Source organism: Haliotis rufescens, unplaced genomic scaffold (genome assembly GCF_023055435.1).
Source record: "Haliotis rufescens isolate VD_foot unplaced genomic scaffold, xgHalRufe1.0.p SCAF_15, whole genome shotgun sequence".
Taxonomy (NCBI): Eukaryota; Metazoa; Mollusca; class Gastropoda; order Lepetellida; family Haliotidae; genus Haliotis; species Haliotis rufescens.
This window is the reverse complement of record NW_025963835.1, coordinates 30,677,101-30,820,102: the sequence shown is the minus strand read 5'-3', so window position 1 is coordinate 30,820,102 and position 143,002 is coordinate 30,677,101. Positions and strand designations below refer to the sequence as shown.

The following is a 143,002-nucleotide window of genomic DNA, read 5'->3' as shown; positions in this document are numbered from 1 at the left end:
CAAAACGCATTTTAAATTGCTTGAATTCAATTAACATTAATTTTTTGTTAGTTCTTCTATTCATGTATGTTATAACGTTAAAATATCATAAAAAATAGTTTTTCTGGGCTGATGAATAATCATTCGTGCATAGTCGCTATGTTCTATGGTGATTATTGATGTTAACACCGTATTCAATTTTTGAGCGATTTATTAAATTATTTAATTAATCTAAATAATTCTAAATTGCTAGAATTGCTATCAAATTCCACCCAGTGGTCTATCTGCAGCTGAATGTACAGCACATAACTGAAACTCTGTATTTTCGCTTCAGAACATGAACAGCCTTCCTATAATCTTCCTCGTGTCGGTATGTTGTGCACTCGGGTATAGCAGATCAATGAGTGAGTATAAATCTTCGATATATCATTTACATCTGCACATCGATATTTGATCGGTATTCAGAACCATGACGGACAGGGTGGTGCTGTATTTATGCAGGTTTCTCTGAAGGGTGATGAGACTTGTGTTCCCTAGCTGTTAGGACCTGCTGTCGACAGTTTGAAACCCATGTTCACTCATAATACGTCCCCATACTGATTTCATATTTACGAATGTGTTCACTTTCCGTTTCCGAACAACTTCCGAATACCTTGCGATTTGGACTCCGAGTGTTTTCGGCGCCGGATACATTCCGGTTTTGTTTTTTTGTACTCAGCAACATTCAAGCTATAATGACGGCGGTCTATAAATAATCGAGTCTGGGACAGACAATCCAGTGATTGATACCATGAGCATCGATCAACGCAATTGGGATACGATGATATGCATCAACCGAGTCAGCGAGCCTGACCACCCGATCCTGTTTGTAGCCTCTTTCGACAAGCACTGTCGCCCTTTACGGCAAGCATGGGTTGCTGAAGACCTATTGTAACCCAGATATTCACGGGTACCAAAGTTGTCAATACAAACATCTGACCAACAAAATAAAAGGTTGCTAAATGGTTCCTAAATGTTTTTAAAGTGCACAACTGGAGGATGACTGATGACTTTATTAAACTCTAAACGGAGTCAACTGTCTCACCTCGCCCAAACATTAAGCTAAATAATTCCGACATTCCTCCTTTGGATTTGATGCAGATGTGAATGTACATCTTCTGCATCTCCATGTCGATGTATAACATTATCTTAAGATGTCATTTCTCATTTACAGATACACTATGGAGTGCAAATCCCAATCAAATGGGCATACCTTTTAATCAGGGACAACCTCGGGGTCAAGGTCAGGTGAACCAGTACGCACCTTCATTGCCAGGTCAAGGTCAAATTCAAGGTCAAGTTCCCAATCAGCCACCGATGCCTCAATATGGTGGTTTCCCTGGCTTCCTCAACAACCCTCAGGCCTTGGCGCAGTTCCAGCAGTTCCTGAGCTACATGATGATGAGAAACCGGCGCCTTGTTCCAGGGCAAAGCTTCACCAACGACCCCAGGTTCCCCGGGGGCAGGGGTATTGTAACAAGAGGGGATGGGAGTGATGGGACGGTGGTCAGCCCTGATGGGACGGTGACATCTGTTGACGGTTCTGACATCTCAAGAGAAGGAGGGATATATGGTCGTTAATGGACTCAAAAATATATATCCATGCTTTAAATTATTCCATTTAGATATAGTGAGCGTGTGTTTCTTTTTCAGACCATTCCTGCGGGACAGGGACGTTTTATATTATTTTCTGTTGCCTCGTTTGTGGCTTTGTTGGGTCAATGGATGGTCATCGGCGTGTAACATCCTGGTCAAGAGTTATGTCCAGTCTGGATTGTGTACCATGTCACCCCGTCCGACTCGGTGCTATGTGACACATGTTTTATAGTATACGATCTTTTGAACATTGCTGTCGTGTCTTAGAACCCAAATAAATCTTTTTTATCACAACTTGTTTGTTTCTCATTATGTTTCTGTGTGCATACACAGTGCTGGTCACGTGTCAATCACACTGAATGTGAACGTGTGTGTGTATAAAGTTTAATGGTAAATGTGTTCGTTACATTCGATACCGTAACAAGTACATGCGTGAATGTATTTGTTTGTTTGGCTGTATATAACGTGGCATTCACCAATGTTACAGCTATATGACGGCTGTCTGTAAATAATAGAGTGTGGACCAGATAATCCAGTGATTGTCATCATGAGTATCAATCCACGCAACTGGGATGCGATGTAATTAATGCAATCAATCCAACCACATCACCGAGCCTCACTCCCCGGGGTATACGTAGTTGCCTCTAACGACAAGGATAGGTGAAAGGAGACCTAACTCCTTACCCGCCATCACAAGAATATGAAATTGCCCCCCCCCCCCCCCCCCCCCCCCCCATGGCGTTTATACTTTTGCGTATGCCTTTGGAAATGCCATCATAGTTTATTTTTAAAAGGTGTACGACTAACTTACTTATTCCCAGATGAATTTACATTTTGATTGTTTAAAGGGCAAGTAAACTGAAAACAATTATTGCGATTGTGTTGCGAATATCATTTTCCCTAGATATATTTAGTCAATTTCCGAGAGAGAAATTAGAATGTTGTGGAAAGTATTTAAATGTCCAAGTAAAAGTGCTAAAATGACACGCCCCGTAATCGGCTTCTAAAGCAAACCTTGTGTGTGTGTGTGTGTGGTGTGTGGTGTGTGGTGTGTGGTGTGTGTGTGTGTGTGTGTGCGCGGGGGGGGGGGGGGGGGGGGGGGGGGTGGCCTCAAGGTACAGCGGTGCCGGACAAAGTTTTTATTGAATATGTAATTCTTGGCGGCAATACTGTTTCTGCAATATCAGTTAATCCTCCAAAACTAACAACATTGCATGCGTTGTTGAATGTGTGAAGCGTCACCTTAGATCTTGATATTGTGAATAATGAATAATAACAATATAAACAATCTGTACCTAACATAATATTAGTCACACCATGTTTGGGTGTAACAAACGGTACCCGTTTAGACCCGTGTCAGAACTGGTCTTGAGCAACCCATGCTTGTCGTAAGAAGCGACTGACGGGATCGGGCGGTCAAGGTCAGGCTCGGAGACTTGGTGGTGAGGGGGGCATGAAACACTGGACCGGCAACTAGTTGGCTTGAGGTTGTCTCTTCTCGCTCCCCAGGGCATTGTCCAGAAGGTTCCGATACTCACGTCTTCTTCTTAGGTGACATCAAACTAACTGGATCGTGATCGCAGTATTATCCTGCTCAACCTGCAGTGTCTCAATGAATTTGTACTGATTTGGATGCCCCCTTCCAGATGATTTGCTAGCGTCGATCAATTGCACAGTAACATATTATTGTGTTCCGTAAAGTCATCGTAGTTGTTAAGTGTGGTTGGACATCCTCTTTCGGAACATTTCCAATGGATGGGAGTTCGATGTCTGGCCTCAATCATACACGGGGGCACGGGTAGCCCAGTCGTCTAAGGCGCCGCGATTCGCTGTGCAGAGTTGCGTCCCTTGGACACGCCAGAAACCTATGATTGTGGGTTCGAATCCCGGTTCGCCTCGATTATGTTTCTAGGTTTGTCAGCACCATACCCGTGCTCGTGGGTTTCACCGAAGTGGTAAACGTCTGAGACCTGCATCACTTCGGGCTTTCCTCCCACATTAAGCTGACACGCCGTGATATAACTGGTATACTGAAAAGCGGTGTTAAACTAACTCATTCCCTCACTCACTTACTCAATCATACACTTGTATCCGGGAAACGCCAAGTGCCGACTTATCTCTGGGACTCCACCTGCACATTTGCCACAGTGAAATACTTTGTTTGATATGCATTACTTAGAAGTTGGCGGATGACAAGGTAGACACAATTTTATGGATAACAACTTCTTAATACTGTAAAAAGCGACGTTTCGGTATAGATCCTTATATCGTTGTCAAGCAAGACTGAATGAGGGTACTTACTTACTTACTTTGGAGATTTAACGTGCGCTTTCTGACTGATGCGTATTTCGCACACGGGCCCGGCCAGGCCATTTAATGTGTTTCCGAAAGGGGCGAAGGTGGTCTGTGCAACCCAAGAGGGGGGTTTTAGGGGTTGCTTATATGGAATTTGGGAATTTTGAGATTTGGAATAGATGCCGATGGGATTGGGGAGGAGAACTAAGGGAGCTGGGTATGGTGGATGTTTGTTTGTTTATGTGATTTTGATTTGGTGAGTTATTGTGTTTTTAGATGCGTTTTATTAGATCCGTTTTGATTAAGAATACGCCTAAGGCCTTGAAGTTTTCTAGTTTATTTTGTGGGTTTAGTATTGCTTCTAGAGTTAGAGCCTTGTTTAGATTGAGGGTGGTTTGTAATGCGGTTCGATGTGTTAGGTAGTGTGTGCAGTGGATGAGTGCGTGTTCTGGGGTTTCTGGTTGTTTGCAGTGTGGGCAGTTACCTGTAGTATGTTTTTTAATTTTTTTTAGGTGGTTATTTAGGTTGGTGTGTCCTGTTTGGAGTTTAGTGATTACTCTGTCGATTTTTTTGGATGGATGGAGAATTTTTGGTTTGGTTAGTGGTTTGCTGAGCACTTTTTTGATTTGGCTATTTGAGTTTAGATATAGGTTATGCCATTTTTTGGTGATTTTTTGCTTGTTTACACTTTTAATTTCTGATTTTGAGATGGGTAAGTTTAAGCTTATTTCTGGGATTTTGAGGGATAGTTTAGCTGCTTTATCGGCGTTTTCATTACCGTATATTCCTACGTGGGCGGGTATCCACAAGAAGGTTATTTGTTTGCCTGCCTTAGTTAGGTCGTTGGAGCTTTTAAGTATTTGATTTATTAATTTAGGTCGGTTTTTGGTATTTTTGTTTTGGAGGGCTTGCAGTCCACTTAGGGAGTCGGTAAGTATTAGGATTTTTTTGTGGTTTTTGGATTCTTGATTATGGAGGGCTGAGGCCATGCCCATTAGTTCTGCCGTGAATATTGATTGGTTGTTTGGGAGTCGGAAGGATTGTGTGGTTTTAGTTGGTTGTGTGGTATGGACTCCGAAACCTGTGTGTTTGGAGGTCGGATCTGAGGATCCGTCCGTGTAAATGTGACACCAATTTGGCCAATTTTCGTGTATGTATGTTAGTGTGGTAGTTTTAGCTATGTTTGGGTCGGTTTGTTTATTTATTTGGCTAGCTAGTGTTGTGTCTTTGGGTATTTTAAGTTTAGGGGTGAAGATATTTGATTGTTTGCAGTTTTGTTTAAGATTTTTAATTTGGTGTTCATTTAGGTAGTTTGTTATTCTTTGGGATATTGGGGTAAGTAAGGGGTGTTTACGAGCTAGAGCTTGGTTTTTGGGGCTGATGTTTTGGTTTATTAAGTTTTGAATGAGAGGGTTTGATTGGGACGCGGCCCAGAAATTTAAGCTTAGCTGTTCCCTGCGTAGACTTAGTGGCATTTCTCCTGTTAAGGCCTGAAGTGAGGTGTAGGAGGTGCCATGTTGGGTGCGTGTAATTAGTTTGAGAGCCTGATATTGTATTGAGTCAAGTTTTTTAGATAGAGAGTTGTTTAGGGTGTTGTATATGGCGCAGCCGTAGTCTAGTTTTGATCTAATTAGTGATATGTAGAGAGAGAGGAGGGTATCTTTGGATGCTCCCCAGTTAGAGCCAGTTAGGCATCTTAGGGTGTTTAGGTCTTTACTGCATTTAGTTGTTAGGTTTTGGATGTGAGCATCCCAGGTGAGATGTTCATCGAAAATAAGTCCTAAGAATTTGGTTTGTTTTTGAAATTTGATTGTTTGATTGTTTAGCTGGAGGATTGGGGAGGCGGGTTTCATGTTTTTATGTTTGAATACTATTCCTGTTGTTTTTTCTGAGTTAAGGGAGAAGCCCCATTTGTCTGCCCACTGTTGTATTTTATCAAGAGATTTTTGGAGTAAATTTTGGACCATGTTCATGCTTTGAATGAGGGACATAGTACAGGATATATATAGTAGGTGGGGGGTTAACAGTAGAGGATTAACAGTAACAACAATTGAATATATGAGTGGGATAACATAGGTAGGTGTTGACAACAAGGGGATAATACTGTCACAACGCGATGGACAGAGAACATATAGGGGGAAGCCAATTGGACATGAAGCCAATTAAACAGGTTTAGTGATTATTGCTTGATGAGTTCATAGTAGGCGAATGGGATGAAATAGCCTTGATCTCTGTTGATTGATAGCTTGTGGCGGCGAATGTGGAATGCTTCAGTTAGTGTTTCTTTTAGTGCATTCATGGAGGTTGTTGCAGAGGATGTGGACGTTGTCCCAGTGGATGTTGTGATTAGGACAGTTGCTGATATGGTCCGAGATGGCTGATTTACTGTCGGATTTAATGGTGGAAATACTGTTGTCTCTGATTCCATTTTTACCAAAATCATACAAAACGATTATTACGTTCCCTCACTCATTTATATTTTAAATGTTTTCATTCAGGACAGTGTATGTGAAAATAGTTCACCTATTAGTTGTGTCGTTATATTGTGTGAGATATTCACCAATTAGATGTGCCTTATGTGAGATGGCCTAATTAATCCCCTATTGCCTTACCAATCACCCCGTTCGGGTGAATTTATTCTTATAACAGAAGGTGATTGACAAGTAGGAAGACCCTCAATAAACCACCAGGCGGACTTGGCGGCTGTGAAATTGCGCCGCGCTTCAAACACCGGGAACCCGTTTTAAGACCAGTAAGTGGAATCCCTCAGTGGCGGAACTTTTCGTTTGGAGGACGATTTCGCCTGTCGCTTTTTATCGTCTGTTTTACGCTTTTTTTCAATTTTTATTTAATTTTGGTCAAATATCTGTGATTAAGTATGCCCTAAAGTATTTCAATCTGCAAAGATGCTTTGTTGAGTTACTTGCCCTTTAATTAGATTGGGCCAGGATTGCAGACTAACAGAAAAGCACTTCCCCCTTACATTCTTATTATACTACTAACATGGTAGTTAAACAGAGAAATAGAAAATAGAACTGACAAACATTGACAATATTTCAGCTCAGGGAGGAGTATTCTGTTTCACGACAGTCGTCACTTGTTTGTAAACATAACAGTAGTCGGTGGAGAGTTGAACTCCATGCATGGTTGTGGCCACCTGTCACGGTCGGGAGTTGTGACTGATAGCAGCTATGGTATAGAGAGCTCCGCAAACGGGCTATCGCTGTGATGAGTTTGTGTTGTAGTCATATCATGGCTGTGTTGTGGTCAGAACCAAAGTGATGCAGGAAGTTTGTTTGTTTGTTGTTTAACGCCGCACTCAGCAATATTCAAGCTATATGGCGGAGGCTTGTTGATAATCGAGTCTAGATCAGACAATCCAGTGATTGACATCATGAGCATCGATCCACGTAATTGGGATACGATGACACGCATCAACCATATGCATGTCAGCGAACCTGACCAACCGATCCCGTTAGTCGCCTCTTACCACATGCAAAGTCGCCTGATGCGGGAGTGAGTGAGTGAGTTGGGTTTAACGCTGCTTTCAACAATATTCCAGTTATATCGCGGCGTGTCAGCTGAATGTGGGAGAAAAACCCGAGGTGACCTGATGCAGGAAGTAGACGTTAAGCCAATCGGTGGCATCATCAAGGGTTTGGTGCTGACAAACCTACAAGCGTGATCAATGTGAATTAAAAATGGATTCAAACCCACGACAAAAGACTTCGCAATGGTAGAATACGTAAATCTACACCTGTACACTGATATATACGCCTACTTTATTGAACTACCTATTCAATAGGACATATACTTAATCGGGTTAATATAAAGGACTTTAAAGAGTTTCATTATCCGCGCAGCAATACTTATTCGTGATGCACGAATAGAAATACCGAGAGAAACTGTATGGTTTACGGGCGAATAAAGTACATGTTTTGGCATCTATCATAATTACGCCTGATTACTGGATAGACAGCGAGGCCTGCCCCGGCATCAGTGTACGACGTGTTAACGTTGACAGCCTGGCATTAGGGTGATCTACCGTCGTGACCTTATGTTCCTTGCCGTGACCTCAAGGGGAGTTCACTGACCAATTTGACCGCTCGGTCAAGGTCAACGTTCGCAAACATGCGACAAAGGTGACTGAACTGTCTAAAACCACTTTATTCATAAACTCAGACATAACTCTTTAAGCAGGAGCCTTGGCATCTTCAAATATTAATGGATTTTTGGATGGCTTAATGTGAATAGTTTTGCACATTAATAGGCAACAGCAATATACATGTTATAGCAAAGCCAAACACTATCTGTGAACAGATGGAATACGACCACGTGTTTTTGTATGAATAATTTAATCAACTGACAATTTTTAAATTTTGCAGACGAGTAGGAGCTGTAAAACAGGCGTTACATAATTGTTTGTTTGATTGGTTCGTAAATACGTTTCCATTCTGACAACCGTGAAGATTCCGGGTTAGAATAGGTCTTCAGCAACCCATGCTTGCCGTAAAAGGTGACTATGCTTGTCGTAAAAGGCGACTAACGAGATCGGGTGGTCAGGCTCGCTGACTTGGTTAATGCATGTCATCGATCCCAATTGCGTGGATCGATGCTCATGATATTAATCACAGGATTGTCTGGTCCAGACAAGATTATTTACAGACCGCCGTCATCACAGCTGGAATATTGCTGAGTGCGGCGTAAAACAACAAACCAACCAACCAACCAGCCATTCTGACAGTTGCATTGGCTTTGGTTATTTTCCCTTTCAACCACGTAATTACTTATAATTCACCTTCGGATACAACAATTAGTTTGAAGGTAGACCTATCATGAGCATCGATGTACGCAATTGGGATACGATGAAACGCTTCCACCAAGTCGCACCACCCGATCCCTGTCGCCTCAAGCATGGCCTGCTGAAGAACAATAATTCTAACCCGGATCTTCAAGGGGCATTTAAAAAGACAATGTACGTATGTACGTAACGGTGCTTATTAAACTTTCCACATAGTTTGTGCTATCTGTGTGAAAATCCCTTTTAACCTTCGTTTGAACTCTGGCTGTTGTTTACCTGAATGGGGAATAACCTTAGGCATTTCTCTTGCCACATCTCAAACAATGAATTCCTTCAAACCAAAGAATATCCTTTAAACAGACAGTAATGGCTACTTCGTGTAATCCATCTTGTCAAACAGTTTCGTGGACACGTTCAGGCAGTATAGAAAAGGACATTAACATGCTTATCTATATACTAACAAACAACATCTACACCTCAAGGTCAACAATAACGTCAACATGTATTTCTTATGAAATACAGCTTCATTTCCATGTTGAGTTAACGGAAAATTCGGTTGGCCTGTTTTCGTGCGCATCCTCCCGAATGACGTCGTATTTAAAGAGCGATTGAAAACAAACACAGCCAGTTGAATATCATTGCTGATTGTATTCGGACACCGCTAGTTCAAAAAGGTAAGTAAGCTTTTCATACTTGCCCTGTTTGTATTACACTATCCCAGATATTACTGTCAACCAACGAACGTTGTCATCTCTTGTGGCGGATTGGGCGGTCGGGTAGCCGGGTGGATAAAGCGTTCGCTCGTCACGCCGAAGACCCGGGTTCGATTCCCGACATTGGTGCAATGTGTGAAACCAATTTCTGGTGTTCCCCGCCGTGATATTGCTGGAATATTGCTAAAAGCGGCGTAAAACCATACTCACTCACTCTTGTGACTTATAAAAATCAAATGACAATCATCCTTGTACAATGACTGGGAATGTGTACTGCAATCAGATAAGGTTAAAACGTTGTAACTGGAAGGGATCATGAGGAATTTGGGGAATTTTCATGTTTATGATTTCTTTCTTCACATAATGTGTTTTTGGACGCATCCGTGTCAAAAAAAAGCGACAAAATCCTTTGATTATTTTTAACAAATCATTCGATTGTACGATTCCGACTTTATCATAAACTGATTTCCGATGCAATAAAATATTTTTACTTGAACCATATGCACCCCTGTTTGTTCGGGTGAACACTTGACTTGCCTTTGCATGCGTTTGTGGCCGGTCACTCTTTGATATGATAATAGATAGGATTTTGAAGCTTTCATTTTCTTACTCAACCCAAATTAAAACGTTCCATTGGGTATGACGAAAACTATACAGAATCACTTGTAATTGGTAACAACTTCGATTTAGTTTCCATCGCGTTCTATAACCAGGTGGATTCGGTTGTCACGGAATCAGATGATGTCATTTCATAGAATATTGGTATCATTATGTATGATTGGAACTGGTTTATAATTATAACAGTATCATGATACACATGATATTTAATATTCTTTTATCAGTCATATACATGGCTGAGTGAGTGAGTGAATATGGTTTTACACAGCTTTTAGCAATATTCCAGCAATATCACGGCGGGGCACACCAGAAATGGGCTTCACGCATTGTACCCATGTCGGGAATCGAACCCGGATCTTCGGCGTGAAGAGCGAACGCTTTAACCCCTAGGCTACCCGACCGCCGCTCATGTACATGGAGATTTATCATTTGTAACAGTACAGTCTTACATTTACAATAGCAAATACAAGTAGACTTAAAATGAATTCAACGTTGTGTGTTAAAAATTGACAAATACGCCTCCAATAAGACGGAGGCCTGTAAACAGTCGCGTCTGGGTCAGACAAACGAGTGATCGATATTGTGAGCAACGATCCACGATATCGGGTAACCATCTGTCAGACTAGTCACCGAGCCCCACCACCCGATCCAATAATCCATTAAAAGTCGTCTCTTGGTATAGGTTGCTGTTGACGAATTCCAACCCGAAATCAAAATGGTGGATTAGGATATGTATGGAATATGTCGAGGCCATGACGCTGTAAATATAGAACGCCGTGGAAGGGATGACAAGAGGCGTATTTGATCATCCTTTCATTGTTTCTAATTCAGGGAGAAGAAGAAGAAGAAGAAGAAGAAGAAGAAGAAATGGAAATGAGGTACATCCCCATCGTCATCCTGATTGCCTGCTGCTGTAGCCTGGCAGGATGCAAGTCACTGCGTAAGACATTATGCACATTCCATCTACAATTCGCCGCCCAAAGCGCCACCTAGCGCCGGAAACAAATCCCAGATTTCCCCTTAATCATGTTTCTAGGTTTACCAGCTCCATTCCCATTTTCTTGGGTTTACCACATTAAGATGCCTGGCTGTGACATAGTGAAAAATGAACAAAAAACAAAACAAACTCAAATACTGTTCAAAGCGACGTTAAACCCAACCCACTGACTCCCTTCTTAAATATACACCTGCGTTTATAAAACAATAATGTATATCATGTGTAGTTACGGGCTTGTTTGTATAGAAAATTAAGGAATTAAAACCATAAGAGTATTACATGTATACAATGGCTGCATGTATTTGTGATTATTACCATAACTTGTGATGTCTGATGTTTAATGTCTGATTATTTTTCTGATGCCAGGTAAACGGAGATTCGCACAACAACAACCACAAGCCACAGGCCAGTGTAAGTACCTTTACCCCTCACACGACAGAATATACGCTGTACGTGCAATAGGTTTCTAAAAATTCCTCCCCTTCTCGGGAACACCTGGTGTCATCACTGATTTTCAGTTATCCATTTTCATAATTTTAACAGGCCCGTGTAAGTACGTCTACCCCTCACACGATAGAACCTCTTCGGGAACACCTGGTGACATCACTGATTTTCAATGATCCATTTTCATAATTTTAACAGGCCCGTGTAAGTACGTCTACTCCTCACACGAAAGAACCTCTTCGGGAACACCTGGTGTCATCACTGATTTTCAATGATCCATTTTCATAATTTTAACAGGCCCGTGTAAGTACGTCTACTCCTCACACGAAAGAACCTTTTCATGAACACCTGGTGTCATCACTGATTTTCAATGATCCATTTTCATAATTTTAACAGGCCCGTGTAAGTACGTCTACTCCTCACACGATAGAACCTTTTCATGAACACCTGGTGTCATCACTGATTTTCAATGATCCATTTTCATAATTTTAACAGGCCCGTGTAAGTACGTCTACTCCTCACACGATAGAACCTTTTCATGAACACCTGGTGTCATCACTGATTTTCAATGATCCATTTTCATAATTTTAACAGGCCCGTGTAAGTACGTCTACCCCTCACACGATAGAACCTTTTCGGGAACACCTGGTGTCATCACTGATTTTCAATGATCCGTTTTCATAATTTTCACAGGCCCGTGTAAGTACGTCTACCCCTCACACGATAGAACCTCTTCGGGAACACCTGGTGTCATCACTGATTTTCAATGATCCATTTTCATAATTTTCACAGGCCCGTGTAAGTACGTCTGCCCCTCACACGATAGAACCTTTTCGGGAACACCTGGTGTCATCACTGATTTTCAATGATCCATTTTCATAATTTTCACAGGCCCGTGTAAGTACGTCTACCCCTCACACGATAGAACCTTTTCGGGAACACCTGGTGTCATCACTGATTTTCAATGATCCATTTTCATAATTTTCGCAGGCCCGTGTAAGTACGTCTACCCCTCACACGATAGAACTGGATACGCTGTACGTGCAATAGTTTTCTATAAATGCTTACCCTTTTCGAGAACACCTGGTGTCATCACTGATTATCAGTGATCCATTCATATAATTTTCACTGCTACTATGGAACCTTTTTCGGCGGATAAACGAGACATATAATTCTCAGGCGTTGACGTTTTATATAAATTACTCCCAGTATATACCAAACAATTTGTTGAAAATACTTGTTGATAAAGGTATTTGTATTAATCCATACACGACACCAGGGTGTAATAAACATGCTGTTCGTATATCATAACCGTAAGAAACCTCTGCTAAAAGCAAAGTCCGTTGTTCGATTCCGACTATATCTGAAGCATTGGTTTATGAATCACTATCAATTAGTGTAGGTGCTTAAAGCTGAGCACCCATCATAAACACATGCAAAGGCAAGTCAACTGTTCACCTGAAAAAGGCAGGGAACATATGGTACAAGTCAAAATACATCTTCCCGAGGCAAGAGAGTTAACTGACTATAAAAGTCCAGTTTCCACCCTTGCCGAACTAGGCTGATATTTTGGAGTTAGATTTTGGCTGGACTAACGAGTCTATGCATAGTCCAATCAAAATGGCGCGCCGAAATCGAAATCCGGTTCGTAAACTGTCATGCAGATTTCGATCGATTGCAGGATTTGCAAAGCATGTACACCGCCAACTCGTTGTCAGCAGATTTTTTCCAAATCTTTTCATGTTTTTAATCAAGGTGCTTACGTGATTTGATGCATTTCGCGATGTAAGACATGTTTTATCACAATATAGATCTTGATTATCGATCAGATCGTCCTGACTGGACGCCACCATTTTGTGTGAAGCAAACGCAAGTGATGTAATCTGATTGGTCCATATGAGAGGTTTAAAAGGGACGTAACTGGTAATAGCCACTGGTGGCGCTACGATCGAACCCAGTAATTCCAGCCTAGCTCGACAAGGGTGAAAACTGGACTTTTAAAGTCAGTTAACTCTCTTGCCTCGGGAAGATGGTCAAAATAGGGACTTTCATCGACATCTACTCACACCTTACTAATGACAATTGTCAGAACATTCTATCTGACCACTGTCCTTTTAATTTCAGATTCGGGAAACATTGACCTAATAAGCCTGCTTCTTCAAGGTCAAAGTCAAGCCCAAAGTCAGAACGCTTCGGTGGGTGGCACCACATACTCTTTACAGAATCCGTCGCCTGTACCTGTCTATCAGCCATACTATGCCAATTATCAACAAGGGATGTCTCCGTACCAGAAGCTCCTTCAGTACTGGGTCATGATGAACAGAATGTACATCCCTGGCATGCAGATCAACAACGACCCTCGCTTCCCCGGAGGCGGTGTGGTCACTGCGGGTGATGGCAGAGATGGCACGGTCGTCAACCGTTACGGCATGCGGGCCACCGTTGACGGCACAGACATTTCTTGGGATGGCGGGTGGTGAATTTGACAGTTTAATGTATAGGCTAGTTATGTACTGTTGCCATTTGGCAGTTGTTTCCAAGCTACATGGCCAATCATTCCCGTTTCTGAGACTCGTCGAAGAAACATATACAGTAGCAACGGAGGCAAAGTTTTGTTGCATATTTCTGATATCGGGAAGGTTTGAGAGTCAAATCTTTTGACATACAATTTAGAAAGATGAACTCGTTCTAACGCGTGTCACTCGACATTCATAAGTACCATGTACCTTCCATTACTCCTGTTATATTTTACCTCAGTATAAATATGTCCCAAACTACCAGAAAACAGTAACTTTCCATAAAGAATGATGTTTGCGTTTTATTGCTGAATACACTGTCCACATATTCGTAAGGGTATTTAATCTACTACCGTTAGCTAGTTCAGTTTGGTGCTGTTATGTTTAATTTTATAAAGCAAACGGTTTGTGTGTTGAGTGATCACGTCAGTGCAAGTGGTGATTAAGAGGTATATGGTATCCACGGAATTATGTCTCTTAAGTCGTAACATCCATCCATGGCAAATTTCAGTTTAATTTCCTGTTCCATCTCTGAAAGTGCCAACAGATTTGTACATCGGCGACATGTGAAAAACGTATGATGCGTTCGCTGCAAGAGATCACAGTGACATATAGCTCCTTTCGAAATGTCCTCTTGTGTTGATAAAATGTATTTTGACAAACGACATTTCATTTCAAAGAGCCTTAATCATTCTTCATCTTGTACAGTTATCGATAATAAAGTGTTGTTTTTTTATAAGGATCGTTTATCATAGTTTGTATTTGACACCTCTCGCATAACTCGCATAATTTTTTTGCGGAATGATTACATAGATTATTCAGAATGACAAGGATCATTTGTTTAACAGAAAACATAATAATGTCACAATCCGTCTGAAGAAGCATGATAAGGTGACAATTAGTTGCGATCATCCGCTGAAACAGAATCCACCGGGCGTAAAGGTAGAATAACAGTGAAACTTAAATGAATGGATCACTGAAAATCAGTGAAGACTCCAGGTTCTCGCGACAAGGATCAGCGTGTCCTGCCCTACGTGTATCATCCGCCTCCCACACAATGGTGGTGAGAAACGTGTTCGTCAAGTGTCCGACGCCGCACAGCAGCTCTCTTGCCTTGCGACCGTAAACATTCAAGAGATGAGGTGCGCCCCGATTATGTTTCTAGGTTTGTCAGCACCATACCCGTGCTCGTGGGTTTCACCGAAGTGGTAAAGTCTGAGACCTGCATCACTTCAGGCTTTCCTCCCACATTAAGCTCACATGCCGTGATATAACTGGAATACTGTTCAAAGCTGCTTTAAATACACCTCACTCACTCATTCATGTGATGGACGAGACAACCCAATGCCAGTCAGACTACAGTAGACTAGTCCTGCACCATGACCGTGGAATATATTTATTTTATGAAAAGAACATAATCTAGAAATGCATACAAAAGCAAGTCTAGCCAGCTCAAGCTGGCATAGGGAATTTTATTTTTATTTTTAGAGTCAAGAAGGATATTGTGTAATATAAGATTTCAGAGACTAAATGTTAGTCTAACAGTAGACCTGTATAGCTACATTTACAAAAGTATCTGTTTCAAGATAAGGAATTTTACAGAATATTATCCATATGTTTCATAAGTACTAGAGGTGTAACGCTACGGGAGGGTCGCGATACGATACGTATCACGATACAGTGTTTATTGGTAGAAGCTAAGCCAAGTTGATGTCTTTCTGCTATCTAAAAGATGTGACAAGTACAGTTGAAGAAGATATAAGGTGTTTATTTACTGTTATAGCAAAATGTCAGCAATACAGTATGTTTTACTGAAACAACAAACTGTCTTTGAAACTGTTAAACGTATTTCATGGGCGCGAACCCCCCTCCTTCTTTATTTCGAAAAAAATCTTTATTTCTGTATAAATTACCACCAAATAAAATAAATAGATCTTAATTGTGCACCCCGCCCCCCCCCCCCTTTTCAAAAAAACTGTATCCGCCCATGTATTTCATGTATTTTCTTTAGTATAGTGCGCACCAACGTATAATGCGCACGCCCCTCTAGCGGGTTCAATATTTTGGAAAAAAAGAAATTTGAATATTATGCGCAGAAAACAATTACAGCGTACCCCTTCAGCGAAGTCCGGCAAACGAACGGGTGATGAGAAACTTCGTCAGTACAAATTTGAAATTTGAGATAAAAAATCACCAGACATGTTGATTTACCGTTTAAATTGTATTTTTTGTTCAGCTAGGCATTGTTTTATATCCAGGGATTAAGATTACCTTGTGTATTTTCTCGTAAACTAAGCCGGACACAGCAATCAGCTGTACATGTACACACGTTTTCTTGGAATCTACCGGTGATTCGGTCAAGACACACCCAATGATATAACTTTACAGGATTTTAATGCAAGGATCGGCAAAAGTTGTATCTGGAACTATTTTTTTATCAGGAATAATATATTCCAATATATTGTTAATTTAGATGCAGCTTTTACTTAACATATTTAAAATAATAATAACCCTAAGCGAAGCAGCTGATCGCTATTGCCGGGTATTATTTTTTACATGGAACCAGTCTGACCAGTCACCGTCAAGGCTCCCGTGCACGTGATCGCGTGGTCGCGAGAATTACGTGTTGACATAGAATCGTCCAACAAAAACAAATCTGACTTTTAACGAATCAAAGTATGGCATTTATGATATATGTATCCATTCTCTGTCAACTAAAATTTCTTTCAAGGCGTCAATAGCGGTAATCTGACCGTGGTTTCTGTTATTAACGGTGAGTTGTGCGATCTTCCGATCGCTTCACACATTTCGCCAAAATTAATTAAACAATATTAAAAGGAATTATGAATAAAATTAATGAAATAAGTTACAAACATTAGTCCAGATATACAAAGAACACTTTTTTTTATAGCCAGTGTAAGTACATGAATAATTTGCGAACTTCAGTATGGATTTGTTGACATGGTATTTCCGGTGTTACGTGCTCACGGACATGTCTTTCCATGGGGTAAAAAACATAAAAACTCATTAATTCGTGTATAATGCGCAACCCCTTCTACACAGATGAATTTTTTTGGAAAAAAAAGTGCGCACTATACTCAAGAAAATACGGTAGGTAAAACTGTGTTATGAAAATATCGTATGTATCGCGATACATGCTTTCCAAATCGATGCATCGTATCGTGGGCTGTGCATCGGGATACAATACTGTATCGCCGTATCGTTACACCACTAATAAGTACGAGAATTTATGGATGTCAACTTCTTTATTATGAGGAACACAACGTTTTGGAGTATATGCTTTCTCCTTCATCAGGTGAATAAATGCTATGAAGCAGAGAACATACAGCATCTAATCATAGCAATTATTCACCTGAGTGTCTGTGATCGCAGCTCACTTTTCTGGCCTTTTCATTTGGTATGAATAATGGTCTTGATAAGTATCATTTGCAAAGTTGGAAAACGTTCAATTTGGCAAGGCGTCACGAATACTGCATCAATTTTAATTTCGCTTCATTAATATTTATGAAATGATTCGCTTTAGTTTATTGTTTACTGTAGGTGAGGTGCATGCACTTCTTTTTTTCTTTTTTTTGTGTGTGTGTGTGTGTGTGTGTGTGTGTGTGTGTGTGTGTGTGTGTGTGTGTGTGTGTGTGTCTGTTTGCACTAGTCCGGACTAATGACGAATTTATAGTGCTAGCTCGCTGAGATATCATGCCTCTGTTTACATGAATACCACAATCAGTATACTGACTCTGTGCCGACTAGTTCTTGTTTTAGCCCCTTAATGCCGAGCGCCAGACGGGGTGACAACAAGTACCATTTTTTAACGTCTTTTGGAATGACGCGGCTTGGGATCAAACCCCGGACCTTCCGCTCTCCGGGCGGACACTCTACCACTAGGCCAGTTCTCTGTAACAAAAACATATAATAGAAAAGAATATTTCAATTCAGTCGTCAGTGTAACAGGGCGCTATGATGTAATTCAGTACAGAACTTTCTTTTTTGTTCCTGATTGACGCAGTCTAATGTAAATCCAGACAACAAAGAAGCACAATGTTTGCACGTGCCTGAAAAAAAATCGACGGCGACAATACACGAGAACTAAACACGTCCGTCTGAAGCCTGTAACTACAATATTAAGGCGCAACAACCCACAACATGACATTAAATTAGGAAAATGGCACCAGGTTTAAAACAAAAAAAACCATCTGGTGTCTCCATTGTAATTGCAATAATTCATGAGTAGAGTTATTCGGTGCTTTAAATTTGTGGCAGCTCGAGAACCCTGAGGCATGGACTTGTTAAAGTAAGTTGTCTTGCCGGTTGAAAGGGTATTGACTTGTACGCCATTTTCGGGAAAAACACCAGACATATATATCTAACTGAATGTCTGTGTCTTGTCGAGGGAGAGGGTGGGGGCGAGTGTTAGCCTCGTGGAAAAAACGGTCGCTCCTCACTCCGAATGCCCGCACTCCATTTCCTAAAATATTTCACGTACCCACGGTAATTGCATCAAAGTGGTATCCGAGACCTCAGGATTACCTTTTCACTTTTATAGGTTTTCAGGTGAGGTGAGGTGAAATGGGGTTTAACGTCGCGTCCAAGATTTATTGCGCTAATATAGCGACGTGCATGCACGCGTATGTATGTGTGTGGCTGCTTGTACTTGTCCGGACTGATGCCGATTTATAGTGCTAGCTCACTGAGATACCATGCCGCAGTTTAACATGAATACCCAACTCAGACACAGTGTACTGACTCCAAGCCGACCAGTCCTTGTTTTAGCCCCTTAATGCCGAGCGCCAGACAGGGTAACAACAAGTACCATCTTTAAACGTCTTTTGGTATGATGCGGTCGGGGATGGAACCCCGGACCTTCCGCTCTCGGGGCGGACGCTCTACCACTAGACCACGGAGGCGGTTTATAGGTTTTCAGAGTATAGTTTGCAAAAGGACCCGGGCTGTCTGCCATATTCAAGTGACATGACCGAAAATATGTACAAGTCCATTGTGCTGTTCTAAAAGGCGTTCACGTTAGAAAATACATGTATTGTACTCTTTTAGTGGGGATTTCTCTGCTATGTTGAGTTATGGACTCGAGACTCACTCACTCACTTACTCAATCGACCACTCACTCACTCACTGTATTATTCATAAAAGCATAAATACCCAATTCAGACACAGTATACTGACTCCGAGTCGACCAGTCCTTGTTTTTAGCCACTTAATAACGAGCGCCAGACAGGGTAACAACAAGTTCCATCTTTTAACGTCATTTTCGTATGACGCGGCCGGGGATCGAACCCGGGACCTACCGCTCACCGGGCGGGCGCTCTACCACTAGACCACTGAGGCGGTCCAAATCAGTGATGACACCAGGTGTCAGCGAAAGGGTAAGCATGTCCTGTTCTGGCGCCACACCCCAGTAGTCCTGCCAAGGGAAGCGCAAATACTATCAGGTGTATATCATGCAGCATCTGTAAATCACAACATATGCAGTGCCAGGTATGACAGGTGTGTGCCCTTTGATCTGAGAAATGACAATGTGACTTTATTAGGTTGAAAATGGCTCAGGTTATAACCCTCATGGGCGTAAACCCACAGCCACATAACTCAGCTTTCACGTGAAGTCTTACATCACATAAATATTTTAGCCACACCTGTCGGTGCATATTAGTTTTCTGATCATATGAAATTCCTTCTTTGACCCCATGTCAAAGGTGGCGCTATATAAGCATAATTATTTAGAGTGCTCGTAGATATTTGCAAAAGCACATGAGGCCTGGAAGGAGAGTGAGGTGGGTTGTTTATATACAGAGCTTATCACGCGAGTGTGTTTTGGGATGGTAAATATCCTGCATTAGGAATAAACATTGTATTTAGCGAGCCTTGGCGAGCTTAATACATATGTTTATTCCTAATACAGGATATTTACCATCCCCAAACACACAAGCGTGATAACCTCTTCATCATATAATGTCATTCTTTAATTCTGTGCTTGAAAATCGCTTTCCCTCTCTCACAAACATTACCGAAACATTGTGAGCTTTCCTGGAATGCGCGCATTAATATTTAATACGTCACAGAGTAAGTGATGTGTCAGTCGGACAGTGACAGTAGCCAATATAGTTCCAACTGAAATCGATTTCTTATACAGTGGTGAAGCAACATATACGCAAAATAACAATCGTTTTTAATTGTCTTTCGCGGCAATCCATCGGTCTGTCTGCTAGAGTAACCTGCCCTTTGTCAAAGGGAAGCTACTCTAACCCTAGTCTATGAGACGTCACGGCCACGGTCAGACGTTGTTGACAGTCGGTCGGTCCTGTCATAACGTTAAAAAGTGTAGTCAGATTTACACACGGCGACAAAACGAAACAGGGTACCAATTCAAACATATTTCGGCCAAATCCAACTATTTTAATTTGTGGAGAAAGGCTCAAGCCGCAGAGGTCTACAAGCACAGATATGGCTACTGATCCCGCTTGGCTAGGCCTCGTGCCCTTGCAAAATTGTGTCGAAATTTACATCTCCAAAGTTACCAAAACTTATAAAATGCCTTAGCTATGTAACAGTAAGACACTGATTTTCAGTATATTAGACTGTTCTATTGATAATGAAATCAATTATCTCTGTAGTTTATCCAGATTCCCGATGGTTAAATCTGACTCGATCGCCGAATGACGAGGGCGACGCCATGTTTGTTTATAAACAGTGAAAGTAGTCCCTACTTGACTTTTGATATTTGCATCTCTATCCGCATATGACCCCAACGGATATCGTTTGTATCCGTTGGCTTTATCCTGCCGAGAAACCTACCCATTATATGATAAATCAGTATATCCTCGTACTAATATTTGTTTGTTTACCTATGATCATAACGCTGTATCTACATGCATGTCATGATAAATTGGAGTCTAGCTGTTGACGTACGTGTACCTCAAACATCTTAAAATTGCTTAATGAAAGTGTTTTCATCATGGCAGGATATTCCTGTGTTTTGGATATTCCTTTGATGTTAACATTTTCATAATAAACATGGGAAGTCAGAGGTATATTTCACTAGCGGGATCGGGTGGTCAGGCTTGCTGATTTGGTTGATGTCTGTCATCGTATCCCAATTGCGTAGATCGATGCTGATGATGTCAATCACTGGATTGTCTGTTCCAGTACGTATGGCAGGTTTCTAATCTAGTGTTTTTGAGGTTTGTTTTGTTTTGTTTTGTTTGTTTGTTTGTTGCCGCACTCGGTAGTTTTCATATAGTACTATAAACGTAGAGCTAAGAGTGTTCATAGGATGTTATTTGAATTTCACTCTTAGTAATTTTATGGTTCAATATCTGAATACTTTAATGGTTTGAGTTACGTGATTCTGAAAAAGCGATTGTCATAAGAACATACACATTCTGTCACAGTTACATCTGTATCTGTGTATACGGGAGAAGGATTTAATTACCATCTGTTTGTTTCAGGAATTGACAATGACGGCGCTCGTAGCTCTGTTGGCCTGTTCGTATATTGGATCTGTGTCAAGCCAACGTAGGTATACACCGTACGACTAGGTGTGCTGTTGTATGATTTGAATTTCAATGTGATGATAATATTTCAATGAACATAAACAGTTAACATGTAATTTCGGTGTACAATAGAAAGACAGAAGGACATTTTTCTTCACATACATTTCAACACAAATATGTTTATTACTATGAACAGGTGTTATCATCACCTGAACAGAGTGAGTGAGTATGGTTTTACGCAGCTTTTAGCAATATTCCAACAATATCACGGCGGGGGACACCAGAAATGGGCTTCATACATTGTCCCCATGTCGGGAATCGAACCCGGGTCTTTGGCGTAACGAGCTAACGCTTTAACCACTTGGCTACCCGACGGCCACCATCACCTGAACAATCAAATGTATTTTACAACAAATATTTTAGTGACAAAACCGTATGTGAATTAATAAGAGCACAAAAAAAGTGAAAGAAAAAAATCGTATTCACAAATGCGAATATTTATACTCATTCTTTTCAAACTAGATCGGGGGCGGTGGAGTAGCCTAGTGGTTAAAGCGTTGCAATGTGTGAAGCCCATTTCTGGTGTCCCCTGCCATGATATTACTGGAATAAAAGCGGAGTAAAACCATACTCACTCACTCATTCATTCACTCTAGATTGGTAAATGTTCGTTCGTCACGCCGAAGAACCGTGTTCGAAGTCCATTTCTGGTGTCCCTCGTCTTGATATTGTTGGATAATGGCTAAAAGTTAACAACCATACTCAATCAATCTATGTGGTTGTTTTGTCTATGCATTATTGATATATTTGTTATTTGTATTTCCATTCACAGGCATCATTTGGTCAGGAAGTCCAAGAGAGATAACCATTCCCCTTGATGGAACTGGACCTCAGATCTCGGGGATTCCCCTGGGTCCTCAGATCTCGGGGATTCCGCTGGGACCCAAGATCTCAGTGATTCCTCTGCCACTTCAGATCTCGGGGATTCCTCTGGTACCTCAAACCTCAAGCCCAGTAGAGGTTCGATCGCAACCATGGCTTCTTAAAACAAACTCCTTCCCACAATCGCAGACTTTCACTGCCAAGCATCCTCAGTTCCCATTGCGCTACCCCAAGGTATTCCCGATGCCGTATGTTCCAAAACCTCAAATCCAGACTCCCCAACAACCATTAAGACTACATTATCCTCAAATGCATGGCTACCAACATCTTAAGCCACAAATTAAACCATTTAAACGACATAACGGAGCGCCTCTCTCTGCCTGGAAAAACAGCCCCGGCGGAAACGTCCTTGTTGTTCCTTTGGCGTCTTCAAATAAAGTGCAAACGGATCCAGTTGTCATGGCGGGATACATCCGCGCTATGAAGAGTGGAGATCCGTGGAAACCTACCTTCCTACCTGGACAAGTCATCCCGAGCAATCTGCTAATACCCGGCGGTGGTGTCGTTCTAGCCGGAGACGGAAGTGATGCAACTGTCGCCGGCCCAGCCGGAAGTTTTTCAATTGATGGAGGGGACGTGGACATGGTTAGTGTTGTTTAAAGTGACATCGGCGTCTTTTCGTTTGGTTATGAAACATGGTGACAGTGTGCCCCTGTAGGATGTTCTATAAGTGCTCTATGGGGGCTGTGAAATGGACATTAAGACAGGTGTGTAGGTATTATTTTAATTTTGTATTTTATCTTTGAAACCGGGATTATTACTTTCCACACAACTGGATAATTACCCTGGATAAACGAGGCACCCAACATTCATTCGGATGCCTAACGAAATGAACATCCAAGACGTGTATATTTCCAGTTGTGAAAGACCAATATTGACTTAAAGCCATGGTGGACATATGTGACGTGTTCTGTCCAGGACTGTTGCTGTTCAACGTGAAATTGATTACCAGTGTTTCGGTGATCGATGTCAGAAGAAAGGATATAACAGCTTGATTGTTATTGCATAAAGTACAATCATCAGTCGGTTGTTTCTTATTCCTACACATTCCCTACACAAGCGGACATTACAAAACGAGGTCATGTAATATTGTAAAAGGATTTTTTCATAAGATATTTGCACCACCAATGTGATAGGGGACATTAAGGGTGAAAAATCACATTATGAATTTTCATTATATTTACTACTATTTACTATTTATATACTACAGCATCTCGGAACACAGAAAATACTATTCACAAGCTTCAATTCATACTTATTACAGAGATACATGACATCACACATGGCGATCTTCACTGAATCGAAGTAAGTTGGCGTCAAATGTCTTTATGATATCACAGCATAATTGTATCCTAGCACCCATAAGGCACCATGTTATCCTGGTGGATCCCATTTATCGTTTTAAAGATGCGTTAAGTGTACCCACAAACAATGGTAGTATAGTTCGACCACATGGTACATAGAGATTATCTTTTTAAAGATGCGTTAAGTGTACCCACAAACATTCGTATTGGAGTTTCAGCAATAACCACGCCTCAAACTTTCTTTCCATTGAATCGACGGCGCCTGAGTGTCGTTTATGGTGATTGATAGATTCATTTCTTTAGATTAATACATAAAACGTCTCTCAACAGAACTATCCAGCCACGCATGAGCAGGTTGTCTTAAATAACAACATGCTGCAAAACATGCACACGGTTTGGCCGTTATATATGTTCACATGTAAAACTTCTCTCAAGAGAATTATCCAGTCATGCATTTGCAGGTTGTCTTAAATAACAATATGCTACCAAACATGCACACAGTTTGGCCGTTATACAAGTTCACATGTAAAACTTCTCTCAAGAGAAGTATCCATGGCCAGCCACGTATGAGCAGGTTGTCTTAAATAACAATATGCTACAAAACATGCACACAGTTTGGCCGTTATACAAGTTCATATCCAGTCACAGATGAGCAGGTTGTCTTAAATAACAATATGCAACAGAATAGTTGGCTGTAATACACACATGTATGTTAACATGTAAAATTCACTGCAAGACACAGCCTCTTTGTTGCTGCTCGTTCAGTGCTTCCCGTCAGTGTGTGTACACAACCAATCCCAGTGATCACACGGTTACACACATGCAAACATGAAATACTTGTCAGTACCAACATAACAGGAGGTCCATGTGGTTAAGTGGTTAACTGCTTGTATACCAAGGTTCGAATCCAGAGCTGTATGTAGATAAATATATAGACATACACTTGGATTATACAAGGTCACGTCACGCGGCATTGCTTTCTACTGCATCCAAGAGGGATTATGTATTAATTATGATATCACGACAGGGCCATCGCAATACAAGAAAATATGTTACCCCATATGTCATTGTGGTGTTCACAAACACACTTCATCACTTTTTCTTTGTTGTTTAACGCCGCATACATCCAGCCATATGACAGGGGTCTGCCAGTAATCGAGTATGAACGACAAGGCCAATGATTAACATCATGAGCATCGATCTGTGCAATTGGGATACGATGACAGTCATCAACCAAGTCGGATAGCCTGACCACCCGATCCCGCTAGTCGCCGTTTACATGCATGGGCTATAGAAGACCAAATTCGAACCCGGTTCGTGGCGAGGGATACATCATAGCAATCATTATCGTTCAGTCAATCGACACGTGCATGCATGCTTTGAAACATTCTTTCCAACGTGAACCCGCTGTGTTATGGTTTATGAACATACTCTCCAGCTGGTCGACTGGGTATACGGACAATCCCGTGATGGGAGCGTGGATTCGAACCTTAAAAAGAGTAAACTATATATAGCTACGGTTATAACGAACTCAAAGGGGCCACTGATATTAGTTCGATATAACCGTAGTTCATTATAAGCTTATTTACAGCATATATACAGCAAATGGCTGGGACAAAAAACTATGTCACTTATATCCGTCAGTTCGTTAAAAGCGTGTTCTTTATAAACGTAGTTTACTGTACAAGATACGCACACCGCTTCAGTCATACATTACATAGATCTATACGAAGCAACGACAAAACTGAATGTGCATCATCGTCGTATCAGAATTGTCACGTGACACTATCAGCGTCGCTGATTTAATAAAGTGTTTTGTTTTTACCTATTTCCTTACAAGAGTCAGTTTTGATCATCATTTTCAGATAATTATTGCTCTCTTCTGATGAATTGGAGCAAAAGTAAAATGAGATCCGATCACGTTTGTGCGCGTTAAAACCAGTAGAGTAGGCTATTTTCAATACGAGGAAAGCGTCAACTTGGGAGAAAGGAGGAAAATATTATATTTTTACAGTATAATAATAATAATATTTAGATTAGGTGAGAAAGAAAATGACGAAATTATGAAGTACTTTGAAGAATCGGAACATATTTTCCTCACAGTGACCACTAGAAAACATATATCCTCGTCTCCCCCCGTATTTGGCAATTGGCGGTCTTACTTGGACCTTTGCTCAAATTATACTTTTATGGCCAGTCCTTAAAATAAGACAGTTCCTTTAATATATTTTTTGATAAATCCGACTTTAAAATAGTATATATATGATTTTTATATGTACACCTTGATATATACATGTGCATTTAAAGACATCCGTGGTGATTTATTTCAAGTAACGTTTCCCATTTCATTCCATTCTACAAAAGGAAAAGTTTTATTTTGGCCTAGCGAAACTAGCCTGCAGGGAGGGAACATAACATAACTTAACATTGTGAAGATAATCCCTTCTAAATATACACAAGAATGCATTCATCTTGCTCTTAGGCAAGATTGATTTTGTTTACAATTTCAGTCTGCCAACAGAGGGCGTTGGCATTTCCAGGCTTGATGGAAGTAGCCGAAAATGAGATTGCACATCAGAACAGCTGTTTGACGTGACGTCATCCGCGCCACAACACGCGAGGTCAAACGACAAATTCACAGCGATCTATTATTAGCCTATACAAATATAATTGCAGATTGTAACGTCATTGAACGAAAAAAACAAAGCGTTTACTCATTGCTGACGATACTGATAACATATCAAATAAAAGTTTAGACTTGCGATATATAATCTTACGATAATGGAGTGTACAGTCAATATCAATAACTTGTAAATCTAATATTAATTAGATTCCATTGCAGAATGTTGGAAACACAAACCCTATCATGTTAAGATAAAATATTCCATTTTCTTAGGAGATTTATAATGTGTATTTGATAATATATATACATTCATAAATAGTTATCAGTTATCTTGTACAATCACAGCATCTTACATGTATGTCTAAACACACGGAAAATACTTTTTTAGCAAACCAGTCATAGCGCCATTATCAGCTTCAGGGAAAGGAAAAATAAATCGAAATAGAACTTAACAGCACATCGTATCCATAAGCGGTTGACTCAAATGCGAAAAGGAATCGGTGTCATTATGTCAGACGTAAAGTTGATGTTTTCAATAGTTGTATTATGTTTGTATCGTGTGTACCTTCGACAGAAACTGGGGTCGAGGTAACACATGTGACAGCGACCTTGACACAAGCTGTTTATAATATGGCGTCGACTCACGTTTAGATGTCGTCGCCACACTTTAGAAATTCCCTTTTTCCACACAATGTAAAACGGTTAGCGTAATTAATTCACACTGTCGGATAGTTGATCAATCACACGTGTCTTAGTAATTTCATATACGAAAAGCAGCAGATATTTGCCGAAACGGGCCAGTATACAGGACGGTAACCTCCCAAAACCCCTACATCCCATTTCCCCTACAGCTTAAGACAACAAAGTTCACGGTCCATGGCACTGCTAATCCCTAGTCTATTACCTATTTCATACAATGGAACAACCCAAGAAACACGAATAGATTGAGATACAGGACATAGCTATGGTGCGAAAGTGCTTTGTCTATCAATTGGGGTTTGGCCATTCAATGTTTATGTGTTGGTCGTGGACTTCCTGCCTCTAAACCTAACTTGTATCACCTAGAAATTTGACGATCTTAGCTATCTTTCAATATATTAACAGAACGACAATCAGTACCGCCGTTTCGTCTCCTGCCATTGCTAAATCGCCATGACACACAGTCGATAAAAATATAAAGTACTTAAACAGGAAACTTCTTTGTGGCCAAAATGTCAACAGTCTTATGGCAACAACTATACATTGGGGAAAAGTAAATGTTTCCGACCAGTCTGATCAGTTTTCTTTTTCAAATTGGCGGCCTGATACTTAAATAGTTACGTGCATGTGACATGGATACATAATAAAAGAATTGCCATAATTCCCTTGAAGTTTAAATATGGCAGAACAAGGCCGAGAAGCTTATCACAACATGTCATGCACATATACATCTCATCACCTGGTTGTTGTCACTCAAGCATGATAACGGTATAAGTATCTACATCGAAACGTCGCTATACGCAGTAAACCAGAAATGTTTCATGTTTAACATATAAAACACGTGATGAAATACACAAGGAGAGACATCCGTCACACACCTGCAGTGGGTTCAGTATTTCTTGTATGTTACGTAATTTAAATATCTTTTTAACGAAAGCGTGATGTTTCGTAAAACATAAACATTATTAACCCCCATGTTCTCCGGCATAAATCTTGCGAGACAGGAAAGTAGTGGATGCATACGCAAAAAGTGGATTAATTATAGCCACAGAGGACACTGGTCTAAGACAGGGTTGTGACGTTACTCCGGAGCTTTTAGGCCTCGGGTGATAAATTGTTTACCAACATCAATCTGACAGAATGTGGTGAGCGTAGGCGAGACGATGTCTTGTCGTGAGGTCAAGTATGGTACAGTAAACTGTGATTCACCTTAACGTACATCCGAAATTCATAAATTGTGCCAGTGACGTGTTTTGCGCAGGTTTTCACGTCAATGTTTTCTGGATATGTTTGTATAAAAGGGGGTACGGGCTATTGTTTCTTCAGTCAACTCAAATTTGCCCTCGTATTTCGGCACTATTGCTACAGACTCTCGTGTAAGTATAACTTTTTCTACTACTCATAATACGTGTCCATGATGCTAATATTAGTTTATAAGTAGTATGGCCTGAGAATGGTTATGTTGAGAAGCGTAGACTACAGTTCCAGAATATTCATTTTCTTTTAATGATAAGAAAGTGTATATAGGACGAAGGAATCATTCGGTAGGACATGTGTTCAGGAAATATGGCAACTGTGAAAGTATAAACACAGATGACTTCGTTCTATGATAGAATCGTAGGTATTTGTCTCTAAATTCTAAATACAATAGACATTTGAGTTTAAAATAAAACTCATCCTCAACCTCAGAGCTTCTTGCTGCTATTTCCAACTCAATTTCTATCTGATGAACATTTCAGAAAGGAATTATGAATTTCCTTTATGGTGATTCATTTATTTGTTCACTTATTTCTTTTTTCAGAAACATGAATACTCTTCAAATCCTCGTAATTGTTATGGCTGCGTGCTGTGGCAGCCATGCAAGAAACATCCGTAAGTGTTACGAAGTTGACTAATAAAAATAAATGAAATCAACATCATCAGGATGAAGATGACGAATCAATGTATGAATTAATATTATATCGTAAACCAAACCTTATTCCAGTTACATGATATAATAAAAATCTGGAAATAATATCTATTTACAAATTGATATCAGCGTCCGCTGCACATCGGTGTTGTGTACATGTTGTATATTTCACCGAGCGTGGCTATATTATAATTTATTGTAACATATTTGCATGTTACTTGAATGTGGTGTTCACACTGAAGTTCCTGATGTCCCTGGTGTTCAAACTGATGTTCCTGGTGTCCCTGGTGTTCACATTGATGTTCCTGATGTCCCTGGTGTTCACACTGAAGTTCCTGATGTCCCTGGTGTTCACACTGATGTTCCTGATGTCCCTGGTGTTCACACTGATGTTCCTGATGTCCCTGGTGTTCACACTGATGTTTCTGGTGTCCCTAGTGTTCACATTGATTTTCAGTTGCCTATTCTAGTTGTTTTCACTACTATTTTGCCTTCGCGCCAAGTAGAATCCGTTTCGGTAGATAATCGAGACTGATTTTTCTCCGACGTTAACATTCAATATTTTCTAAAAGAAAAGTTTCCTATTTTTTATTTCCCTATTTTCTATTTGCAGGTTCCAGACGTTTTGTTAACCAGTCACCAGCAGGTACAGTTTATATACTTTTTCAAGAATACAAATGTATATCCTGTCAAAAATATACATTTATAAATTCGAGTGGGTATATACCCTTTGGTTCACCTAGTCCTTGCTAAAATCTGGTTTAACGTCGCGTTCAAGATTATTGCACTTATATATAGCGACTTGAATGCACGTGTATGTGTATGTAAGTGGGGCCGTTTGCACTAGTCGGAACTATGCCGGTTTTGTAGTGCTATGCCATGCCGCAGTTTAACATAGATACCTAACTGTAACACAGTATACTGACTCCGAGCCGACCATTCCTTCTTAATGCCGAGCGCCAGACAGGGAAACAACAAGTATCGCCCTTTAACGTATTTTTGGTATGACGCGCCTGGGGATCGAACCAAAAACCTTCCCCTCTCCGGGAAGACGCTCAATCAGTTACACCACGTAGGCGGTCACTTATAATAAGCGTGTTGTGTTTGTATGTTTGTTTGACGTTTAACACCATACTAAGCAATATTCGAGCTATATGACGACGGTCTTTAAATAATATAGTCTGGACCAGACAATCCAGTGATTGAGTATCAATCCCCGCAAATGGGATACGATGACATGCATCAACCATGTCAGCTAGCCTGACCACCCAATCCCGTTAGTCGCCTCTAACGACAGGCATAGTAGCCTCTTAAGGCAACCATGGTTTGCTGAAGACCTATTCTAACCCGGATGTTCACGGGTCATCATGTTGTGATTTCTTTGTCACACCACCATACGACCTAACAGAAGAACAAGAACCAAACGGTATGAGGAACAACCGAGGGCTGGAACGATACAATAATGTCACAATACGAATATAAAATATTATATGATTACTGCTACTGTGGAACCACGAAGAATAAGCCATGTATATGGTATGTAGTTTTATGTCGTTGTGAAAGTCCTTGCCAGGTTATAATGAGAGGTATAACATTGTTTCAGATTTATTTCCACTTGGTGCCAATTTCCTGAATATTCGGTCGCTTATGGCTCTCATGAACAATCCAGTGCAAGGTTTTGGTCAGGGTAACACTCAACAACAAAAGCAACAACAACAACAACAACAACAAGGAACGGCTAACATTCCACAAGCCAAATCAACCACTCCAGCACCCAAAGGTCAAGGTAAACATCAACAATACCCTCTTCCTAACCAGCCCGGGATCCAGACGCAACCTCAAACCCCGCCTATGACCCAACAAACACAGAATCAGGGATCTGGTCAAGGTCAAGGTCAAGGAAACGGTCAACCTCAAAGCCAAAATGCAGGTCAAGGACTGACACATCAGGCTCCCGTCCCTGCTCCTTCTACCAATACTCAGAGCACTGTCAATCCAATGCAGCAGTTTATGGGGTATTCAAGTATGTTCACCGACCCAATGTTTCTGCGATACTTTCAACAATTCATGAGGAGGGTAGGCATGATAAAGCACAAGTACAGGAAAGGGGAGTTTGTTCCCCCAAAAGGCCTTTTCCCCGGGGGATATGTGATAAATGCTGATGGTAGTGATGCGGAAGTAAGGGACATATACGGAAGATTGCACTCAATTGATGGTGGCGTTTTCCAAGCATAACGTCAGTGAAGAAACTTAAACTTTGTGATACATTTGTGATCCGACCTTTTGTTGCTTGCTGGCCAGGCACATTACAGAGCAAACAATTACATTAAATATGCACCGTTATACATTCCATGTAGATATAAATGTTTCATGGTCATTTGAATCCCGCCTCATCTTTGTTAATCAGTAATGTACAGCATTTTTATATGATGTTCTCTTTTATAATAAATACAATCTCTTTGAATTGAAATTCGTTCGTGTTGTTACTCTGTTGATTGTTAAAACAACAATGTTCCATCACATTTGTGAAGATTGTTGTGTCAATATGGCAATATTTGTTTAACGCAACTCATTTCAAGCAGTTTTCTAATTTGCCTTTAGGCAAGCATGATAATGTAACTAAATTCGATGTGATATCATTTGTATATTTATCTCATAGCTGTCATTTTTTACACATGTCACTGTTTGTTGTGAGTAACGAGGACTAGACTCATCAAATGAGGCATGGCACCATTCTATTTGAATAAAAGCGACACAACACTTAGTAGTCAATCATAGGAAATCTCTGCCACAGGGTCTATTGTACAATTCGATGACATCATGAGCATGTGTTTATAAATCACTATCAAAAAGTGATGATGCCAGATGTTCGTGTAGCAGGGCGTGGAGTCATCCCACAGATGACATCCTTACCTTGTCAGCTTGCTGACGGGGTTAACCTCTTTGGTCATGTGGACAAGGCGTCCGACCTCGGATCAGAAGGTCCGTGGTTCGAATCCCATCACGGGACTCGGAAATTTTATGGCCGCTACATTGGCGCCCCACGTTGGGCGCCATTTTGTAGCCGGGCGTGGTGTGATGTGTCCAGCCACTGGGCTGCTAGTCAAAACATGAGGCAGTTCTTGAAGATGATGATGATTTTATTCTGCATGAACTCTTTATGGAGGGAGGACTCTTGTTTACAGCTTCCCTCCCACCATCTACTACAAAAGAATAAAATCATCATCATCTTCAAGAACTGCCTCATGTTTTGACTAGCAGCCTAGTGGCTGGACACATCACACCACGCCCGGCTACATTCGCTTAAAGGTTAGCGTATCCTACCCCACCGGTGGCAGTCTATTGTTCCTCTGAAAAAAGAACGAAACATGTCATCATCATTATTTAAAATTCCATCCCCTTCTTGTAAGATGCGAAATGGACAAACGATTATAGGCTTTGGAGTGGGGTGTCATTTTGGAGTGTTGTGTCCTGTTGAGTAGACGCAGTATTGCTCACTAGATCATGGCTGGAGGTGTTTTCAATAAAGTTTGTTTGTTTGTTCTTAAACACGGCACTAATCAATATTCCAGCCATATGACGGCGGGCTGTAAATAATCGAGTCTGGGCCAGACAATCCAGTGATTGATATCATGAGCATCGATCCACGCAATTGGGATCGATGATATACATCAACCAAGTCAGCGAGCCTGACCACCCGATCTCGTTAGTCGCCTTTAACGACAAGCATAGTCACGTTTTACGGCAAGCATGGGTTCCTGAAGATCTATTCTACCCCGGAATCTTCACGGGTCTTGTAGAAGAGGACATGATACTAATCTAGTTGTGATTTAGCTAAATACTTACAATAGAATGTTCTATGGTATTTTCAGTTATAAGAAATGGCTTCTATTTTATAATTTTGCGAGTACTAAAACACCATTCTGGATTGACATTCATGAGTGTGTTTTACCGCTTCCATTTTAAAGATCATTGCTGTCTAGCCTGATTTCTAATGTCCTTTTACATAAAGAATATATCACAATAAGGTCAGTCAACATGGAAAATAGAGCAGAACGCCTTGGGGAAGGAACTAGTTTGATAGAAGAGCGTGGTTGGGGAGTTAAGCTTCCCCCGAGGTGGATTCATAATCCTGCCAAAAGTTTCAAATTGGAAACTGCTTAGGGGCTGCCAGCGTCACACACGGGTATGACGGTATGTCGCTGAAAGAGAAATTTGCAAATTGATCGTCAGGTTAAGATAATATATGTTAAGTGACATTAGTAAGAGAAGAGAACAAACGCAGTGAAGGCCATTCATTCATGAACCTACATTCACGAAGCAGCATACTGTGACACAAACACTAATTATATATAAATCTAAGTGACAAAAAGCAAACTGATGATGGTGTTAATTTATAAGCTGTCAAGAAAATGATTTTTATTAGGCAGGAGTATCATTTGTTCACGGGTGATAGAAAGTAGTTCCTGGGACATGAAAGAGGTATCCAATGAAAACTGTATATACTTAGTTCACGAAATGTGTGGAATATAACTGATGATAGATGACAAATGTAGCAGTGACGACGTTGAAAATGTAAACAAGTCGACTTTTTTTTAAAGAAATTGTACTTATTTAGAAACCTGTTGTTGTTAAAACACATAATGAGATAAACATACTGTGTTTTAATGTACAGCTAGGTTACCTGTAGATTTAGCCGGTTAAATTGAATTTGGAACCGAACGCGCATTCTACCATGACTCAATAAAACGCGAAGCCTTTATACAAAATATGCATATGGCGCTGTATATGCTCTAGCAGTTTGTTGTCACCGTAATACTTCACTTGAACATAAAACAGGCATTGGAAGCATATAAGCACAGCAACTTGGTAAGCTGACATGAAGTAGGCACCCAAAAGAAAACTAAAAAAGTTTTGCAAAGCTTTCGTTCTACACCGCACGTCACCATTATGACAACTAGCCTCTTTCAGTAACCTGCACGAAGATTTGCCTATCGATGAACGTTATATGCGAAAATAGGACAAACCAATCAGAATGCCCGTATGACTTCAAGTACGTCGGTAAAAGAATCCCTCAGGAATAAGTTTAGATTTACATATGTCTTGCATATACAATATACCCAAGATACAGTTAAATGTGTTCAATCATACTGTATAATACTGTAAGTCCAGATGTATTTTGAATAGCATCTGGAATGTGTAGAGGATATTTCATGTGTCGAGTGAAATATCATGTTTCTCTCATCGAGGGTCCCATGAGAGAAACATGATATTTCTCGAGACACATGGACTATCCTATTTATTGTATACTTTGTCTACCGGAAAATTCTCCCTACCTAACACACAGGGACGGTTCACCACCACTTGTATTTGCGACAAAAAAAAGTAGTTTCCTGTTTCAAAATCTTAAAAAATATAAACAAAAGTGACAAAAACATATTTGGGTCACGAATATTCTGTATTATACATATAGATATGCTTATATACAAAATCAACTACCATAAACTATCAAGAAAACTACGAGACCGCTGCTGCAAGCGAAAGAATACACACTAGTCAAGTAACAAAAATGGCGCTTGAGTTAAATGAGAAATTTACAGTTTATAACGAAACATTTTCAGGAGAATAACAAACTGCATGAAGCGACATTTACTCAAAAAATGACCATCTGTCATTATTTTGCCTTGTCAATGTGGAACTAACGTAAAAAAGAGGTCAACAGTCTGTGTACGGGACAGACACTCACGATAATTTGAGACAATATGAAGGGAGGTCACTCCTGTGTGAAAATAGTTCTGTCAAAGTGTTATGTTCACAGCAGTGAAACATCAGTGGTGTGTTCATCGCAATAAAAATATCACTTTTCTCAACTTCGGAAAACTCAGTCTTTCACATTGAAGTATATAATAAATATGATATAAGGGGAAAATATACGTGAATCATCGGCAATTCTTTTAGCTAAGCCCGTTTGCGCTTAGACGGGACCCAGTCGCAAAAATGGCCATGAAAGGGGCACGAGTCGCTATTCGGCTCTTACCGGAATAACACAAGTTTGTCATGAATGTATTATGACGGCATATCTCTCAATGTGACGTAAACGATATGACAAGTTTCTCTTTTAAGATTTCTAAGCGTGTTTTCTGCACGAAATATATTGACACACATCCTTCGAGAAGTGTAGTAACTTTGCATTTAGCAGCCTATAACTGAAGATATAAATATTTAAATATGCCAACCGATAATGACTGAAAAAGGCACTATTCTATGAACATTAGCTTCCGAGATGATACCGCCTTCAAATCGGCTGTTTCAATTAAAGGGGGTTTATTGTGATTTGACAACCTCAGCTGGACCAATCAGAATCGAGTAAATTTCCAATTTATGGTAGAATTCTTCATTTCACCCTTGTAACCGAGGACCAGAGACAGTCGACGTATCCAAGAACAGTCATTTGTGTCAGTGTCATCAGATAGGTGATTACCACACAGCAAACTATATCCAAATTAAATTTAGTAGAGTCCAATATATAATTAATAAATCATCATAATAATAATTATGGTCAAGGATTATTATGCTGTCGCTTTCAGCATGTAAATCGATATTTCGCAAAGAAAGACAAATTGATTGATCATAATCATCTAAAGCTTATGTTTTATATGCACAGGTAAGTACAAAACGTTTAGGGCCAGTCCTGTAATGTCAAGTAAAAAACTGACTATATTTCCCTTTGCTGTTCTCCGGGTTAATCTGTCAAATAAACCAAGAAATTACTCAGAATAGATCATTAATAAATCAAGCTTACTTGTCATTATTAACGGTAGCTCTAGGAACTCTCAAATAACCAAAATAGATGAGAGATATTAAATAATGTGTGTCACGTTGTCATTCAAACAGACAGACTGTGGTGGAAGGAAGAAGGTGTTTGAGATATAGGGTAAGTTTATCTACCATAGGCTTTCACTTCATCTGGTTACATTTTAGACAAGATGATTATTACAGTAAACTACGGTTATAACGAACACGCTTATAACGAACTGACGGATATAACGAACTTACTTTTTTGGTCCCGACTATTTGCTGTAGTTATGCTGTTTATATGCCTATAACGAACTACGGTTAATAACGAATTAATATTAGAATTAATATTTATTTTGAATTCAGATTTGGATAAAACAATACATACTGTTGAATAAAACATTCCCGTCTTTGGACCTACCTGTGGGAAACATAATGAATAGATAAATAGATAATAGATACGCATCGTAGACATGTGGAGGGCATTTCCAAATTTGACTCATCAGTGACAAAACTTATGTCTGATGCAATTCCCTATTTTGACTTGTATCATATGTTCCCATGTTTCCAGGTGAACAATTGACTTGCCTTTGCATGTGTTTATGACGGGTGCCATCGGTGGGGCAGGATACGCTCACCTTTTCGCGACCACCTGGTATTATAACTATTTAATAGTGCTTCATTAACACATGCTCCTCAGAAGGTCGGAATCGTACAATCGACTCTGCTTTTAGCAGCGGTTTCTATTGAATATGGAAAGGGTTTTGTCGCTTATATTTAGATGCAAAGATGAATCTAAAAGAAATGTTGGAAATGTCTCTTCGTAGTGATGCAAATGTGAAGCAAACACTTCAGAAAGTTCGTTTCTACATATGACATCGAACATAGGAATATGAGACGTTCACATTAAAGGGTCTACAACTACTTTTTATGAAACCAGAAACCTATGATTGAGGGTGCAAATCCTGCTATGTTTCTAGGCTTGTCGGCACCATTCCCATTCTCGTGGGTTAACCAAAATGGTAAACCTCTAAGACATGCATCACTTCGGGCTTTCCTCCCACATTAAGCTGAAACGCCGTGATATTACTGGAATAGTGTTCAAACTCATTCAGCCACTATTCATTTGCCTCATGACAGTAGTATACTGTTAAGCCTATTTAAAACCAACACGGGAAATTACCGGATACAGCGTACTCTTTGATCCTGTCCTTTATTACCAATGTTGCACTGTGTTACACATGGTCGTTATTACGATGCTTATAACGCACACGAGTCTCGATCTTCTTTACTGCAGATATCGATTAAGGCATTGTCACTCAATGCTTCCGGTAAAATGGTCACAGATCTTATGGCCACAGATGGTATGATCGGAATGTGGTGAAGTCGTCATATGGTGTCCAGAACAAACCTAGATACTTGTTGTCTTTGCATAACAAACTGCTTGATCACCAAACTGATATACTTTAGTTGTTGTATTTACCGCTATAAGGCATTTTCATTTTTGATTATTATGAAGATAGTATGTGTGTTGATGTTGATCGATTTTATTATACATTATAAATCAAATGGCCCCGTGAAGAACCGAGGTAGAATAGGTCTTCAGCAACCCATGCTTGAGGTAAAAGGCGACTATGCCTTGAGAGGCGACTAACGGGGTCGGGTGGTCAGGTTCGCTGACATGGTAGATGCATGTCATCGATCCCAATTGCAGGGATCGATGCTCATGATATCAATCACTGTATTGTCTGGTCCAGACTCGATTACTTACAGACCGCCGTCATATAGCTGGAATATTGCTAAGTGCGGCGTTAAGCAGCACACAAACAAACCAAATAAATCAAATGAATATATTGGTCTTATAATGAGTATATTGGTCAATATAAAGTGAGAGAATTATAAATTTCCTTTGCTTCGAAAGAACTCCTTTTTATGAACCGTGGTTAATCAGAAATAATTTTAAGTTAGCAGTCCTTGGGAGTACGTAATTTTCTGTATTTCAAATTTGGGTAGTCGCGCATTGAAGAGTGCTTGTATGAATGAATTCCGATAAATAATATAAAAAAATAAACTCCCGGGAAAAGGGAAGTATACACCCATGTTTGATGAAACAAACAAGAAATGGTTATTCTAACGTGACGTATTTGATGCGGAAAGTAGTGTTTTCGACCTTAAGTTTACAGTGTTTCGGCGACTGATTTCAGCCTAGTAACGTTTTGATAACTGTTGTAGTTTGTTGATAAAATCCAAGTTTTAAGTGTAACTTTCTTTTGCCTGGAAGTTTATCTCACTTCTTATACGGGTATTGTTTTGCAGAGCTCACGGAAATGACGTACTGGAGTTTCATCTTGTGCACTCTGGTGTTCTGTTATGAGGCCCATACGCAGCATGTTGGTGTAGCACGTATGTATTCATGGAATGATTATTTGAATATCAGGGTAGACATCGAATGCTGATTTCATGCGCTGGTTAATTCCATAACGTGGCTTGCTGGCATACATGGAACGACACAGCCTGACACAGCCTCATATAGCATACACAGCATATGTAAGCACCACTACATTAACTGTTAATCAAAGAACTTGGTATAAGTAAGATTCCAAAGTACAATGGAGAGCCGGACAAAGAGAGATATATTCCTGGGTCCAGCAAGTGTACCATCTAAATGCGTGTCGCAAAGATTAACCATTGCCCTTAATACAATGGAGGGAGGTACTTCGATATTTACAGAACAAACAATCATTAGAAGTGGAATTAATGTCATGTGGTTTCGTTGCTTTGAAGTGTTGCTTTCTCAGAAAAGAACAAAGTTTTATTCAACTTTGTATACCCATATCCCACGCTACAAACTTACTGTAAACTTCATTCATTGACCCCGAGGGCATTTGTCATTAAACGCGGTGACCATTCGTTTCAAAGAAAACCAAGAAAACAATATTCATACAGATGCATAATGTCAAAAAGCTATCCACAAGGCTTTCCCTATATTTTGCACAAAATTGCAACAGTTCCAGCCTTTAGCGGAGGGGTGGCCCAGTAGTTAAAGCGTTCGCTCGTTCGCTCGTTCCCCTAAGATTGATTACCCCCATAGGTACAATGTGTGAAGCCCATTTCTGGTGTTCCCTGCCATGATATTGCTGGAATATTGCTAAAAGCGGCATAAAACCTCACTCACTCACTCACTCACTCACTCACTCACTCACTCACTCACTCACTCACTCACTCACTCACTCACTCACTCACTCACTCACTCACTCACTCACTCACTCACTCACTCACTCACTCACTCACTCACTCACTCACTCACTCACTCACTCACTCACTCACTCACTCACTCACTCACTCACTCACTCACTCACTCACTCACTCACTCACTCACTCACTCACTCACTCACTCACTCACTCACTCACTCACTCACTCACTCACTCACTCACTCACTCACTCACTCACTCACTCACTCACTCACTCACTCACTCACTCACTCACTCACTCACTCACTCACTCACTCACTCACTCACTCACTCACTCACTCACTCACTCACTCACTCACTCACTCACTCACTCACTCACTCACTCACTCACTCACTCACTCACTCACTCACTCACTCACTCACTCACTCACTCACTCACTCACTCACTCACTCACTCACTCACTCACTCACTCACTCACTCACTCACTCACTCACTAGGAATGTACTCCTTTTGAGCACGCACTTTCTACGAAGATTTCGAAAATCTTCACGCAGGCTCACAGATGTTCCCGATCATCTGATATCACCCCAATTGATCGTGATTCATAAACAAATATTTTTCGAGAACACCTTGTGTCATCACTGGTTTTCAGTGGTCCATCCATATAATTTACACAGCTATTTAGCCCTTTCAGCCAAATGGAATCTGTTTCGGCGGATACTCAAGACTGGTTATTCTCTTGACATATATATTGTATTTGATTACGGATTCGTAATACTTTCAGCAGATATTCTTAATGATTATGAAAGGGTTTTGCCGATTATATTTACCTTATTGTGCTATTTTCAGCGTCACGTGGGATTTCAACACACATTTCCTTACTAGTAGTTATAACACCCTGAGCTTAAAAGAATTCCACTGTGACGTAGTAAGGTCACGTGATACGTTAGACCTTCCAGCCTTTAGGTATCGCTCGATGCCGTCCTTTATCATTTACACAGGTGTTTTTAGTGGTAGGAGAACAACCTCAGGGTCTAGTGAGTATGGCTGCGATACTTTGATCCTTTCCATTCAAATTTAATGAACTTGAAACTAATTACATTAAAAGCGAACCGTCTGACAATACGGATCTGCTGTCGGGAATTAATTTTATGATATGGGGTGAAACCTCTACATCTGCAATACTGATTGTGAAATATGCAACATTTTTTTTACATAATACTAACTTAATTACTCGCCGAAGTTTTGTGATCCGCGAGTACGCACAAACACAAGTCTTTACAACATAAATGTCATTTACTTACCAATCATAGGGACCGTTTCGATAGTTTAAGGCATCACAATGGTGAGTTTATATTTAACGTCGCATCGACATTATTTCAGACATATAGCGAGAAAAGAAAATAACCAAGCTTTAGTAAATATGAAATATATTCAATATAAAACTGCTATTGTCAGTTTCAGGCAAGTAGGATGTTCTTGGCAGCTAAGCTATCTCTCAAATTAAAAGATATTCAATTGATGTTTATTTTCATATACAACAAAATTTCATATATATTTCTGTTGAAGGTATTCGCTCACTCCTACCCCAAAGCGTTGCCTTTAAGCTGCTTCTACTGAAACCCCCCGCATCCAGAGGCAGCTTGTTTCCACAAGGAGGAAACCCAGGAAGGAGACAAGTAGGATCCTCATCCGGAGGTCCATTTATTCCATCTGATCCCATCGGAGGCCCTGGCTTTGTGCATCCTCTACTTGACCCTAATTATGGCAACAGCCGCAACGGATTTCATGGCTTTGGTGGTTATTCCGAGACCATCTCGCCAACAGGTTTCCCCGGGGATATGTCTGGATCTGGCACATTTGGTGGTCCTTCTCCAGGGTCTCTGGGTTTCTCTGGAGGAAGTCCTCTTGGTTTGTTAGGTGTTGATTCCACAGGGTTTCCTGGGGACCTGATGGGTTCGGGGGGTTTACTTGGCGGAATGTCAAGCACTGGAAATAAGGAAACAGGATTCCCAGGACTACATCTTGAACAAACTTCAGGTGGGTTTGGACAAGGCCCTGTTGGCGATTTCTTTGGATCGGGCCAGAACGGAGGTCTTCTCGGGTTAGATGTGACGCCTGGTAGTCTTATAGGAGGCTTTCCTGGTGGAGCCTCATCACTACTTGGACACTCTGAGGGTTCACAAGGATTTGGCATGTCTATGGGATTGCCTGGCAAGCTTCCTGGCACAGGTATGGGAAAGACAGGGTAGTGTTTTGAGAGTGAGTGATGTATGGTTTTCGGCGCTTTAAGAAATTCTCCAGCAACATAACGGCGGGGGACACTTGAAATGAGCTTCACACATTGTACCCATGTCGGGAATCGAACCCGGGTCTTCGGCGTGACGAGCGAACGCTTTAACCACTAGGCTACCCGACCGTCCCCTGTTTTGAGAGTAAGGCATGAAGTTACCTTCGTGGTACTGGTGCAGGGTTAATATTTAGTAATGTTGGTATATCAGTTGACAGATCGTTGTTTGCAAGTTATCTCTAAGATGTACACAAACCTTGAAAAGTGTCAATGTTATCGCTTCGAACTAAAACATAAGTTTCACACTTTCAGAACAACAAGGCCTTAACAAAGGGATGGCAGTGAATATTTTGCGGGAAACGTCCCCAACCTCTACGCCACAAATAATGGCAAAATATAACAAAGTTGCTCCGACGAACACTGGCCAGTCTTTTACCTCTGGACCCGTAACATCCCCGGTAAATAGGAGGCAAATACAAAAAAATGTTCAAAACCCGCCACGTCCAAAAGTGCAGCAGAGATTACAAAATTCTCGTCAAACTGGAGCCGGTAAAGGGCCAATTAGAAGAATCCCGGAACCTGCTGTGGGAGGTATCAATCGCCCTGCATCAATCAGAGGTGTTCAGCCAATCACTCCACCTGTCATTCCATTAGGTGTTCCGCCAGTCATTCAGCCAGGAACCGTACTTCCACCAAGTGCTTTGCTGCCAACTGGAGGAGTGGTTCTTCGTGTTGATGGCAGCGATGCTGTTGTGGCGTCTCCCGATGGTGTAGAAACGACCGTAGATGGAACTGACTTCAGTCAAGAGTTAGTTGTCTGAGATCTTGCTGGTAGTCATTCTTCCGTTGGGATGTCTCATTAGCTATTAGAAACGATGTGAGAGGATATTTTCTGACGACACGTCCTAAAGCGACGTTGTTGCTTTATGTGAAAACTTCAAAGTGGGTTATCGTACCTGAACAGCGAAGAAAGATGTTTTACCTTTTATCACCTTTTGCATCCATATGCATATTTGAATTCCTATACAAGTTTCTGAATTTCAGACGTAACCATGTTATGTAAAATAAAAAAAAGGGATAAAAGAGTTTGTACTTCAAAATTAGATCTATGTCTTTTTTTAAATCTACACAGGCAGTTTGTATTATAATATTTCACATAGTAGTGTAGCAGTCTACAGTCACGGCTGGCTTTGAGGTTAAATGCGTCGATGTGCAGAGTTCCGTCCCTTAGCTGCTACCAGGATGCTCTCGTCGAGGGGGCGTGTAAAAACATATTTCTAATTATAAGATAGCTAGCTATCATGACGTGATTTCTGGAGATTCGAGCATACACCCGCAACTTGATGACGTAGCAATGCATTGTGAGAGGGTAGTGAGCTATTCCCCTTTGATGTAACTGGGCAAAAAGTGGGGGAGATATGGAAATCTGTAATGGAATAAAGGTACACGCATAATAGCCGTCAATTCTCTGCACCATTTTATTATCCGTGAATACCAAATTTATACCCGTCCCCTGTTCATACAATGGACTTGCCCGAGATTGCCGAGATCATCATCATTATTTAAAAACAGGTAAATGGTTTTTAAAGCTTGTACGTGTTAGTAAGAGATTTTTTAAAGATGTCAACATCTTTATCATGAGGAACACAACGTTTTTGGGTACATGCTAACTCCTTCATCAAGAATACCCGATGAACGAGTAAGCATTTTTGTCCGAAACGTTGTGTTCCTCATAATAAAGAAGTTGACATTCATAAATTCTCTTCCTTATGTGTATCACTTCTAAATTCCCTTCAAAGACTTGTAAATGGTATTAACCTCTTCGAAGAGGCTGTAAATAATGGTGATACATCATATAAGAAATAAACCACACTTGGTCGTTGTTTATCGCACAATAATACAGCACTTTATTCTCCCTGCAGTGTTGTTATGTACGATAAACAATTATTTCTTCTATAAAGGAATGTCATAGTCAAACCACAGTGAGTGAATGTGGTTTAATGCCCCTTTAAAAAGTTGTTTTTTCAATCATACCACGGTGGGTCTTGTTTGATGTATGCAAACTTGCAGGAAGGGATGCGTTAGACACACACAATGATGTAGTGCTGAAAACCCCGGACCTTCAATCAGGGAGAATCTAGGATTCAGGGTCAGATCAGAGGATTCTGGTAATTCCAATAGACGCAACCCAACACAGCAAAGCAAAACCACAAGGAGTCGGATTGCTGACGTTAATACTGCTTGCTCATTGTACAGGATTCCGAGGTACTGTGAGGGCCGCTGGGACCATGATTCCAGTGAGTGGCAATATTAGTTGCTGGTAGCCAGTGGCGCCCTATGTTGCCTTTTACGCCTAATGGGATTGGTTTCGGTGGATGGAGACTGGTAATTCTCTGACGTTACGTTTAATATTACCTACATGTTACATATAACCAAACTACAGTAAAGTACGGTTATAACGAACTCAAAGGGACTACTAATTTTAGTTCGTTTTAACCGTAGTTCGTTATAAGCATATATACAGCGTAACTACAGCAAATAGTCGGGACCAAAAAAGTAGTTCGTTATATCCGTCAGTTCGTTATAAGCGTGTTCGTTATAACCGTAGTTTACTGTATACGCTTACCGTTCTTACGAACACCTGGTGTCATCAATGATTTTAAGTCATCTGTTCATATAGGTGGAGATGACGTTTTATGTTAAAGAGTGACTGATGCTATGGACGTGCTGATGGAATCGATGGAATGTAGAAAATTGATAAGATGTGTGTTCCTAGTTCCAACAACTTGTCGGTAAATGAGTAATTGTTCACTCACTCGCTCCTTCCTTAACTTTCTCACTCATACACTACAGATATCGTTTGGGAACTATAGTGAGTGAGTACGGTTTTACGCCGCTTTTAGCAATATTCCAGCAATATCACGGCGGTGGACACCAGAAATGGGCTTCACACATTGTACCCATGTCGGGAATCGAACCCGGGTCTTCGGCGTGACGAGCGAACGCTTTAACCACTAGGCTACCCGACCGCCCCTTGGGAACTATAGCAGTACGCATGTTTTGATCGGTGATGGGAGTCTTTTGGAAGCACTGTGGTTGAGGTCTTATACATATCCAAAGCCTATAATTAAGTCTGTATCCATCATTCATTAATACGGAATTTTGTTAGGTTGGACGTCTTTTAGGGTTACCAGACTTCCCTGACATGAGGATTGGTTCGTTCTCTGACACATATGCTATCTTGAATTAATAACACTCACAACTGTTTGAACAATAGCATTTTATTCATAGACTAAATGTGTACAGGTTCAACAACATATGCATTATTGGATAGAAAGCAGACATTGTTTATACACAGACACCCTTATTAACGCTAGCCAACAATATATTTGTGATTGGTCCTTTTTTAAGACACAAAATATGTTCATGGCATAAATAAATGACAACCATAAACGTATTTTACTGATTGGAGTAAAAGTCCAATTAACTATTGCTCCTCGAATTCCTCGACATTGGATGTGACCTCAAGGAAATACTCGCTTAATCAATGTTCATCTAACCACTTGCTTCTGGGAAAGCTGGAGCTCCACGATTGCCTCCCTCCGCCATGAAAGATCCAGCTGCGTCTGTGTTGGTGAACCTACGAGAATTACTAAAAGACAGACCATTCATTACAGATGACCCATACTGAGTACTGTCCCTTTGAGAAGGTAATGAACCAGCCATATCAATGGTGAGACGATCACTTCGGCCCCTGGCAGAATTTCCATTTCTGTTGGCTTGGGATTCTAATGGTCTTGATAGATATTCGCTGTTTGAATGCACATTACCGTTCTGACCATTTAGTCGTGCCATTGTTCCAGCATCAAGAATGCCACCATCCATCATTACAGGTCCGGTTACGTCCGAGTAGCCACGAGCATTCATGAAGGACTCGACACCTGTCACAGGTGATCCAGGCTGATTCACATCAACTTGGGAAGGAGAGTTTCCTACGTTATTTGTTTTGCGACTGATACCTGAAGGTGAATCTGCCCATCTTCCCATGGGAATTTGAGATGTAGAGTCTCTGTTAAAGTCCATCAAGTTACTATTTGGACCAGACAGTCCTGTCGAGTCTTGCGCACCACGATACCCCCCATCCATCATTGGAGATCCATTTTGGTCTGTAAAGCCACGAGTATCCATAAAGGCTTGTCTGTTCATATCCATCACAGGTGATCCTGATGAGGAAAAGATGTTGCTATTCGTGGATGAAAGTCCTTGTCCATTTCTAAAGGTCAGTCCTTGAATATCCATGGAAGAAAGAATTTGAGAATCTCCATCAAACATTGCATTGGACATATCATTATTGCTCCCTGAGCCGACATGCCTGCTAACACCGGATGACGTGCCCATTTCGATTGGTCCATTGGCCAGTGGAACTTGTTCTACTGTCATACCCATCATATTCTGATCGGCTTGCTTAAAGTCGTTTATGTGTGATCGACGTACATCCATGCGTCCGTTAAGAGTATCAAAGGTTGTTCCACCTTGACCACCAGCATTTGATGATCCACTTGGATCCAGCATACCAAGCATATCTTGGCTTGATCGCATAAAGTCTCTGCTTCTTGATAAGCTTACATCAACATTATTTAAGGAATTTGAAAATCCGTCCACATTGTTCATCCTTTGACCTTGGCCTTCAGTCATAAAAGACCCTGACGCATCCATCATACCTATCATATTTTGTCCCAGCTGTTGGAAATCTTGTGCAGTTGATCCACCCATATTTCCCGTCATACTTCCGTCAAGAGTATTCATGGATGTTCCAAATCCATTTATATTGTTCCTCATTTGCCCCCTGCTACCAGTCATAGAAGACCCTGCAGCATCCATCATGCCAGCCAAAGCCCGTCCTTGTTGCTGAAAGTCCTGTGCGGTGGATCCACCCATATTTCCAGTCATACTTCCGTCAACCGTATTGAAGGAATTTGAAAATCCATCAAAATTGTTCAGGATTTGCCCTGTGCTACCAGTCATGGGTGACCCTGCAGCATCCATCATTCCAACCAAATCCCGTCCTTGTTGCTGAAAGTCCTGTGCGGTGGATCCACCCATATTTCCAGTCATACTTCCGTCAACCGTATTGAAGGAATTTGAAAATCCATCAAAATTGTTCAGGATTTGCCCTGTGCTACCAGTCATGGGTGACCCTGCAGCATCCATCATGCCAACCAAATCCCGTCCTTGTTGCTGAAAGTCTTGTGCGGTGGATCCACCCATGTTTCCAGTCATACTTCCGTCAACCGTATTGAAGGAATTTGAAAATCCATCAAGATTGTTCAAGATTTGACCTGTGCTACCAGTCATGGAAGACCCTGCAGTATCCATCATGCCAACCAAATCCCGTCCTTGTTGTTGAAAGTCTTGTGCGGTCGAACCACCCATATTTCCAGTCATACTGCCGTCAACAGCAGTGAAGGAATTCGAAAATCCATCAAGATTGTTCAAGATTTGTCCTCGGCCACCAGTCATGAAAGAACCTGTAGAATCCATCATACCCGTCCAATCCCGTCCTTGTTGCTGAAAGTCTTGTGCGGTGGATCCACCAATATTTCCAGTCAGCGGTCCATTCATATTATTAACGGATGTTACAAATCCATCTATATTGTTCCTCATTTGCCCTCGGCCACCAATCATAGAAGACCCTGTGGCATCCATCATACCCATAATATTTTGCCCTTCTTGCGGAAAGTCCTGTGCAGCTGTTCCTCGATTTGCTGATGACATTGGTGACATCATTTCTGACATAGAGTTTTGAAGATTTGATGATAGATCGGCTGCATTTCCAGTATTGTCTGTTCTTCCAAATCCAACTGATTGTGGCTTGTTTATGTATAACTGGTCTAAGGTATTGGAATTGGAGACGATTTGTCTGTCAGGACGTGTCATCTTCCCGTCCGGCTGACTGACGACCCATGAGGGTTGCATGGATATCGCTTGACTTCCTGAGGGAACAAAGCTGATTTCAAGCACTTTAGCACCTCCAAGCATATTGCTTGTTTCGGCAGCTAACATATCTGGTTCGGGCGTTTGGGGGAAATTGGTCTTTGCATTGCCAGTATTGTCCATTTGGGTTGGATCACGGGGAGATGTTTGATCACGCAGCGATGCTTGATTACGAAGAGAAGTTTGATCACGGGGAAAAGATTGTTCACGGGCGGTTGTTTGATCACGTGGAGATGCTTGATTATCGGCAGATGCTTGATCACGGAGGGTTGCTTCATTACGGAGATAAGTTTGATCACGTGAAGATGCTTGATTACGGAGAGATGCTTGATTACGGAGGGATGTTTGATTACGGAGGGACGTTTGATCACGTGGGGATGCTTGATTACGGAGAGATGCTTGATTACGGAGGGACGTTTGATCACGTGGGGATGCTTGATTACGGAGAGATGCTTGATTACGGAGGGATGCTTGATTACGGAGGGATGTTTGATCACGGGGAGATGCTTGATTACGGAGGGATGTTTGATCACGGGGAGATGCTTGCTCTCGGACGGTTGTTTGATCACGGAGAGATGCTTGATTACGGAGGGATGTTTGATCACGGGGAGATGCTTGATCACGTGGAGATGCTTGATTACGGAGAGATGCTTGATTACGGACGGTTGTTTGATCACGTGGAGATGCTTGATTACGGAGAGAAGCTTGATTACGGAGGGATGTTTGATCACGGGGATATGCTTGCTCACGGACAGTTGTTTGATCACGACGAGAGGTTTGATCACGGAGAGACGCTTGATCACGAAGGGGAGCCTGATCACCATTCGACATGAGGGTAGTATTTTGTAATTGACTCATTTCCATAGAACCGCGGGCATTTCCTTCTTGTGGGCGCAGATTTTTTGTTGAGACTGTCTTGATCTGCTGTGCTGGTTCCATGTTTGAGACAGAGGTTGTTTTGGTCTGTTGCATGCTCTGTCCCATGCGCCTTGAGGTACGAAGCATATTGGGAGCTTGCATCATCGGTGTGTTTCGGCGTGTCTGTGGCATCATAGTTGGCGCCGGTCCTGGTGCTGCTGTGTTTGAGGAGGGTCGTCTCATATTCGGGAAACCACCTGACTGTCTGGGGAAGAAGCGACTTCCCTGTTGCCTCGTCCCTCCTGTTTGTCGGAATCCTGGCATGGACATTCTTCCCGGAAACGGTGAGTTGAAGGGCCTTCTTCCAAAACTGCCCCTAAAAGGGTTCGGCATACCTGAAAATATCCATTAGACTTACTGAGTGCCGACCCCTAGACGAACATACGTCATGTATGTGTTGATTGAGTATGGTTTTACCCCGCTGTTAGTTATATTCCAGCAATATGAAGGTGGGGGACACCAACAAAGGGCTTCACACATCGAACCCGGGTCTTATGCGTGACGAGCGAACGCTTTAACCACTAGGCTACCCTGCCGTCCCTGAAATGGGTTTCAGTCGTACTATTGGGTAATAGCATTTACATTTTTACGAAAATAATTTCTCCCACTTGATTTGTGATCTTGTGTTGACTTTAACAGTCAGCAATTCAACATACGTATATTCAACTGACAAGGCTCAGGCGACAAAAGTGTCGAAGGTTATAGTTCTGGAATTGGTTTTTCAGATTTGTTTCTGAAATGCCTGTAATTCACACTGTGCTAATATTCAATGTAAAACCTTTGTTCAAAATGTGACATTACACAAAATGTTGTACATACCCATTTCTCCCATAGAAGGCGGAAAGGGAAATCCATGGCGGAACGGCATGGGACCAGCTTGTCGTTTCTGTCCTGAAATATAACAAAACAATGATGATATTGCTTTTAAAAACTGCCTTATATTGTGTCAGTACCATTGCCAAATCATTTACTACTCCGATGAAAGTGCCACCCTTTCGTGCCGCGATCATTCGCTTCCGCACTCACAATACAATGTATCTCTTATAACTCAGTCTCGCCACACACTTCCGGTCTCGTTGTCATGGCTCCCTTTGTTAAAGTGAGTGAGTGAGTGTGGTGTTTTTACGCCGCTTTTAGCAATAGTCCAGCAATATCACGGCGGGGGACACCAGAAATTATTCTCACACATTGTACCAATGTAGGGAATCGAACCCGGATCTTCGGCGTCACGAGCGAACGCTTTATCCGGCTACCCCAGCGCCCTTCCTTTGTTAAAAGTGTAGGTGTATTGACCGATACAACTGTCGTTGTCAGGGAAACGTACTGACTGAATGTGTATTGACTGTATATCACTGATATGCGTTTCACTGAGACCGACAGTTAGGCAACAGTTACCACGTACTGCCCCTGTCGCGTATATGCATTGTACTAGGGAACCAGCACGTGCAACACATATAACACGTGCAATACGTACAGCACGTGCAACACGGTCAGATTTAATTGTCAGGTACAGGAGTATTGAAAACAATGATAAGAGTCTTACAGGGTCTGAAAGTGTGGGTGTCCAAAATATACTCACCGACAAAAGAAACGCGAATACCATACATGTTGGTTAATATATGAAGAATTACTTATATTCAAGAGATATTAGATTGATTTGATGCATAGACGAAGTTACTGTTATGTTGTGTGAACCGACGCTCATGAACGCATCACATGTGACGTCATTGGTCCATGACTCGAGATGGATAATTTGTCTCTTGCAGGTTTAGCGTGTAAAGTTTGGAAATAACGTGCAGCATATTGTGATAAGACTAAAGACACTGTAGTAACACCTGACTGATTGTAAGTTTTGTCATTAAGTGGTGCACATTGGAAACATCTCTTCTTAACGTACATTCTTCTCAATACGTTTCTATGGTTTGCGTTTCTTTTGGCGGTGAGTATAGAGTCATTGAGGTAAACTCGACCGAAAGAGGGGTTTAAATCAGTTATACATACACTCTTTGAATGTTTTTTAAGTCCTCCAGAGCTACATTGGGTGTTTTACCCACACGAGGCTTCACGTCAAAAACTGTTAGGATATCGACAGATGCACCTCCAAAGTGTGGACCAACTTTTGCATACGGTTGAACATGGCAACAACAAGATGTTCAACATTGAGTCTTAACTCGCTTACTAACTCACGCTACTGTTCTATCTATATCATAAATCATGTGTAAAAATCAGTGTCTATTGAAAACAAGAGAAATACTTTCCGTGCATTATCTGACTCTCAGGTACGTCATGATGCAATGTTTGTTTGTTTGTTTGTTGTTTAACGCTGCATTCAACAATATTCCAGCTATATGACGGCGGTCCGTAAATAATAAAGTCTGGACCAGACATTGATATCACGAGCATCGATCCATGCAATTAGGATACGATGACATGCATCAACCAAGTCCGCGAGTCTGACCACCCGGTCCCGTTAGTCGCCTCTTACAACAATCATAGTCACCTTTTACGGCAAGCATGGGTTGCTGAAGACCTATTCTACCCCGGATCTTCACAGGTCTCAAGATGCAATGATACAACTTACTATGATAAACTTTTTCTTCAACTGAGTCTTTTCCAGAGCTTCGGGATAACATGTCTGTACTGCCAGTCACTGAAGAGAAGACAATATATTTAAAACGCTTTTGTTAATTAAACACCCATGTATACACCCATGTATACGCCCATGTTTGATGGGGCTTAAAAATGAAACAAACAAGAGTGGTTGTTCAAAGGTGATGCATTGGATACGGGAATCGTAGTTTACTTGTCACATACACTTAAATGTCAGAAAGTTTATCACATTTTCTAATCAAATAGATAATCCTTATCTTGGCGCTTACTTTGCATAGTATTGCTAAAAATGTTGAAGAAACGGTTTTGGAAAAATCGTGTCAATAAGTCCAGTTTTCGAGGTTTCTTTCGTTATACTCTGCGAAACACCGTTTAATTGTTTACAGATAGTAAGTGTGTGTGTTTGCCAAAATATATTAACAGTGTTGAAATGGAGCGTACTATTAATAATAAAAAATTGATGTAATCATTTTGCCAGGATAATGATCTTTCGCTCCATCCAATCAAAATGACCGATGCAATGATACAAAACCAAATCAAAACTATATACACCAACCAGGTTCATGTTATACAGTTATCTGTAGGGTTAATTGATGTCAAACAGATAGTTCTTCTGAGCAATATGTTCATTGAGGGAACTCACCATAAGTCGTTATACTCGCAAGGACGAACACGCCGAGAGCCGTATACATCGTGTTGTATACTTTCTTCATAATGTGTACCTGTGATATGAAACAGTCACACTTTCAAAAAGAGATTTGTAAGTTTCTCTTCTTCACATACGCATATCGTCCAGATTCCGAAAGTCCCATGGTAGACGGAATGCCAGCAAATTGAGCACGGTACAGGGTTTCATTATATAAACATAAACATGATCTTCAGTACACGTGAAGAGCAATAAAGCAATAATATATTCTGATGGCAAGAAGATAATCAACATAAGAAACAAAATTCTGCAACCATAACGATTTAGTGATTGAGTGAGTGGGATTTTACGCCGCATTTAGCAATATTCGAGCCATATCACAGAGGAGAAATCAGAAATGTTGGTAAAGCGTAAATCCCTCGGTAGTAGTAGTAGTATCTGTAGTTGTAGTAGTAGTAGTAGTAATAGCAGTGGTAGTAGTAGTAGCAGTAGCGGTAGTAGTAGTAGCAGTAGTAGTAGCCGTAGTAGTAGTGGTAGTTGTAGTAGTAGCAGAGTGAGTGAGTGAGTATGGTTTTACGCCGCTTTTAGCAATATTCCAGCAATATCACGGCGGGGGACACCAGAAATGGGCTTCACACATTGTACCCATGTCGTGAATCGAACCCGGGTCTTCGGCGTGACGAGCCAACGCTTTAACCACTAGGCTACCCGACCGCCCAGTAGTAGCAGAAGTAGTTGAACATGTAAAATATGCATGATGTATACATATTATAACATACAGTGCGTCCAGCCACAAAAAAGCGGCACTAAAATCAAATTATGCCAAAAAATAATTGGTGGTATAAAATCAAGATAACCTTTTTGCCTTGTTCTCAATATTTTAAAAAGTCTTGAGGCTAAAAGGCTTCGCACTTTTCATTCATTAATTATATGTACAAATTTATCTCCATCATTAAAGTAATAAAGTCAAGTATTATTTTCATATGCTCCATTAAAAATATTAAAATGCAAATCATCATAAAAAAATTACATTGAATTAAAAAATCAAATTCCTACATATTAACTCGATTACCCCTCCTGCCTATAACGATTCAGAAAACCGTTAAACATTACCAGCTACATGTATGTGTTCCGATTATCGTACTTGCAATGAAAAATCTGCCGACATTTACCTCAAGTCCGGCACGATATGTAGATAAAATTCTGCAGCCGTACATAACAATATTGATTCACTACACACATTACAGAATCATCAAAAGGGAGTTCGATACACCTTAACGGTTAAATGTAAGCACGGATGAAATAGCAAAAACACTTACAGTTGACTCCACCGCTTGGTCAGTGTTCTGCAGTGACTGTTGAACATGCATGCACGGTGTTTTTGTCACTCTCATGACGTAATATTGACCTACGTCACATGTGAGGTCAGCATCATTAGTACAATAAATCACACTTTCAGCGCCTGGGGTGTAACAATATATCGTAACCGTTACATTGTGGTCAGTCTGATGGGTGACAGCATCGGGAGTATCACACATGACAGATCTACCGACATCTGTCATTAGCATCGCGTGTCACATGCGCTTGACGCACGTGCACAATGCAATCGTATGACTATTGTCATTGTTTTTACCGTTATTTGTCAATGTGGTCACAAAGGGCTGATGGCATTATACAACAGGCATATATCAAAACTGACACCAAAAGAGATGTGTATGTTGTAGACATTCCCTGTTTGAGATTCTCTGTCGAAGATTCCCTTTTATTTTGAAATTGTGCTTTTACATACTTTTTACATAGTTCGAGGAGGAAGCGCTTCCTTGGAGAAGTCCCATTCGCTGTCTGAGCTGCGTGTAGAGGGAGCAAGGACCATGAGCTGATGATGAGCCTAACCAGCCTGACTGTGTCAGGATCACCTAAACCTTCTTTGCTGCATATATTTGTTTTCATATGTAATCTTTAAATATTAATAAGAAAAAGCAGAATCGATTTACGATTGCGCCTATGTCAATAGCATGGCAAAATCGATCCATCGTTTAATTTTAATAACCGGCAAATTCGCTGAATAAAAGTTACATTTAAACTGACTCAAAATTGAGAGATATGTTTTCGGCTGGATCACCATCCCGACGATTGTACGCGCTGCTGCAGTTTTGGGATCCGTGGTAGAATGTTTTGTTGCCATTGAATAGTGCGTTTGACTATTTCTGTATGTCATTGTAAGTTGAGCATACGATTTGTGATAGTTTCGTTAGCTTCGAACAGTTGGTGTCGTCACTGATTTTCAGTGATTCATCCATGTTTTATTTATGCCTATTTTGTTTACTTCTAACATTTTGTCTTTTAGACCTAATGGAATTTATTTCGGCAGATAAGTAGGACTGGTTATTCTCTGGTCGTTGATGATTTATGTTTACAGGACTAATCATGTACGTTTTCGCCAGGATATTTCGTCGGTCACTTTTTAAAGAAATACATTTATTAATAACAGAGTTTGCTTCATAAAATTCAGCGTCTCTGGCAATCAAATTGTTCTTATGTTTTGGGTAATGTCTGGAATAAACACATGTTCAGAATATATGTTTTATAAATGACATCATGATGAATTGGTTGACACATTAATGTTTCACATCTTCCTGTTCTATCGACGTCTCAATGCCATTGAACATTCCAGGCCTATTCACGCGTTACAACAACAACAATGGCAATTTGTTTGAACAGATGCCGTAGGCTTTAATTGGTTTTAGCCGCTGGTTATTTCTCAGAACAAAGCTATTGTATTATTGATCACACCACATTTTCAGGGTTAATCTTGTCTCAGTTTTATCTTGTTGCAATGCTTCTGTTCTAATAATAAAACATAAATGAGGATCGCAATGGATTCTTGTGCAATGGCTGCTTCTTGCTTTTACAAACAAATAGAAACTCTTGAATATGTAGAGGAAAGCGTTTGTGTATTTAGGAATAAATGCTAGTGGTAGGAGATAATTAGTATTGGGTCCCCAGTAATAAACGTCAGTGATGAGAGGCGACTTATAACGTGTCCCTGATGATAAACGTCAGTGGTAAGAGGCGACTTATAACTGGTCCCCAGTGATATACGTCAGTGGTAAGAGGCGACTTATAACTGGTCCCTAGCGATAAACGTCAGAGGTAAGAGGTGAATTATAACTGGTCCCAAGTGATAAAGTCAGAGGTAAGAGGCGACTTATAACTGGTCCCTAGCGATAAACGTCAGAGGTAAGAGGTGAATTATAACTGGTCCCCAGTGATAAAGTCAGAGGTAAGAGGCGACCTATAACTGGTCCCTAGTGATAAACGTCAGTGGTTAGAGGCGACTTATAACTGGTCCCCAGTGATAAACGTCAGTGGTAAGAGGCGACTTATAACTGGTCCCTAGCGATAAACGTCAGTGGTAAGAGGCGACTTATAACTGGTCCCTAGTGATAAACGCTAACGGTACGGGACCTACCATTTGACATTGGTGAGATTTTAAGGAAAAAAGTAAATTGTCCCCAAAACTTGAAATATATAATTATGCACCAGACTATTAAAAAAGAAAGAGTTGCCTGCCATATAAATTTTCTTATTGTAAGGTGTTTTTCTTAAAGACAACGCAGTGGTAAGAGCGACCAGTTCCGGGTCCCTTGTCATAAATACAGTGATACATGTAAGAGGCGACTAGTAGCGTGTCCCTTGTCATAAATGCAGTGGTAAGAGATACCAACCCCGTGTCCCTAGTGATAAATGCAATGGTATGAGGCGACTAGTAACGGGGTCCCTTGTCATAAATGCAGTGGTAAGAGGCGACAGTACTGGATCCCTAGTGATAAGCGCTAGCGGTAACAGTGAGTGCGTGAGTATGGTTTCTTCGCCGCTTTTAGCAATATTCCGCCAAATATCCCGGCGGGGGTCACCAGAAATTGGCTTCACAATTTGTATCAATGTAGGCCAATGACTAAAGCACATTTGTTTAATAATGGCAACAACGTTAAGTGTAAAACATCATTAAAAAAAACTATTTATGACCCATGCTTCATTTGCGAAATATATGATCTAAGATCGTCTCAATCATCACTTCATGTGTTCAACACGTAGAAATGTTTACTACAAGATGTGAATTGCAGGTGTCGCCCAGGTGGTACACAGGTGCATCTACGAGGACTTTTTGGGTACCCCCTCCAACACATGTGTTTTCGTTTCTTATTTGTCGAAAATATATAATAAGCATTCGGCAGAAAGTCAACAATTTCAAATATTTGAAAGCTGTCATTCGGTAGTAAAATAGATTGTTTCAGAACATAACTGTCGGGCAAATAAAAGAAAACATTTGAAAAAAGCGACATCGGTCGTCGAGGCATCAAGTGCACGTCACCTGTTGTGAGATACTCATTGATGTGATGCATGTAATATCGCATACATCGCCATCGAGTAACCATTTCTTGTTTGTTTCTTTTCTTGCCACCATCAAATATTGGCGCCTACTTTCTTTTCGTTTGCCCAACAAATATATTCTCGAAACTATATATACATGCCATGTAATTTTTGTCTTCTATTTCATACGTACACACCACGAAAGTATGGAGATACTTTGCTGCTATACTAATATATGTTGTAAATAGTCTGCAAAGTCGTTTTAGTGTTAGCAAAGGCTGAGAGAGAGGCAACAAATGTAAATTTATGATTGAACAACAATACAAGTTACTCTGCATGTGTCCCGTGTGGCTTACCATTGACACAGTGCCATGAAACATGTCAACAATACAAGTTACTCTGCATGTGTCCCGTGTGGCTTACCATTGACACAGTGCCGTGAAACATGTCAACAATACAAGTTACTCTGCATGTGTCCCGTGTGGCTTACCATTGACACAGTGCCATGAAACACGTCAACAATACAAGTTACTCTGTATGTGTCCCGTGTGGCTTACCATTGACACAGTGCCATGAAACACGGCAACAATACAAGATACTCTGCATGTGTCCCGCGTGGCTTACCATTGACACAGTGCCGTGCAACACGTCTTTACCCCACGCTATACCAAGCGCACGCATGTCGCTACATACGTATAATAGTGAATGCGACGTGAAACCAGATTTCACCTCACCTCAGCTCATTATCATTTACATGTGCTTGTCTATGATTTAGCCGAGATTCAGCGTTGAAACCATTGAATGCAGAGCGTTTTCTTCCGAGACAATAACCTGTGACTTAGAGAACTCTAGTAACAGGTTTCACGTGCTGTACAAGAATAGGGAATCGAACACAAGCTTTCGGAGTCACGAGCCAACGTGTGAATCACTATACTATACTTCACCGCTCTCTTGCTTGCCATCTCCGAAGTATATCTTTATATAAAATATCGCTTTTTAGATGGTGTTTCCGTTGACTGAATGAATTGCCCACAGAGTTGTTTTGCTTACTCAAACTGTTACTTCAGTAAAACGCTTGAAGGTTCAAGAACCGATACACATTTTGTTCTTCTTTCGCTTTGCTCTTTTCTACGAAATCCTAATGTTGTCACTCTGGTAGCATAATTGTACTTTTCCTAAGTCGAATTTTCTCGTAACTTCGATTATTTTCTTGTAATTTCGAATATTTTCCCGATATTTCAAATAAGGATAAAAGAATTGAAATAACGAGTAACATTGAAATTTCGTGTTTCAAGATAAACTTAAAATATCGAGAAAAGATTCGAAATAACGAGAAAAGAATTGAAGCACCAAGGAAAAAAGTGAAATTTCAAGTGCTTTTAAATAAACGTAAAATATCGAGAAAATAATCGAAATATCGAGAAAATAATTGAAATAACGAGAAAAATCGAAATTTCGTGTTTCGTGAAGTAAAAATATTCCAAAATACGAGAAAATAATCGAAGTAACGAAAATATAATCGAAGTAACGAGAAAAACCTAGAAATTTCTAGAAAATGAACAAATGATTGCAATAACGAGAAATTTTGATTTAAAAACATATACTCCCAAAGTAACACCTTTAGGCCTTCGTATTTTTCGGTATGTTTACAACCTTAACTCAGCGACATCGCGTTTCTTACCGTGTCAAGCTCGGCAATAAAACCATTCCATTCAGACTTGAGTATTTTATTCATCTTTAATTCCTTATTTATGAAATTCCATCACTTGTCAATATGTTCCCAAGGATAAGGAAACAACCAACCACAGCAGAAATTTGGTTTTCACCTTTACGATGCTCGTTTTAGCCTTCAACGTTGCTGCTCGAACCTCAGGCTGACAGGGCCGATCGTCTTAACAAGTATTCACAAGGGTAATCATCCCTCCTTTATCTCTAATTTCACTAACTGTTAACTATACAAATTTCAAAGAAAGTCCCTTCCTGCCCAGTCTTTAACGTTTCATGTAAAAGATGCGTTACTAAAATCTTGACAATCATCCCACGCCAAGTGCTGTGTACACAATACACTATTACTTTATTTGTTTATGAAGCACTATGAAATAGTGATGATACCAGGTGTTCGCAGAAAGGTGAGCGTATCCAACCCTAACGGAGGCACCCGTAAAAAAAACCAACAACATGTTATTGTTATTGAATACTGTAAGGGACATTCTCGCGATCTCGCGATCTCGCGATCTCGACCTTAGGAAACGAGGTAAATATGCCCAAAACACGAGAATGCGAGATCGCGAGAACGCGAGATTTGGCATTCTCGTGTTTTGGGCATATTTACCTCGTTTCCAAAGGTCGAGATCGCGAGAATGTCCCTTACAGTATTTCATATATTGTTGATATATTATGTTTAATATATGTATATGGTTTATACATATGATTTCTCTATGATTTTGCGTAATGATTTATAGTTAAATTGCACGTTCAGAATAACCAAATGAATTACTTGCGCAGAAAAGCGTACAGTGGTTTCATTGCGGGTCATAAAAGGTGAACGTGATCTTGCATGTTTGTACTGGAGGTGTCCGGGTTTCTATGTTTGTAATCTCGCCTGTTTGGAACCGATCCTTTTTGTTACATCTTGGTGAAGTGTTTACGTCATTCCGAACACAGGAATTGTTCTGTACAGAACTTCAAGAAGCATGTGCCAATGAATATTTTAGAATATATTGCTACTGCTTCAAGGGTTCGGAATGGGTCTTTTCTCTGGCATGTTCTTACATGGTATTTCAGTGTAGCAGACATAACCTTCCTTGTATTGTTGTGAACCAAACGGGCAACAATAGGCATAAAACAAGTCTGAACATTTCATTATCATTGCAATAGATGAGCACATAGATGTAATTGAAAACGAAAATCATTTTTTACTTGTCTGCAAAGCCTTCTCTCAACTCCGGGAATCTTATATTCAACCTATCTATTATAACCATCCTTTTGTAAAGCTAATTTATTCCAAATGCCCACAAACACTGTTAAATTTAAGTAAATACATATTTTTCGCTTTTAAACTGTATCCTACACTTCATCAATAATTGCTTGTTGTTATGTACATATATTGTTTTAATCCTCTCGTGTATATTGTAACTACCTTTTTTGTTTTAATATTGACAACATATGTCCTGTGGGCCAGTGGCCTTTTGGACTTGAATAAACACCAGACAAAATGAGCACATATTTTTTATTATCCTAAACGAAATCAACAATGCACAAGCTGGTGTCATTTTTCAAAATAAGTAATCATACAGCTGCGTTTCTTACAAGATGTATTTAAACACATGGAGTTATTAATGATTTTGAATGAATTCTTTTTGTTATATGGCACATTTGCCTTGTATTTAAGGACAACCCACCGGCAGTATAGTTGCTGGAAAGGTAGCTTGTAATTTTATATTTACTTCTTATCACGTTACAGGAATGTTGTCTCATTGATAATACATGTAGGCAAGATGCAGGCTTCCTCGCGGAAATCGATGAAGCTTCTCCTCGTCTTGTACCACATATTCCCTTGTTTTTCCGGTGAACATTTGACTTGCCTTTGCAAGTGTTTGTGACGGGTACCATCTTTACGCGGGTACGCTCATATTTCCGCGAAAACACCTGATATCATCACTATTTGATGGTGACTCATAAACACATGCTCATGATTTTGTCGAAAACGTACAATCGACTCTGCTTTTAGCAGAGATTTCTTATAAATATGGAAAGGGTTTTGTCGCCTTTATTTCTCGTTTTGTAACTCCACAAACGTACATTTTATGAACATAAGCTTTTCTTGGCACGTTATACCAAAAGGACCCGGATTTGAATAGGTCTCCAGTAAACCATCCTTGCCGTAAAAGGCGACCATGCTTGCCGTAACGGGATCGGGTGGTCAGGCTCACTGACTTGGCTGATGCATGTCATTGTATCCCAATTGCGTAGATCAATCCTCATGATGTCAATCACTGGACAGTCTGGTCAAGACTCGATTATTTATGCACCACCGTCACATAGCTGGAATATTGCTGAGTGCCGCGTTAAACATCAAAAAAACAATCTTGGCAGTTAAATTTGTCACATGCTTCAATGTAATAATTTTCTTTTCAGCATCTCATGTGAAACACAACAATAATCAACCTTTGCATATAAATATTTATTTCAATAGTGCAATTGCTTATGGGAAACACAGCAGTATCGTTCAAAGCAAATACACAAGCTACAACGTTATCAGTAACAATAGTTACTTGTCCTAACACGACTCAACATCTACATGAAACTAGGAGCGGAGGCAGGGCCGGCTGTCCCAGTCGGGGCTCCAGACGCGGCCATATTGGAAGGATTGTTGCTGTCAAAGATCACAGAATTCTGACCATTGCTGTCGAGGAGGTAATCGCCAAGGCCAAGATTGGAGTAAGAAGGCCCGAAGCCACCACCGAGGTTGGTAGAGTAGACATCGATTCCATTACTGAGTATCTCTGAAGCGCCGTTGGTACCTTGATAGATGGGGCCGGAGCCGAGAGGATCTAGGTAGGTTTGGGCGCCAGCAGGATCGTTGTATGGAGCGCCAGGGCCGTTGTACACATCCGCGGGCTGACCAGCAGGGCCGTTGTATGGAGCGCCAGGGCCGTTGTACAGATCCGCGGGCTGACCAGCAGGGCCGTTGTACAGATCCGCGGGCTGACCAGCAGGGCCGTTGTATGGAGCGCCAGGTTGGTACAGGGGCTGACCTCCGGAGGGTTGATCGAAGATTTCTTGATAGGGAAGGCCGACTTGATCCATGTGGTTAGGGATTCCTGTGTTGACACCGGGACCTGGCTGGTATACGTCGGCGGGAGCTGGGTAGGAGTCTACACCTTTTGTCAGGACAACAGCTGGGGCAGAGGGAATAATCTGTGGCGCATGTTTCGTTGCGACCTTGGTCACAGCCGCTGGTGTTTTGTGATGTCCCACCTGTGTAGCGATCTGTGCAACATTTTGGGGTCTCACCAGGCGTTGCCCCATAAGACCACGTGCTCCGAGAAGACGATTTCTGTACGACAGGGCACCAAGGGTTCGGGCTCTGAGAGCGAGATTGAGACCGTAGTTGCGAGCCAGCAGTGGGTGGAACAGTGCCGCTGTAAGAAGACAGACCAAATCTTTACTTCAACATTCAGAAAAGATTGGTTGGTTGGTTCGTTGGTTTGTTGTCTAACGCCGCACTCAGCAATATTCCAGCTATATGACGGCGGTCTGTAAATAATCGAGTCTGGACAAGACAATCCAGTGATTAATATCATGAGCATCGATCCACGCAATTGGGATCAATGACATGCATCAACCAAGTCAGCGAGCCTGACCACCTGATCCCGTTAGTCGCATTGTACGACAAGCATAGTCACCTTTTACGGCAAGCATGGGTTGCTGAAGACCTATTCTACCCCGGAAACTTCACGGGTCTTCAGAAAAGAGATACTGTGACGTCGTTTCAAAGATCTTTAGTATGGCCTGGGCCCGTTTCCACAAAACAATCGTAGAGTTACGACTGTCGTAACTCCCATACTTATCATATAAGACAGTCGTAGAGCTAAAATCGTTTCGTTTTACGCGGGAGCAGATTACATATGCTTAAGATTAATATTAATATATTATCAGTCACATCGTGATTTAGGTGTATCAGGGTTAAAAATCAGAACAAGATGTATTGTCTTACCTGAGTGGAATGGATGCAGGATGGATCTGCGCTTCCTTCCTGAAAACAGAGCAAAACATTCACATTGAAGTACATATAGCAATTCACTCAACCCAATAATGCCCCTCCCCTTTCACAGAATGTGGTAGAAACTACAGTTCTTGCGCTTTGTGGAACCTACAGTTTAAGGACTAGATAATGACGCCTATGGGTAGAATGAGTTACGCTCCGTTTTGGTGTTGCTTTGATATTGCAGTAGCGGGAAATAAATACTAAGTCTTGCTTCCCGATGAAGACTAATATATATGTTCATTCATTTTATCAGAATCGGGTTGGTCGGGTAGCCTAGTGGGTAAAGCGTTCGCTCGTCCCGCCGAAAACCCGTGTTCGATTCCCGACATGGGTACAATGTGTGAAGCCCATTTCTGGTGTCCCCCGCCGTGATATTGCTGGAATATTGCTGAAAGCGGCGTGAAACCATACTCACTCGCTCATTATCAGAATCACGAAGCCTTGAGAAAGGTAATGCTTGTACACGAATGCCGTGGTGAATCCAGACAAGAAAAAATACCAGGCAATCTATGCTGTTCATCAGAGGAGACAAAAGTGATGAGGTAGTCAGACTTGGCAACTTGGTTCATTGTGTTTCATCGCACCCTGACGACGTGAATCGCTGTTCGTAATGCTGATCACTTGATTATCTGGCCCAAACTCGACTCTTTAGAGACGGCCATATCGTTGGGATATTGGTGAGTGTGGCGTTAAACAACAAACAAACAAACTGTAGAGTCGTATTGAACTTACTTCCTAAGGTGCTGTAGCCGTGATGAGATGACAGTGCACGTGCACCCATTCTAGGGTGATCATATACTGAAATAAGGAAAATATAAACTATAAATAAAATCGACAAAAAGAATCATTTCCATTATTCTAAGATATCTCTTATAAAAGTTGTACATTTTCCGACTATAACACCAGCATGTGTTTGTGAATCTTTTTCATACGTATAGTTGTGATACAAAGTGTTCAGGAAAAGGGACGTCTTGAGAAGGCGCTAGGTTCTTATACAGAAGGCAGTTCAAATTTGATGTTCGTTAAATATCAAGTGATACCTGGCAATCATAATGCCATAATTATTGTTTCTGAAAATGAACAAATTGCTAAAAGTAAGAATAGATAATCTTACGATGGTCAACATTGTCAGTGACATATGTCCGCCTGTTTGCGCCACGTCCTTGAGTGATTACCACTGGAAAGGAGATCATTGGACATTAAATAAAGAGTAATGTATATTTGGGATATTTTACACCATAATGTAAATCGGATAACACACTTCAATGATTTACCATATAACTGGTATCATGCATAGCTTGACCAATGCACAACAAGTACTGTTTATTAAGCTAATGCTATTGTTTTATGCATTGATGATATATATTTATGTTGGTATCTTTTCATAGAATGTTGTTTTACGCCGCTTTTAGATTTATTCCAGCAATATCACGACAGAGGACACCGTATTTATGTGTTTTCCGCATGTGTGAGACGACACAACGCTTTATTCACTTGACCACCTGCCGCCCCATCCTTCAACATCTATTCGATCAGCCTATTGAGGAAAAGGTTGAAGATGAGGATGACTCACAGTGATCTGGTTTGTCTGGTCTTTCGTATACACGAACAAGTCTATGACGTCCGTCCCTCCCAGGAATAAGACGATAATCTGAAACATTTGTTTGGTTGATGCTAACATGTGACATGTCAATACATTAAAACAAGATCAAAATCTTCTATTTTATAAATATGACTGACACGAAAAGACTGATTTAGTAGATTTAACAGTTTAAATGTGTTTAAAACATTACATTAAAAACATATGAATACAATATTTACCTGGTGAGCCATAGTCGTAAATCGGTCGGATACGCAAACCTGAAAACGAAGACAGAATTCAGTTGAGCAGGACTGAAGTCTATATATGGAGCGACACCAGTCCAATATGGTTGTAATACAAAACATTAATGCAGAATCTATACGTTAAACAGAACAAATACGGACTTTGGCGTCATAAGTATTTCTTTCTGTAAACATTTTGGAAGTTCACGTTCACACACCTACATTTACTAATCAGTGCCAAGATGCAATTCGTGACACCGGGTGGCCGCTAAATGGGTGAGCACATCTTATCTGCATGGGTGTGTGAGAGTGAGTGAGTGGTGTTTAACAGTATTTCAGCTATATCAGTTTCGATCAGATGTGGGATAAACGCACGAAATGATGCAGGCTTTAGACGGTTTCCACGTTGGAGAAGCCCCCGAGCATGGTATGGTGCTGACAGACCAGGAGACATAATCAGGTCGAATCTGGAATTCGTACACATGATACATGTCTGGCACCATAAAGGACTGCTCTGAGAAAGTGCGGCGCCTCAGACCACTGGGACCCCCGAGCCCCTTCACATCGTGAGTGAGATCACAGGACACATAGTTGACACAGGACAAGTTCTACTTCTAGGAAAAAGAACCCGATCAAGAAACTTGAATATGAATTTCAAGGGTATCCTGCCACGGTTTTGTTTCAAATTGTTTGTTGTTTAACGCCGCACACGGCAAAATTCCAGCTATGTGACAGCGGTCTGTAAAACATCGAGTGTGTAGCAGACAGTCTCGTGAATAACATCATGAGCATCGATCTACGCGATTGGGATACAATGGCATGCATCAACCAAGTCAGCGAGCCTGACTAACCGATCCCGTTAGTCGCCTTTTACTACAAGCATAGTCGCCTTTTAAAGCAAGCATGGGTTGCTGAAGACCTATTCTACCCCGGATCTTCACGGGTTCTTTCGGGGTGACAGAAAGTATTGATGGGTGATATACTCACGTGCACCGTTGATTGCTAGGACCCCAACGATCACAAAGAAGGCCACAATAGTTAGTTTAGACATCTCTTCAAAGAGTTTCTATCTGAAAATGAATTTAAACGGCTGAAGGTCGTGGAAACATCCTGAAACAACACGACCGTCTCAATATGTCCATGCTGAGTATTTTAGTTGGTCTCAAGAACAAATTGTATTATGACTGGTCTGTAATGACATTATCAAAATCTGTGATACTGTTTGAAAGCAAAGAAACCAAAACTAGTATACAATACATTATTTTACAACTATAAGTCTCCAGCTTATAAAACCCAATTGTATTTAAATATCAGTGCTGTGAAGCATCGATCTAGGCAAATGGAATACGATGACATGCATCAACAAACTCAGCGTGCCCGATCCTGTTAGTCGCCTCTCACGAACAGCAAGTGTTCAGTATTCACGTTGAATTGAAAACAAAAGTGCATTGACAATATTCAAGCTGGGAATTTGACCAATAATGTAACCATGCAAACCTGATGCACTGTGTTAGGACAAATACAAGCTTACCTGAGGCTGTGTTGTTGACTGTACCTTGAGAGCACAAGTGACGTTCATTTGACCACTGGTCACTTATATATTCTCCGGACGAGTCAAACCGACATCACATTGCGTCATTGGACAGAAGGTACTTTATGGTCGCCATCACGTGTGTAACATATGTCAGCGTAGGTCTGGTATTGGAATGGTCTGGTTAGGTCCCCGGACAATGCATTTGATATATGTGTTGCTCAAATTATGAATGACTTGTCTGTTCAAAACTCGAGTATTTATGTATGTGTGTCAGTGAACTACGTCAAGGCAGAGACCATTTCCGTATATGGTCCCTGGTCAAAGGTGTCAACACGACGAATGAAGGTTGCTCTGACAAACAAGTGCGCGTTTGTGTACACACGTCAAGTGCATCTACAGATCGTGTATCAACAAAGGACGTGTTTGTGTGTGTGTCTGCGAGAGGTGATGCTGTAAGTGTATCAACAGAGGTACAAGTGCGTGTATGTGTGTCTGTGAGAGGTGATGCTGTAAGTGTATCAACAGAGGTACAAGTGCGTGTATGTGTGTCTGTGAGAGGTGATACTGTAAGTGTATCAACAGAGGTACAAGTGCGTGTATGTGTGTCTTTGAGAGGTGATGCTGTAAGTGTATCAACAGAGGCAGTTGTGGAGGACGTGTTTGTATGTGTGTGTGTGAGACGTACATTCTTCAAGTGTTCAACAGAGACGTTGTTGGCAAACACTTAAATGCGTGTAAGTTTATCAGATTCCTTGTGTCTCAACGGAGGAACATGTGTATGTGAGTGAAAGATGTATACTTCAAGTGTATACCCAGGCAACGATGGCAAACATGCACATGTGTGTCCGTGTGTGTGTATGAGAGAGAGAGAGAAAGCGAGAGAAAGAGTGAGTGAGAGAGCGAGAGAGATACCTTGTGCATCAACAGACGTTCATGTGTGAGGGACATTTTTCAAGTGTATCAACAGAGGTAAGGTATGTGTGTTTGTGGAAGAGGTACATACTTGTGTGCGAGTGTGTTCAGGCTAAAACATATTTTATTCTCATGAAAAGGATTGGGCACACGTTATCACAACTAGGAACGCCCTCCCCCACAGATTTACATGTGTGCTTATTTACAATTGATACATTAAATGACAGAAAGGAAAGAAAAGAAATAGAGAAACGTATGTACATTCACATTGCTCACTCAAACCTTTTTGTTTTCTTTATGTAGGTATGTACATTCCTAGAAATGTTTTCGTTCACATGATTAGGTAAAATGGCGTTGCCAACTAGCATCAGGTCAATATTTACATCACAGGTATCTTTCACAATTAACAATAGTGATTGCATCAATTCATTTTCATCCGATATAAAAAAATCACATTAAATGACTGTGGTACTAGCTCTTTGAGATATGAAGGTGTCAAATTGTTATATATTTTATAAATTAAACACAATTTACGTTTTCTCCTACGCTCTGATAAGGGTTCCCAGGAAGTTTCGAAATCCAATTTGTTGATAGAAGTATAGCTTGTTAAATCAGTTACGATTCTTGCTGCTTCTAGTTGGAGTTTTTCTAATGTATCACTCTGCTCTTTGGTATAACCGTCCCAAACTTCATATGCATAAAAAGAAATTGTTCAAAATGTGGTCTAACAAAAATTCCATAAATATTGTTCAGTAAACTACGACAGAGCATAAACTGAAGCTTTGTCATTAAATGATTCATCTTTGATGTAGTTTTAGTTTTAATACATATCAACAGAGGTGTTGGTAACTTTATTGTTTAACCAAGCAATCAGGCAAGCAATCTTGGCGTGATCATTGATTCAATATTCAGTTTGAAAAGACATGTGAAAAGCATCTGCAAAAGTGCTGACCATAATATGAGGAATATGAGATGAATCCGTAAATATCTAAACAAATACTCTATCAAACAGCTTCGCCCATGCATGTGTCACCTCAAGGTGAGACTACTGCAGCAGTCTCCATACATGTGTCACTTCAAGGTGTGACTATTGTATCAGTCTGTGTGCATGTGTCACTTCAAGGTGAGACTACTGCAGCAGTCCCAATACATGTGTCACTTCAAGGTGAGACTACTGCAGCAGTCTCCATGCATATGTCACTTCAAGGTGTGACTATTGTATCAGTCTGTGTGCATGTGTCACTTCAAGGTGAGACTACTGCAGCAGTCCCCATACATGTGTCACTTCAAGGTGAGACTACTGCAGCAGTCTCCATGCATATGTCACTTCAAGGTGTGACTATTGTATCAGTTTGTGTGCATGTGTCACTTCAAGGTGAGACTATCGCAACAGTCCCCATACATGTGTCACTTCAAGGTGAGACTACTGCAGCAGTCTCCATACATGTGTCACTTCAAGGTGTGACTATTGTATCAGTCTGTGTGCATGTGTCACTTCAAGGTGAGACTATCGCAACAGTCCCCATACATGTGTCACTTCAAGGTGAGACTACTGCAGCAGTCCCCATACATGTGTCACTTCAAGGTGAGACTACTGCAGCAGTCTCCATGCATATGTCACTTCAAGGTGTGACTATTGTATCAGTCTGTGTGCATGTGTCACTTCAAGGTGAGACTATCGCAACAGTCCCCATACATGTGTCACTTCAAGGTGAGACTACTGCAGCAGTCTCCATACATGTGTCACTTCAAGGTGTGACTATTGTATCAGTCTGTGTGCATGTGTCACTTCAAGGTGAGACTACTGCAGCAGTCCCGATACATGTGTCACTTCAAGGTGAGACTACTGCAGCAGTCTCCATGCATATGTCACTTCAAGGTGAGACTATCGCAACAGTCCCCATACATGTGTCACTTCAAGGTGAGACTACTGCAGCAGTCTCCATACATGTGTCACTTCAAGGTGAGACTATCGCAACAGTCTCCATACATGTGTCACTTCAAGGTGAGACTATCGCAACAGTCTCCATACATGTGTCACTTCAAGGTGAGACTATCGCAACAGTCTCCGTACATGTGTCACTTCAAGGTAAGACTATTGCAGCATTCTCCATGCTCAGTTTCACGTCAAGGTGAGACTATTGTATCAGTCGGTGTGCGTGTGTCACTTCAAGATGCAGAGAGAGAAAGAGGGAGAGAGAGAGAGTGTGTGTGTGTGTGTCTGAGAGAGAAAGGTACATACTTCAAGTGTTTCAACAGAGGTACATGATTTGTATCTGTGTATCTGTGTGTGTGTGTGTGTGTGTGTGTGTGTGTGTGTGTGTGTGTGTGTGTGTGTGTGTGTGTGTGTGTGTGTGTGTGTGTGTGTGTGTGTGTGTGTGTGTGTGTGTGTGTGTGTGGAGGGAGGGAAAGGTGACATAGTCTTAGTCTATCGAGAGATGCCTGGATCATAAACATTTACATGTGTGCGTGTCAGGTACTCCACGTGTATCACCACATGTATAGATTTTCAGATGTATGTGTATGTGCGTATGTATGCACCAGGTACTTACATCATAAATAGAGTCAGTGCTAGCGAACACCTACATGTTTGTGTGTTCGTGGTACATATATCAATTATAAACAGAGGCAGTGGTGTCAAACACGTGAGTGTCTATCTGTCTGTCTGTGTATCTGTCTGTATGTGTCAGGTACATCCTATCACATCTGTCACATGGACATATGTTTGTGTGTCAATTGCCCCCTTAACACATCGTCAACCAAACAACCACCAAAGAACGGAGGGTGGGTGTTTCCATCCCCCGACCGCGTCCTACCAACACATGTACAGAGCCGGTAACAAAATGTGCTTTTGGTGTATTTTTAAAATGAGGAAGATACTTTTATAGAAGAATGAGGTTCGTAACAAGAATGAAATATGGTGCAATACACCTATGAACTGTCCGAGATTAACTATTAAACCGTAGTTTATTTATCATATAATGATTATTAAACTCATTTCATGGTCGTATCGTTTGTGCCTCTCGCTTTCGTAAGCGATATTAGTATCTGGTTTTTGTAACTTATCATCTTCCCGAGGCAAGAGAGTTGACTGACTATGAAAGTCCAGTTTCCACCCTTGCCGAACTAGACTGGTATTATGTAGTTAGATTTGGGCTGGACTAACGAGTCTATGCATAGTCCTCTTACAATCGCGCACCAAAATCAAAATCCGGTTCGTAAACTGTTATGCAGAGTTCGAGTCGATTGCAAGATTTGCACAGCATGTGTACCGCCAACTCGCTGTCAACAGATATTTTCCAAATCTTTTCAAGTTTTTAATCAAGGTGCTCACGTCATTTGACGCACTTAGCGATGTAAGAGCCGTTTTATCACAACATAGATCTTGATTGTCGATCAGATCGTCTTGACTGGGCGCCGCCATATTGTTTGAAGCAAATGCAAGTGATACGATAGGTGGAATCTGATTGGTCAATAGGAGAGGCATAGCAGTGACATAACTCGTAACAGCCACTGGTGGCGCTACGATCGAGCCCAGAAATTCCAGCCTAGTTCGGCAAGGGTGGAAACTAGACTTTTAAAGTCAGTTAACTCTCTTACCTCGGGAAGATGGTAACTTATCGGCAGCTCCAAATTATTTGCGATCCTGGGCAGATCCTCACGCCGGCAGTAAGAATAATTGGGTCGGCAGCATAAGAGTTAATGTGGTTCATTCTCACAATGGATTACACCCATTCACATCACTGAAAGAGAGGTCACGGACGCTATCAATAATCTGAGTATGGGCAAGTCCGCAGGTGAAGATGGGATACCCCCTGAATTCTTTGAACTACCATCAGATCTCTTTGCACTATACTTGAAGTTATTGTTCAATAAGATTTTAGACATGGGAGTGTTTCCAGAATGTTGGAATTTAAGTATGATTATTTCATTATATAAATCTGGGTCAGTTTGTGAACCAAGTAAACATAGAGGCATTTCACTTCTAAATGTTTTGGAAAAATCTTCACGTCAATCATAGAAAAACGTTTGAGAATATGGATGGAAGTAAATGATTTACTGTCCGAGTCTCAAGCAGGGATCCGACCAAACTACTCTACTGTTGATAATTTGTTTGTTTTACAAGCCTCTTGTTCTAAATATTTGTGCCAAACCAAAGGTCGCTTTTATTGTGTATTTCTTGACTACAAAAAAGCTTTTGACCATGTTAATAGGAAATAAATGATGTATAAGGTTGTGTTGTAAGCCCGTTGTTGTTTATATTTTTCATAAATGAACTTGCCATAGATAGTTGCCAACAAGTGTAAATTGGCACGGCTCCCATGGCCGAAAGCTATGAACACACAATGCCATTTCGAAAGTGGTCAAATGTAACACATGTTATATTTGGGATAGCACTTTCTTTCAGAGGGGTACACAAGGTACATGATCTAGACTGGCAGTTGTCGGACTTTCATATCGTGGAAGCCTCGGTGGCTGATTGGGTTAGATCGCTGACTTCGTGTGCTGGCGATTACGTGCCTCACTCTGGCGGTGTGGTTTCGAATCCCGGGCGGGACTCAACCACAAAAAGTACGATAATCTGTACTTTACTAAGAAAGTGTTATCCCAAATATAACATTTGTTTCATTTGATCACTTTCAAATTGGCATTGTGTGTTCAATGTATGAAATGGTTTGCATGCCTTAAAGATAAAAGTGTCATATGCTTCAGTTCAGAGGCAGTAAATTGTTACAGGCATTAATGTTGACTTACGTGGCAGCAATTAAATAAAGCGCTCATAAAATCACAAATGTTTGCCTATGTGGATTCACTACGTCAGCTCGTGTAATTATTTTTTATCAACATCCCATGTGAAACACAACAATAATCAACTGTTACAAGTTAACATTTATTTCAAAGAGCTCACATATCTTGATGAAACACAGCATAGGCGCTCACAGCAAATACTCAAGTAACAACGTTATCAATAACAACAGTTCATCTACACGTATGAAGGACGTGCAATTGTCTTAACACCGACTCAACATCTACATGAAACTAGGAGCGGAGGCGGGGCCGGCTGTCCCAGTCGGGGCTCCAGACGCGGCCATATTGGAAGGATTGTTGCTGTCAAAGATCACAGAATTCTGACCATTGCTGTCGAGGAGGTAATCACCAAGGCCAAGATTGGAGCGAGAAGGCCCGAAGCCACCACCGAGGTTGGTAGAGTAGACATCGATTCCATTACTGAATATGTCTGAAGCGCCGTTGGTACCTTGATAGATGGGGCCGGAGCCGAGAGGATCTGGGTAGATTTGGGCGCCAGCAGGATCGTTGTATGGAGCGCCAGGGCCGTTGTACAGATCAGTGGGCTGACCGGCAGGACCGTTGTATGGAGCGCCAGGGCCGTTGTACAGATCCGCGGGCTGACCAGAAAAATCGTTGAACATATTTGCAGGCTGAAGAGCAGGATCGTTGTACATACTTCCTGCTGGCCCTTGCTGATTGCTTACAGCTGAGGGAGGTTGGTACAGGGGCTGACCTCCGGCGGGTTGATCGAAGATTTCTTGATAGGGAAGGCCGACTTGATCTATGTGGTTAGGGATTCCTGTGTTGACACCGGGACCTGGCTGGTACACGTCTGCGGGAGCTGGGTAGGTGTCTACACCTTTTGTCAGCACAACAGCTGGGGCAGAGGGAATAATCTGTGGCGCCTGTTTCGTTGCGACCTTGGTCACAGCCGCTGGTGTTTTGTGATGTCCCACCTGTGTAGCGATCTGTGCAACATTTTGGGGTCTCACCAGGCGTTGCCCCAGAAGACCACGTGCTCCGAGAAGACGATTTCTGGACGACAGGGCACCAAGGGTTCGGGCTCTGAGAGCGAGATTGAGACCGTAGTTGCGAGCCAGCAGTGGATGGAACAGTGCCGCTGTAAGAAGACAGGACAAATCTTCACTTCAACATTCAGAAAAGAGATACTGTGACGTCGTTTCAAAGATCTTTAGTATGGCCTGGGCCCGTCTCCACAAAACAATCGCAGAGTTACGACTGTCGTAACTCCCATACTTATCATATATGACAGTCGTAGAGCTAAAATCGTTTCGTTTTAAGCGGGAGCAGATTACATATGCTTAAGATTAATATTAATATATTATCAGTCACATCGTGATTTAGGTGTATCAGGGTTAAAAATCAGAACAAGATGTATCTTACCTGAGTGGAATGGATGCAGGATGGATCTGCGCTTCCTTACTGAAAACAGTGCAAAACAATCACATTGAAGTACATATAGCAATTCACTCAACCCAATAATGCCCCTCCCCTTTCACAGAATGTGGTAAAAATTACAGTTCTTGCGCTTTGTGGAACCTACAGTTTAAGGACTAGATAATGACGCCTATGGGTAGAATGAGTTACGCCCCGCTTTGGTTTTGCTTTGATATTGCAGTAGCGGGAAATAAATACTTGCTTCCCGATGAAGACTAATATATATGTTCATTCATTTTATCAGAATCGGGTTGGTCGGGTGGCCTAGTGGGTAAAGCGTTCGCTCGTCCCGCCGAAAACCCGTGTTCGATTCCCGACATGGGTACAATGTGTGAAGCCCATTTCTGGTGTCCCCCGCCGTGATATTGCTGGAATATTGCTGAAAGCGGCGTGAAACCATACTCACTCACTCATTATCAGAATCACGAAGCCTTGAGAAAGGTAATGCTTGTACACGAATGCCGTGGTGATTCCAGACAAGAAAAACTACCAGGCAATCTTTGCTGTTCTTCAGAGGAGACAAAAGTGATGAGGAAGTCAGGCTTGGCAACTTGGTTCATTGTGTGTCATCGCACCCTGACGACGTGAATCGCTGTTCATAATGCTGATCACTTGATTATCTGGCCCAAACTCGACTCTTTAGAGACGGCCATATCGTTGGGATATTGGTGAGCGTGGCGTTAAACAACAAACAAACAAACTGTAGAGTCGTATTGAACTTACTTCCTAAGGTGCTGTAGCCGTGATGAGATGACAGTGCACGTGCACCCATTCTAGGGTGATCATATACTGAAATAAGGAAAATATAAACTATAAATAAAATCGACAAAAAGAATCATTTCCATTATTTTAAGATATCTCTTAATAAAGTTGTACGTTTCCGACTATAACACCAGCATGTGTTTGTGAATCTTTTTCATACGTATAGTTGTGATACAAAGTGTTCAGGAAAAGGGACGTCTTGAGAAGGCGCTAGGTTCTTATACAGAAGGCAGTTCAAATTTGATGTTCGTTAAATATCAAGTGATACCTGGCAATCATAATGCCATAATTATTGTTTCTGAAAATGAACAAATTGCTAAAAGTAAGAATAGATAATCTTACGATGGTCAACATTGTCAGTGACATATGTCCGCCTGTTTGCGCCACGTCCTTGAGTGATTACCACTGGAAAGGAGATCATTGGACATTAAATAAAGAGTAATGTATATTTGGGATATTTTACACCATAATGTAAATCGGATAACACACTTCAATGATTTACCATATAACTGGTATCATGCATAGCTTGACCAATGCACAACAAGTACTGTTTATTAAGCTAATGCTATTGTTTTATGCATTGATGATATATATTTATGTTGGTATCTTTTCTTAGAATGTTGTTTTACGCCGCTTTTAGATTTATTCCAGCAATATCACGACAGAGGACACCGTATTTATGTGTTTTCCGCATGTGTGAGACGACACAACGCTTTATTCACTTGACCACCTGCCGCCCCATCCTTCATCATCTATTCGATCAGCCTATTGAGGAAAAGGTTGAAGATGAGGATGACTCACAGTGATCTGGTTTGTCTGGTCTTTCGTATACACGAACAAGTCTATGACGTCCGTCCCTCCCAGGAATAAGACGATAATCTGAAACATTTGTTTGGTTGATGCTAACATGTGACATGTCAAAACATTAAAACAAGATCAAAATCTTCTATTTTATAAATATGACTGACACGAAAAGACTGATTTAGTAGATTTAAAAGTTTAAATGTGTTTAAAACATTACATTAAAAACATATGAATACAATATTTACCTGGTGAGCCATAGTCGTAAATCGGTCGGATACGCAAACCTGAAAACGAAGACAGAATTCAGTTGAGCAGGACTGAAGTCTATATATGGAGCGACACCAGTCCAATATGGTTGTAATACAAAACATTAATGCAGAATCTATACGTTAAACAGAACAAATACGGACTTTGGCGTCATAAGTATTTCTTTCTGTAAACATTTTGGAAGTTCACGTTCACACACCTACATTTACTAATCAGTGCCAAGATGCACTTCGTGAAACCGGGTGGCCGCTAAATGGGTGAGCACATCTTATCTGCATGGGTGTGTGAGACTGAGTGAGTGGTATTTAACAGTATTTCAGCTATATCAGTTTCGATCAGATGTGGGATAAACGCACGAAATGATGCAGGCTTTAGACGCTTTCCACGTTGGAGAAGCCCCCGAGCATGGAATGGCGCTGACAGACCAGGAGACAAAATCAGGTCGAATCTGGAATTCGTACACATGATACATGTCTGGCACCATAAAGGACTGCTCTGAGAAAGTGCGGCGCCTCAGACCACTGGGACCCCCGAGCCCCTTCACATCGTGAGTGAGATCACAGCACACATAGTTGACACAGGACAAGTTCTACTTCTAGGAAAAAGAACCCGATCAAGAAACTTGAATATGAATTTCAAGGGTATCCTGCCACGGTTTTGTTTCAAATTGTTTGTTGTTTAACGCCGCACTCGGCAAAATTCCAGCTATGTGACAGCGGTCTGTAAAACATCGAGTGTGTAGAAGACAGTCTCGTGAATAACATCATGAGCATCGATCTACGCGATTGGGATACAATGGCATGCATCAACCAAGTCAGCGAGCCTGACTAACCGATCCCGTTAGTCGCCTTTTACTACAAGCATAGTCGCCTTTTAAAGCAAGCATGGGTTGCTGAAGACCTATTCTACCCCGGATCTTCACGGGTTCTTTCCGCGGTGACAGAAAGTATTGATGGGTGATATACTCACGTGCACCGTTGATTGCTAGGACCCCAACGATCACAAAGAAGGCCACAATAGTTAGTTTAGACATCTCTTCAAAGAGTTTCTATCTGAAAATGAATTTAAACGGCTGAAGGTCGTGGAAACATCCTGAAGCAACACGACCGTCTCAATATGTCCATGCTGAGTATTTTAGTTGGTCTCAAGAACAAATTGTATTATGACTGGTCTGTAATGACATCATCAAAATCTGTGATACTGTTTGAAAGCAAAGAAACCAAAACTAGTATACAATACATTATTTTACAACTATAAGTCTCCAGCTTATAAAACCCAATTGTATTTAAATATCAGTGCTGTGAAGCATCGATCTAGGCAAATGGAATACGATGACATGCATCAACAAACTCAGCGTGCCCGATCCTGTTAGTCGCCTCTCACGAACAGCAAGTGTTCAGTATTCACGTTGAATTGAAAACAAAAGTGCATTGACAATATTCAAGCTGGGAATTTGACCAATAATGTAACCATGCAAACCTGATGCACTGTGTTAGGACAAATACAAGCTTACCTGAGGCTGTGTTGTTGACTGTACCTTGAGAGCACAAGTGACGTTCATTTGACCACTGGTCACTTATATATTCTCCGGGCGAGTCAAACCGACATCACATTGCGTCATTGGACAGAAGGTACTTTATGGTCGCCATCACGTGTGTAACATATGTCAACGTAGGTCTGGTATTGGAATGGTCTGGTTAGGTCCCCGGGCAATGCATTTGATATATGTGTTGCTCAAATTATGAATGACTTGTCTGTTCAAAACTCGAGTATTTATGTATGTGTGTCAGTGAACTACGTCAAGGCAGAGACCATTTCCGTATATGGTCCCTGGTCAAAGGTGTCAACACGACGAATGAAGGTTGCTCTGACAAACAAGTGCGCGTTTGTGTACACACGTCAAGTGCATCTACAGATCGTGTATCAACAAAGGACGTGTTTGTGTGTGTGTCTGCGAGAGGTGATGCTGTAAGTGTATCAACAGAGGTACAAGTGCGTGTATGTGTGTCTGTGAGAGGTGATGCTGTAAGTGTATCAACAGAGGTACAAGTGCGTGTATGTGTGTCTGTGAGAGGTGATACTGTAAGTGTATCAACAGAGGTACAAGTGCGTGTATGTGTGTCTTTGAGAGGTGATGCTGTAAGTGTATCAACAGAGGCAGTTGTGGAGGACGTGTTTGTATGTGTGTGTGTGAGACGTACATTCTTCAAGTGTTCAACAGAGACGTTGTTGGCAAACACTTAAATGCGTGTAAGTTTATCAGATTCCTTGTGTCTCAACGGAGGAACATGTGTATGTGAGTGAAAGGTGTATACTTCAAGTGTATACCCAGGCAACGATGGCAAACATGCACATGTGTGTCCGTGTGTGTGTATGAGAGAGAGAGAGAAAGCGAGAGAAAGAGTGAGTGAGAGAGCGAGAGAGATACCTTGTGCATCAATAGACGTTCATGTGTGAGGGACATTTTTCAAGTGTATCAACAGAGGTAAGTTATGTGTGTTTGTGGAAGAGGTACATACTTGTGTGCGAGTGTGTTCAGGCTAAAACATATTTTATTCTCATGAAAAGGATTGGGCACACGTTATCACAACTAGGAACGCCCTCCCCCACAGATTTACATGTGTGCTTATTTACAATTGATACATTAAATGACAGAAAGGAAAGAAAAGAAATAGAGAAACGTATGTACATTCACATTGCTCACTCAAACCTTTTTGTTTTCTTTATGTAGGTATGTACATTCCTAGAAATGTTTCCGTTCACATGATTAGGTAAAATGGCGTTGCCAACTAGCATCAGGTCAATATTTACATCACAAGTATCTTTCACAATTAACAATAGTGATTGCATCAATTCATTTTCATCTGATATAAAAAAAATCACATTAAATGACTGTGGTACTAGCTCTTTGAGATATGAAGGTGTCAAATTGTTATATATTTTATAAAATAAACACAATTTACGTTTTCTCCTACGCTCTGATAAGGGTTCCCAGGAAGATTCGAAATCCAATTTGTTGATAGAAGTATAGCTTGTTAAATCAGTTACGATTCTTGCTGCTTCTAGTTGGAGTTTTTCTAATGTATCACTCTGCTCTTTGGTATAACCGTCCCAAACTTCATATGCATAAAAAGAGATTATTCAAAATGTGGTCTAACAAAAATTCCATAAATATTGTTCAGTAAACTACGACAGAGCATAAACTGAAGCTTTGTCATTAAATGATTCATCTTTGATGTAGTTTTAGTTTTAATACATATCAACAGAGGTACATGTGTTGGTAACGTTATTGTTTAACTAAGCAATCAGGCAAGCAATCTTGGCGTGATCATTGATTCAATATTCAGTTTGAAAAGACATGTGAAAAGCATCTGCAAAAGTGCTGACCATAATATGAGGAATATGAGATGAATCCGTAAATATGTAAACAAATACTCTATCAAACAGCTTCGCCCATGCATATGTCACCGCAAGGTGAGACTATTGAACAGTCTCCATACATGTGTCACCGCAAGGTGAGACTATTGAACAGTCTCCATACATGTGTCACCGCAAGGTGAGACTATTGAACAGTCTCCATACATGTGTCACTTCAAGGTGAGACTATTGAACAGTCTCCATACATGTGTCACCGCAAGGTGAGACTATTGAACAGTCTCCATACATGTGTCACCTCAAGGTGAGACTATTGAACAGTCTCCATACATGTGTCACCGCAAGGTGAGACTATTGAACAGTCACCATACATGTGTCACCGCAAGGTGAGACTATTGAACAGTCTCCATACATGTGTCACCGCAAGGTGAGACTATTGAACAGTCTCCTAACATGTGTCACCGCAAGGTGAGACTATTGAACAGTCTCCATACATGTGTCACCGCAAGGTGAGACTATTGAACAGTCTCCATACATGTGTCACTTCAAGGTGAGACTATTGAACAGTCTCCATACATGTGTCACCTCAAGGTGAGACTATTGAACAGTCTCCATACATGTGTCACTTCAAGGTGAGACTATTGAACAGTCTCCATACATGTGTCACTTCAAGGTGTGACTATTGAACAGTCTCCATACATGTGTCACTTCAAGGTGTGACTATTGAACAGTCCCCATACATGTATCACTTCAAGGTGTGACTATTGTATCAGTCTGTGTGCATGTGTCACTTCAAGGTGAGACTATCGCAACAGTCCCCATACATGTGTCACTTCAAGGTGAGACTACTGCAGCAGTCTCCATACATGTGTCACTTCAAGGTGAGACTATCGCAACAGTCTGCATACATGTGTCACTTCAAGGTGAGACTATCGCAACAGTCTCCATACATGTGTCACTTCAAGGTAAGACTATTGAACAGTCTCCATACATGTATCACTTCAAGGTGAGACTATTGAACAGTCTCCATACATATGTCACCTCAAGGTGAGACTATTGAACAGTCTCCATGCATGTGTTACTTCAAGGTGTGACTATTGTATCAGTCTGTGTGCATGTGTCACTTCAAGGTGAGACTATCGCAACAGTCCCCATACATGTGTCACTTCAAGGTGAGACTACTGCAGCAGTCTCCATACATGTGTCACTTCAAGGTGAGACTATCGCAACAGTCCCCATACATGTGTCACTTCAAGGTGACACTACTGCAGCAGTCTCCATACATGTGTCACTTCAAGGTGAGACTATTGAACAGTCTCCATACATGTGTCACTTAAAGGTGTGACTATTGAACAGTCTCCATACATGTGTCACTTCAAGGTGAGACTATTGAACAGTCTCCATACATGTGTCACTTAAAGGTGTGACTATTGAACAGTCTCCATACATGTGTCACTTCAAGGTGAGACTATTGAACAGTCTCCATACATGTGTCACTTCAAGGTGTGACTATTGAACAGTCTCAATACATGTGTCACTTCAAGGTGTGACTATTGAACAGTCTCCATACATGTGTCACTTCAAGGTGAGACTATTGAACAGTCTCCATACATGTGTCACTTCAAGGTGTGACTATTGTATCAGTCTGTGTGCATGTGTCACTTCAAGGTGAGACTATTGAACAGTCTCCATACATGTGTCACTTCAAGGTGTGACTATTGAACAGTCTCCATACATGTGTCACTTCAAGGTGTGACTATTGTATCAGTCTGTGTGCATGTGTCACTTCAAGGTGAGACTATTGAACAGTCTCCATACATGTGTCACTTCAAGGTGTGACTATTGAACAGTCTCCATACATGTGTCACTTCAAGGTGTGACTATTGAACAGTCTCCATACATGTGTCACTTCAAGGTGTGACTATTGAACAGTCTCCATACATGTGTCACTTCAAGGTGTGACTATTGAACAGTCTCCATACATGTGTCACTTCAAGGTGTGACTATTGAACAGTCTCCATACATGTGTCACTTCAAGGTGTGACTATTGAACAGTCTCCATACATGTGTCACTTCAAGGTGTGACTATTGAACAGTCTCCATACATGTATCACTTCAAGGTGTGACTATTGTATCAGTCTGTGTGCATGTGTCACTTCAAGGTGAGACTATCGCAACAGTCCCCATACATGTGTCACTTCAAGGTGAGACTACTGCAGCAGTCTCCATACATGTGTCACTTCAAGGTGAGACTATCGCAACAGTCTGCATACATGTGTCACTTCAAGGTGAGACTATCGCAACAGTCTCCATACATGTGTCACTTCAAGGTAAGACTATTGAACAGTCTCCATACATGTATCACTTCAAGGTGAGACTATTGAACAGTCTCCATACATATGTCACCTCAAGGTGAGACTATTGAACAGTCTCCATGCATGTGTTACTTCAAGGTGTGACTATTGTATCAGTCTGTGTGCATGTGTCACTTCAAGGTGAGACTATCGCAACAGTCCCCATACATGTGTCACTTCAAGGTGAGACTACTGCAGCAGTCTCCATACATGTGTCACTTCAAGGTGAGACTATCGCAACAGTCCCCATACATGTGTCACTTCAAGGTGACACTACTGCAGCAGTCTCCATACATGTGTCACTTCAAGGTGAGACTATCGCAACAGTCTCCATACATGTGTCACCTCAAGGTGAGACTATTGAACAGTCTCCATACATGTGTCACTTCAAGGTGAGACTATTGAACAGTCTCCATACATGTGTCACCTCAAGGTGAGACTATTCAACAGTCTCCATACATGTGTCACCTCAAGGTGAGACTATTGAACAGTCTCCATACATGTGTCACTTCAAGGTGAGACTATTGAACAGTCTCCATACATGTGTCACCTCAAGGTGAGACTATTGAACAGTCTCCATACATGTGTCACTTCAAGGTGAGACTATTGAACAGTCTCCATACATGTGTCACCTCAAGGTGAGACTATTGAACAGTCTCCATACATGTGTCACTTCTAGGTGAGACTATTGAACAGTCTCCTAACATGTGTCACTTCAAGGTGAGACTATTGTACAGTCTCCATACATGTGTCACCTCAAGGTGAGACTATTGAACAGTCTCCATACATGTGTCACTTCAAGGTGAGACTATTGAACAGTCTCCATACATGTGTCACCTCAAGGTGAGACTATTGAACAGTCTCAATACATGTGTCACTTCAAGGTGAGACTATTGAACAGTCTCCATACATGTGTCACTTCAAGGTGTGACTATTGAACAGTCTCCATACATGTGTCACTTCAAGGTGTGACTATTGTACAGTCTCCATACATGTGTCACTTCAAGGTGTGACTATTGAACAGTCTCCATACATGTGTCACTTCAAGGTGAGACTATTGAACAGTCTCCATACATGTGTCACTTCAAGGTGTGACTATTGAACAGTCTCCATACATGTGTCACTTCAAGGTGAGACTATTGAACAGTCTCCATACATGTGTCACTTCAAGGTGTGACTATTGTATCAATCTGTGTGCATGTGTCACTTCAAGGTGTGACTATTGAACAGTCTCCATACATGTGTCACTTCAAGGTGTGACTATTGAACAGTCTCCATACATGTGTCACTTCAAGGTGTGACTATTGTATCAGTCTGTGTGCATGTGTCACTTCAAGGTGAGACTATTGAACAGTCTCCATACATGTGTCACTTCAAGGTGTGACTACTGCAGCAGTCTCCATACATGTATCACTTCAAGGTGTGACTATTGAACAGTCTCCATACATGTGTCACTTCAAGGTGTGACTATTGAACAGTCTCCATACATGTGTCACTTCAAGGTGTGACTATTGAACAGTCTCCATACATGTGTCACTTCAAGGTGTGACTATTGAACAGTCTCCATACATGTGTCACTTCAAGGTGTGACTATTGAACAGTCTCCATACATGTATCACTTCAAGGTGTGACTATTGTATCAGTCTGTGTGCATGTGTCACTTCAAGGTGAGACTATCGCAACAGTCCCCATACATGTGTCACTTCAAGGTGAGACTACTGCAGCAGTCTCCATACATGTGTCACTTCAAGGTGAGACTATCGCAACAGTCTCCATACATGTGTCACTTCAAGGTGAGACTATCGCAACAGTCTCCATACATGTGTCACTTCAAGGTAAGACTATTGAACAGTCTCCATACATGTATCACTTCAAGGTGAGACTATTGAACAGTCTCCATACATATGTCACCTCAAGGTGAGACTATTGAACAGTCTCCATGCATGTGTCACTTCAAGGTGTGACTATTGTATCAGTCTGTGTGCATGTGTCACTTCAAGGTGAGACTATCGCAACAGTCCCCATACACGTGTCACTTCAAGGTGAGACTACTGCAGCAGTCTCCATACATGTGTCACTTCAAGGTGAGACTATGGCAACATTCTCCATACATGTGTCACTTCAAGGTAAGACTACTGCAACAGTCTCCATACATGTGTCACTTCAAGGTGAGACTATCGCAACAGTCTCCGTACATGTGTCACTTCAAGGTAAGACTATTGCAGCATTCTCCATGCTCAGTTTCACGTCAAGGTGAGACTATTGTATCAGTCGGTGTGCGTGTGTCATACAGAGAGTGTGTGTGTGTGTGTGTCTGAGAGAGAAAGGTACATACTTCAAGTGTTTCAACAGAGGTACATGATTTGTATCTGTGTATCTGTGTGTGTGTGTGTGTGTGTGTGTGTGTGTGTGTGTGTGTGTGTGTGTGTGTGTGTGTGTGTGTGTGTGTGTGTGTGTGTGTGTGTGTGTGTGTGTGTGTGTGTGTGTGGAGGGAGGGAAAGGTGACATAGTCTTAGTCTATCGAGAGATGCCTGGATCATAAACATTTACATGTGTGCGTGTCAGGTACTTCAAGTGTATCACCACATGTATAGATTTTCAGATGTATGTGTATGTGCGTATGTATGCACCAGGTACTTACATCATAAATAGAGTCAGTGCTAGCGAACACCTACATGTTTGTGTGTTCATGGTACATATATCAATTATAAACAGAGGCAGTGGTGTCAAACACGTGAGTGTCTATCTGTCTGTCTGTGTATCTGTCTGTTTGTGTCAGGTACATCCTATCACATCTATCACATGGACATATGTTTGTGTGTCAGTTGCCCCCTTTAACACATCGTCAACCAAACAACCCCCAAAGAACGGAGGGTCGGTGTTTCCATCCCCCGACCATGTCCTATCAACACATGTACAGAGATACTCGTTGTTCTCACCAACACTGGCCCAGCAGCAAAGATTACTGGTCCTCATTTAAACGTACACATTCTTAAAAATGAATACAATTACAGGATTTAATTATTAACTTCAACTTTGTAGTTATATCATCCAAAAACCAGCTCCCCATCAACTACATGCCAGAACATGGCAGTGTCGGAGTTAAATGTTCCTGTCGAGTTTTCTTAAATTCAACTGCTTGCCCGTGACAATTTCAAATGCCATACAGAAATATATTGTCACGTGTCTTACTGCCTGTAACAAAATGTGCTTTTGGTGTATTTTTAAAATGAGGAAGATACTTTTATAGAAGAATGAGGTTCGTAACAAGAATGACAAATGGTGCAATATACCCATGAACTGTCCGAGATTAACCAATAAACCGTAATTCATTTATCATATAATGATTATTAAACTCATTTCATGGTCGTATCGTTTGTGCCTCTCGCTTTCGTAAGCGATATTAGTATCTGGTTTATGTAACTTATCATCTTCCCGAGGCAAGAGAGTTGACTGACCATGAAAGTCCAGTTTCCACCCTTGCCGAACTAGACTGGTATTATGCAGTTAGATTAGGGCTGGACTAACGAGTCTATGCATAGTCCTCTTACAATCGCGCACCAAAATCGAAATCCGGTTCGTAAACTGTTATGCAGAGTTCGAGTCGATTGCAAGATTTGCACAGCATGTGCACCGCCAACTCGCTGTCAACAGATATTTTCCAAATCTTTTCAAGTTTTTAATCAAGGTGCTCACGTCATTTGGTGCACTTAGCGATGTAAGAGCCGTTTTATCACAACATAGATCTTGATTGTCGATCAGATCGTCTTGACTGGGCGCCGCCATATTGTTTGAAGCAAATGCAAGTGATACGATAGGTGGAATCTGATTGGTCAATAGGAGAGGCATAGCAGTGACATAACTCGTAACAGCCACTGGTGGCGCTACGATCGAGCCCAGAAATTCCAGCCTAGTTCGGCAAGGGTGGAAACTAGACCTTTAAAGTCAGTTAACTCTCTTGCCTCGGGAAGATGGTAACTTATCGGCAGCTCCAAATTATTTGCGATCCTGGGCAGATCCTCACGCCGGCAGTAAGAATAATTGGGTCGGCAGCATAAGTGTTAATGTGGTTCATTCTCACAATGGATTACACCCATTCACATCACTGAAAGAGAGGTCACGGACGCTATCAATAATCTGAGTATGGGCAAGTCCGCAGGTGAAGATGGGATACCCCCTGAATTCTTTAAACTACCATCAGATCTCTTTGCACTATACTTGAAGTTATTGTTCAATAAGATTTTAGACATGATTCTGTTTCCAGAATCTTGGAATTTAAGTATGATTATTTCATTATATAAATCTGGGTCAGTTTGTGAACCAAGTAAACATAGAGGCATTTCACTTCTAAATGTTTTGGAAAAATCTTCACGTCAATCATAGAAAAACGTTTCAGAATATGGATGGAAGTAAATGATTTACTGTCCGAGTCTCAAGCATGGATCCGACCAAACTACTCTACTGTTGATAATTTGTTTCTTTTACAAGCCTCTTGTTCTAAATATTTGTGCCAAACCAGAGGTCGCTTTTATTGTGTATTTATTGACTATAAAAAAGCTTTTGACCATGTTAAATGATGTATATTCTTTTTACTAAAGGGTGTCATGGTAAAATGTCTGTACTTTTAAAAAACATGTATGAATCAGTCAGCGCATGTATGAACGTATGAAATAATGAACGTACTGACTGCTTTACAACATCCTCCGGTGTACGACAAGGTTGTGTTGTAAGCCCGTTGTTGTTTATATTTTTCATAAATGAACTTGCCATAGATAGTTGCCAACAAGTGTAAATTGGCACGGCTCCCATGGCCGAAAACTATGAACACACAATGCCATTTCGAAAGAGGTCAAATGTAACACATGTTATATTTGGGATAGCACTTTCTTTCAGAGGGGTACACAAGGTACATGATCTAGACTGCCAGTTGTCGGACTTTCATATCGTGGAAGCCTCGGTGGCTGATTGGGTTAGATCGCTGACTTCGTGTGCTGGCGATTACGTGCCTCACTCTGGCGGTGTGGTTGCGAATCCCGGGCGGGACTCAACCACAAAAAAGTACGATAATCTGTACTTTACTAAGAAAGTGTTATCCCAAATATAACATTTGTTTCATTTGATCACTTTCAAATTGGCATTGTGTGTTCAATGTATGAAATGGTTTGCATGCCTTAAAGATAAAAGTGTCATATGCTTCAGTTCAGAGGCAGTAAATTGTTACAGGCATTAATGTTGACTTACGTGGCAGCAATTAAATAAAGCGCTCATAAAATCACAAATGTTTGCCTATGTGGATTCACTACGTCAGCTCGTGTAATTATTTTTTATCAACATCCCATGTGAAACACAACAATAATCAACTGTTACAAGTTAACATTTATTTGAAAGAGCTCACATATCTTGATGAAACACAGCATGAGCGCTCACAGCAAATACTCAAGTAACAACGTTATCAATAACAACAGTTCATCTACACGTATGAAGGACGTGCAATTGTCTTAACACCGACTCAACATCTACATGAAACTAGGAGCGGAGGCGGGGCCGGCTGTCCTAGTCGGGGCTCCAGACGCGGCCATATTGGAAGGATTGTTGCTGTCAAAGATCACAGAATTCTGACCATTGCTGTCGAGGAGGTAATCGCCAAGGCCAAGATTGGAGCGAGAAGGCCCGAAGCCACTACCGCGGTCGGTAGAGTAGACATCGATTCCATTACTGAATATGTCTGAAGCGCCGTTGGTACCTTGATAGATGGGGCCGGAGCCGAGAGGATCTGGGTAGATTTGGGCGCCAGCAGGATCGTTGTATGGAGCGCCAGGGCCGTTGTACAGATCAGTGGGCTGACCAGCAGGACCGTTGTATGGAGCGCCAGGGCCGTTGTACAGATCCGCGGGCTGACCAGAAAAATCGTTGAACATATTTGTAGGCTGAAGAGCAGGATCGTTGTACATACTTCCTGCTGGCCCTTGCTGATTGCTTACAGCTGAGGGAGGTTGGTACAGGGGCTGACCTCCGGCGGGTTGATCGAAGATTTCTTGATAGGGAAGGCCGACTTGATCTATGTGGTTAGGGATTCCTGTGTTGACACCGGGACCTGGCTGGTATACGTCTGCGGGAGCTGGGTAGGTGTCTACACCTTTTGTCAGCACAACAGCTGGGGCAGAGGGAATAATCTGTGGCGCATGTTTCGTTGCGACCTTGGTCACAGCCGCTGGTGTTTTGTGATGTCCCACCTGTGTAGCGATCTGTGCAACATTTTGGGGTCTCACCAGGCGTTGCCCCAGAAGACCACGTGCTCCGAGAAGACGATTTCTGGACGACAGGGCACCAAGGGTTCGGGCTCTGAGAGCGAGATTGAGACCGTAGTTGCGAGCCAGCAGTGGATGGAACAGTGCCGCTGTAAGAAGACAGGACAAATCTTCACTTCAACATTCAGAAAAGAGATACTGTGACGTCGTTTCAAAGATCTTTAGTATGGCCTGGGCCCGTTTCCACAAAACAATCGCAGAGTTACGACTGTCGTAACTCCCATACTTATCATATATGACAGTCGTAGAGCTAAAATCGTTTCGTTTTAAGCGGGAGCAGATTACATATGCTTAAGATTAATATTAATATATTATCAGTCACATCGTGATTTAGGTGTATCAGGGTTAAAAATCAGAACAAGATGTATCTTACCTGAGTGGAATGGATGCAGGATGGATCTGCGCTTCCTTACTGAAAACAGTGCAAAACAATCACATTGAAGTACATATAGCAATTCACTCAACCCAATAATGCCCCTCCCCTTTCACAGAATGTGGTAAAAATTACAGTTCTTGCGCTTTGTGGAACCTACAGTTTAAGGACTAGATGATGACGCCTATGGGTAGAATGAGTTACGCCCCGCTTTGGTTTTGCTTTGATATTGCAGTAGCGGGAAATAAATACTTGCTTCCCGATGAAGACTAATATATATGTTCATTCATTTTATCAGAATCGGGTTGGTCGGGTAGCCTAGTGGGTAAAGCGTTCGCTCGTCCCGCCGAAAACCCGTGTTCGATTCCCGACATGGGTACAATGTGTGAAGCCCATTTCTGGTGTCCCCCGCCGTGATATTGCTGGAATATTGCTGAAAGCGGCGTGAAACCATACTCACTCACTCATTATCAGAATCACGAAGCCTTGAGAAAGGTAATGCTTGTACACGAATGCCGTGGTGATTCCAGACAAGAAAAACTACCAGGCAATCTTTGCTGTTCTTCAGAGGAGACAAAAGTGATGAGGAAGTCAGGCTTGGGAACTTGGTTCATTGTGTGTCATCGCACCCTGACGACGTGAATCGCTGTTCATAATGCTGATCACTTGATTATCTGGCCCAAACTCGACTCTTTAGAGACGGCCATATCGTTGGGATATTGGTGAGCGTGGCGTTAAACAACAAACAAACAAACTGTAGAGTCGTATTGAACTTACTTCCTAAGGTGCTGTAGCCGTGATGAGATGAGAGTGCACGTGCACCCATTCTAGGGTGATCATATACTGAAATAAGGAAAACATAAACTATAAATAAAATCGACAAAAAGAATCATTTCCATTATTTTAAGATATCTCTTAATAAAGTTGTACGTTTCCGACTATAACACCAGCATGTGTTTGTGAATCTTTTTCATACGTATAGTTGTGATACAAAGTGTTCAGGAAAAGGGACGTCTTGAGAAGGCGCTAGGTTCTTATACAGAAGGCAGTTCAAATTTGATGTTCGTTAAATATCAAGTGATACCTGGCAATCATAATGCCATAATTATTGTTTCTGAAAATGAACAAATTGCTAAAAGTAAGAATAGATAATCTTACGATGGTCAACATTGTCAGTGACATATGTCCGCCTGTTTGCGCCACGTCCTTGAGTGATTACCACTGGAAAGGAGATCATTGGACATTAAATAAAGAGTAATGTATATTTGGGATATTTTACACCATAATGTAAATCGGATAACACACTTCAATGATTTACAATATAACTGGTATCATGCATAGCTTGACCAATGCACAACAAGTACTGTTTATTAAGCTAATGCTATTGTTTTATGCATTGATGATATACATTTATGTTGGTATCTTTTCTTAGAATGTTGTTTTACGCCGCTTTTAGATTTATTCCAGCAATATCACGACAGAGGACACCGTATTTATGTGTTTTCCGCATGTGTGAGACGACACAACGCTTTATTCACTTGACCACCTGCCGCCCCATCCTTCAACATCTATTCGATCAGCCTATTGAGGAAAAGGTTGAAGATGAGGATGACTCACAGTGATCTGGTTTGTCTGGTCTTTCGTATACACGAACAAGTCTATGACGTCCGTCCCTCCCAGGAATAAGACGATAATCTGAAACATTTGTTTGGTTGATGCTAACATGTGACATGTCAAAACATTAAAACAAGATCAAAATCTTCTATTTTATAAATATGACTGACACGAAAAGACTGATTTAGTAGATTTAAAAGTTTAAATGTGTTTTAAACATTACTTTAAAAACATATGAATACAATATTTACCTGGTGAGCCATAGTCGTAAATCGGTCGGATACGCAAACCTGAAAACGAAGACAGAATTCAGTTGAGCAGGACTGAAGTCTATATATGGAGCGACACCAGTCGAATATGGTTGTAATACAAAACATTAATGCAGAATCTATACGTTAAACAGAACAAATACGGACTTTGGCGTCATAAGTATTTCTTTCTGTAAACATTTTGGAAGTTCACGTTCACACACCTACATTTACTAATCAGTGCCAAGATGCACTTCGTGACACCGGGTGGCCGCTAAATGGGTGAGCACATCTTATCTGCATGGGTGTGTGAGACTGAGTGAGTGGTATTTAACAGTATTTCAGCTATATCAGTTTCGATCAGATGTGGGATAAACGCACGAAATGATGCAGGCTTTAGACGCTTTCCACGTTGGTGAAGCCCCCGAGCATGGTATGGTGCTGACAGACCAGGAGACATAATCAGGTCGAATCTGGAATTCGTACACATGATACATGTCTGGCACCATAAAGGACTGCTCTGAGAAAGTGCGGCGCCTCAGACCACTGGGACCCCCGAGCCCCTTCACATCGTGAGTGAGATCACAGCACACATAGTTGACACAGGACAAGTTCTACTTCTAGGAAAAAGAACCCGATCAAGAAACTTGAATATGAATTTCAAGGGTATCCTGCCACGGTTTTGTTTCAAATTGTTTGTTGTTTAACGCCGCACTCGGCAAAATTCCAGCTATGTGACAGCGGTCTGTAAAACATCGAGTGTGTAGCAGACAGTCTCGTGAATAACATCATGAGCATCGATCTACGCGATTGGGATACAATGGCATGCATCAACCAAGTCAGCGAGCCTGACTAACCGATCCCGTTAGTCGCCTTTTACTACAAGCATAGTCGCCTTTTAAAGCAAGCATGGGTTGCTGAAGACCTATTCTACCCCGGATCTTCACGGGTTATTTCCGCGGTGACAGAAAGTATTGATGGGTGATATACTCACGTGCACCGTTGATTGCTAGGACCCCAACGATCACAAAGAAGGCCACAATAGTTAGTTTAGACATCTCTTCAAAGAGTTTCTATCTGAAAATGAATTTAAACGGCTGAAGGTCGTGGAAACATCCTGAAACAACACGACCGTCTCAATATGTCCATGCTGAGTATTTTAGTTGGTCTCAAGAACAAATTGTATTATGACTGGTCTGTAATGACATCATCAAAATCTGTGATACTGTTTGAAAGCAAAGAAACCAAAACTAGTATACAATACATTATTTTACAACTATAAGTCTCCAGCTTATAAAACCCAATTGTATTTAAATATCAGTGCTGTGAAGCATCGATCTAGGCAAATGGAATACGATGACATGCATCAACAAACTCAGCGTGCCCGATCCTGTTAGTCGCCTCTCACGAACAGCAAGTGTTCAGTATTCACGTTGAATTGAAAACAAAAGTGCATTGACAATATTCAAGCTGGGAATTTGACCAATAATGTAACCATGCAAACCTGATGCACTGTGTTAGGACAAATACAAGCTTACCTGACGCTGTGTTGTTGACTGTACCTTGAGAGCACAAGTGACGTTCATTTGACCACTGGTCACTTATATATTCTCCGGGCGAGTCAAACCGACATCACATTGCGTCATTGGACAGAAGGTACTTTATGGTCGCCATCACGTGTGTAACATATGTCAACGTAGGTCTGGTATTGGAATGGTCTGGTTAGGTCCCCGGGCAATGCATTTGATATATGTGTTGCTCAAATTATGAATGACTTGTCTGTTCAAAACTCGAGTATTTATGTATGTGTGTCAGTGAACTACGTCAAGGCAGAGACCATTTCCGTATATGGTCCCTGGTCAAAGGTGTCAACACGACGAATGAAGGTTGCTCTGACAAACAAGTGCGCGTTTGTGTACACACGTCAAGTGCATCTACAGATCGTGTATCAACAAAGGACGTGTTTGTGTGTGTGTCTGCGAGAGGTGATGCTGTAAGTGTATCAACAGAGGTACAAGTGCGTGTATGTGTGTCTGTGAGAGGTGATGCTGTAAGTGTATCAACAGAGGTACAAGTGCGTGTATGTGTGTCTGTGAGAGGTGATACTGTAAGTGTATCAACAGAGGTACAAGTGCGTGTATGTGTGTCTTTGAGAGGTGATGCTGTAAGTGTATCAACAGAGGCAGTTGTGGAGGACGTGTTTGTATGTGTGTGTGTGAGACGTACATTCTTCAAGTGTTCAACAGAGACGTTGTTGGCAAACACTTAAATGCGTGTAAGTTTATCAGATTCCTTGTGTCTCAACGGAGGAACATGTGTATGTGAGTGAAAGGAATATACTTCAAGTGTATACCCAGGCAACGATGGCAAACATGCACATGTGTGTCCGTGTGTGTGTATGAGAGAGAGAGAGAAAGCGAGAGAAAGAGTGAGTGAGAGAGCGAGAGAGATACCTTGTGCATCAACAGACGTTCATGTGTGAGGGACATTTTTCAAGTGTATCAACAGAGGTAAGGTATGTGTGTTTGTGGAAGAGGTACATACTTGTGTGCGAGTGTGTTCAGGCTAAAACATATTTTATTCGCATGAAAAGGATTGGGCACACGTTATCACAACTAGGAACGCCCTCCCCCACAGATTTACATGTGTGCTTATTTACAATTGATACATTAAATGACAGAAAGGAAAGAAAAGAAATAGAGAAACGTATGTACATTCACATTGCTCACTCAAACCTTTTTGTTTTCTTTATGTAGGTATGTACATTCCTAGAAATGTTTTTGTTCACATGATTAGGTAAAATGGCGTTGCCAACTAGCATCAGGTCAATATTTACATCACAAGTATCTTTCACAATTAACAATAGTGATTGCATCAATTCATTTTCATCCGATATAAAAAAATCACATTAAATGACTGTGGTACTAGCTCTTTGAGATATGAAGGTGTCAAATTGTTATATATTTTATAAATTAAACACAATTTACGTTTTCTCCTACGCTCTGATAAGGGTTCCCAGGAAGTTTCGAAATCCAATTTGTTGATAGAAGTATAGCTTGTTAAATCAGTTACGATTCTTGCTGCTTCTAGTTGGAGTTTTTCTAATGTATCACTCTGCTCTTTGGTATACCCGTCCCAAACTTCATATGCATAAAAAGAAATTGTTCAAAATGTGGTCTAACAAAAATTCCATAAATATTGTTCAGTAAACTACGACAGAGCATAAACTGAAGCTTTCTCATTAAATGATTCATCTTTGATGTAGTTTTAGTTTTAATACATATCAACAGAGGTGTTGGTAACGTTATTGTTTAACCAAGCAATCAGGCAAGCAATCTTGGCGTGATCATTGATTCAATATTCAGTTTGAAAAGACATGTGAAAAGCATCTGCAAAAGTGCTGACCATAATATGAGGAATATGAGATGAATCCGTAAATATCTAAACAAATACTCTATCAAACAGCTTCGCCCATGCATGTGTCACTTCAAGGTGAGACTACTGCAGCAGTCTCCATACATGTGTCACTTCAAGGTGTGACTATTGTATCAGTCTGTGTGCATGTGTCACTTCAAGGTGAGACTACTGCAGCAGTCCCAATACATGTGTCACTTCAAGGTGAGACTACTGCAGCAGTCTCCATGCATATGTCACTTCAAGGTGTGACTATTGTATCAGTCTGTGTGCATGTGTCACTTCAAGGTGAGACTACTGCAGCAGTCCCCATACATGTGTCACTTCAAGGTGAGACTACTGCAACAGTCTCCATGCATATGTCACTTCAAGGTGTGACTATTGTATCAGTCTGTGTGCATGTGTCACTTCAAGGTGAGACTATCGCAACAGTCCCCTTAAATGTGTCACTTCAAGGTGAGACTACTGCAGCAGTCTCCATACATGTGTCACTTCAAGGTGTGACTATTGTATCAGTCTGTGTGCATGTGTCACTTCAAGGTGAGACTATCGCAACAGTCCCCATACATGTGTCACTTCAAGGTGAGACTACTGCAGCAGTCCCCATACATGTGTCACTTCAAGGTGAGACTACTGCAGCAGTCTCCATGCATATGTCACTTCAAGGTGTGACTATTGTATCAGTCTGTGTGCATGTGTCACTTCAAGGTGAGACTATCGCAACAGTCCCCATACATGTGTCACTTCAAGGTGAGACTACTGCAGCAGTCTCCATACATGTGTCACTTCAAGGTGTGACTATTGTATCAGTCTGTGTGCATGTGTCACTTCAAGGTGAGACTACTGCAGCAGTCCCGATACATGTGTCACTTCAAGGTGAGACTACTGCAGCAGTCTCCATCCATATGTCACTTCAAGGTGTGACTATTGTATCAGTCTGTGTGCATGTGTCACTTCAAGGTGAGACTACTGCAGCAGTCCCCATACATGTGTCACTTCAAGGTGAGACTACTGCAGCAGTCTCCATGCATATGTCACTTCAAGGTGTGACTATTGTATCAGTCTGTGTGCATGTGTCACTTCAAGGTGAGACTATCGCAACAGTCCCCATACATGTGTCACTTCAAGGTGAGACTACTGCAGCAGTCTCCATACATGTGTCACTTCAAGGTGTGACTATTGTATCAGTCTGTGTGCATGTGTCACTTCAAGGTGAGACTATCGCAACAGTCCCCATACATGTGTCACTTCAAGGTGAGACTACTGCAGCAGTCCCCATACATGTGTCACTTCAAGGTGTGACTATTGTATCAGTCTGTGTGCATGTGTCACTTCAAGGTGAGACTATCGCAACAGTCCCCATACATGTGTCACTTCAAGGTGAGACCACTGCAGCAGTCCCCATACATGTGTCACTTCAAGGTGAGACTACTGCAGCAGTCTCCATACATGTGTCACTTCAAGGTGAGACTATCGCAACAGTCTCCATACATGTGTCACTTCAAGGTGAGACTATCGCAACAGTCTCCGTACATGTGTCACTTCAAGGTAAGACTATTGCAGCATTCTCCATGCTCAGTTTCACGTCAAGGTGAGACTATTGTATCAGTCGGTGTGCGTGTGTCACTTCAAGATGCAGAGAGAGAAAGAGGGAGAGAGAGAGTGTGTGTGTGTGTGTGTCTGAGAGAGAAAGGTACATACTTCAAGTGTTTCAACAGAGGTACATGATTTGTATCTGTGTATCTGTGTGTGTGTGTGTGTGTGTGTGTGTGTGTGTGTGTGTGTGTGTGTGTGTGTGTGTGTGTGTGTGTGTGTGTGTGTGTGTGTGTGTGTGTGTGTGTGTGTGTGGAGGGAGGGAAAGGTGACATAGTCTTAGTCTATCGAGAGATGCCTGGATCATAAACATTTACATGTGTGCATGTCAGGTACTCCACGTGTATCACCACATGTATAGATTTTCAGATGTATGTGTATGTGCGTATGTATGCACCAGGTACTTACATCATAAATAGAGTCAGTGCTAGCGAACACCTACATGTTTGTGTGTTCGTGGTACATATATCAATTATAAACAGAGGCAGTGGTGTCAAACACGTGAGTGTCTATCTGTCTGTCTGTGTATCTGTCTGTATGTGTCAGGTACATCCTATCACATCTGTCACATGGACATATGTTTGTGTGTCAATTGCCCCCTTAACACATCGTCAACCAAACAACCACCAAAGAACGGAGGGTGGGTGTTTCCATCCCCCGACCGCGTCCTACCAACACATGTACAGAGCCGGTAACAAAATGTGCTTTTGGTGTATTTTTAAAATGAGGAAGATACTTTTATAGAAGAATGAGGTTCGTAACAAGAATGAAATATGGTGCAATATACCTATGAACTGTCCGAGATTAACCAATAAACCGTAATTCATTTATCATATAATGATTATTAAACTCATTTCATGGTCGTATCGTTTGTGCCTCTCGCTTTCGTAAGCGATATTAGTATCTGGTTTTTGTAACTTATCATCTTCCCGTGGCAAGAGAGTTGACTGACTATGAAAGTCCAGTTTCCACCCTTGCCGAACTAGACTGGTATTATGTAGTTAGATTTGGGCTGGACTAACGAGTCTATGCATAGTCCTCTTACAATCGAGGACCAAAATCAAAATCCGGTTCGTAAACTGTTATGCAGAGTTCGAGTCGATTGCAAGATTTGCACAGCATGTGTACCGCCAACTCGCTGTCAACAGATATTTTCCAAATCTTTTCAAGTTTTAAATCAAGGTGCTCACGTGATTTGACGCACTTAGCGATGTAAGAGCCGTTTTATCACAACATAGATCTTGATTGTCGATCAGATCGTCTTGACTGGGCGCCGCCATATTGCTTGAAGCAAATGCAAGTGATACGATAGGTGGAATCTGATTGGTCAATAGGAGAGGCATAGCAGTGACATAACTCGTAACAGCCACTGGTGGCGCTACGATCGAGACCAGAAATTCCAGCCTAGTTCGGCAAGGGTGGAAACTAGACTTTTAAAGTCAGTTAACTCTCTTACCTCGGGAAGATGGTAACTTATCGGCAGCTCCAAATTATTTGCGATCCTGGGCAGATCCTCACGCCGGCAGTAAGAATAATTGGGTCGGCAGCATAAGAGTTAATGTGCTTCATTCTCACAATGGATTACACCCATTCACATCACTGAAAGAGAGGTCACGGACGCTATCAATAATCTGAGTATGGGCAAGTCCGCAGGTGAAGATGGGATTCCCCCTGAATTCTTTGAACTACCATCAGATCTCTTTGCACTATACTTGAAGTTATTGTTCAATAAGATTTTAGACATGGGAGTGTTTCCAGAATGTTGGAATTTAAGTATGATTATTTCATTATATAAATCTGGGTCAGTTTGTGAACCAAGTAAACATAGAGGCATTTCACTACTAAATGTTTTGGAAAAATCTTCACGTCAATCATAGAAAAACGTTTGAGAATATGGATGGAAGTAAATGATTTACTGTCCGAGTCTCAAGCAGGGATCCGACCAAACTACTCTACTCTTGATAATTTGTTTGTTTTACAAGCCTCTTGTTCTAAATATTTGTGCCAAACCAGAGGTCGCTTTTATTGTGTATTTCTTGACTACAAAAAAGCTTTTGACCATGTTAATAGGAAATAAATGATGTATAAGGTTGTGTTGTAAGCCCGTTGTTGTTTATATTTTTCATAAATGAACTTGCCATAGATAGTTGCCAACAAGTGTAAACTGGCACGGCTCCCATGGCCGAAAGCTATGAACACACAATGCCATTTCGAAAGTGGTCAAATGTAACACATGTTATATTTGGGATAGCACTTTCTTTCAGAGGGGTACACAAGGTACATGATCTAGACTGGCAGTTGTCGGACTTTCATATCGTGGAAGCCTCGGTGGCTGATTGGGTTAGATCGCTGACTTCGTGTGCTGGCGATTACGTGCCTCACTCTGGCGGTGTGGTTTCGAATCCCGGGCGGGACTCAACCACAAAAAGTACGATAATCTGTACTTTACTAAGAAAGTGTTATCCCAAATATAACATTTGTTTCATTTGATCACTTTCAAATTGGCATTGTGTGTTCAATGTATGAAATGGTTTGCATGCCTTAAAGATAAAAGTGTCATATGCTTCAGTTCAGAGGCAGTAAATTGTTACAGGCATTAATGTTGACTTACGTGGCAGCAATTAAATAAAGCGCTCATAAAATCACAAATGTTTGCCTATGTGGATTCACTACGTCAGCTCGTGTAATTATTTTTTATCAACATCCCATGTGAAACACAACAATAATCAACTGTTACAAGTTAACATTTATTTGAAAGAGCTCACATATCTTGATGAAACACAGCATAGGCGCTCACAGCAAATACTCAAGTAACAACGTTATCAATAACAACAGTTCATCTACACGTATGAAGGACGTGCAATTGTCTTAACACCGACTCAACATCTACATGAAACTAGGAGCGGAGGCAGGGCCGGCTGTCCTAGTCGGGGCTCCAGACGCGGCCATATTGGAAGGATTGTTGCTGTCAAAGATCACAGAATTCTGACCATTGCTGTCGAGGAGGTAATCGCCAACGCCAAGATTGGAGCGAGAAGGCCCGAAGCCACCACCGAGGTCGGTAGAGTAGACATCGATTCCATTACTGAATATGTCTGAAGCGCCGTTGGTACCTTGATAGATGGGGCCGGAGCCGAGAGGATCTGGGTAGATTTGGGCGCCAGCAGGATCGTTGTATGGAGCCCCAGGGCCGTTGTACAGATCAGTGGGCTGACCGGCAGGACCGTTGTATGGAGCGCCAGGGCCGTTGTACAGATCCGCGGGCTGACCAGAAAAATCGTTGAACATATTTGCAGGCTGAAGAGCAGGATCGTTGTACATACTTCCTGCTGGCCCTTGCTGATTGCTTACAGCTGATGGAGGTTGGTACAGGGGCTGACCTCCGGCGGGTTGATCGAAGATTTCTTGATAGGGAAGGCCGACTTGATCTATGTGGTTAGGGATTCCTGTGTTGACACCGGGACCTGGCTGGTACACGTCTGCGGGAGCTGGGTAGGTGTCTACACCTTTTGTCAGCACAACAGCTGGGGCAGAGGGAATAATCTGTGGCGCATGTTTCGTTGCGACCTTGGTCACAGCCGCTGGTGTTTTGTGATGTCCCACCTGTGTAGCGATCTGTGCAACATTTTGGGGTCTCACCAGGCGTTGCCCCAGAAGACCACGTGCTCCGAGAAGACGATTTCTGGACGACAGGGCACCAAGGGTTCGGGCTCTGAGAGCGAGATTGAGACCGTAGTTGCGAGCCAGCAGTGGATGGAACAGTGCCGCTGTAAGAAGACAGGACAAATCTTCACTTCAACATTCAGAAAAGAGATACTATGACGTCGTTTCAAAGATCTTTAGTATGGCCTGGGCCCGTTTCCACAAAACAATCGCAGAGTTACGACTGTCGTAACTCCCATACTTATCATATATGACAGTCGTAGAGCTAAAATCGTTTCGTTTTAAGCGGGAGCAGATTACATATGCTTAAGATTAATATTAATATATTATCAGTCACATCGTGATTTAGGTGTATCAGGGTTAAAAATCAGAACAAGATGTATCTTACCTGAGTGGAATGGATGCAGGATGGATCTGCGCTTCCTTACTGAAAACAGTGCAAAACAATCACATTGAAGTACATATAGCAATTCACTCAACCCAATAATGCCCCTCCCCTTTCACAGAATGTGGTAAAAATTACAGTTCTTGCGCTTTGTGGAACCTACAGTTTAAGGACTAGATGATGACGCCTATGGGTAGAATGAGTTACGCCCCGCTTTGGTTTTGCTTTGATATTGCAGTAGCGGGAAATAAATACTTGCTTCCCGATGAAGACTAATATATATGTTCATTCATTTTATCAGAATCGGGTTGGTCGGGTAGCCTAGTGGGTAAAGCGTTCGCTCGTCACGCCGAAAACCCGTGTTCGATTCCCGACATGGGTACAATGTGTGAAGCCCATTTCTGGTGTCCCCCGCCGTGATATTGCTGGAATATTGCTGAAAGCGGCGTGAAACCATACTCACTCACTCATTATCAGAATCACGAAGCCTTGAGAAAGGTAATGCTTGTACACGAATGCCGTGGTGATTCCAGACAAGAAAAACTACCAGGCAATCTTTGCTGTTCTTCAGAGGAGACAAAAGTGATGAGGAAGTCAGGCTTGGCAACTTGGTTCATTGTGTGTCATCGCACCCTGACGACGTGAATCGCTGTTCATAATGCTGATCACTTGATTATCTGGCCCAAACTCGACTCTTTAGAGACGGCCATATCGTTGGGATATTGGTGAGCGTGACGTTAAACAACAAACAAACAAACTGTAGAGTCGTATTGAACTTACTTCCTAAGGTGCTGTAGCCGTGATGAGATGACAGTGCACGTGCACCCATTCTAGGGTGATCATATACTGAAATAAGGAAAATATAAACTATAAATAAAATCGACAAAAAGAATCATTTCCATTATTTTAAGATATCTCTTAATAAAGTTGTACGTTTCCGACTATAACACCAGCATGTGTTTGTGAATCTTTTTCATACGTATAGTTGTGATACAAAGTGTTCAGGAAAAGGGACGTCTTGAGAAGGCGCTAGGTTCTTATACAGAAGGCAGTTCAAATTTGATGTTCGTTAAATATCAAGTGATACCTGGCAATCATAATGCCATAATTATTGTTTCTGAAAATGAACAAATTGCTAAAAGTAAGAATAGATAATCTTACGATGGTCAACATTGTCAGTGACATATGTCCGCCTGTTTGCGCCACGTCCTTGAGTGATTACCACTGGAAAGGAGATCATTGGACATTAAATAAAGAGTAATGTATATTTGGGATATTTTACACCATAATGTAAATCGGATAACACACTTCAATGATTTACAATATAACTGGTATCATGCATAGCTTGACCAATGCACAACAAGTACTGTTTATTAAGCTAATGCTATTGTTTTATGCATTGATGATATACATTTATGTTGGTATCTTTTCTTAGAATGTTGTTTTACGCCGCTTTTAGATTTATTCCAGCAATATCACGACAGAGGACACCGTATTTATGTGTTTTCCGCATGTGTGAGACGACACAACGCTTTATTCACTTGACCACCTGCCGCCCCATCCTTCAACATCTATTCGATCAGCCTATTGAGGAAAAGGTTGAAGATGAGGATGACTCACAGTGATCTGGTTTGTCTGGTCTTTCGTATACACGAACAAGTCTATGACGTCCGTCCCTCCCAGGAATAAGACGATAATCTGAAACATTTGTTTGGTTGATGCTAACATGTGACATGTCAATACATTAAAACAAGATCAAAATCTTCTATTTTATAAATATGACTGACACGAAAAGACTGATTTAGTAGATTTAAAAGTTTAAATGTGTTTAAAACATTACATTAAAAACATATGAATACAATATTTACCTGGTGAGCCATAGTCGTAAATCGGTCGGATACGCAAACCTGAAAACGAAGACAGAATTCAGTTGAGCAGGACTGAAGTCTATATATGGAGCGACACCAGTCCAATATGGTTGTAGTACAAAACATTAATGCAGAATCTATACGTTAAACACAACAAATACGGACTTTGGCGTCATAAGTATTTCTTTCTGTAAACATTTTGGAAGTTCACGTTCACACACCTACATTTACTAATCAGTGCCAAGATGCACTTCGTGACACCGGGTGGCCGCTAAATGGGTGAGCACATCTTATCTGCATGGGTGTGTGAGAGTGAGTGAGTGGTATTTAACAGTATTTCAGCTATATCAGTTTCGATCAGATGTGGGATAAACGCACGAAATGATGCAGGCTTTAGACGGTTTCCACGTTGGAGAAGCCCCCGAGAATGGAATGGCGCTGACAGACCAGGAGACATAATCAGGTCGAATCTGGAATTCGTACACATGATACATGTCTGGCACCATAAAGGACTGCTCTGAGAAAGTGCGGCGCCTCAGACCACTGGGACCCCCGAGCCCCTTCACATCGTGAGTGAGATCACAGCACACATAGTTGACACAGGACAAGTTCTACTTCTAGGAAGAAGAACCCGATCAAGAAACTTGAAAATGAATTTCAAGGGTATCCTGCCACGGTTTTGTTTCAAATTGTTTGTTGTTTAACGCCGCACTCGGCAAAATTCCAGCTATGTGACAGCGGTCTGTAAAACATCGAGTGTGTAGCAGACAGTCTCGTGAATAACATCATGAGCATCGATCTACGCGATTGGGATACAATGGCATGCATCAACAAAGTCAGCGAGCCTGACTAACCGATCCCGTTAGTCGCCTTTTACTACAAGCATAGTCGCCTTTTAAAGCAAGCATGGGTTGCTGAAGACCTATTCTACCCCGGATCTTCACGGGTTCTTTCCGCGGTGACAGAAAGTATTGATGGGTGATATACTCACGTGCACCGTTGATTGCTAGGACCCCAACGATCACAAAGAAGGCCACAATAGTTAGTTTAGACATCTCTTCAAAGAGTTTCTATCTGAAAATGAATTTAAACGGCTGAAGGTCGTGGAAACATCCTGAAACAACACGACCGTCTCAATATGTCCATGCTGAGTATTTTAGTTGGTCTCAAGAACAAATTGTATTATGACTGGTCTGTAATGACATTATCAAAATCTGTGATACTGTTTGAAAGCAAAGAAACCAAAACTAGTATACAATACATTATTTTACAACTATAAGTCTCCAGCTTATAAAACCCAATTGTATTTAAATATCAGTGCTTGTGAAGCATCGATCTAGGCAAATGGAATACGATGACATGCATCAACAAACTCAGCGTGCCCGATCCTGTTAGTCGCCTCTCACGAACAGCAAGTGTTCAGTATTCACGTTGAATTGAAAACAAAAGTGCATTGACAATATTCAAGCTGGGAATTTGACCAATAATGTAACCATGCAAACCTGATGCACTGTGTTAGGACAAATACAAGCTTACCTGAGGCTGTGTTGTTGACTGTACCTTGAGAGCACAAGTGACGTTCATTTGACCACTGGTCACTTATATATTCTCTGGACGAGTCAAACCGACATCACATTGCGTCATTGGACAGAAGGTACTTTATGGTCGCCATCACGTGTGTAACATATGTCAGCGTAGATCTTGTATTGGAATGGTCTGGTTAGGTCCCCGGGCAATGCAATTGATATATGTGTTGCTCAAATTATGAATGACTTGTCTGTTCAAAACTCGAGTATTTATGTATGTGTGTCAGTGAACTACGTCAAGGCAGAGACCATTTCCGTATATGGTCCCTGGTCAAAGGTGTCAACACGACGAATGAAGGTTGCTCTGACAAACAAGTGCGCGTTTGTGTACACACGTCAAGTGCATCTACAGATCGTGACACGCGTGTACGTGTGTTTGTGTCAGATACACACCTCGGGTGTATCAACAGAGGTACAAGTGCGTGTATGTTTGTCTGTGAGAGGTGATACTGTAAATGTATCAACAGAGGAACAAGTGCGTGTATGTGTGTCTGTGAGAGGTGATACTGTAAGTTTATCACCAGAGGAACAAGTGCGTGTATGTGTGTCTGTGAGAGTTGATACTGTAAATGTATCAACAGAGGTACAAGTGCGTGTATGTGTGTCTGTGAGAGTTGATACTGTAAGTGTATCAACAGAGGTACAAGTGCGTGTATGTGTGTCTGTGAGAGGTGATACTGTAAGTGTATCAACAGAGGTACAAGTGCGTGTATGTGTGTCTGTGAGAGGTGATGCTGTAAGTGTATCAACAGAGGCAGTTGTGCAGGACGTGTTTGTGTGCGTGTGTTAGACGTTCATTCTTCAAGTGTTCAACAGAGACGTTGTTGGCAAACACTTACATGCGTATGAGGTTATCAGATGCCTTGTGTATCAACGGAGGAACATGTGTATGTGAGTGAAAGATGTATACTTCAAGTGTATATAAAGGCAACGATGGCAAACATGCACATGTGTGTCTGTGTGTGTGTGTGAGAGAGAGAGAGAGAGAGAGAGAGAGACAAAGCGAGAGAAAGAGTGAATGAGAGAGCGCGAGAGATACCTTGTGCATCAATAGACGTACATGTGTGAAGGACATTTTTCAAGTGTACCAACAGAGGTAAGTTATGTGTGTTTGTGGAAGAGGTACATACTTGTGTGCGAGTGTGTTTAGACTAAAACATATTTTATTCTCATGAAAAGGATTGGGCACACGTTATAACAACTAGGAACGCCCAATTGCATCAATTCATTTCCATCTGATATAAAAAATCACATTAAATGACTGTGGTACTAGTTCTTTGAGATATGAAGGTGTCAAATTGTTAATTTATATTTTATAAAATAAACACAATTTACGTTTTCTCCTACGCTCTGATAAGGGTTCCCAGGAAGTTTCGAAATCCAATTTGTTGATAGAAGTAGGGCTTGTTAAATCAGTTACGATTCTTGCTGCTTCTAGTTGGAGTTTTTCTAATGTATCACTCTGCTCTTTGGTATAACCGTCCCAAACTTCATATGCATAAAAAGAAATTATTCAAAATGTGGTCTAACAAAAATTCCATAAATATTGTTCAGCAAACTACGACATAGCATAAACTGAAGCTTTCTCATTAAATGAATCATCTTTGATGTAGTTTTAGTTTTAATACATATCAACAGAGGTACATGTGTTGGTAACTTTATTGTTTAACCAAGCAATCAGGCAAGAAATCTTGTCGTGATCATTGATTCAATATTCAGTTTGAAAAAACATGTGAAAAGCATCTGCAAAAGTGCTGACCATAATATGAGGAACATGAGATGAACAAATACTCTATCAAACAGCTTCGTCCATGCATGTGTCACCTCAAGGTGTGACTATTGTATCAGTCAGTGTGCATGTGTCACCTCAAGGTGAGACTACTGAACAGTCTCCATGCATGTGTCACTTCAAGCTGAGACTACTGTATCAGTCTGTGTGCATGTGTCACCTCAAGGTGAGACTATTGAACAGTCTCCATGCATGTGTCACCTCAAGGTGAGACTATTGTATCAGTCTGTGTGCATGTGTCACCTCAAAGTGAGACTAATGAACAGTCTCCATGCATGTGTCACCTCAAGGTGAGACTATCGAAGCAGTCCCCATGCATGTGTCACTTCAAGGTGAGACTATTGTATCAGTCTGTGTGCATGTGTCACTTCAAGGTGAGACTAATGAACAGTCTCCATGCATGTGTCACTTCAAGGTGAGACTATCGAAGCAGTCCCCATGCATGTGTCACTTCAAGGTGAGACTACGGCAACATTCTCCATACATGTGTCACTTCAAGGTGAGACTATCGCAACAGTCTCCGTACATGTGTCACTTCAAGGTAAGACTATTGCAGCATTCTCCATGCTCAGTTTCACGTCAAGGTGAGACTATTGTATCAGTCGGTGTGCGTGTGTCACTTCAAGATGCAGAGAGAGAAAGAGGGAGAGAGAGAGTGTGTGTGTGTGTGTGTCTGAGAGAGAAAGGTACATACTTCAAGTGTTTCAACAGAGGTACATGATTTGTATCTGTGTATCTGTGTGTGTGTGTGTGTGTGTGTGTGTGTGTGTGTGTGTTTGTGTGTGTGTGTGTATGTGTGTGTGTGTGTGTGTGTGTGTGTGTGTGTGTGTGTGTGTGTGTGTGTGTGTGTGTGTGTGTGTGTGTGTGTGTGTGTGTGTGTGTGTGTGTGTGTGTGTGTGTGTGTGTGTGTGTGGAGGGAGGGAAAGGTGACATAGTCTTAGTTTATCGAGAGATGCCTGGATCATAAACATTTACATGTGTGCGTGTCAGGTACTTCACGTGTATCACCACATGTATTGATTTTCAGATGTATGTGTATGTGCGTATGTATGCACCAGGTACTTACATCATAAATAGAGTCAGTGCTAGCGAACACCTACATGTTTGTGTGTTCATGGTACATATATCAATTATAAACAGAGGCAGTGGTGTCAAACACGTGAGTGTCTATCTGTCTGTCTGTGTATCTGTCTGTTTGTGTCAGGTACATCCTATCACATCTATCACATGGACATATGTTTGTGTGTCAGTTGCCCCCTTTACACATCGTCAACCAAACAACCCCCGAAGAACGGAGGGTCGGTGTTTCGATCCCCCGACCATGTCCTACCAACACATGTACAGAGATACTCGTTGTTCTAACCAACACTAGCCCAGCAGCAAAGATTACTGGTCCTCATTCAAACGTACACATTCTTAAAAATGAATACAATTACAGGATTTAATTATTAACTTCAACTTTGTAGTTATATCATCCAACAACCAGCTCCCCATCAACTACATGCCAGAACATGGCAGTGTCGGAGTTAAATGTTCCTGTCGAGTTTTCTTAAATTCAACTGCTTGCCCGTGACCATTTCAAATGCCATACAGAAATATATTGTCACGTGTCTTCCAGCCTGTAACAAAATGTGCTGTTGGTGTATTTTTAAAATGAGGAAGATACTTTTATAGAAGAATGAGATTCGTAACAAGAATGATTAATGGTGCAATATACCTATGAACTGTCCGAGATTAACCAATAAACCGTAATTCATTTATCATATAATGATTATTAAACTCATTTCATGGTCGTATCGTTTGTGCCTCTCGCTTTCGTAAGCGATATTAGTATCTGGTTTTTGTAACTTATCATCTTCCCGTGGCAAGAGAGTTGACTGACTATGAAAGTCCAGTTTCCACCCTTGCCGAACTAGACTGGTATTATGCAGTTAGATTTGGGCTGGACTAACGAGTCTATGCATAGTCCTCTTACAATCGCGCACCAAAATCGAAATCCGGTTCGTAAACTGTTATGCAGAGTTCGAGTCGATTGCAAGATTTGCACAGCATGTGCACCGCCAACTCGCTGTCAACAGATATTTTCCAAATCTTTTCAAGTTTTAAATCAAGGTGCTCACGTGATTTGATGCACTTAGCGATGTAAGAGCCGTTTTATCACAACATAGATCTTGATTGTCGATCAGATCGTCTTGACTGGGCGCCGCCATATTGTTTGAAGCAAATGCAAGTGATACGATAGGTGGAATCTGATTGGTCAATAGGAGAGGCATAGCAGGGACATAACTCGTAACAGCCACTGGTGGCGCTACGATCGAGACCAGAAATTCCAGCCTAGTTCGGCAAGGGTGGAAACTAGACTTTTAAAGTCAGTTAACTCTCTTACCTCGGGAAGATGGTAACTTATCGGCAGCTCCAAATTATTTGCGATCCTGGGCAGATCCTCACGCCGGCAGTAAGAATAATTGGGTCGGCAGCATAAGAGTTAATGTGCTTCATTCTCACAATGGATTACACCCATTCACATCACTGAAAGAGAGGTCACGGACGCTATCAATAATCTGAGTATGGGCAAGTCCGCAGGTGAAGATGGGATTCCCCCTGAATTCTTTAAACTACCATCAGATCTCTTTGCACCATACTTGAAGTTATTGTTCAATAAGATTTTAGACATGGGAGTGTTTCCAGAATGTTGGAATTTAAGTATGATTATTTCATTATATAAATCTGGGTCAGTTTGTGAACCAAGTAAACATAGAGGCATTTCACTTCTAAATGTTATTGGAAAAATCTTCACGTCAATCATAGAAAAACGTTTGAGAATATGGATGGAAGTAAATGATTTACTGTCCGAGTCTCAAGCAGGGATCCGACCAAACTACTCTACTCTTGATAATTTGTTTGTTTTACAAGCCTCTTGTTCTAAATATTTGTGCCAAACCAGAGGTCGCTTTTATTGTGTATTTCTTGACTATAAAAAAGCTTTTGACCATGTTAATAGGAAATAAATGATGTATTTATTTTTTACTAAAGGGTGTCATGGTAAATTGTCTGTACTTTTAAAAAACATGTGTGAATCAGCCAGCGCATGTATACAGGTCAATAATGAACGTACTGACTGCTTTGTAACATCCTCCGGTGTACGACAAGGTTGTGTTGTAAGCCCGTTGTTGTTTATATTTTTCATAAATGAACTTGCCATAGATAGTTGCCAACAAGTGTAAATTGGCACGGCTCCCATGGCCGAAAGCTATGAACACACAATGCCATTTCGAAAGTGGTCAAATGTAACACATGTTATATTTGGGATAGCACTTTCTTTCAGAGGGGTACACAAGGTACATGATCTAGACTGCCAGTTGTCGGACTTTCATATCGTGGAAGCCTCGGTGGCTGATTGGGTTAGGATGCTGACTTCGTGTGCTGGCGATTACGTGCCTCACTCTGGCGGTGTGGTTTCGAATCCCGGGCGGGACTCAACCACAAAAAGTACGATAATCTGTACTTTACTTAGAAAGTGTTATCCCAAATATAACATTTGTTTCCTTTGATCACTTTCAAATTGGCATGGTGTGTTCAATGTATGAAATGGTTTGCATGCCTTAAAGATTAAAGTGTCATATGTTTCGGTTCAGTGGCAGTAATTTGATACAGGCATTAATGTTGACTTACGTGGCAGCACTTTAATGAAGCGCTCATAAAATCACAAATGTTTGCCCATGGGGATTCACTATGTCAGCTCGTGTAATTATTTTTTATCAACATCCCATGTGAAGCACAACAATAATCAACTGTTACAAGTTAACATTTATTTCAAAGAGCTCACATATCTAGATGAAACACAGCATGAGCGCTCACAGCAAATACTCAAGTAACAACGTTATCAATAACAACAGTTCATCTACACGTATGAAGGACGTGCAATTATCTTAACACCGACTCAACATCTACATGAGACTAGGAGCGGAGGCGGGGCCGGCTGTCCCAGTCGGGGCTCCAGACGCGGCCATATTGGAAGGATTGTTGCTGTCAAAGATCACAGAATTCTGACCATTGCTGTCGAGGAGGTAATCACCAAGGCCAAGATTGGAGCGAGAAGGCCCGAAGCCACCACCGAGGTCGGTAGAGTAGACATCGATTCCATTACGGAATATGTCTGAAGCGCCGTTGGTACCTTGATAGATGGGGCCGGAGCCGAGAGGATCTAGGTAGGTTTGGGCGTCAGCAGGATCGTTGTATGGAGCGCCAGGGCCGTTGTACAGATCAGTGGGCTGACCAGCAGGACCGTTGTACAGATCCGCGGGCTGACCAGCAGGGCCGTTGTACAGATCCGCGGGCTGACCAGCAGGACCGTTGTATGGAGCGCCAGGGCCGTTGTACAGATCCGCGGGCTGACCAGCAGGCCCGTTGTACAGATCAGCGGGCTGACCAGCAGGACCGTTGTATGGAGCGCCAGGGCCGTTGTACAGATCAGCGGGCTGACCAGCAGGACCGTTGTACAGATCCGCGGGCTGACCAGCAGGGCCGTTGTACAGATCCGCGGGCTGACCAGCAGGGCCGTTGTATGGAGCGCCAGGGCCGTTGTACAGATCCGCGGGTTGACCAGCAGGTCCGTTGTACAGATCCGCGGGCTGACCAGCAGGGCCGTTGTATGGAGCGCCAGATTGGTACAGGGGCTGACCTCCGGCGGGTTGATCGAAGATTTCTTGATAGGGAAGGCCGACTTGATCTATGTGGTTAGGGATTCCTGTGTTGACACCGGGACCTGGCTGGTATACGTCTGCGGGAGCTGGGTAGGTGTCTACACCTTTTGTCAGCACAACAGCTGGGGCAGAGGGAATAATCTGTGGCGCATGTTTCGTTGCGACCTTGGTCACAGCCGCTGGTGTTTTGTGATGTCCCACCTGTGTAGCGATCTGTGCAACATTTTGGGGTCTCACCAGGCGTTGCCCCAGAAGACCACGTGCTCCGAGAAGACGATTTCTGTACGACAGGGCACCAAGGGTTCGGGCTCTGAGAGCGAGATTGAGACCGTAGTTGCGAGCCAGCAGTGGATGGATCAGTGCTGCTGTAAGAATGAGGCATACAGATATTTAGTTCAACATTACTAGTAGCACAATTTCACCCCCTTAACACGTTTAGAGTCCAACCCATTGATATTCTGGAAGGTGTGTATGTGTGTGTGAAGGAGTCTGGTATTAATCGAAAAATGTCCCCGAAAATTCTTTAAAAAAATATTTAGGCTTCTGTCTGCTACAAAACATTACGTTGCAAGGTGAACAATCAGCCATATTGTTTAAAAAATAATATATCTGTTTTTGCAGCTGTAGCTGGAACGATATCTAATGTCGATGCACAATGCCAAAGGGGGACTAGATTATAAATGTCCACCATTATTAGTATCATATTCAAAGACACATTGTGATTTAGGTGTATCAGAAGTCATAGTCTTGTCTTACCTGGGTGGAATGGATGCAGGATGGATCTACGCTTCCTTTCTGTAAAACAGAGCAAAACAATCATTTTGACAGAATGTATTAGAAAGTACAGTTCTGTGATTGATAGAACCTACAGTCTGAGGACAAGATCTTAAGGCAATGAATTAAATATTACTCTGCCCCGCACTGTTATTATGCAGAGATGCCTAATACCAATCAGTGGATTGTCTGGTCCATACTAGAGTCTTTAGCGGTTGCCGTCATATTATTGGAATATTGCTGAGCGCGGCGTTAAACTGTAGAGACATATTGGACTTACTTCCTAAGGTGCTGTAGGCGTGATGAGATGACAATGCATGTGCACCCATCATAGGGTGATCATATACTGAAATAAGGAGAACATTCATGACAAGTGAATTATAAATAACCATTTATAAGAAACATAAACCATTTACATAATCACAAGAACTATCCACAAAAACAGAAACTATTGAAAGATTATGGGAATATCATACGCAAGTTTTTATTAATTACTTTCAAATAGTAATGATACCAGGGTTTTTCAAAATTGAACGTCTTTAGTAAGCGTTATTCAGATAACTTTTATCAAACTGGAATCAGGTAGTTCACAATACATTAATATCTGTTTATGTTTTCTGTCTACTTCAATCATGTAAATCCTGGTAATCACAATGATATCGTGATTGTTTCTGAACTGAAAATTAACAAATTACTGTAAGTAAGTACAGATAATCTTACGATGATCCACGTTGTCGCTGACGAAGGTCCGCCTGTTTGATCCACGACCTTGAGTGATTACCACTGGAAGGTGATCAAACATTGAATATTAAATAAAGAATATTGTGTATTCTACATATTTTACAACATAATAAAGTTGAATAGAGTTGAATAAAGTTACTTTTATATGAAACGCATTTGGCTTCAGTTTTGTTTCATATAATTGCTATTGCAAATGCATTGACCAATGTACAACAATTAATGTATATAACATAAACGGCTTATGTATATTAATATGGTATCACATTTATATATTCCCAGAAGTAAATGATGGTTCATCTGAAATGTATACCATTATTCTTGTCTTACGAACGTGATCACGTTTCCATTGTTTGTTAATTCTGAACCTGATCTATAAGTATTGGAAATGCTCTTACTACGACATCTAGTTAGTGAGCATATCATAGCCTGGGACATTTTCCCAATATTGGGAATCGAACCCGGGCCATCTGTGTACGAAGCCTATTAGACCAGCTCCCGCCCCATACTTCAAAATCTATTCAATCAGCCTATTGAGGAAAGGGTTGAAGACGAGGATGACTCACAGTGATCTGGTTTGTCTGGTCTTTCGTATACACGAACAAGTCTATGACGTCCGTCCCTCCCAGGAATAAGACGATAATCTGAAACATTTGTTTGGTTGATGCTAACATGTGACATGTCAAAACATTAAAGCAAGTTCAAAAACTTCTATTTCATAAATATGACTGACACGAAAAGACTGATTTAGTAGATTTAACAGGTTAAACGTGTTTTAAACATTACATTAAAAACATATGAATACAATATTTACCTGGTGAGCCATAGTCGTAAATCGGTCGGAAACGCAAACCTGAAAACGAAGACAGAATTCACTTGAGCAGGAGCTGAAGTCTATATATGGAGCGAGGAGCGACACCAGTGGAAGTGGAAATGAACTCGCAATATGATTGTAATACAAACAATAATGAAGACGATGCTGAATCTATACGTTAAACAGAATAAATACGGACTGGGGAGTCATTAGTATTTCTTTCTGTAAACATTTGCGAATGAGCACGTTCACAAATCTACGTTCACGTATCAGTGTAAAATTTTGAGTGAGTGATTCGGTCTGCCGCTTTGAATATCTTTTTTAGTTATCACGGCGTGTCAGTTTGATATGGGAGGAAATCCCAAAGTGATGCGGATGGGGATGTTCCACTTTGATGGAACCACGGTTATGTAGGTCCGTTGTGAAACCAACGAGTATGGTGCTGACAAACCTAGTAATATAATCGGATCGAATCTGTAATTGGTACCCATGATCATTAGCATTGCCAAACTGTGACAAGTAATAAAGCTGTCTGGAGTATCCTTTTGCAGTGACAGAAAATTAGTGATAGAAGTTGTACTCACTGTTGATTGCTAAAATCCCAACGATCACCAAGAAGGCCACAATAGTTAGCTTAGACATATTTCCAAAGAGTTTTATTATCTGAAAATACAAGGAAAGGTCATGGAATATGTACAATGGGTAACAATGGGTACAATGATTTTCAATGGGTCTCGGGAACAAATAGCATTAGTTACGTTGCATCATGATATTATCAAATACCAGAAACCATTGATACTGTTTGAAAGCAAAGAAAACAAAAATTGATAACATCAAACAAACTGTATTACTTTAGAAACGACTATAAGTGTCAAGCTGAAATATCAGTATTCGTGTGACCCGTGAAGATCCGGAATACAATAGGTCTTCAGCGATCCATGCTTGTCACAAGAGGCTACTTACGGGATCGGGTGGTCAGGCTCGCTGACGTGGTTGATGCATGTCATTTTATCCCAAATGCGAACATCGATGCTCATGACATCGATCCCTGGATTGTCTGGTCCAGACTCGATTATTTACATACCGCCGTCATGTAGCTGGAATATTGTTGAGTACGGCGTTAAACAACAAACAAACAGTACTCGTGTAGATTTAGTACTCGTTAGTTTGTTGTTTAACGCCACAACATCTTAGCTATGTGAAATGTATATCCAGTGATCGATATCATGAGCATAGATGTACGCTTTTGGGATAAAATGACATGGATCAACCACGTCAGCGAGCCTGACCACCCGATCCCGTAAGTAGCCTCTTGTGACATGAAGAGGATCGATCTAGGCAATTGGGATACGATGACATCAACATCAAACAAGTCAGCGAACTTGACCACCGTTAGTCGCCTCTTGCGCCAAGCAGAGTTCAGTACACCAATAGAAACCAAGATATGTATTGACAAGATTCAAGCTGTGAATTGAACCAGTACTGTTACCATGTAAAGCTGCTGCAATGTCTGAGGGCAACTACCAGCTTACCTGATGCTGTGTTGTTGACTGTACCTTTGAGAGGACAAGTGACGTTCATTTGACCACTGGTCACTTATATATTCCCTGGGACGAGTCATACTGACCTCACATTGCGTCATCACAGTAGGTACTTAACGCGTGTCCAACATATGTCACCATAGAGCTGGTATTGTTATGATCAGGCCCGGTCCCCGGGCAATACATTTGATATATGGGTTAATTCTAAACAAATGGTTCACTGACAATTAAGCTAAATACTTTGTTCATTGTAGTCTCTGTTGACGTGACTAGATTTAGGACGGCCAGCGTCACAGTGACGTTTGTCTGGAACATACATCCGTGTGTTGCAATTTAATAACATTCGTGTGTCAAATTATTATTACCGTTACGCGATATTTTATCTTTCAAAACTCAGATAATACCTTAAATTAATGTACACAGCATTTATTAGTATTAGTAAGTAAACCTTGCAGATATTACTTACATTGGTGATGTATGAGTAACACTGACAGTAGGTTCTCATTGTTAAAATAATTTATGATTTTGATATTTGACGAACTATATTGTTCATAAACTGAAGTGTAACGGTGTGTAAGCAACTGTGCCTGTGTGACAGTGGTAGACACTTCATTTGTTTTTATTATATTTCCGAAACGACAAATGTCTGTGGCATTATTGCCTTTACCTCAAGCAACATCCGCTCAACAGATCATCAGCTCGTGCCGTCTATTGTTTAGTCAGAGATTCAACCTTACAAGAATGTGCGCTCTCTCCTGCTTCAACAAACCCAATCAAGACCCACCTGTTCAAAAAACACTCTGCCTGACTATAAGCTTCATTGCAGCGCACAGAGCACTTATGCACAGTGAATGCTGCGCTATACAAATGCATATATTATTATTATTATTATTATTATTATTTATTTATTTATTTTATTATTATTATTATTATTATTATTATTATTATTATTATTATCCTCGTTTAACCCTTAAGACAGGGCATGCATTGTGATCTCTGTTTTAGATTTATATCAAGCTTCAGGTAAATCAATGATTTTTTAGCGTTCAATAAAGGTCAAATAACGAATACCATTCCGCTGACTTACCCACCTAAACGAGAAATATAAGAGACCAGTAACACCGCCTCATCTGTTTCATATTTAGATCTATATATTAAGCTTCAGAATGACAAAAACATATCCATAAAACTGAATGACAAGAGTGATGGCTTCCCCTAGATGTCGGTCAGTATTCCAGCAGCTCCAGCCTTTCGTGTCTACATGCATGGGCGGATACAGTTTTTTTTAAAGGGGGGTGCACAACTAAGATCTATTCATTGTCTTTGGTGGTAATGCAGAAATAAAGGGGGGTGCGCACAAAAGTTTCAAGAGTGTTACACGACGCTTGATTAAAAGTTGTTAATTATAATGATTATTATGATTTGTTTGTTTGTTGGTTTGTTTTTTTTTTTGTTTAACGCCGCACTCAGCAATATTCAAGTTATTTGACAGCGGCCTGGAACTAATCGAGTCTGGTTAATTCAGTGATTGACACCATGAGCATCGATCCACGCAATTGGGATACGATGACATGCATCAACCAAGTCAGCGAGCCTGACCACCCAATCCCGTTAGTCGCCTCTTACAACTACGTTCTTCATATCTATGCATGTCTTTTGATATTAAGTTGTCAATGTACATATCGCATGCTCTGAAGCTGAGAAGTAAATATATATAAATGTATATACACCCATTACTATATGTACTATTGGCCTGTGGTCTCTCAGTATTATGAATAAACACATACGGAATTTATCTTTTTATATATATTTAAGTTTGTAAAATTAACATGATGCAATCATCTTCTTCAGCGAGTGGCGTTATCATGTTGAAAATTACTCTCATTATAGATTGCAGAGTGCAGTTAACACAGACGCTTAAGTACAAACATTAACGATCACAAATGACAACAACGTTAGTTATCCAAATCACGAATAATGTTCTACCTATTTGCCTAGGGGGACCATTACGGATGGTGGAAGTGGGGCTAAATATGACATTTGTGGTACGGATATGTTAACACAGATATAGCACGGCACTAATGAGAGTACATAAAGTCATTCCGATGAAAACATCAATGCCTATTGGAAATGATTATAATTAGAAACAGTTCGTACAAAGTAACTGAGTGAGTGAGTATGGTTTTACACCGCTTTTAGCAATACTCAAGCAATATCACGGCGGGGGACACCAGAAATGGGCTTCACACATTGTACCCATGTCGGGAATCGAACCCGGGTCTTCGGCGTGACGAGTGAACGCTTTAACCACTAGGCTACCCGACCGCCCCTCATACAAAGTAGAAGTGAACGTTGACTATTCTATTTTTATTCATTTTTTTATTCGTATCATTCCTAATATTCGGGAGGGGGTGTGTGGTGGGGTGGGCTGGGGGGTTGGGGTGTGAAGATGCCCCGATACATATTTTAACCATGTTTTTGAGAGATATGTCAACCATGTTGGTGAACTTAGTGCATGAAGTTGAATCATGTCGAAATCAGAGACGATATTGGTACGGTCTCTGGGGAATATTTCATGTTTGTTCATAAATATTGTTATGTCTCCAATGTTGATAGCGAAATAATCACGTAAAACATCTCACATAAACAACACCTATTATTTTTGTTTTTAAGGTGTTTAGAATTTTTTGACATTGCGGAGACTGAATGTTTAAGAAACCAAACTTGAGTTTCAAACGTTTTTGTTGTTTTTTTTCTTGTAAAAATTGAAAGCAATGCTTCGAAGATTACACAGACGGTATTTCATTAGAACAACAATGTTCATCTCCCTTTTTTAAGAAAAAATAATTATTATATCATTGTGATAACTGGGGTTATTGGTTTTTAGGCGAAGGTGATGACGACGGACTATAAAACATTGTAAACGCATTTATTAAAATCATTTTCGGCGGAAGAAGCCCTGAGGGGAAGATGCCTCAAGATGGACATTGATAAAGTGTCCAACTTTCTGTCCCTTGATATATTTGCGACTTGTGTCTGAAAAACTGAAAATGAAAAATGTATACAGAACAGAAATACCACGAAAATAAAAAATGAAAAGGAAAATGGTCAACCAGGGGACAAGCATGTGTAAGACATCGTGGAGAAGAAGCTAGCATTCTACGTTTGGAAATAATTTTGAGAAAAGATGCCATGCCTAGACACAAGAAAACTGTTCATCTACCACCACCACCACAACCACAGAACAGTAGCTGGCAATTTGACATTGGAAGTGGGGAAGAGATGGGATATTTTAACGAGATTAGAAAAATTAATTATTTAAATCCTTGTGTCTACTTTTAATAAAAGAAAAAACCTTGTAACAATGTCATTTTTGGGACAGCCAATTTATTTATGTTTTCAAGTGGGCTGAAGCATACATATTTGTTTCAAACATATTCAGGGACAATTTATTTTTGCAATAAAACACCAGCCCCTCACCCCTCAACGTCTTACAGATATAGCTTCATTGATCGGTCGACAAACCGTGCTCGGACATGGTTTGAAAGCATTCAGGGTAGTAAAAAAATCACAAATTTACTGTTGTCCCACTCTTTTAAAAGAATCTAACCAACAATTCCATCATGATCTGTTACTTTAACAAAGGAATAAAAGCGACAAAACCCTTTCCATATTCATAAGAAATCTCTGCCAAAAGCAAAGCCGACTGTATGATTCCGACTATATCATGAGCATGTGTTTCTGAATCATATGAATTGTTTATAAAATGTTAAGAAAAATTTGAAATTTTTAATTCATTGAAATGGTGAATAGCAAACAACAAGAAGTAATTGGAACACTATGTAAGAAGAGAAGAATCGGTGTGGGTTTGACTGATTTGTTTCTACAAATCACAGCTTGATAAACAATGATGCCAGTGACATGTGACATCTAGTGGTCTTTTTTGAGCAATCGGTTGTCTATGTCCAGTTTTCGATCATCCATTTCATGTCAAGTCAGTGAGTTCATGTAACTATTGTCTATGTTTGTCATATATTACTGAGCTTCTGACAGTTCGTGACTAAGCCTATATAGTCATCATCGAATGCAATACGTGACACCGCTGTCAATCAAATTTGACAAATTGTTTCTGAGCGTTAAGCGTGACAAATGTTATCCTACCCACTGATGTATTTACCCATGACTATCATGTATGTCTGTATGTCTGTATGTATGTATGTATGTATGTATGTATGTATGTATGTATATTCTAACTTGTGAATACATATGGAGGTCAGTCGCGGTGGTGTGAAATGGTGTTTAGCGTCGCGTCCAAGCTAATTGCACTTCAATAGCAATCTGCATGCAATTTATTTTGCCGATTTTATGTTGCTAGCCCACTGAGATACAATGCCGCAGTTTTACATGAAAACCCCAATCAGACACAGAATATTGGCTCCGAGCAGACCAGTCCTTCTTTTAACCCTTTAATGGCAGCGCCAGGTATGGTAACAAAAAGGACCATCTTGTAATGCCTTTTGGTATGAACCCCGGACCTTCCGACACTCTACAGCTACCACAAGGCGGAGGCGGTCCGATTACATATGGAACTAATACGTATAAGGTGTTTACGGGGTCCATTGTGAAAAAGTGTCAAAGCGTCAATGGCTAATTGACCCATTGTTTCATTTGATATATTCCCTTAGGGGCCCATTGTATGTCTCGTTTTAGCATTCCCCATACTAAGCCCCTCAAGCTAAATTCTTATGAACACGGAAAGCGTTTCATCGATTTTATTCACATTGAAAGCACAGTGTTCCTAAGTGACTTAGGTCTTGCATGGTTTGCACACATACACGTGCATGCACATTGCCATAAAAGTGCAATAACCTTGAACACGACATTAAACCCACTTTCATCTCACCTTGCATAACTATATACATGCATCAAACAAAATTCAGTTCAGTTCAATATACTAATCAGAGGGATTTCACATCATTAGAAACAGACACATGGTTAACAGATACACGTTTCATATCAGTAATTAAACATCCGTTTGGGCGTAAAGATGAACGCGTATTTATGTTCCAGAACAATCCATTTCAGCGACAATTAATTATTCGAATGATAATTCCTATGTCTAAACATACCCGTAACGATAGGGGAATCTACTGGTAAAAGTAACTCTTTTGTTGCCTTGGTGATCTGTTTGTACAGTAAACATAAATGTCCACCGGTGTCTGGAGTATAAGGGGCGGTCGGGTAGCCTGATGGTTAAAGCGTTCGCTAGTCACGCCTACGACCCGGGTTCGATTCCCGACATGGGTACAATGTGTGAAGCCCATTTCCGGTGTCCCCCGCCATGATATTGCTGGAATATTGCTAAAAGCGGCGTAAAACCATACTCACTCACTCACTCACTCTGGAGTATAATGCACATGGTAAACTCGCTGTGGAATCCAGCGATCATTCACAGAATTTCATGTGGTCATTCCATTTCACAACTTCTGTGGTACAATTGGGCATGTGACGATTTCAAAGAGCTTTATACGTCTCTTGATTGTTTGATCAAAATTATAGCATTCAGTGCCTCGGTAGAGCTTTATGGACGTTCTTATGGTAGGCGGGGCGGTCGGGTAGCCTAGTGGTTAAAGCGTTCGCTCGTCACGCCGAAGACCCGGGTTCGATTCCCGTCATGGGTACAATGTGTGAAGCCTATTTCTGGTGTCCTCTCGCCGTGATATTGCTGGAATATTGCTAAAAGCGGCGTAAAATCAAACTCACTCACTCACTCACTCTTATGGTAGGCATAAAGTGTTCTGTTTGGCATGTGGACAATGCCGGATCATTGGCAAAAATGATGTCCTATGCAATTCCCTATTTTGACGTGTACCATATGATCCCGTGTTTGCTCAAGTAAACACTTGACGTGCCTTTGCATGTCTTTGTGACGAGTGCCACTGATGGGGCTAACTTATTTGCTCGATGATTCATAAACACAATTTCATGATATACTCGGAACCTAACGATGGACTGTGGAAAGTCCAGTGACAATGGACGGGATTGTGTGGCTTTTTTTACATGTTTCCAGTGTCAGTGGATACTTTTACGGAGCTCATAGAATTTTGATCAGTAAACACACATTTATGTGTTCACTGCAAGTTGTATGTATTCGCAGTTTTCTGATATATATCGTCCAAACTGCACACATGGAGGACTTACATTAGTGTACTGAAAGTAAATGCTCTATAACGATTTATATGTGTATTGAGTGTAAATGCTTTATAACGATTTATTTGTGAATTGAACGTAATTGCTCTATTACGATTAATTTGTGTATTGGATGTAAATGCTTTAAAACGATTTATTTGTAATTTAAATGTAACTGCTCTATAACGATTTATTTGGGTATTGAATGTAAGTGCTTTATAACGATTTATTTGTGTATTGAATGTATATGCTTTATAACGATTTATTTGTGAATTAAATGTAACTGCTCTATAACGATTTATTTGTGTATTGAATGTAAATGCTTTATAACGATTTATTTGTGTATTGAACGTAAATGCTTTATAACTGTTTACTTGTGCATTGTATGTATATGCTTTCTTACAATGTACTTGTGTATTGAATGTTTATGCTTCATCACGATATATTTTTATAAATGTACTTGAACTGAACTTGACTGAAGCCCCCGAGTCTCATCATAAGCTCAGCATCATTTATCTTTGCTGAGTCAACTACAAAAGAAATGTTAATACTGCGCCCCACTTTGTTGAAAAACGAATATAATTCTTGACGTTTTTCTTTACTTAAAAGCAGCAAATTCTGCACTTGTACACAACTTAGGTCATTAAAAATTAACATACTGTTTTATTCGTTTCAACAAAATCAGTAATGGTTCTCTCGTGTCACTGCATTTTTTGGTTCATCGATCACTCGATTGTCTGGTTTGTGTTGCGTCAGGCAATAAACACCTACTTTTTTATGCAAATTGTATGAATGGCGGGTACTAGTGGTAGGGCAGGACATGCTTACCCTTTATGCCAAGTGGAATCTGTCTCGGCAGTAGATCTAGGATGGTTATTCTCTTGCATTGACAATTTATATTGTATTATCTGTGAGTGAGTGCGTGGTTGGGGGGCATTTGTGAGGGTGGGCTGCTGAGGCAGTTTTGGGTTGGGAGGGTGGGTCTTTTCGTGTGAGTGATTTGGCCGTTTGTAGATATTATCCACCACCATAACCACCAGGGACCCCATGAATCATCTCTACACAATGCACTCATATGGGAAATCAAACGCCCTACACTCGGGCTCCCCTCTGAGAGAAAGTAACGTTACATGGTTGGAACTACACATTTTAGTTTCAATCAGTTAAAAACATGATAGTTATACCAGAACTTTCCAAAGAGTTTCACACAAATACAACACAAGTTTGAAAATACAAATGACACAGAGTAATTTATTCCACAGAACTTGTACATGGACACAATATGTTTAAGAAACAGATAATCGCATCTTCTTGAAATGGAGAACGACACAAAGGTACGAGGACAGCAATGTAAGCCACGTGGACGTCAACTGTCTGGACACACCTGAAACAAGAGATACTTTCATACAGGGATATAAGTCATAATTGTTTCACGCTTTACCTTTTATACGGGAAAAAACAGTCTTAGTAAGTCTAGCTTCTGAGTGAGTGAGTGAGTATGGTTTTACACGCTTTTAGCAATATTCCAGCAATATCATGGCGGGGGGGCCCAGAAGTTGGCTTCACACATTGTACCCATGTCGGGAATCGAACCCGGGTCTTCGGCGTGACGAGCGAACGCTTAAACCACTAGGCTACCCGACCGCCCCTCTAGGCTTCTGAGACAACACGTAAGCGCAGTAAAACTGTTTGACAGGCATATACATAAAATGGTAAATATATTGTATTTTAAACATAATGATTGCATATCGACTGATAAAATTATTAATTAGCATACTAGTGATATAATTGCTTCCAACATGTTATTTTAATATTCATTGAAACAATTAAGTTTTCCAAGTAGGAAGACCCATCTGAAATGTTTCTGTCTGTTTCTATTGAGACAATTTCGATATTTACGATATATTCATTAAAACCACATTTGTGGAGATCAGAATAGAAACTAAAGTTTTTAATTCCTTCCGCAATTGGATACTGAACTAAGGGACGATGGTCACAAAAGAAGCACATTTCCCACATATTTGGTTCCTGAAGATTAATTGAACTTTTGAAATAAAACCACTTAATGCGAGGTACATATCTGTGTGCCTAGACGTTGCATTGGCATCCATCTCGAATATGTATGAACAAATGCAATAACGTATTATGACCTCTTTCAGTTTAACAGCCTTTTTTAAGTAAGTAGTGTTTTGTGTTGTATATTTGTCTTAAAATTGCAATAAATCAAAGACTGGTCTTCAAGCAAAATTTGATCTCCGATTAAGATGAAATGCCCGAAGGGAAAATCCATTGTTTACCGTAACGTGATTATAACCCCATGACAAGTGGTTGATGATTGTCCAAAAATACCTGACATTTAGTTGCAAGAAACAATTTCTTTGTGAAAGCGATTCACTCAATCATACATTCTAGATACTCACGAAAGTATTCAAAACATTGTCGTTGAAATCTTGATAGACTGTAAAGGCGGAGATCCAATACCGGGGTTTGATATACCGCTAGAGGCCATCATGTCAGTCTCAAATGGAGAGGCTGCCGGAAAAAGTGACAGATTGATTGTAAGAAGAATGATTGACAATGATGACACAGAGAGGATTGTGACTGGTGACTACTTGGTTGTGCGATTGTACAAACACAGTCGCACCCGAGAACTGATATATACTATACTTTCAACACAATAATTGACGATAAAAAGTGACGTACAAAACTGGAGACAGGGCAAGAATTAAAAATTAATGAGCGTTATATCACTTTGACTTGTAACAACAGTTTTGGGTTCGAAATAAAACTTTAATGATACATGACGATAAAGCTTTGTTTTCAGATGAAAGTAGTTCAGTGTACATAATTTGGAGAATATTAGTATATATTTGTAAACTTGTATTGAACCGATAAATATATATTGCAATATACAATCATATAATATATATTGATAAAATTTGTAAGTAATGACTTTAACCGAATAATATGCACTGTAGCCATCTATTTGAATGACATCGTTCATGCCCTTTTCCAAATCTCCACGTATATAACGAGGGAGTACTTGAATTGGTTTTAACATCAAGCACATAATATTATTAGCGCAGCCTTTATTTACTCGCAATGGCAGACTAGCATGGCTGTAAACCTGTAAATATGTTTAGCATCCTCGCTTTTTTGTTAGTATGTATTCCTAACCCCCACATGTCCTACATAGGTCATTGTATTCATTTTGATAAATGTATAAGATACTTCAGACATATGTTAAAAGATATCCCTAGGTAATAAATTTCGGCACTTAAATACAAGTGTGGCACTGTGTAAACACAATCAAATGCTGTTCGTTTTAAAATGAACACAGGATACCACTTTTCTGTAAGTGCAAATTGACGGAAATATATATTGAGCGGTACCTTTCTGTTCCAGGTGCATAATAATTTATCCAAGCTAAACATTACGCATGAATATGGAAAGGGTGACAGATCATTGGCTGCCAAGAGGCTATTTTCCAACTAAAAAAATATCTTCAGCGTAGTAGCAAAATGTGATAATGTATAGTGCCTTTGTTTTTGTTTGCAAATCATCGTTTATACAACATATTATTACAAACTTTAAAGTTATTACTGAAAACAAATTGGATCACATGAGCATTTCCCATCACCATAATGTTCAACAGGTACTGTAGCTTTTAACACAATGCTTACATGAGACGCGTGGCTGCCCTGAAACATAAAAGAAAGTCAGTAACATTTATTAAGGCATGTCTCTGGAACTATCAAACTGCCCCTCCAATTCAGAATTACATGTAGAAACAACTAGGGTGTATAATGTTTCTTACAACAGTCACAATGTTCCACTGTCGTCGTCTGAGATAACCTATCGTATCTAACCCCATGTTTGCAGGAACAGTAGTTTACTCAGCATTTATTAAAGAAAACGTGAGGACGTTAAACTGTCATGATGATTCATATGTATGATGTTTTTACTTGAAGAAGTTTAAAGAAGAATGCAATGGACGGGTATGATATGAGATCCATTAAGTAATAATAATGTTTCCAGGAGGATATTTGTAATATTTTAAACTGAGTCCTTGACTGACGATATAAAGGTGCAAATACAGATAGTACATGTCTGTGGTACTGGGGTCATTGTGGGCAACGGTTTCATTCTTAGGTCTATTTTATTTTTTCGAATTTTTGACACATCTTGTGGACCTTAATGTTAATACTTTTCATTCATTCATTCATTCATTCATTCATTCATTCATTCATTGAGAAAGGAGTGATATTTTACGTAACGGTCAATATATCGGTCCAAATATTTTAAACGAACTTAATTTCGCCACGTTAATCTATTTACATTAACGCAAACTGAAGATCGCGAAAGTGGGGGATGGGTCACGCTCATATGGACCCTGATATGTCTGTAGTCATGCATAGCAAATTGATATAGAGCGGTTACATAATGTCTGTGGTACATCTATGCACAACTTAGATTGAATGACCTTTCATGTGTGAGGTCAAGGTTATCCAATCACACCTAGGTCAAGATTGTACGACACACGTTTGACGTACGGATTTAGTATCTTCACCACGTGGCAAAAAAGGATATTTACCATCAAACTACCAACCTGATAACCTCTTTTTAAAAAAATGTCATTCTTAAGTTCTATCATCGAACAGAAATCTCCTGTACGCATTAATATAGTAATTCACAAGTTCCGTGATTAGTCAGTCGCAAGGTAACAGGTAATATAGTTCCAACTGAATTTGTTTTTCTACGACAACATTGGCATAATATATACTTTGTAAAGGTGATTTTTAAAGGACAATAGAATATATGACCAAAAGGTTTATAAGGCGACTTATTTTTACGACAGTTTACCATTAGGTTTAATTTCCTACATAATTACATGTAAGTTGACTCTGTATTAATTACGTATACGCAGCGATGTTATGGTATATATAAGACACTTAATACGGCTTAATGCTTACATTTTGCATACTTTGTATTTACGCATTTTGCTCTCATTATAAGGACACATTGACAACACATATTTTTGTTGATAATTGATTAAACATTATCGTTGGTTATAAAAAATATCATGTCCCATTTCATGTCACGTTTATGTCCCTCTTTTTTCGCTAATCTCTGGACAGATAATATGTATTCCATTCGGGACATCAACTTGATATGAAATGAGAAGTTCGATTAATATACTCCACATAATGGTTAACAAGGACGCCACAATGCAACATTCACTCACCTGTCGGAAAGGATGGATCTGCATTCAAAGCTGCAACAAATGATAAAAATTTTGATAATGCTTTGTTGACAAAAATAACACATGGTTACAATGTTATCGAAACAAATCCACTTATGTTTTATTGATTTTAATAATCATGTCAGTTTCCAAATTAATATTAAACATACATACTCATGCCTGTAGTCATTCGTAAGCCGCCATCTTGGACCGGCGCTGTTAACGAAGATAATTTGTACATTAATTAGATGGGTGTGTACTGCAATGGAACATCGTATAAATTCTGTTATCACTTTTATGTAACAGTCCTCATGATGTATAAAAGTAGGTCAACAAGTCTCAGAATCCTCCATTTACCCACTCAGGATCAATCACTTATTGCTGACCTTCAATCTCATTAAAATCAGATCTAAGTTCTCGCTACCACAAAACAAAGATTTGAGGACATCCCATTACGGGTCACGTCAGAACGACCATTCGCGAACTTTGACCGACCACTGAAATGACTAACAAGAAGTCGACATCGGCTAATTAGAAAGCAACTTTCTCGTTTCAACCTGGCGACTTCCATTTCAGACTACGCTTGAAAAATATGTTGACACATTTCTCGATTAAAATTTTGAAAACTGAACAAACGAACATTCCTGAATGTCTAATATATGATTGAGATTGTCTAATATATGGTTGAGATTGTATGGCAGTGCCTCCTCCGTTCAAACGTTTATCCCACGGAAGTGTGAGATAGACGATAATTTTGACGGAATCAGTCGAACAGGCCGTAACTGTCGTTTGGAATACCCCCTGTTAACGTTTTCGAGGTTGCATGACTAGAAAACACATTCCGACTGTTACTTTCAAGATCTGGCAAGCGACGCTTTGATTGGTCGAATGAAAGGTCGTTCTGACGTGACCCGTAATGGGATGTCCTCAGATCTTTGTTAAGCGATAAGGAGAACTAAGATGTGATTTTAATGAGATTGTGCTGACCTTGAAAAACGATTTTCTTACTGCGTCAAACAACGATAGACTATCCGAATAGATAGATTCCACAGTAGGTCTTGCTGGCGCTGAATACATTCATATGATACAAATAGTTTAATTCTCAATGTTTACAATTGCTGACGTTGTGATGACTTAGTCGACATGTACTGTTGTGTCGAACTTCGAACCAAATCGATTCAGGCGAATATATATTCGTCCCCAGACATGTCAAGCAATGTTTGTGAAATGTATTTCCTTATATTCTCATTTATCTGGCAAAAAGGATTCCCTGTGGCGTAAAAGGTAAAATTTTGGTGCAAAAGTTGGTTGGTTGGTTTGTTGTTTAACGCCGCACTCAGCAATATTCCAGCTATATGACGGCGGTCTGTAAATAATCGAGTCTGGACCAGACAATCCAGTGATTAATATTATGAGCATCGATCCACGCAATTGGGATCGATGACATGCATCAACCAAGTCAGCGAGCCTTACCACCCGATCCCGTTAGTCACCTTTTACGGCAAGCATGGTGGTGCAAAAGTATATGAATGGATCACTGAAAATCAGTGAAGACAAAGGTGTTCGCGAAAAGGGTAAGCATGTCCTGCTCTACCGGTAGCACCCGCCACTCGCACAATTTGAATAAGAAAGTAGGCGTTTGTTGCCGGACACCACACATAGGTACTACTGCCATGCGACGGCAGCATGTAAACAAACCAGACAATCAAGTGATGGACCAGTCACAGATTGTCTTGAGACATGTTGAATACTTCCGTACTTACCTGACGAAAAGGACGCCAGTCTACCTGTAATAGATAGATGAACACTAAACACTAAAGTCATAACATGAAAGCACGATCCAAAAACTTAAACTAAAGATTTGTTTGATTGTTTGTTTAACGCCGCATTCAGCAATATTCAAGCTATATGACGGTGGTCTGTATGTAATCGAGTCTAGACAAGACAATCCAGTGATTTACATCATGAGCATCGATACAATGACATGTGTCAACCAAGTCAGCGAGCCTGACCACCCGAACCCGTTAACCGCCTCTTACGACAAGCATAGTCGCCTTTTACGGAAAGTATGGTTTGCTGAAGATCTATTCTCTTACCGGGTCTTCGGCGTGACAACGGAGCACTTTAACCACGAGGCTACCCCACTGCTCGATGCCAGGAGGAATAAATTGGGGGACTGATAAATAATTTAGCACTAAACCGGCATGTCAGTTGTGGGAGGATACCCCAAAGTGGCACAGAAGACTTCAGAAATTGCGAAACCGAATGTCATGTCTATGATACCGACAGACCAATAATTCGATGCAAATCCAGCATTCAGATTCAAACCTACTACTAGCGGACCCTGGCATCTGAATGACACATTTCTGCCCCTTTATTTGAAGACTGATTGCACTCTCTGTTCAGATTTTACGCAGTACAGTACGCGTGTGATATGTTAGTGTTTGTTTATCGCCGCACTCAGCAATATCCCAGCTGATAATGAATCAGATAATTTTTAAACCATCGAATTTCGAAAATCCAATGTTTGACATCGTGAGCACCGATCTACGCAACTTAGATACTATTACCAGCATCAACCAAGCAGCGAGCCTGACCACCCGATGCCGTTAGTCGACTCTTACGACAAGCAAGGGTTGCTGAAGACCAATTCTAACCAGGATTTTCACGGGATTGATTGCAAATAATACAACAAACTGATACTTTATGCATACCGAATGCGTCATTCAGCATATTAGCTTCTTGTTGTGGACCTGAAATGGAGTACAAAATGTTAAAGTTTTCAAACAGAATGTTTCAATTTTGATTAAAATCAAGACCACCCGGAAACCACACCGAAACCGTCCTGACGCCGTCTTAAACCCTTCACTATAGATACCTAAAGTAACTTCCTCATGGGAAATCATGTGGTGTAATTAGTTTTATTAACAAAATAAAACGAGAACAAATCCAAAATAGCGTTTACAATATACCACTAAAACTGAAAACATAATTATTGACATTTTTTCAAAACGGTTTCAGAATGGTTTCCGGAACGGAAGCCTGAGTTTACATGATGTGTTATTGGGTGGTTGAAAGTATTGCTATTCCCGTTCTGAACATGTCGTAACTTCTATTCTTTAACATAGCGTTTAACTAAACGTACAGCTATGCCAATCTATCCTTTAACATTAATCTATAGTACGATTATCGAAACATCAACATTGTTATGGAATTCTAATCCACATTCAGTGGATCCAAGCAGCTATTGGATACAAAGCTCGAAGTGCCAAAGCCAAGACCGCTAAGCCACATGAAACATGAGACTTCATTGAAGTGTTTGTCCCAGTACATGAGGCTGGGCTTATCTTGCGATGATGACTAGAGTAGGGCTCCTACCATTGTGAAGCAAGAACTATATAGGCAACCAAAATTTAGTAGGTTATTCATCTTTCGTAATTTTTATATGCGTAATATTTCGGTTCATTACGAATCGAGTAATCACGAAATATTGCGTTTTTCGTCATCCGTTTTTCACAATCCTGAACGATGAACTACTTTGTTATTCGTTTCACGAATATCACTCCTCAATGGCACATGCCATCGTTATTCGTCCCCCAATATATCCTATCATCACAGTTGCTGCTGTGTGATTAATTAATATATCTAAGCTAATAAACTCGAAAAACGACGAATCACTAACTTCTGGCTGCCAGCAAAGTATATGACAATCATCAAAGTGCACTTACCAAAGTTAGTGCCAAATGATAAAGTAGCGTCTAATAAACTCGGAAAACGGCGAATGACTAACTTCTGGCTGCCAGCAAAGTATATGACAATCATCAAAGTGCACTTACCAAAGTTAGTGCCAAATGATAAAGTAGCGTCTAAGGGTGTAGCTGAAAAGCGAAGTATGACAGAAGCAATGAGGTTTGTCAGAAGCAATGAACGTTATCTCAAATCTAATGGCAAGCATGAATGATTGTGTGTGAACTGTTATATCAAGCGTTTGCGGTAAAAGCTCTAACGAGCGAATGTACCCTTTGACGAATCAAAGATTATTATCACCACTTATGAATGCAAACCCATATGTCACATGAACAGATCGTCCCAATGGTATTGCCAGCAGTACAATATGATCTGATGTTTGTTTTTATCAGTGCAATTATATTTCCTCTCTTCATATTTCTTAAAGCATAAAGCTCGTCTAGTTAAGTTATTCCCCTTCACCGTTTTGAACTAATATAGCTCATGATGGTAGTGATGCCGATGACGTGACCTCATCGTATTGCTAAAAGCAAAGAGGCAACGTTACTTGATGTACACTCTCAAAAAACCGCATTGGCTCACTTTTAAAAATGTTAGTGTTTTCAATTAAATAGGCATATTTCATTTAATTTGACACACGGGTGATAGTCACATGTTCTGTAGGCATAATGGCAATACTGATTGTCCTTCACAAGACGCGTACTTCCACGAGGGGGCCATGCTATCCCTGCTCTATACCTCCATGACTGAATAAGTCTACGGATTCTGTCGTGTGGAATTCTTTTCCATTATTCCTACAACGTATTGGCAAGTTGTGCAAATGTAAGCTTTGAGTACACGTCCATCGAGTTCATCCCACAGATGCTTCATCAGGTTCAGATCTGGAAGGCCATGGCAAGACATTGACGTTTGAATTATGAAGAATGTCATCAGTGACACGAGCTGTGGTGTGGTGTAGTGTTGTCATGTTTAAACAACTCTCTCTGTCGGTTGATAATTGTAAGAAGGTGATTTTGAAGAATTTGGTCGATGTACCGATTTGCTATCAGATTTCCCTGAAACACCACCTCGACAGAGCTCCGTGCTGCCCACACCATCACACTTCCGCCACCGAATCTGTCGACCTGCCGAACGCAGTTCGATGGAAACGTGGGGGCACGGGTGGCCCAGTCGTCTAAAGCGCCGCGATTCGCTGTGCAGAGTTGCGTCCCTTGGGGACGCCAGAAACCTATGATTGTGGGTTCGAATCCTGGTTCGCCCCAATTATGTTTCTAGGTTTGTCAGCACCATACCCGTGCTCGTGGGTTTCACCGAAGTGGTAAACGTCTTAGACCTGCATCAGTTCGGGCTTTCCTCCCACATTAAGCTGACACGCCGTGATATGACTGGAATACCGTTAAAAGCGGCGTTAAACCCAACTCACTCACTCCCTCCCCACTCGATGGAAACGTTCATCCTTCCATCTCATCAAATCTTCCATCTCGGCGTTAGGGAAGACATCACGATTCATCACTGAACCAGACTCCCTGCCAGTGTCATGCATGTACGGTGTTGTTCCACCGTATACGCTATCGTCGATGCAATCATCACACTACAGGGACACATACGGGTAATCTGGGTCCGATGCCCGACTGTTGTAGACGTTTCCTGATTGTTTGGTCCGATACCCTCCTCAAACCAGGCACATGTGCTGCAGTCTCGGTGGCAGTAGCATGTCGATGACGCAGGTGAAAGACCCGAATGTAGCGATCTTGGGCAGGTGTTGTGACTCTTGGTCTACCACTTCTCGGACGATCTTTGGTTGAATAGAGGCTGGTATACCGACCCCATATGTGCTCTTGTGTGGGTTGAAATGACGTGCACTGCAGACTGGGACTCTCCAGCTTCAAGACGTCCTGTGGCGATGTTGCTATTGGCAGCATTCAGTCTCGGCATTTTCTCACGTCAAATTAGTCGACAGACGTAAGACAAAATATCAACTTACGTTTGACCTCCAATAGTCATTGTCACTGCACATGATTGTCACAACTTGCACGTACATTCTGCTTTTAATGTCCTTACCATGACATTTCCGTGAAGTCTTATAAAAACTGCTGCATATAGCTAAAAAAGAATAAAACGGTTTTGTGTGTCCACTACACCATTTAACGAACATGTGACTAACATCGTTCAGTCAAAAATATTGCATTTCTATTGAAGGTGCCATGAATAAATACAATCAACAATTCTCTTTATCTTCAATACGTTTTCTACGTTGAAGAGTGTAATCTAGGACGCCAGGTATTTGTATTGATGTCAACAGACAAGCCTTTGTAATGGTCATTATATGTAATAAATAGAGGATATATGACGTACTTTATCGAGACATAAAGCTTCAGTTGCGAGAAAAAAGGGCCTATTGTTCCCCAAACTTGTGTCATGCCGATAGATTACTGCCGTGTCTCCTGTATCTGTCTACTTAAGTTTTACGGATAACATTTCCGGACATATCGGGAACACTTTCATTTTCTATTCAAGGAACCATCAACTCACGACCCAATTGTTTGTGTTACTCGTGATGTACTGTAGCTTGAGCATCATTATATTTACAAGTTTTATTGATGAGGACAGTATCGAGATATGTACTACATTGACCCAAATGACGAACACTCATTAGATTCGAGCCTTTCGCTGTGCACTAAATAACCATAGCATCTGCTTACCAATGTCCGGTAGACCCGTGCCTGTAAAATAACAAATTTGATTTATTTAATTTAACCTTTAAATTACATATTGCAAACTGAAATGCATTATACCATATTTACAAGAGATACGCAATATTGAATTACTTACATTTGATATCGATTACCATAAATGTGTCATAAGTATTTGCTACGGATAGTTATAATGACACATAAAGACATCAAGGCATCGTACAGACTCAGTGAGAGATCCTGGCAAACATAGCAGAAAACTACATTCCACCTCTTTTCTGATGTACTGGAGTGCCAAAATTCATTTTTATTAAACATATTGTTCTAATAACATTATTGTTATAAAAGGATCATATGCTTTTTGTTGTCACTTTTGTTGTCAACAAATAATATTTCTTGCTTACTTATCACTTGACGTTAGAACCACCCGATTGTTTCTTTGCATGACAAATTAACTATTGTAATAGAGTTGAGTGGTCCTTAGCTTCTTTGGGGTAATATATGTACGTTTTTTCGCCAAATAGCCAAAATATTGGTGAAAATTATAAAATTATATGAATAGATTACTGAAAATCAGTGATGGCACCAGGTGTCCACGAAAAGGGTAAACATCTACTGCTCTAGCTGCGCCACCCACACAGTTTGAATAAAAACTATGTTTGTGTTTTGCCTGTCGCCGTACAGCAGTAGTCCTGTCATCTAATTTGGATCTGACATACGAATGACCTCTTACTTTAAGCGGACGCTATACTGCGTCGAATATATATGTAACGCAGCAAATATACTTATTGTTCAAAGACGTTGTCGAAACCTCACCTTGACCGTTCTGCGTACTATATGCAGGCTCATTGAAAGCTGAGTGTCCATATTCATTTTGCAGACTAGGTATTTGATGCTCTGAGAGGGGAAGAGACATTCTGGAAGGTCCTTGTTGTGTCGAAGCGCTAGTCATCTCTTGTGTGTTCATTCCACCAAATCCGTTTATATTCTGACTGTTCATCCCCCCTGTGACACCTGGAGCGTTAAACAATTGGGTACTTTGTATAGAGTTAGATGTCATACCCTGGTTGTTTAATGCTTGAATGTCGTTTGAATTTGCCAACGAGTGATCTTGGAAAGAGTTAGTACCTTGTTGCATTGGTGAGCTGAACACTCGGTGATGCTGAGCAGTGTTGGATCCACTCATACCCATATCGTTAAACATCTGATGACCTTCAATGTTGTTTACTGCAGCCATAGCCTGGTTTCTGTTATGATAAAGGCTCCCATCTACCGATATAGGTGAAGCCAAAACTTGCTGATCTAGCGGAACAGTTGACCCTGTAATGCCCTGGGTGTTTAGCATTTGTAGATCCTGAGCAATACTGGACCCGCCCATGACCTGGTTGTTGAGCATTTGTGGATTTTGGATATTGCCTGATATGGTTATTCCCTGATTGGAACCTTGGAAACTGTCTGCACCCTGCGGCAAGTGCAGATCTTGTACTCTACTGGAACTGCTCATTCCTTGGCTGTTGTACATTTGTTTGTCTTGAAGGTTGTTCACTGCAGCTTGGTTGGTAATTTGAAATGTGTTCGCGCCTTGTTGCATAGGTGAGCCTAACATCTGCTGGTCTAGCGCAACACCGGATCCTGTGGCAGCCTGGTTGTTGAGCATTTGCAGATCTTGAGCAGTATTAGACACGCCCATACCCTGGTTGTTGAGCATTTGTAGATCTTTAATAGTATTAGACAGGTCAATGGCCTGGTTGTTCAGCATTTGTAGATCTTGAGCAGGATTAGATACGCCCATACCCTGGTTGTTGAGCATTTGTAGATCTTGAACAGTATTAGACATGCCCATACCCTGGTTGTTGAGCATTTGTAGATCTTGAGCAGTATGAGACATGCCCATACCCTGGTTGTTGAGCATTTGTAGATCTTGAGTAGTACTAGACACGCCAGTACCTTGGTTGTTGAGCATTTGTAGATCTTGAGCAGTATTAGACACGCCCATACCCTGGTTGTTGAGCATTTGTAGATCTTGTGCTGTATTTGACAGGCCCATACCTTGGTTGTTGAGCATTTGTAGATCTTGAGCAGTATTAGATACGCCCATACCCTGGCTGTTGAGCATTTGTAGGTCTTGAGCATTATTAGACATGCCCATACCCTGGTTGTTGAGCATTTGTAGATCTTGAGCTGTATTAGACATGCCCATACCTTGGTTGTTGAGCATTTGTAGATCTTGAGCAGTATTAGACACGCCCATACCCTGGTTGTTGAGCATTTGTAGATCTTGAGCTGTATTAGACATGCCCATACCCTGGTTGTTGAGCATTTGTAGATCTTGAGCAGTATTAGACACGCCCATACCCTGGTTGTTGAGCATTTGTAGATCTTGTGCTGTATTTGACACGCCCATACCTTGGTTGTTGAGCATTTGTAGATCTTGAGCAGTATGAGATACGCCCATACCCTGGCTGTTGAGCATTTGTAGGTCTTGAGCATTATTAGACATGCCCATACCCTGGTTGTTGAGCATTTGTAGATCTTGAGCTGTATTAGACATGCCCATACCTTGGTTGTTGAGCATTTGTAGATCTTGAGCAGTATTAGACACGCCCATACCCTGATTGTTGGGCATTTGTTGCATAGGTGAGCCTAACATCTGCTGCTCTAGCGCAACATTTGATCCTGTGACAGCCTGGTTGTTGAGCATTTGTAGATCCTGAGCAGTATTAGACATGCCCATACCCTGATTGTTGAACATTTGTAGATCTTGAGCAGTATTTGACACGCCCATACCCTGGTTGTTGAGCATTTGTAGCTCTTGAGCAGTATATGACGCTCCCATGCCCTGATTGTTGGGCATTTGTAGATCTTGAGCATGATTAGACACGCCCATACCTTGGTTGTTGAGCATTTGTAGATCTTGAGCAGGATTAGACACGCCCATACCCTGGTTGTTGAGCATTTGTAGATCTTGAGCAGTATATGACCCGCCCATACCCTGGTTGTTGAGCATTTGTAAATCTTGAGCTGTATTTGACACGCCCATACCCTGATTGTTGAGCATTTGTAGATCTTGAGCAGTATTAGACACGCCCATCCCCTGGTTGTTGAGCATTTGTAAATCTTGAGCTGTATTTGACACGCCCATACCCTGATTGTTGAGCATTTGTAGATCTTGAGCAGTATTAGACACGCCCATCCCCTGGTTGTTGAGCATTTGTAAATCTTGAGCTGTATTTGACACGCCCATACCCTGATTGTTGAGCATTTGAAGATCTTGAGCAGTACTAGCCACGCCCATACCTTGGTTGTTGAGCATTTGTAGATCTTGAGCAGTATTAGACACGCCCATACCCTGATTGTTGGGCATTTGTTGCATAGGTGAGCCTAACATCTGCTGCTCTAGCGCAACATTTGATCCTGTGACAGCCTGGTTGTTGAGCATTTGTAGATCCTGAGCAGTATTAGACACGCCCATACCCTGATTGTTGAACATTTGTAGATCTTGAGCAGTATTTGACACGCCCATACCCTGGTTGTTGAGCATTTGTAGATCTTGAGCAGTATATGACACGCCCATACCCTGGTTGTTGAGCATTTGTAGATCCTGAGCAGTATTAGACACGCCCATACCCTGGTTGTCGAGCATTTGTAGATCCTGAGCAGTATTTGACACGCCCATACCCTGGTTGTTGAGCATTTGAAGATCTTGAGCAGTATTAGACGCGCCCATACCCTGGTTGTTGAGCATTTGTAGATCCTGAGCAGTATTGGATACACTCACACCCTGTGTATTCATCGCCTGGATACTGCTGGTAGCTGTCGGCATTGGTGCATCAATCCTTTGTGGATTTTGAACGTTGAGCATCTGTTGATCCTGGAATGAGCTCGGTGATGCTATATCTTGTGTGGAGTACATTTTGGGATCCTTAATGGTGATTGTCCCTGTCCTGTCAATTGTGTCGTACATTTGTGAGTTTTGATTAGATGTTGATCCGGTAAGTGTCTGAATATTTCCTTGGTTCAAGGGCCCTGTTTCGACGGGATACATTGGTGGGTCTTTGACATTATTGGTTCCAACCAGGTCTAAGTTATTTACCATTTGCGTGTTTTGGATAGATGTGGATGCAGACATACTCTGCGTGTTGCCTCGATTATTGGAACCGATTTGTTGAGGGTACATTTGTGGTTCTTGGATGCTATTTAATCCTGTGAGATCTAAGTTATTTGCCGTTTGGCTAGAAATGGATCCGGAGAGAATCTCTGTGTTTCCTTGATTGGCTGGTCCCGTTTGGACAGAATACATTTGTGTGTCCCGTCCTACACTGCCTGAACCCGTCAAACCCTGTCCCTGGAATACGTCTGGTCCTTGTGCTGATGATATATATTGATCCTGCATTGTCGCAGGCCCTTGCTGACCACGGATAGCGTCTTGCAGGATTGTGTTTATTTGCATTCCGCGTGACCCTGTACCTGTGCCAAGAGGGGCGTCTTGCATTCCAGCTACACCTGCTTCATTCACGACAGAACTACTGCCTGCGTTCATTCCTGTTGGACTGTTGATGGAATTTGGATATGACGCCGCTGAACCTCTTGGTGCATCAAACATTTCATTTAAAACACTGTTTATAAAGTTGTTCCCAATTGAGTGGATTCCATATGAAGGTGAAGAGTCTCCAGTCATAGATCCTGTTTTGAAGCCGTCATTAAAGAACTGAGGATTTGAAACTGTTATTCCACCCGTTCCTAGTTGTCCAACACCGACTGCTCCTCCAGTGGTTCCAGTATTGGGGAATCCCAATGTTATTCCACCTTCCCCCATGGTTCCTATTCCAACCGATGATGCCCCACTGCCGCTTATGGCGAGCCCAGTACCTGAACTAGCTTGTCCTGGTTGTCCCGCCTTTCCAAGATCATAGGCACCAGCACGAGTTTGTGTAAGATCCCCAGCGCCACCTTGTGCTACTGCGGCTGCTACAATGTTTTCTATCCTTGTAGCTCCACCTCCCCTTGCACCAGTCTGCCCTAGGCCTGCAGCGGCAACTGTGTCTGTAACGTACTGATCGATTCCCGCAGAACCAACTGCGTTTGCACCAAGCTGATCTATACCCGTAGAGCTACCTGTGTTCGCAGCATATTGATCGATGCCTGCAACGCCGCCAGCAGATCCTAAACCACCAAAATCAAGGGTCAGTGTAGCTGGTCCGGGACTTCCTCCAACTGTGGATCCACCAGTGGTAGTGTCGAGTGTACCCACGTTTCCGGTTCCAACCAGGTTATTTGGATTATGCATTCCTGCTGTTCCAACGCTAGGGTTTACATCAAAAGCTCTGCTATTTCCATTGTAGCCAAGATCCGCGCCCAATCCTACTGAAGATCCCGCAGTTCCCAAGCCCATGGCTGGTTCAACTATTCCAACGTTATCCACAATAGTTGGCCAGTTTGTTTGTGCTGCCTTTCTAAGAGAATTAGCACCAATCGCGCTAGCTGCAGCAGGATAGACTCCAGCGACAGCTGGATCGGTTGCAGAGAATCCAGACAAAGGAATATATTGACTTCCGGGGGCGACTCCTGTAGGATAAGTGGTGCCCGCCCCAACTCCCGCAGGATAAGTGCCGGCCGCACCAACTCCCGTTGCAACTCCCGTAGGATAAGTGCCGGCCGCACCAACTCCCGTTGCAACTCCCGCAGGATAAGTGCCGGCCGCACCAACTCCCGTTGCAACTCCCGTAGGATAAGTGCCGGCCGCACCAACTCCCGTTGCAACTCCCGTAGGATAAGTGCCGGCCGCACCAACTCCCGTAGCAACTCCCGTAGGATAAGTGCCGGCCGCACCAACTCCCGTAGCAACTCCCGTAGGATAAATGCCGGCCGCACCAACTCCCGTAGCAACTCCCGTAGGATAAGTGCCGGCCGCACCAACTCCCGTAGCAACTCCCGTAGGATAAGTGCCGGCCGCACCAACTCCCGTAGCAACTCCCATAGGATAAGTGCCGGCCGCACCAAGTCTCGTAGCAACTCCCGTAGGATAAGTGCCGGCCGCACCAAGTCCCGTAGCAACTCCCGTAGGATAAGTTCCTGCCGCACCAACTATGGCAGCATCCAGTCGAGTAACTATGGCAGGCAGGGTTCCTCTAGGATAAGCTCCAGACACGAAGGCTCCTTTCGCGACAGTGCCAACGGGAAAAACGCCAGTGGGAACCACTCGAAGTGTGCCAGCTCCAATTCCTGGAAGCATGCTTGCCGCAGATGCGCTCACAACAGGTCGAGGTGGAGGTCTTGGCAAAAAAGCAATTCCTCCTCTTAGAGAAGGTCTAGGTCCGGACAATGGTGGTGGTGCTTGTGAACCGTAAGTGACTGGAAAATAGGAACCTTGCATTCAGCTCCATGGTAAAACATAATGTCATGCATTTTTCTACTATATTTACCATCCTTTATACAGAGGAGGCTTTGAAACAATAAGTGTTTCGCAATCAGCAACATCCTAGCTATATGACAGCGGCCTGTAAATAATTGATATGATGCGAATCTATTCCGATCTTCGAAACAAGATAAGACCGTTAACAAGATCCCAGCCTCACCATCAAATCCATTCTGTAGCCTCTCACTCTTACAATCAACATAGGTTACTTTAGACCACACCGGACCCGGAATCCTTAAGGATTCCCAATCAATTCTTACGACAAGCAACGGCGTGCTAGGAATATATTCTACCCCTCTTCACCTCGGGGAATAATATATATAATGTATTGATGTCCAGGCCGTAATTTCACAATGGTCAGCATTATCATGCTGATCCATATTGATGAGATAAAAAGACTTCCCCAAAGCACATTTCCTATGTTCCTTTACGTATTCGTATAGACATCACACCATTGTTTATAACAGGAGCAAGCGCCCTCCCCGTGCCAATAGTCGTGGCGAATAGATCTGATGTCAGTGTAACGAAACAATAAAATGAATAAGAAAAAGAATATGTCGACTTCTTTATTATGAGGAACACAACGTTTCGGAGTATATGCTTACTCCTCCATCATTCACTTGATAAAGGATTAAGCATATACTCCGAAACGTTGTGTTCCCCATAATAAAGAAGTTGACATCCATATATTCTCTTTCTTATGTGAATCACTTCTAAATGCCTTTCAAAGACCTAATAAAATGAATATTTACAAAACCACCCTTCTTTCTTCACTTCCTCTGTGTTTCATATAATCCTGGAATATTTCATGTCATTTTCTAGTTTTTTCGTCATAATAATGTTACAGCCCACACATATTATTACAACATATGGAATTACTACACCGAAACGTTACACGAAATAACATAACATATAATGACGTGGTGTCCAACAACATACACATTTGGGGATTCCGGATTAGACTTGGTCCCCAACAACCTATGGAAGTCGTAACAGGCGACGCAATTGATTGGATTGTTAGGTCCGGTGACGTGCCTGATTGTGCGTCATCGTACACCGACGGCGTAGGAATGGGTCTTAATATCAATCACTGGCTTGTCTGATCCAGACTCGATTATTTACAGGCCACAATCATCCAGCTTGAAGATTATTATTATACAAAAATTATAGTTATTCCAACCCTGACGTTCCTGCAGTAAACTATGTACTATTCGTGTACGCCACAGATGGTTACTGACACACGAAAAAATGCTTGCCAAGGTGACACGCAGGAAGTTCTTGCTTCTCTACCGACAGAAGGAGACACAGTTGCAGCCTGGGCCCACTTGCACAGAACAATCTTAGTTACAATCGATCTTAGGCGGCTACAATCAACTTTACAATCACCATGCAATTGCCCTATTCCACTTGCACAAACCGATCTTAGGGCGATTGTAAGACGGCTTGGAGTTAAGATCGCGATCTTAGCTAAGATTGAAATCTTCAACGGTGGAGGTACGAATATTTTCAACTCGACTCCTGTCTACAGTTGTCTGCAAACGCGCAAACGTTGCTACAACAAAGGATGTTATGACTTTCCAAACACAGAAAGACTGGAACTTCCAAAAACGCATAGACGGGAAATAAGAATAATGAATAATGTTTCGAGAAAGCAATTGTTTATATATATATATTCACTTGGTATTAATTTTCTTTTTTTAAAAAGTGTGTATTTTATTTTTGCTATTTATGGGATATTTTGCAAAAAATGCAAATGTTCGCATCATGTATATTTGCTTGTTTGATGAATTCTTGTATTTTGTTCTTTTAAATTCTGATATTTAACCGCTCGTCCCCGTCCCATTTGATTTTAGATTTAAACATGTATGATTTGCTCTTCAGCTTGTATTTATTTGTAGATTAATTTAATGATAAACTAAAGACAAAATAACTGACACGAATCTGACCCAAAAGAAATACAGGGGGAGCTCAGCGATTCAACAACATGGATACACTGGGTAAGGTAGATTGTACTCTACGGGCTTATACAAAGGGAAACCACTCCCATCTAGAGTATAAACTAAGATTAGCTGCCCTTGTCGAAAAGGTCACGGACGTTACAAATCGCTTGCGGGCGACTTAGTGTTTTATCCTTCCCTCGTTTAGCAAAAAGATATGTTGTTTCACATTTCTTTCCGTATTGAGTCGGATGGGAATATTCCTTTTAGCTATCGACTCGACAGTTTAACTATGGTAATTAACGATATTTCTGACGTTAAATCTCTGGTGCGTTCTTCATGTTGTTAAAGTGTCGATTCGAATTATAAAGTTTAACAAAATAAAGAGGCAATGTTTGAACGTAAAGCAGATTATTTATGTGAAACAGACCAAGCCTTGCACGCCATTTTGTCAAGTTTATTCAGGGACTACAACGATCTTAGCTATTTAAGATTGGTCCGGACCAATTGTAAGTTTCGATTGTAGCTTACAATGATGTTAGTCTACAATAGGATAGCGTTTGTAGCCGAAGCCTAAGATCGCGATCTTAAGGATTTACAATAATTGTAACGCTAAGGTTGCTTTGTTCAAGTGGGCCCTGGTTAGCCTTGGGATGACGTATCCTGGCATCTGCATCACTAGTTGCAGCCACTCTAGGTCATAACTGTGGCTCTTCATTGATGCAATAGTATCACATTGTACTTGCTCATGTGTGTCAGTAGTAATCACCTGTTACACAGAAATAATATAAAAGTTGATAGCAGGACAGTATATGTTGACAAATGTTTGACACCTGAGTGCAGTTCGAATGTCCTTTATCGATACCTGATTTATTTCCTTAATGAAGAACCATTGAAGCCGCCCATTGAAGCAGTAACTAGTAATATAGATGCCAGATGGCATCTCCCAAAGGCCAACGAGGCTGCAACTGTGTCATACTGTTGACACGGATGCAGCAACTGGGTATTATATCCGTGGGCACGCAATGACTCAAGGGGATGTGGAGGGCACCTGTTAGTGGACGAGTACCAATCTGTTGAAGTCGCTGGAACCCGGGTTGAAATTTCGGTCCATATAACATCCCCGTAGATGTCCGCACAACCGAAAGAAAGACAAGCCACACACATGCTAAATGACCTGCCATGACACCTGCATGACAAAACAAGGAAAGAAGAAACATTATTGCAGCTGTATTGTCATATTGTTCTTGAAACAGATTCCACGCAATGGCGATTGTATAATTGCTCCTTGTTTGAGATGTTTAAATACAATCTTCTTGTGGATTCAGTTTCCGTTCGTTGAGGATTTGTATATTCCAGAAACCACTGCGAATAACTATCGCATCGCAAATGTTGTGCATTTATCATCCACAATTTCGGAAACATCCATCAGTAAACATTCGTTAAACTTTGATTTATACACCCCTGTCATTAAGTTGTATGATTCCTGTTACTCTGCTGGAACCAGAAATACTTCCTTCACTTTTTCCTATTGCACAACGGACCATCTCAAAATACATTAGATAGTCATCTTTGATGGCAACCCAACTTCACTTTCGTTCTGTTGCCATGTAGAAGTAGACGCAAACATTTGAAAACAATATATTTTGCTAAATACATGTCAGCAGAAACATACTGAACAAAACAGTTAGGGATCATGAATAATTTGGGGGATTTGTTTTCATTTTGGCTATGTCTCACTACAAAATTATTCCTAACTTGTGTTGTTCAGTAAAGGATTACTTCCTTTTCATAAGTTTCACATCCAACAGCATTGAATTCCATGATAAAAGTATTTATTTTATGTACGACACAGATGATTGATGTCAACATAAAACAAATCATATAACGACTGTTAGTTAAGACGCATATAATCGTAAGTCAAAGACGTAATTAAAAATATCGCTGCACAGTAATAACAGTTATGCTTCATATTTATAACATTACACAGACATATGATCTACCTGAATGATCTTGACGACCTCTGAACGATAACTCCACTCACAGTCCTGGCCGTGGAAGCTAAACACACTGCATATGTTGCTTTCTTGGCAATTTGTTCAATTCGTCCATCACAAAAATGACTAGCCAACCAGGGTTCAGTATGCGCTTTTACAGAGAACGTCACAGTTTTACTGGTACGTGTGCGTGCTATTTCCTCAGGCAATACAGATCACCATAAAAAATATATAGCTTCGTGACCAAAGTCAGTGAACGCATAACTGCGCTGTGCTTGTTGTATCATTGATCGGGTGCCCCTGGTGATCAATCAACAATATGATGATAATATTTTACGATATAAGCCCTAAAAGGATTATCATCATGGCCAGACACGTTGTTTTAATTCGCCTGTAATGCCTCACCGCAGATAACGGAATGACAGTTATTAGTTTATTTAATTTAAACTATTATGCTTTGATCAGATGAATGAAGACACAAGTAATATTTCAGGGATCTAATATACATGCATGGCCTTAGGCTTCGGACATGTAGCCTCCGAGAGGTGACAAATCGGCCTGCTGATCCTTGGCCTTTAACCTATTTTCAGTACACATAGGATGATCCATACAGATCAGAAAAAGTAAAATCATGGAGTATTTATCCATGCACACCACGGAGAGGTTTCAAATAGATGTGCTGAGTTACATTTGCTTTGCTGATTTATTTCCTTGTGTCAAAGAATGGTGCTCTGATCGCACCTCTTTACTCTGTCACACGGGCACTCCTTCAACTGTGATCGGCTCCAAAAAGGCACACATCAAGGATCACTACAATGGTCTCGGTGTATAGCTAAAAATAAAAGAGACAAAACCATTTTCCGTAATTACAATAAAATCGCCATACCCTTTACCTATTCATAAGAAATCTTTGCCAAAAGCAGAGTCGATTGTACGATTCTGAACATATCATGAGCATGTGTTAATGAATTGTGGCAGCAATACTGAACATGATTCTATATGTGGTGTGCAACATGCGCCATGTTGTGTTATGTGGTATGCAACACGCACCATGTTGTCTTCTGTGACATCGCTGGACATGTTCTGTTATTTGGTTATACTCATGTTCTGCTTTGTTTTTTTTGTTTTATTTGTGTGTGTTTCTTTGTTGTATATTTCATGCCGCTCTTAGCAAAATTCCAGCTATATGACGGCGGTCTGGAAATAACCCATTCGTGATCAGACAATCCAGTGACTGACGTCATGAACATCGATCTACGAATTTGGGATTCGACGACATGCATCAATTAAGTCAGTGAGACTGACCACCAGATCCGCTAGCCGCCTCTTACAACAATCATACGTTGCCTTAGACCAATTCTAAACCGGATCGTCACGGGACCTACTTTGTGACGTACGGCAATCGCCATGACGTGAGACATTATTTATGATAAATAATATAACTGCAGGAACCAGAGTTCAGTCATATTGCATAGCTAAAAAATGACAAATTAACATGCACTAATATTTTCAACTGATGGTAGGTGTGCCGAAAGTTTGCCCATCAATCATATTTGGAGAGATGTATTAATGTCTGCGTCTCACATACCTCAATTGCCATGATAGAACAATCTGTGGACATTATTGATTGAGACTTCCAATTCTACCTACATTGAATTTATTGATGTCCATTGATAATATTGCTCTGGTAACAAATATGCCAATGCATGGTTTTATGAGGCTGTGTCTCATAATGACATTTATAAGACAGCTACGCTATAAATCGCAAAAAGCAATGAAGAACGAAGCGTGGTTTATTTCACGATGAAACATTCTTCTATCATGGCCTCATTTCTGGAGATTCGAATATGCGCTCGCAGCTTGATGACGTCACATATTGGATGACGTTATATTTTGAGTGTCTAGTGAGTTCTTCCATATGTTTATAGCTGGGGTAAGCAGATAAACTCAGTGGCCGAAGATCGCATCCAAACGTGGGAGAGGTATGATATTGTGTGTGTGTCGAGTGAACTGGTTCCAATTCAATCGCTACTACCAAGCGTGAACAGAGCATGTACATGTATGACTTGACAAAAACGTGCTCTATAATTAACATCAGTGTAAAAGCGTTGTTCATACTTTTGAATTCGTAGTCCAGGTGCAATTTCGCAAGCATATTACTTTGTTCAATAGAGCAATTATCCCAAATATGAGCACAATTTTCAAAGTTGGAAGATTAAATTAATGAATTATTTGACCAACATTTTTTTATCAAATCTATGGGAGTGTGCCATAATTCATCTTCTTGTAAAGTCAATCCTAAATGTTTATGGGAAGAGTTTTCAGATATATAGAAGTGTCTTTTAATTTCAACAATGATTGGATTTACGTGAGAACTGAATAGTTTCAGTTTTTTTAGGATTAAATTTTACCCGCCATGAATCAGAAAAATAGACATTCTTTTTACGTCAGTGGTGAGACAATCTGCTGTTTTTTATTATTTGTAATTACAAAAAGTGAAGTATCGTCTGCAAAAAGAGGGATTTTACTTTTAGTGCCTTGAACAATGTGGTTGATATATCAATGAACAGTAGCGTCCCCTGGGGCACACGGCTTTAACTGTTTTTGTATCAGATTTGGACGACATGTTGCATTACATTTAGAAACTATGAGTTTAACCATTTGAGAATGTTACCAGTTACTCCATATTTTTGTAGTTTATGGAGGATATTTCATGTGTCGAGTGAAATATCATGTTTCTCTCATCGAGTGACGTAGCCACGATTGAAAATATCTCCTTTTCCCCCATATCCTATTTGTTATATACTTTTTGTGTTATTTTCTCCCGAAAACAATATTTTTTTCATGACTGAAATGAATATATATATATATATATACCTTGAAACGTAAATTCTCCCTACCTAACACAAAAGGGCAGTTCACCACCTCTCTCTCTCTCTCTCTCTCTCTCTGGGGCGGTCGGATAGCCTTGTGGTTAAAGCGTTCGCTCGTCACGCCGAAGACCCGGGTTCGATTCCCGACATGGGTACAATGTGTGAAGCCCATTTCTGGTGTCCCCCGCCGTGATATTGCTGGAATATTGCTAAAAGCGGCGTAAAACCAAACTCACTCACACACTCTCTCTCTCTCTCTACCTCTCTCTCTCTCTCTCTCTACCTCTCTCTCTCTCTCTCTACCTCTCTCTCTCTACCCCTCTCTCTCTCTCTCTACCTCTCTCTCGCTACCTCTCTCTCTCTACCTCTCTCTCTCTCTCTGCCCCTAACAAGCATTGCGGTCGACGGTACACTGGTACACGTAGTACGAATGTATATTGAATTGTTGGAACATTCTCTTTTGATCTCAGTTGTTTGTTTGTTGTTTTAAGCCGCTCCCAGCAACCTTGTGACAACATCCTGTAAATAATGGCATCTCGACCAAACAGACCAGTGATTGATATGGTGACGACTGCTTCACGCCGTCGGGTAGCTTTGCGACGCAATCGACCACGTCAACGAGCCTGACCAACTGATACACGAAGGAGCCTCCGACAAGTACACTGATGACCAATTCTAAACTCGAATCCACATGGACACTTTGACACCTGTTTATTCTATCAGCTGTCCCCTCGCCCCCTGCAACAGCTCAATCTTCAAGTTCGGCTGAATGCCTCAACGCGTGACAACGAGACGTCTGTCTTTCCTTTCATGATGGACGCCTTCACCCCGT

General features: G+C 41.1%; 12 protein-coding genes across 19 annotated transcripts in view; 6 read left to right on the top strand and 6 right to left on the bottom strand.

Annotated features, from left to right (window-relative positions):
* Nucleotides 1-1,908, top strand: part of LOC124131974 — a 2,085-nt gene extending 177 nt beyond the window's left edge. The window contains exons 2-3 of the mRNA XM_046495526.2: nt 314-383; nt 1,193-1,908. Coding sequence (XP_046351482.2) covers nt 317-383; nt 1,193-1,599 — 474 coding nt within the window. The 5' untranslated portion in view covers nt 314-316 and the 3' untranslated portion in view covers nt 1,600-1,908. The remainder of the gene's footprint in view (nt 1-313; nt 384-1,192) is intronic.
* A 7,344-nt stretch (nt 1,909-9,252) lies between these two features.
* Nucleotides 9,253-14,740, top strand: LOC124131975. Of its 2 annotated transcripts, none has more exons than XM_046495527.2 (4): nt 9,253-9,384; nt 10,873-10,981; nt 11,405-11,449; nt 13,607-14,740. In XM_046495527.2, exons 2-4 carry the CDS (start codon nt 10,909-10,911, stop codon nt 13,960-13,962), a joined length of 474 nt encoding a protein of 157 aa, XP_046351483.1. In that variant the 5' UTR covers nt 9,253-9,384; nt 10,873-10,908; the 3' UTR covers nt 13,963-14,740. The 2 variants fall into 2 exon arrangements, with proteins under 2 accessions (XP_046351483.1, XP_046351484.1); XM_046495528.2 differs by having other exon boundaries at nt 9,322-9,384; nt 10,891-10,981.
* A 5,034-nt stretch (nt 14,741-19,774) lies between these two features.
* On the top strand, nt 19,775-23,482 carry LOC124131973. Its single transcript, XM_046495525.1, has 3 exons — nt 19,775-19,799; nt 21,474-21,540; nt 22,351-23,482. The coding sequence occupies exons 2-3, from the start codon at nt 21,483-21,485 to the stop codon at nt 23,058-23,060; spliced, it is 768 nt and encodes a 255-aa protein (XP_046351481.1). The 5' UTR covers nt 19,775-19,799; nt 21,474-21,482; the 3' UTR covers nt 23,061-23,482.
* A 4,892-nt stretch (nt 23,483-28,374) lies between these two features.
* On the top strand, nt 28,375-31,459 carry LOC124131971 (putative uncharacterized protein DDB_G0288537). Its single transcript, XM_046495522.2, has 4 exons — nt 28,375-28,462; nt 28,888-28,958; nt 29,609-29,641; nt 30,599-31,459. The coding sequence occupies exons 2-4, from the start codon at nt 28,892-28,894 to the stop codon at nt 31,228-31,230; spliced, it is 732 nt and encodes a 243-aa protein (XP_046351478.2). The 5' UTR covers nt 28,375-28,462; nt 28,888-28,891; the 3' UTR covers nt 31,231-31,459.
* A 4,424-nt stretch (nt 31,460-35,883) lies between these two features.
* On the top strand, nt 35,884-42,332 carry LOC124132088 (austinoid biosynthesis cluster protein W-like). Its single transcript, XM_046495720.2, has 4 exons — nt 35,884-35,929; nt 38,107-38,193; nt 40,553-41,215; nt 41,586-42,332. Exons 2-4 carry the CDS (start codon nt 38,118-38,120, stop codon nt 42,092-42,094), a joined length of 1,248 nt encoding a protein of 415 aa, XP_046351676.2. The 5' UTR covers nt 35,884-35,929; nt 38,107-38,117; the 3' UTR covers nt 42,095-42,332.
* A 17,651-nt stretch (nt 42,333-59,983) lies between these two features.
* LOC124131969 (collagen alpha-1(XVII) chain-like) lies at nt 59,984-64,979 on the bottom strand. Of its 2 annotated transcripts, XM_046495517.2 has the most exons (8): nt 64,941-64,979; nt 64,397-64,479; nt 63,407-63,445; nt 63,159-63,236; nt 62,700-62,762; nt 62,318-62,383; nt 61,535-61,573; nt 59,984-60,959 (listed from the first exon to the last, which is right to left on the bottom strand). In XM_046495517.2, the coding sequence occupies exons 2-8, from the start codon at nt 64,458-64,460 to the stop codon at nt 60,112-60,114; spliced, it is 1,197 nt and encodes a 398-aa protein (XP_046351473.2). In that variant the 5' UTR covers nt 64,461-64,479; nt 64,941-64,979; the 3' UTR covers nt 59,984-60,111. The 2 variants fall into 2 exon arrangements, with proteins under 2 accessions (XP_046351473.2, XP_046351475.2); XM_046495519.2 differs by lacking the exons at nt 62,700-62,762; nt 63,159-63,236; nt 63,407-63,445 and having other exon boundaries at nt 64,941-64,971.
* A 5,753-nt stretch (nt 64,980-70,732) lies between these two features.
* On the bottom strand, nt 70,733-75,489 carry LOC125380121. Of its 2 annotated transcripts, XM_048396453.1 has the most exons (8): nt 75,451-75,489; nt 74,907-74,989; nt 73,916-73,954; nt 73,668-73,745; nt 73,209-73,271; nt 72,828-72,893; nt 72,051-72,089; nt 70,733-71,766 (listed from the first exon to the last, which is right to left on the bottom strand). In XM_048396453.1, the coding sequence occupies exons 2-8, from the start codon at nt 74,968-74,970 to the stop codon at nt 70,886-70,888; spliced, it is 1,230 nt and encodes a 409-aa protein (XP_048252410.1). In that variant the 5' UTR covers nt 74,971-74,989; nt 75,451-75,489; the 3' UTR covers nt 70,733-70,885. The 2 variants fall into 2 exon arrangements, with proteins under 2 accessions (XP_048252410.1, XP_048252411.1); XM_048396454.1 differs by lacking the exons at nt 73,209-73,271; nt 73,668-73,745; nt 73,916-73,954 and having other exon boundaries at nt 75,451-75,481.
* A 2,276-nt stretch (nt 75,490-77,765) lies between these two features.
* Nucleotides 77,766-83,945, top strand: LOC125379960 (zinc finger protein 257-like). The gene is made up of 8 exons (XM_048395879.1): nt 77,766-77,780; nt 78,110-78,235; nt 78,443-78,610; nt 79,475-79,600; nt 79,808-79,975; nt 81,334-81,417; nt 81,667-81,750; nt 83,931-83,945. The coding sequence occupies exons 1-8, from the start codon at nt 77,766-77,768 to the stop codon at nt 83,943-83,945; spliced, it is 786 nt and encodes a 261-aa protein (XP_048251836.1).
* Nucleotides 83,946-85,029: 1,084 nt separating this feature from the next.
* On the bottom strand, nt 85,030-89,786 carry LOC125380122. Of its 2 annotated transcripts, XM_048396455.1 has the most exons (8): nt 89,748-89,786; nt 89,204-89,286; nt 88,213-88,251; nt 87,965-88,042; nt 87,506-87,568; nt 87,125-87,190; nt 86,348-86,386; nt 85,030-86,063 (listed from the first exon to the last, which is right to left on the bottom strand). In XM_048396455.1, the coding sequence occupies exons 2-8, from the start codon at nt 89,265-89,267 to the stop codon at nt 85,183-85,185; spliced, it is 1,230 nt and encodes a 409-aa protein (XP_048252412.1). In that variant the 5' UTR covers nt 89,268-89,286; nt 89,748-89,786; the 3' UTR covers nt 85,030-85,182. The 2 variants fall into 2 exon arrangements, with proteins under 2 accessions (XP_048252412.1, XP_048252413.1); XM_048396456.1 differs by lacking the exons at nt 87,506-87,568; nt 87,965-88,042; nt 88,213-88,251 and having other exon boundaries at nt 89,748-89,775.
* A 6,169-nt stretch (nt 89,787-95,955) lies between these two features.
* Nucleotides 95,956-100,707, bottom strand: LOC124131970. 2 transcript variants are annotated; one of them, XM_046495520.2, is made up of 8 exons: nt 100,669-100,707; nt 100,124-100,206; nt 99,133-99,171; nt 98,885-98,962; nt 98,426-98,488; nt 98,045-98,110; nt 97,268-97,306; nt 95,956-96,983 (listed from the first exon to the last, which is right to left on the bottom strand). In XM_046495520.2, the coding sequence occupies exons 2-8, from the start codon at nt 100,185-100,187 to the stop codon at nt 96,103-96,105; spliced, it is 1,230 nt and encodes a 409-aa protein (XP_046351476.2). In that variant the 5' UTR covers nt 100,188-100,206; nt 100,669-100,707; the 3' UTR covers nt 95,956-96,102. The 2 variants fall into 2 exon arrangements, with proteins under 2 accessions (XP_046351476.2, XP_046351477.2); XM_046495521.2 differs by lacking the exons at nt 98,426-98,488; nt 98,885-98,962; nt 99,133-99,171 and having other exon boundaries at nt 100,669-100,699.
* A 5,589-nt stretch (nt 100,708-106,296) lies between these two features.
* Nucleotides 106,297-111,097, bottom strand: LOC124131968 (pro-resilin-like). The gene is made up of 8 exons (XM_046495516.2): nt 111,069-111,097; nt 110,121-110,199; nt 109,537-109,575; nt 109,289-109,366; nt 108,705-108,767; nt 108,265-108,330; nt 107,967-108,005; nt 106,297-107,575 (listed from the first exon to the last, which is right to left on the bottom strand). The coding sequence occupies exons 2-8, from the start codon at nt 110,176-110,178 to the stop codon at nt 106,455-106,457; spliced, it is 1,464 nt and encodes a 487-aa protein (XP_046351472.2). The 5' UTR covers nt 110,179-110,199; nt 111,069-111,097; the 3' UTR covers nt 106,297-106,454.
* Nucleotides 111,098-118,503: 7,406 nt separating this feature from the next.
* Nucleotides 118,504-139,413, bottom strand: LOC124131967 (trimeric autotransporter adhesin AtaA-like). Of its 3 annotated transcripts, XM_048396452.1 has the most exons (13): nt 139,304-139,413; nt 138,352-138,489; nt 131,635-135,299; nt 129,765-131,559; nt 128,958-128,978; nt 126,345-126,386; nt 125,223-125,261; nt 124,272-124,295; nt 122,683-122,724; nt 122,512-122,541; nt 120,950-120,967; nt 119,687-119,798; nt 118,504-118,650 (listed from the first exon to the last, which is right to left on the bottom strand). In XM_048396452.1, exons 2-12 carry the CDS (start codon nt 138,482-138,484, stop codon nt 119,695-119,697), a joined length of 5,913 nt encoding a protein of 1,970 aa, XP_048252409.1. In that variant the 5' UTR covers nt 138,485-138,489; nt 139,304-139,413; the 3' UTR covers nt 118,504-118,650; nt 119,687-119,694. The 3 variants fall into 3 exon arrangements, with proteins under 3 accessions (XP_048252409.1, XP_048252408.1, XP_046351471.2); XM_048396451.1 differs by having other exon boundaries at nt 129,765-135,299; XM_046495515.2 differs by lacking the exon at nt 126,345-126,386 and having other exon boundaries at nt 129,765-135,299.
* Nucleotides 139,414-143,002: the final 3,589 nt, after the last annotated feature.

Bases quoted from the DNA above. Each gene is read 5' to 3' on its own strand.
- LOC124131975 (XM_046495527.2), top strand. From the start codon at position 10,909: ATGGAAATGAGGTACATCCCCATCGTCATCCTGATTGCCTGCTGCTGT. The intron at 10,982-11,404 runs GTAAGACATTAT...TTCTGATGCCAG, and splicing joins GGCAGGATGCAAGTCACTGC to GTAAACGGAGATTCGCACAA. The intron at 11,450-13,606 runs GTAAGTACCTTT...TTTTAATTTCAG, and splicing joins ACCACAAGCCACAGGCCAGT to ATTCGGGAAACATTGACCTA.
- LOC124131973 (XM_046495525.1), top strand. From the start codon at position 21,483: ATGACGGCGCTCGTAGCTCTGTTGGCCTGTTCGTATATTGGATCTGTG. The intron at 21,541-22,350 runs GTAGGTATACAC...TTCCATTCACAG, and splicing joins TGGATCTGTGTCAAGCCAAC to GCATCATTTGGTCAGGAAGT.
- LOC124131971 (XM_046495522.2), top strand. From the start codon at position 28,892: ATGAATACTCTTCAAATCCTCGTAATTGTTATGGCTGCGTGCTGTGGC. The intron at 28,959-29,608 runs GTAAGTGTTACG...TTCTATTTGCAG, and splicing joins CAGCCATGCAAGAAACATCC to GTTCCAGACGTTTTGTTAAC. The intron at 29,642-30,598 runs GTACAGTTTATA...ACATTGTTTCAG, and splicing joins TGTTAACCAGTCACCAGCAG to ATTTATTTCCACTTGGTGCC.
- LOC124132088 (XM_046495720.2), top strand. From the start codon at position 38,118: ATGACGTACTGGAGTTTCATCTTGTGCACTCTGGTGTTCTGTTATGAG. The intron at 38,194-40,552 runs GTATGTATTCAT...TTTCTGTTGAAG, and splicing joins GCAGCATGTTGGTGTAGCAC to GTATTCGCTCACTCCTACCC. The intron at 41,216-41,585 runs GTATGGGAAAGA...TCACACTTTCAG, and splicing joins TGGCAAGCTTCCTGGCACAG to AACAACAAGGCCTTAACAAA.
- LOC124131969 (XM_046495517.2), bottom strand. From the start codon at position 64,460: ATGTCTAAACTAACTATTGTGGCCTTCTTTGTGATCGTTGGGGTCCTA. The intron at 63,446-64,396 runs GTGAGTATATCA...CTTCGTTTTCAG, and splicing joins CCTAGCAATCAACGGTGCAC to GTTTGCGTATCCGACCGATT. The intron at 63,237-63,406 runs GTAAATATTGTA...CAAATGTTTCAG, and splicing joins TTACGACTATGGCTCACCAG to ATTATCGTCTTATTCCTGGG.
- LOC125380121 (XM_048396453.1), bottom strand. From the start codon at position 74,970: ATGTCTAAACTAACTATTGTGGCCTTCTTTGTGATCGTTGGGGTCCTA. The intron at 73,746-73,915 runs GTAAATATTGTA...CAAATGTTTCAG, and splicing joins TTACGACTATGGCTCACCAG to ATTATCGTCTTATTCCTGGG. The intron at 71,767-72,050 runs GTAAGATACATC...GTCTTCTTACAG, and splicing joins CCTGCATCCATTCCACTCAG to CGGCACTGTTCCATCCACTG.
- LOC125379960 (XM_048395879.1), top strand. The intron at 78,611-79,474 runs GTGAGACTATTG...TGTCACTTCAAG, and splicing joins CATACATGTGTCACTTCAAG to GTGAGACTATCGCAACAGTC. The intron at 81,418-81,666 runs GTGAGACTATCG...TGTCACTTCAAG, and splicing joins CATACATGTGTCACTTCAAG to GTGAGACTATCGCAACAGTC.
- LOC125380122 (XM_048396455.1), bottom strand. From the start codon at position 89,267: ATGTCTAAACTAACTATTGTGGCCTTCTTTGTGATCGTTGGGGTCCTA. The intron at 88,252-89,203 runs GTGAGTATATCA...CTTCGTTTTCAG, and splicing joins CCTAGCAATCAACGGTGCAC to GTTTGCGTATCCGACCGATT. The intron at 87,569-87,964 runs GTGAGTCATCCT...TCTCCTTTCCAG, and splicing joins ACCAGACAAACCAGATCACT to TGGTAATCACTCAAGGACGT.
- LOC124131970 (XM_046495520.2), bottom strand. From the start codon at position 100,187: ATGTCTAAACTAACTATTGTGGCCTTCTTTGTGATCGTTGGGGTCCTA. The intron at 98,489-98,884 runs GTGAGTCATCCT...TCTCCTTTCCAG, and splicing joins ACCAGACAAACCAGATCACT to TGGTAATCACTCAAGGACGT. The intron at 97,307-98,044 runs GTAAGTTCAATA...CACTGTTTTCAG, and splicing joins CGGCTACAGCACCTTAGGAA to TAAGGAAGCGCAGATCCATC.
- LOC124131968 (XM_046495516.2), bottom strand. From the start codon at position 110,178: ATGTCTAAGCTAACTATTGTGGCCTTCTTGGTGATCGTTGGGATTTTA. The intron at 109,367-109,536 runs GTAAATATTGTA...CAAATGTTTCAG, and splicing joins TTACGACTATGGCTCACCAG to ATTATCGTCTTATTCCTGGG. The intron at 107,576-107,966 runs GTAAGACAAGAC...TCATTCTTACAG, and splicing joins CCTGCATCCATTCCACCCAG to CAGCACTGATCCATCCACTG.
- LOC124131967 (XM_048396451.1), bottom strand. From the start codon at position 138,484: ATGGCAGGTCATTTAGCATGTGTGTGGCTTGTCTTTCTTTCGGTTGTG. The intron at 135,300-138,351 runs GTGCCCTCCACA...CCTATTTTCCAG, and splicing joins TGGTACTCGTCCACTAACAG to TCACTTACGGTTCACAAGCA. The intron at 124,296-125,222 runs GTATGCATAAAG...TATCTATTACAG, and splicing joins TATGCTGAATGACGCATTCG to GTAGACTGGCGTCCTTTTCG.